General features: G+C 61.6%; 7 protein-coding genes across 21 annotated transcripts; 5 read left to right on the top strand and 2 right to left on the bottom strand.

Moving 5' to 3' along the window:
* Positions 1–6,069: 6,069 nt before the first annotated feature.
* On the bottom strand, positions 6,070–12,149 carry BBC3 (BCL2 binding component 3). Of its 2 annotated transcripts, XM_062176810.1 has the most exons (4): positions 12,064–12,149; positions 9,555–9,843; positions 8,007–8,197; positions 6,070–6,322 (listed from the first exon to the last, which is right to left on the bottom strand). In XM_062176810.1, exons 2-4 carry the CDS (start codon positions 9,826–9,828, stop codon positions 6,206–6,208), a joined length of 582 nt encoding a protein of 193 aa, XP_062032794.1. In that variant the 5' UTR covers positions 9,829–9,843; positions 12,064–12,149; the 3' UTR covers positions 6,070–6,205. The 2 variants fall into 2 exon arrangements, with proteins under 2 accessions (XP_062032794.1, XP_062032795.1); XM_062176811.1 differs by lacking the exon at positions 12,064–12,149 and having other exon boundaries at positions 9,555–10,031.
* An 8,346-nt stretch (positions 12,150–20,495) lies between these two features.
* CCDC9 (coiled-coil domain containing 9) lies at positions 20,496–33,061 on the top strand. Of its 4 annotated transcripts, XM_062176984.1 has the most exons (15): positions 20,496–20,576; positions 21,741–21,808; positions 21,919–22,023; positions 23,495–23,593; positions 23,702–23,950; positions 26,132–26,215; positions 26,296–26,469; positions 26,880–27,061; positions 30,115–30,161; positions 30,259–30,394; positions 30,800–30,893; positions 30,972–31,182; positions 31,665–31,757; positions 32,214–32,263; positions 32,794–33,061. In XM_062176984.1, the coding sequence occupies exons 2-15, from the start codon at positions 21,806–21,808 to the stop codon at positions 32,809–32,811; spliced, it is 1,545 nt and encodes a 514-aa protein (XP_062032968.1). In that variant the 5' UTR covers positions 20,496–20,576; positions 21,741–21,805; the 3' UTR covers positions 32,812–33,061. The 4 variants fall into 4 exon arrangements, with proteins under 4 accessions (XP_062032968.1, XP_062032967.1, XP_062032965.1 ...); XM_062176983.1 differs by lacking the exon at positions 32,794–33,061 and having other exon boundaries at positions 32,214–32,317; XM_062176981.1 differs by lacking the exons at positions 31,665–31,757; positions 32,214–32,263; positions 32,794–33,061 and having other exon boundaries at positions 30,972–31,576.
* A 432-nt stretch (positions 33,062–33,493) lies between these two features.
* INAFM1 (InaF motif containing 1) lies at positions 33,494–34,168 on the top strand. Its single transcript, XM_062177393.1, has one exon. It carries the CDS (start codon positions 33,590–33,592, stop codon positions 33,971–33,973), a length of 384 nt encoding a protein of 127 aa, XP_062033377.1. The 5' UTR covers positions 33,494–33,589; the 3' UTR covers positions 33,974–34,168.
* Positions 34,169–44,296: 10,128 nt separating this feature from the next.
* C5AR1 (complement C5a receptor 1) lies at positions 44,297–52,667 on the top strand. Of its 3 annotated transcripts, none has more exons than XM_062176895.1 (2): positions 44,297–44,329; positions 51,088–52,667. In XM_062176895.1, the coding sequence occupies exon 2, from the start codon at positions 51,094–51,096 to the stop codon at positions 52,138–52,140; it is 1,047 nt and encodes a 348-aa protein (XP_062032879.1). In that variant the 5' UTR covers positions 44,297–44,329; positions 51,088–51,093; the 3' UTR covers positions 52,141–52,667. The 3 variants fall into 3 exon arrangements, with proteins under 3 accessions (XP_062032879.1, XP_062032880.1, XP_062032878.1); XM_062176896.1 differs by lacking the exon at positions 44,297–44,329 and adding an exon at positions 44,713–44,783; XM_062176894.1 differs by lacking the exon at positions 44,297–44,329 and adding an exon at positions 44,943–45,010.
* Positions 52,668–60,887: 8,220 nt separating this feature from the next.
* On the top strand, positions 60,888–68,424 carry C5AR2 (complement C5a receptor 2). 4 transcript variants are annotated; one of them, XM_062176734.1, is made up of 4 exons: positions 60,888–61,203; positions 61,612–61,691; positions 64,017–64,123; positions 65,008–68,424. In XM_062176734.1, exon 4 carries the CDS (start codon positions 65,023–65,025, stop codon positions 66,034–66,036), a length of 1,014 nt encoding a protein of 337 aa, XP_062032718.1. In that variant the 5' UTR covers positions 60,888–61,203; positions 61,612–61,691; positions 64,017–64,123; positions 65,008–65,022; the 3' UTR covers positions 66,037–68,424. The 4 variants fall into 4 exon arrangements, with proteins under 4 accessions (XP_062032718.1, XP_062032716.1, XP_062032715.1 ...); XM_062176732.1 differs by lacking the exon at positions 61,612–61,691; XM_062176731.1 differs by lacking the exon at positions 61,612–61,691 and having other exon boundaries at positions 63,949–64,123.
* Positions 68,425–72,651: 4,227 nt separating this feature from the next.
* On the top strand, positions 72,652–99,660 carry DHX34 (DExH-box helicase 34). Of its 3 annotated transcripts, none has more exons than XM_062177969.1 (17): positions 72,652–72,720; positions 73,627–74,616; positions 78,279–78,590; positions 79,528–79,782; positions 81,284–81,386; positions 82,790–83,007; positions 85,253–85,427; positions 88,007–88,200; positions 88,755–88,856; positions 90,347–90,580; positions 90,803–90,976; positions 91,273–91,390; positions 92,179–92,285; positions 93,637–93,927; positions 94,471–94,647; positions 94,773–94,911; positions 95,509–99,660. In XM_062177969.1, exons 2-17 carry the CDS (start codon positions 73,912–73,914, stop codon positions 95,640–95,642), a joined length of 3,438 nt encoding a protein of 1,145 aa, XP_062033953.1. In that variant the 5' UTR covers positions 72,652–72,720; positions 73,627–73,911; the 3' UTR covers positions 95,643–99,660. The 3 variants fall into 3 exon arrangements, with proteins under 3 accessions (XP_062033953.1, XP_062033952.1, XP_062033954.1); XM_062177968.1 differs by lacking the exon at positions 72,652–72,720 and adding an exon at positions 72,769–73,318; XM_062177970.1 differs by lacking the exon at positions 72,652–72,720 and adding an exon at positions 73,375–73,430.
* A 1,937-nt stretch (positions 99,661–101,597) lies between these two features.
* Positions 101,598–109,526, bottom strand: MEIS3 (Meis homeobox 3). Of its 4 annotated transcripts, none has more exons than XM_062176994.1 (13): positions 109,439–109,526; positions 108,060–108,223; positions 107,806–107,965; positions 107,665–107,715; positions 107,031–107,081; positions 106,762–106,911; positions 105,188–105,299; positions 104,894–105,042; positions 104,202–104,278; positions 104,017–104,075; positions 103,852–103,932; positions 103,538–103,606; positions 101,598–101,998 (listed from the first exon to the last, which is right to left on the bottom strand). In XM_062176994.1, the coding sequence occupies exons 1-12, from the start codon at positions 109,448–109,450 to the stop codon at positions 103,557–103,559; spliced, it is 1,116 nt and encodes a 371-aa protein (XP_062032978.1). In that variant the 5' UTR covers positions 109,451–109,526; the 3' UTR covers positions 101,598–101,998; positions 103,538–103,556. The 4 variants fall into 4 exon arrangements, with proteins under 4 accessions (XP_062032978.1, XP_062032980.1, XP_062032977.1 ...); XM_062176996.1 differs by having other exon boundaries at positions 106,762–106,860; XM_062176993.1 differs by having other exon boundaries at positions 101,599–101,998; positions 104,894–105,060; positions 109,439–109,525.
* Between the last annotated feature and the right edge of the window lie 317 nt (positions 109,527–109,843).

Raw genomic sequence — 109,843 nt, 5'->3', positions numbered from 1 at the left:
CCCTCAGGTCAGCGCTGGCCATGTCGCCGTCAGAGCAGCTGACCGCACGGCCAAGCATGGAGAAAGATTCTGGAGAAAGCGGAGCTGCTTTCTGGACCTGTTGCCAGTGTCCACTTTCGTGTCCACCACCCAGGGTCCTCCCCCACTCATGGAGTGACTCCCTCTGGCCTGGCACATTCAAACCCAGCCCCTACCACTTGGCTGCACACACAACAGCCTCCTCCCCAGGTGAATTTGCTGTGGCTCAGCAGCCCCAGCTATGAAACGGGATGGAGTGAGTCTGTAGTTTGAGCTGGACTCGCTCAGTGTTTACTGCTGTTAGAGAGGGAGAGAGGTCTTCCATCCACTGGTCACTCCCCAGATGGCTGCAACAGCCGGAGCTGAGCCGATCCGAAGCCAGGAGCCAGGAGCTTCTTTGGGTCTCCCACATGGATGCAGGGGCCCAAGCACTTGGGCCATCTTCTACTGCTTTCCCAGGCCACAGCAGAGAGCTGGATTGGGAGAGAAGCAACCAGGATATCCCATATGGGATGCCAGCAGTGCAAACGGCGGCTTCACCCGCTATGCCACAACACTGGCCCCACTATTTTTCTGAAATTTGCTCTTGTTACAGCTGAGAGTTTGTGTCCGTGCACCAAACTCCACACCCATGGTTGAGCCATAGCTACTTAGCTGTGGGACGCGGAGCTGTGTTCCTTTGTGCACACAAAACCAAATGCTAAGTTTCGAGAATATCATTGCATTTTCAGTGTTTATCCTTTAAAAAGCTTATTTATGGGGCCAAGCTGTGGTAGAGCAGGTAAAGCCACCACGTGCAGTGGTGGTATCCCATGTAGGCACCAGTTTGGGACCCAGCTGCTCCACTTCCGATCCAGCTCTCTGCTGTGGCCTGGGAAAGCAGTAGAAGATGGCCCAAGTGCTTGGGTCCCTGCACCCTTGTGGGAGATCCAGAGGAAGCTCCTGGCTCCTGGCTTTGGATCAGCTCAGCTCTGGCCATTGTGGCCATCTGGGGAGTGAACCAGCAGATGGAAGACACCTTTCTCTCTCTGCCTCTGCTTCTCTGTAACTGCCTTTCAAGTAAATAAAATCTTTTTTTAAAAAAAAATTAAAAGTTTATTTGAAAGGCAGAGCAGCAGAGATCTCCCCACCGATGACACCACAAATGCCTCCAACAGCGGGGCTGGGCCAGGCTGCAGCCTGCAGCCCAGAACTCCTACCAGGTCTCCCCCATGGGTGGCAGAAAGCTGCCGCGGGAGTGGAGCAGCCAGCGCCGGGCCCAGCTCTGTGATGTGGGGCCCGGGTGCTCCGCGGGGCGTCTTGGCCCACTCCCCCGTGACGCCCGCCCCAGGGCTGTTGGTGGCACTGGCAGTGCCAAGGAGGTTTTTTTTTTTGTTTTCCGGGATTTTGTTTGGCGTTTGTTGTCTGGGGAAATACTGGATACAGGTGATACAGTGGGGACAGAAATACACAACAGGTTACAGCTGTGTTGGGAGCCCCGGCTGTTGTGGCGTCTGGGGAGTGAACCATCAGGTGGGAGATCTCGATCGCCCTGCCCAGTCACTGTGCTTTCCAGATAAAGAAAGAAGGCTTTATTTATTCATTTATTTATTTTAAAGAAAAATACACGTCATTTAGGAAGGGAAGAAAAGGCATAAACTGAAACATTTCCTTCCCCGGAGCCGGCACTGCAGGATGGAATGCTGGGAGGCAAAGCCAGGGCTCGGGTTCCGGGTCTGGGATGGGCTTCCCCGGAGTGGCAGCATTGCAAGTCGTGGTGTAGCTGAGGGCCTCACTGAGCAACGAGCACCACGTCTGCAAGGGTGAAGGCGACATCCGGGGACTCGGCGTTGCCCTCGGGTCTCTGCCTTTCTTCGTATCCTGGGTGGTGGGGGCAGGGGGCGGGAGTGGCCTCTGGCTGTCCTACATAGCAGTGGGTCTGGCTCTGTTGCACAGGCAGAGGCTGCAGGAAGCGTGTAACAGAGAAGTGCTCCTGCAGACGCCCGCAGAGGTGGCTCCGGAGCGGACAGTCCCCATGCTGAGGGCAGGCAGCACCTGCTAGACTCGGGCCCTCCAGTGTGGCAGGCACAGCTCTTAACCAACAGCTTCTGGGCCAAATGCCTGTGCCAGCAGGTGGATTTTCAAAAGACTTAAGAGTTGCAAGAAGAAGGGTCAGCATGGTGGTGCAGTGGGTTAAGCCGCCACCTGCAACACTGGCATCCATAGGAACGCTGGTTCGAGTTCCTGCTGCTCCATTTGTGGTCCAGCTCCCTGCTAATGCACCTGAGGAAGCAGAGGAAGATGGCCCAATGCTTGGGGCCCTGCCACACATGTGGAGGACCCAGATGGAGTTCCTGGCCCCCGGCTCCAGCCTGGCTCTCACCTGGTGATTGTGGCCATTTGGGTGTAAGCCAGCTGCTGGAAGATCTTTCTCTCCCGCCCCCTTCTCTCTCTCCACTCTGCCTTTCAAATAAAGAATGGAAGATGCGGCCGGCGCCGCGGCTCAATAGGCTAATCCTCTGCCTAGTGGCGCCGGCACACCAGGTTCTAGTCCCGGTCAGGGCACCGGATTCTGTCCCGGTTGCCCCTCTTCCAGGCCAGCTCTCTGCTGTGGCCCGGGAGTGCAGTGGAGGATGGCCCAAGTCCTTGGGCCCTGCACCCCATGGGAGACCAGGATAAGCACCTGGCTCCTGCCATCGGATCAGCGCGGTGCGCCGGCCGCAGCGCGCCTACCGCGGTGGCCATTGGAGGGTGAACCAACAGCAAAGGAAGACCTTTCTCTCTGTCTCTCTCTCTCACTGTCCACTCTGCCTGTCAAAAATACAAAAAAAAAAAAAAAAAGAATGGAAGATGCTGGAAGAAAACCATTGGCTTGAAACTATAACCAATGAAAATATGCTTGAAGACACAGAGATATTGTTTCCAGCAGAGATACACTGTGAGATATGTTAATGGGAAGTTTCTGGGCTTAAGGGAAATGATATGGAGAAACTTGGCATTGCTGGATGGATTGAAAAGCACTGGAAATGGTAAATTGCAATTTTTAAAAAAAGGTATTTTACTTACTTGAGAGACAGGGTCTTCCATCCGCTGGTTCACTCCCCAAATGGCCACAACAGCCAAAGCTGAGCTGATATGAAGCCAGGAGCCTCTGCCAGGTCTCCCACACCAGTGCAGGGGTCCAAGCACTTGGGCCATCCTCCACTGCTTTCCCAGGCCACAGCAGAGAGCTGGATCCTACGTGGAACAGCTGGGACTTGACCAGCGCCCATATGGGATGTTAGTTCCACAGGCGGATGCTTAATCTACTATACCACAGGGCCGACCCTTTTTTTTTTGTTGTTTTGTTTTGTTTTGACAGGCAGAGTTAGAGACAAAGAGAAAGGTCTTCCTTTTTCTGCTGGTTCACCCCCCAAATGGCCGCTACAGCCGGCACACTGCGCTGATCTGAAGCCAGGAGCCAGGTGCCATCCTGCACTGCCTTCCTGGGCCACAGCAGAGAGCTAGACTGGAAGAGGAGCAACTGGGACTAGAACTCGGGGTGCCGGCGCCACAGGCGGAGGATTAGCCAAGTGAACCGCGGCGCCGGCCCTTTTTTTTTTTTTTTTTTTTTTTTAAGATTTGTTCCCCCAGTTTTTTTGAAATATATATGACCTTTAAAAAGTTACTAGGGGGCTGGTGTCATATAGCAGGTTAAGCCACTGCCTGTGATGCTGGCATTGCCTATTGGAGCACCAGTTCAAGCCCCAGCTGCTCCTGATCCAGCTCCTTGCCAATGTGCCTAGGAAAGTAGAGGAAAACGGCCCACCTGCTTTAGCCCCTGCACCCAGGTGGGAGACCTGGAACAAGCTCCTGGCTTCAGACTGACCCAGCCCCAACTGTTTTTGCCTTCTGGGGAGTGAACCAGCAGATGGAAGACTTCTCTCTCTGCCTCTGCCTCTAAAGTTTATATATATATATATATATATATATATATATATATATATATGTTACATTTTTGAAAGGCAGAGTGACAGACACAGAGACGTTCTGTTTGCTGCTTCACTCCCCCAAATTCCTGCAATAGCCAGAGCCAAGTCAGGCTGAAGCCGGAAGTTGGGAGCTCCATCCAGATCTCCCACATGGGCAGCAGGGACCCAACTACTCGAGCCATCACCTGCTGCCTGCCAAGTGTGTGAGCAGGAAGCTGGATTTAGGAGCAGAGCTGGGACTTGAACCCTGGTGTTGCAACATGGGATGTGGCCTTCCCAAGCGGTTTTTTTTTTTTTTTTTTTGACAGGCAGAGTGGATAGTGAGAGAGAGACAGAGAGAAAGGTCTTCCTTTTTGCCGTTGGTTCACCCTCCAATGGCCGCTGCGGCCGGCGCATCGTGCTGATCCAAAGTCAGGAGCCAGGTGCTTCTCCTGGTCTCCCATGCGGGTGCAGGGCCCAAGGACTTGGGCCATCCTCCACTGCCCGGGAAGGCCACAGCAGAGAGCTGGACTGGAAGAGGGGCAACCGGGATAGAATCCGGCGCCCCAACCGGCACTAGAACCTGGTGTGCCGGCGCCGCAAGGTGGAGGATTAGCCTGTTAAGCCACGGCGCCGGCCCTTCCCAAGCGGTTTTTAAAAAGATTTATTTGAAATGTGGAGCAACAGAGAGGGAGAGACAGATCTCCATCTGCTGGTTCACTCCCAAAATGGCCACTACAGCCAGGTCCGGGCCGGGTCAAGCTGAGACCATGCAGTCTCCCATCCAGGCAGCAGGGGCCCAAGCACTTGGCCATCTTCCAGTGAGGTACATTAGCAGGGCGCTGGAATGCCTGGGACGCCAGCAGTGTCTAACTACACCACCACGCCGGCCCACCAGGGGCGTCTTCACCACTATACCAAATGCCTCCAGGACGTATTTTTTAATTCCTAGAACATTGCTTAAAAAAAATCTTAATGGGGACCAGTGCTGTGGCACAGCAGGTTAAAACTGACGTCCCATATGGGCACCAGTTCAAGTCCTGGCTGCTCCACTTCTGATCCAGCTCCCTGCTGATGTCCCTGGGAAAGCAGTGGACAAAGGCCCAAGTGCTTAGGCCCCAGCACCATTGTGCCCGCAGGAGGCTGTCACGACTGACAGGTCCCCAGCAGGGGCCACCATTCATCCAGCCACCATCAAGCATCGGATCAGTACAGATAAGGTGAGGAGGAAGTCCCACACGCACCCCACCCTAAGGGGTGGGGAGGCAGGAAAGATGGCCACAGCTGCCTGTCCCACGCCTGCACGTCCCAGCCGTGCAGGGAAGGTGAGCAGAAACCATCCACTGTTCCAATCTGATTTTATTGAAAAGGAAACATACAAAAATCATGTACAAAAAAAATTAACCAAACATGTACAGAAAATTCATTCCGGTATCTACAGCAGCGCATATACAGTATTTTACAGGCTGGGCCACCCTCCCCACTCCCAGACTCCTCCCTCCTCTGAGAACCCCCCTCCCTGACGCCCCGGCCCCCCCCCCCCCAGCGCTTGGCCCTGGGGACTGAGGCTGGGGGCGGCTTCGGCCAGAATCTCCCACCCCCCAAAATGAATGCCAGTGGTCACACGTGCTCTCTCTAAACCTATGCGATGAGATTGATGAGGACGGGGGCAGTCACGGGCAGAGCACAGGATTCACAGTCTGGGCCCCCCCACCCCCCGGCCACCCCCAGATGAAGGTGAGGCAGGCGAGCCCACCACCCACCGGCTGGCTCAGGGACGACGGCTGGGGGCCGCCGCCGCCGCTCCCCTCCTCTGGCTCCCGGAGGCCAGGGGTCGCGTTTGGCTCATTTGCTCTTCACGGGCCCCCTCCCCAGGAGGAGGGGGGGAAGCACCAGGGGCCTGGGGTCAGGCCCAAAGTGAAGGGGCACCGGGCGGAGACCCAGTGTCACCGCGCAGCTGGGACGGGCGGCCAGCAGCAGCAGCCTTTCCTGAGATGGTGGTGGGCGGCGGAGGTGGGCGGCTCAGGCCCCACCCCCTCGGTCCCCGCCGCCTTCAGAGTCCGGGTCTCAGCCAGGGACGCAGGAGTCCACGTCTGGGTCGTCTCTACGTCAGTGCGCCCAGGCTGGGCCAGGCAGAGCTGGGAGTCCCGTATGCTACATGGTGCAGAAAGAGAGTCCCCCGCGCTGGCCAGGCCGTCAGGAGGCGGGAGGGTCCTGCCCCCCCGAGTCCCCGACGTCCACCGTGCGGGTGCAGGCACCTAGTTGGGCTCCATCTCCGGGGCTCCGGGGCCCCTGGGTAAGGGCAGAAGTCCCATGAGAAGATTGTACAGGACCCTCCAGGGCGAAGGGCGGTGTCGCTGCTGCTCCTCTTGTCTCTAGGGGGCGACAGAGAGCCGGGCGGTTAGTGTGGACCATGCGGTCCCCGGGGCGGACGGACAGGATCCTAGAAGTGAGAGCTACGCCTTCTCCCGCCCTCTCCTGGACACGGAGAGCAGGGGGAAGAGGACGCAGACAGAGCCTGGTTCGGCCCTTGCTCCCCGGGACCTCCTCCCTCCACGCCTGTCTTCAGACGTTTCTAGCACAACGCAGGGAAGGTTCACCGTCTGCACGGAGGGCTGCACTCCCAGGCCACGCTGGGTCAGCGCGGCTGCAGGGGGAGCCTGCCCCCCCCACCCGCAACCCCAGCCGAATGAAAACGCAGGAGGGCCCCCTAGGAGTCCTCAGAGCTAGCAGGCTGGCCCCTGCCCCCACTGAAACGAAAGACAATACTGAAAAAGGTGGCAGGTGCAGCTACAACCCCCTCATGTCCCTGGCAAGGAGTCACGGCCAGGCGGGGGCTAAGCAGGGCCCACCCAACATCACCCCCCCCCACCCGCAGATGCAGAGGGAGGGAGAGAAACTCAGCGGCAGGTCAGCACGGTGAGCTGCGGTCGGCGAAGCGACCCCAAGATCCTCAGGGGTCCCTGGCAGTGGGGCGCCTGGCACCAGACCCCGCTACCAACCCCCGCAGCCAGACCCTCGCACGCGGGCACACGGGGCAGGTGCGTGGTTTGGAAGAAGGCATACACCGATAAACCATATCAGAAATAGATCCTGGGGAGGGGGGCGTTAAGACTGCCTGGGGCGCCTGGGTTTGAGTCCCACCTCTGCTTCCCAGCCAGGCGCCTGCTACTGTGTTGGCTTCAGGACTTGGGTCCTTGCTACCCACGAGGGAGACCCCTGGCTCCCGCGTTAGGGGAATCTGGGGCGTGAGCTAGTGGAAGAAAGATCTCTCTGCCTGTCTCTGCTCCTCCGCCATGCGAAGGAGCATGAATAAGTCAACAGAAAGAAAACTAGAGCCTGGAGATCCGCCAGTGAGACAGCGCGCAAGGGCGCTCTCCGCAGAGCGGACGCGAGTGGAGCCAGAGCCGCCGCCAGGCTCGCATTGTTTCTGGCCTGGTAAACATGTAGTGAGAGACTCGCACCTGCAGGGGGACTGGGGCGGACCCGGTGGGAAGCGAGCGAGGGCCCGGGATCAGGAGGAGCTCCACAACATCGGATCTCTGCTGCGTTGTGGTTTTGTTTTTTCGGTTTTTACCATAAGCAAACAATGCAGGTGTAAATGCGCGGACTGAACACAGCCCACGGCGGCCTCCGCTCTCCGCTCGCCGTCCCGGGCTCCCAATATTTGGTTTTGCAGAGGCCATGTTGCGGGTGGGGGCGGGGCTGCGGCGGGGCGGGGCTCCCCCCGCCCCCCGCCCCCCGCCCGCGGGCCCCGGCGCTGCGTGGCGCGCGGCGGGCGGGGCGGGCGCGGCCGGCGCCGCTGCTGACTCACCGGCTATAAATAGCCCGGGATATAGGAGCCGCTCCGGCGAGCGCCGCCCTCAGTCCCCGCGGCCGCGGGCCTCGGGCGCGCCGCGGCTCTCGGCCGGGCCTCGGCCCTCGCGCGGCCGTGCGGCCCCCACCCCCGCCTGTCCCCGGCGCGACCCCGCCGCGCGGGCCGGCAGCTGCCGCACATCTGGCGGCCCCCCTCCCCGGCGGGGAGTCGCCCACCTGCCGCCTCCCTCCCCCGGCACTCACCCGCCGCTCGTACTGCGCGTTCAGGTCGTCCGCCATCCGCCGCAGCTGGGCCCCGATCTCTCGGGCCCACTGCTCCTCCTCGCCCCGGACTCCCGGGGCCGCCGGGGTGGGGCCGCCCTCCAGGGCCCCCGGGGCGCTGGGCACGGGCGACTCCAGGTGCTGCTCGGCCGGGGACAGCGACGGCTGGGGACCTTGGAGGGCAGAGGGGCGTGGTCACCACCCACCGGGCTCCGGGCCCTGGGGAGGCCGCGAGGGGCCCGGGCGCGCCTCGGCCCCCCGCCTCATTTCTACCGGTTCCTTCCCCCACTCCCCGCTCTCGCAGGCAGATTTTCTGAGCCCCCCCCCCCCCCGGGCACTGGGGAGCCAGAGGCGCTGCGGAGGCCGCTCTGGGGTCACCTGCCTGGCCAGCCGCCTCCCCGGGGCCCACGGCGGACTGGAAGCCCTTCGGCTCGGGCGGCCTAAGGAACCCCGCGTTCCAAAACGGGCCCCAGTTTGGCGCGCTCCACTTGACAGACAGGGAAACTGAGGCGCACCGTATGCAGTGGCCAAGGTCACACGGGGATACGGCGAGTGACCCCACCCAGAGTCACAAGCCTCAGGTCTCCAGCCCTCGGGTGTCCAACCACAGCGAAGCCACACCCCCGGATGTGGCAGGGGCCTGGCGACCCGGAGGCCAGACGGGCTGCCAGGGAGCCGGGCCCGGGGGGCTGGGGCGCGGGAGACGCCGGAGACGCCTTCCGGGGGCTCGTCGGAGGTAACCTCCGTGCCGGTCGCCCCGGGCGCGGGCCTCGGTTTGCACCCAGGACTCTGGGCCTGGAAATCGGGGTTCCCTCCCTCTCCCTGCTAGGAACTGAGCTAGGGAAGTTTTGTTTCCCGTGTCCCCCCCCCCCCCCCCCCCGCCCCCGGAGCTCCCGAGCCGGGCTGGGGATGGGACGGGTACACAGGGACGCTCCAAACCCTGCCACCGGGAGCCGCAGGGTTAACAGCCCGCCGGGCTGGGGACCTTTAACCCTTCCCTCCCCAGGACTCACCCTCTCCCCAAAGGGACTTTCCCAGCACAATGGCCCCTCCCCCTCTCCTTCCCCGCCCCCCACTACTCCCCTCCCTTTCAGAGGGGGCCAGTCCTGGCCAAAGAGATGCAAATAAAGGCACTGGGGCCCCGGGACGCCTCCCCGAAGTCTGGAGGTGACCCTCCTCCCACTCTGCACGCCCTCCTTCCAACTGCGAGCCCCGAGGGGGTCGCGGGGACCCAGGCCGGGGGAGGGGCGCTGGGAAACCGCCGTGGCGGGAGGCCGGGAGGAGCCCGCAGGCCGCAACTCGGGGACTGCAGTCAGATTCCAGGAGGGACTTCCCGCCTGCCTCCCCTCCACCCCAGCCCCCCGCGCCGTCTTCCTGCTTCTTGCAACACAAAGACCACGCTGGCCACACCCTCCCAGTGGCCCGGCCCGGCTCCCCGCCTCCCCTCCGCTCCCGCCCGAGTCCCTCGGGGGTCTCCGCGGCCCTCTTTCCCGGGATCCCAGCAACCCCGGGGGTGGGGCTGGCACTCACCGTCGGGCCTCGGGGCTCGGGGCCGGCTGCGGGGACCCCCAGGCCAGCGGGGGCCCCCCAGGGCGGCGGTGACGGCGGGCGGGGCGGCGGGGGCGCAGAGGTAGGCGGCGGGCAGCAGGGCGGGGGCGGCGGGAGCGGCGGGCAGCCCTGGCTCGCAGAGGCCGCAGGACACGGCCGAGGGCACCAGGCGACCGAGCGGGAAGGGGCGCGGGCCGTCGCGGGCCAGGCCCTCTATGGGCTCCGGAGAGCTGCCCTCCTGGCGTGCGCGGGCCATGGCGCTCCCTGGGGCCTGCGGGACACGGGAGGAGGAGCAGGTCAGCGGGGAAGTGCAGGGGGCACCATGGCCCCACAACCCCCCAGTGGATGGAGGGAAGCAGAGGCGTGTGCCATCGGGAGGGGGTGACGGCCCCCTGCAAGACACACCCAACTCGGGACGACACAGGGAGCAGGCTGGCCGCTCACTGATGGGCACAGCGAGGCCAGGGCTCCCTGGGGACCCAGAGGGACGGCCTGTCCCACGTGTGGCTCTGTGTGTGAGGGCTGTGACCACCCCCCAGCACAGACTGCGCCACCTGGGCGGCGTGCCCAGTAAGGACAGGTGCAGGTAACTTTCCCAACACAGGCATGGGCGCACACAGGACCCAAATGAATTCGGCTGTGGGGTGGATATGGGGGGACACCAGGGCTCACCCAAACCAGCCAGCCTGCTCCCACTGGCACATAGACACTGCGAGGGTCCCAGCCTGCAACACTGGCCGGCAGTGTCCTGCGCACACACACACCATCACAAGCACCCTGCACACGTGACCCAGTGGCTGCCACCACCCAACCCGGTGCCCCCCTCCACACACACACACACACACTGTCAAGATGGCACACGCTGGGGACACACAATGTAGCCATCAAAGCACAGGCAGGCACACTCCCCAGAGATAAGCCGCCCGCATGCCCGGACCCACACACATATCAACACCGAACAGACACCACTTCACCAGCACAGCACGGGCACCAACTTCCAGACTCCGGGACACGTGGAAAGGGGGCCCCCAGAGGCACCCCGCGCCCCCCACCCCACCCCACGCAGCGGGCGGCAGCACCATAGCAGTCAGCAGCCCACCTGCCTCTCCCAACCCCAGCCCATCGCCACCTGTCAGCACCCACACACGCGCGCCCCACAGCTAACTAATCCCGCACAGCAACAGCAGCGCACACACCTAGAGCAGGGACAGAAAACACTGGGCTCACGTGACTGACATAAACACTACACACAGGCAGCCCACATGACACGCATGAGCACAGCAACAAGCCCCTCAGACCCGACCCAACACACACACACACACACACACAGGCTCAGACAGGCTGCACCGCGGGCACCCACAGAGCCTGGGATCCTCAAATCCCAGGCAGCAATGCCAGACACACAGCCCAACACAGACAGAGACAACCAGACAAGCCCCCTCGCACGCGCGCGCGTGCACACACGCACCCCAGAAGTCACACAGACACCCGGACAAGGCGTTCACCAGGCGCACCATGGCAAGGACACGTGCCCCGGAGACACACACAGCCAGCCACGGGTGAGACGGGACACACGCACACATCCCGCACACCCGGGCAAGCCGCTCCAGCCACACGCCACCCCAGGGGCACGCCAGAGCCACAGCACCACCCCCCGTAGAGCGCGCGCAGGCAACTCTGCCGACCCGCACAGGTGCACTGACCCCAGGGCACGGGAGGCGCACGCGGGGACTCACGCACGCACCCCGACCGCCACGAACCCCAACATTCCTCCGGATGGACGTGACCACCACTCCCCGCAGGACCCCAGCGCCAACTCGGCGCCAGACTCGCGCACACACCCAGGCGAGACACCTGCAGATCCACAACCCCGCACACGCGCGCTCCCACGGCGGTCCCAGACGCCCCCCTCCGCTGTCACAGCCCCCCCCACCCGCCGCCGCCACGTGCGCCCGCCCCGCCCGCCCAGCGAGCGCGGGGCCAATAACCGGCTGTTGCTGGGGCGCAGCCCCCGCCCGCAGGAGCCGCAGACTCCGCGGCCCGAGAGCCGCCCCCTGTCGCCGCCCCCAGCGGGCGCGCGCCCTGGGTGTGGCCGCCCCTCCGTGCCGCCCCCCCCACGCCCCTCCCGGACCTCGGGGGGCTGGGGCAACCTGGGGTCGACTCTCTCCCCCCGGGGCCCCACTGGCCGCCAGGGGGCGCTGCCGAGCACGCACCCCATTGTTTGTAAACAAACCCGCCAGACCGCTGAGGCACCTGTGCGCCCAGACTGGGCGCCCGCTCGCCTAAGCGCCTCCTGCCTGGCAAATCCGGTCTGGAGTCCACCCCACCCCGCGCCGTACCCCGTGAAAGTGGAGGAGGCACGGCGTGGGAACGCAGGGCGCCCGCACTGCTCTCTGAGCGCACGCCCGTCACCTCCTCCAGGAAGCCCACCCTGCCTGGCCGGTCGCCGCGGGCCGGGATTGGGGGAAAGGGGGTGGGTGCGCACACTCACCCCGGGGGCATGAAAACGCCGGAGGGGGCGGCGAGGGGCGGCGGGCGGCTTCCGTCAGGAGGGCGCGCCCGCCGAGCGCCGCTCGCTGCGGCCGCTGTCGCTGTCCTCACTGCAGTGGCGGCTGCTGCTGCTGCTGCTGCTGCTGCTGCTGCTGCTGGCGCGTCTGCCGGTGGCCGCCGCCGCTCGCCTCGCTCGTGCCGCCGCCGCCGCCAGGAACCCGCCCGCATGTGGCTCTCCCCGCGGCTCTGGCTGCCCGGCGGATCCCGGGCCCGCTCGGCGCCCGCCCCGCCCCGCCCCGCCCCCGCCCGCCGGGTCCCACGCCCCGCCCCCGCGTGACGCCGCGGCCCCGCCCGCCGGCCGCGGACAAGTCGGGGCTTGCAGGCGCGCGCCGCGCCCCCCACCTCCGCGCGGGGGGTTTCCCTGCGGCCGGGGGCGGGGCGCGCGGGAGGCGGGGACGGCCAGCCCCCCGGGACGGCCCGCGCGCCCTGACACACTGACACACTGACTGCGACCCACGGACACACACACAGGCCGGCGCTCCAGGGTTCGCAAAGTCACGTGCAGACTCCCCGTCTCCCCAGTGCGCACCCTGGACAGGGGCATGGGCGCGCGGACCGCTCCCGTACCCTCCCCCCCCAGACAAGAACGCACAGGCAGGCGCTGACCACCAGGCCTCCAGGGTCACAGGGCCCGCGCAAGTGACACTGCGACAGGGACACGCAAAGTTAACACAAACACGCACACTCCACGACCCGAGTGTGCACAGAGCATCCCTGCCCCCGCCGCCCCAGCCACGGGCCCCAGGGCAGGACCAGGCTGACAGCTTCCAAAATGCCGACTTAGGTGACAGACACCCCCCCCCCACGCACACGCACCTGCACGCCAGCCGGATCCACACACTCTCCCGCGGGACCACACCCAAGCACACCCACGCCGTCTCCCTGCCGCGAGCACGGGAAAGTCGTCACGGATCAATGGAGCCACGAAGGGAAACTGACCTACAAGGTGCGGTCACAGAAGCGACACCTGTGTGGAGGGTGCGCATCCGGCCGCACTGCCCGCCACTGGGCCAGGGCACCGGGGAGGCGCAGGCCCCTGGCACCTGGCACGGACATGCCCGGGCAGACCCCACACCAGGGTTCACCAGGCTTGGGGCTCCCTGCTCCCTTTCCCTTTCGAGTTTCCCTCGTCACTTCCTTCCCCTTCTGAGGGGGTCACTTTCCCTCCTGCTGAGCCCGGGACTCTTGGTCTCTGTTCCACTTTCTGTTCCCAGTCACCACATCCAACCCCTGCACCAGAGGGTGACTCAGGGGGCCCGGAAGGTCTCAGAGCAGCAGCCTTGTCAGGTTTCCCAAGAGCAGAAAGTCCAGATCTCACCCCCCATCCTAAACCCTGGAGACCTCAGCCGCCCTCCCATCTTCCCTCCCTCCCATTCATTCATTCATTCATTCCTACTTCCAACCAGAGTGTTTTCCCCTGTGGGTCATGGGCAAACCATGCGCCACGAAGTCACTGCTTTGGGTCTTGGTGTTTTTCTTTTTAAATGTTTTAATTTATTTATTTTCATTTTATTTGAAAGGCAGAGTCACGGGGGGGGGGGGGGTGGAGGGAGAGACAGAGAAAGAGAGATCTTCCATCCTTTGATTCACTCCCAAAATGGCCACACTATCCAGGGCCGGGCCAGGCCAAAGCCAGGAGCCAGGAGCCACATGGGTGGCAGGGATCCAAGTACTTGAGACATCTTCTGCTGCTCCCCCACGCGCATGTAGCAGGGAGCTGGATCGGAAGCGGAGCAGCCAGGACTGGAGCAGGTGCTCACACCACACGTGGGGTGCTGGTGTCATGGGGGAGTTTAACCCACTGTGCCATACCGCCAGCCCCTTGCCTGGAGTTAGAAAAAAAAAAATACACAATATGGAATATAGTGTTTGAAAGTTAGGAAAGCTTGCTTTGTGAACTGCTACAGTCAGTACACCCAAGGTCGCAAAGAAAAGTATTTTTCCGACTGTGGACCCAGCGTGGAGATGTTGGAGAAACACTGCTGTAGACTGATAAAATGAGACCGTGCACATGGAAGTCGTTGGGCGCAGTGTCTGATACACAGTAAGCGCTTGGTAAGTGGGTGCCATTATCACTCGATGTCTCCGGGCTGGCAGTGCTTGCTCGGCGCCTGGCAGCCACGCAGTTGAGAAGGGGCGGGACCCAGCCCTCCCCCAGCTGTGGTCCAGCCGGAACCGGAACCCTTCATTCTCCCCCCAGTGCCCTCAGGCTGCATGGGATAACAGGGGGCCAGATGTGGAGGGCAGGGGACGTCTAGCTTGGTGGTTGGAGCTGGGACAGCAGGGCAGAGGCCCAAGGGTCACCGGCCAGGGTCCACCCCAGTATCTACTGCAGACCCTACTTCAAATTCTAGGGCCCTGTCACCCCGGGTCAGACTCAGAGCCATCATTACATACAGGAGAGAAAGGAGTCCAGTGTAAGCGATAGGGGACGGTGGGGACTGTGGCTAATGAATACTATACATTGCTTAGGGAGGAACCCATTAAAAACTTTGTGGGCAAAGAAAAATAGCTGTGGCTGGTCAGCTTTTTGAGGCCCCCTACCCTAGAGGCACAGGGAGAGAGTTGATTGCCCCCCCACCTCCATCTCCCAAATTCACCAGTATCCTAACAGGTCTCCTGGGGGGAGGCACAGACACCTCTGATAAGGGGTGAGAGACCAACAGGGTCGTGGAGGGGAGGGGCTTAGCTCAGGCCTGATGGCCCAGTGAGTGCCCAGCTCCGCCACCTGCTGGCTGTGTGACCCTGGGCGAGTGGTCCTGTGTCTGTGCCTCCACTTCCCCATCTGTGAGTTGAGAGAGAAAGCTATGCAGGGTGAGCCAACTTGTAGGAATAAAGTACTGGGGCACAGGGGGGCTTCAGGGGTTCTGCCTGGGGTGGGGGCCCAGCACCTCAGAGAACCCAAACAAGGCCCTGGAGTGCAGCCCCGGCGGCTGGGGCAGGGGTCTCCAGCAGGCAGGCCCCTGGCCTTGCAGACTCTCCCTTGATGGAGTGACAAAGCACCCAGCCTACCTGGGGTCCTGAGGACCTGGGTTTTGTCGTCTGGGCAAGGGGATTGTCCACCCGGCGGGAGGAGAGGGCCCTCATGGGGTGCTGGGTGAGAGGGTGCGCAAGTCCCAGCCGGCTCCAGGCAGACCCACGCACACGCGCTCCTCCCCAAACCCCACGATCTCGGAGAAGCCGGCCGCGCAGCGCCGGGCGCAGGGAGTTGCGAAGGACTTAACTTTTCACCGCAGGGCCTGTGTCGGGCCCTCCTGGGTCCCCCGCGCGCGCGCCGTCTGCCCCGCAGGCCCCGAGGCTGGACACGAGCCGCGTGGGGGCTGGGCGGGGGCGCGGGCGTCCGCAGGGTCCGAGCGGCCGGCGCGCGTGTGAAGGTTACCGCTCGGCGGCGGGCGGGGGCGCGCGCTGTTGCTGGGGTCTGCGGGGCCTGCCTGCGCCCGCGCCCCCGCCCCTTCCCGGCCAGCCAGTGAGCGGTACCCGCCGCCGTTGCCAGGGGAAACTCGCCGCCCCGTTACCCAGCAACAAGCCTGGCCCAACCAGGCGCGAGGACCCCCAGGCCCCGCCCGCCGCTGCCCACCGCGTGCCCAATGCCAGGCGGGCAGAGCCGGCCGGGCTCCCGGAGACGGCGAGCGCGTTCATTGGCCGCCGCGGCGCCCGCCCGGATCTGGGGGAGCCCTCGGCGCGGGGGGCGGGGAGCCGGGCCCGGGGGAGCTGCCGGGCGCGCGGCCGGCTGGGGTGAGACCCGGGCTGGGCACCGTCCGCCTCCCTCCCCCGCTGTGCCCCGCATCCTCGGGCGAGGATGGGCAGTGGGGCTGGGGCCGCGCGTCGTGTCCCTCCCCCGCGGGAAGTTGGCCTCCTGAAAACACACCGAGTGTTCCCCTCTCTGTGCTTGCTGACCCCTGGAGACGGAGCTGGGGGGTGACTCGGGTGCCACCCCCCAAACACGACACACGCATCGCGGTCCTGGAAAACAGGAGCCTTCCCGCAAGAGAACCCAGGCGTCCTGGCCGCAGACAAAAGAGGGGGTACCCCCCCACAGGAGCCGAGCACGCCTGGGCCCCTGAAAACAGGGGTAGGGGCCTCCTCCCTCGGAGACGCTGGTGCCCCATCCCCACAGGGACCAGGATCCCGGCCCCCAGCCGCCTCCGAACCCCCTGGCTTCCTGGCCCCACCATCCTGATCGTGGGAGACCATTCCTGCGGATGCTCACATGCCCGGCCCCAGGTGAGACCTGCGTGCTCCCCTGCCCCTGAGCCCTGTCCCCAGGGCCCGGCAGGCTGGTCTCACAGGACAGAGGGCTTCTGACCTCATAGCTACTTTCTCTACTCCTTGGCGCCCGATCTCCCAGCTCATGCCAGGGTCCCCGGCCTCCTGGTGCCAAGCGCCCTGGAATTCAAGCTGGGCGCCTCTCAGACCCCCACCCCTACCCACGCACACACCTAGAACCGACCTAGCCCCTCCGTGGTGCTGGGAGGGAGGGGTGCCCAAGGACCCACGTCTGGGAGACCCAGCCTCCCGCTATTAGGTGGCCCCAGGGCTGGCAGCCCCGGGCTCTAGGGACCCTGCGGTGTGTCCCTAGGCCACCACGGGGCGGCTCGGAGTCGGCAGTCCCACTCCAGGGAGAGCCGGGGCCGCGGCGCGTGCAGCTCCAGCCGTGCAGAGCCCAGGTGCGGCGCGCCCCTACCCGGGTACCTGGGGGGGCGGAGTCTAGGATTACTCAGCCTCCAGAATGAGGCGATGACATCATCCTGGGGAGGGGGGTGACTAATGGCCGCGCTGCGGGGGGGGGCGGGGAAGTTTACCCGGTAACAGCGCTGCGGCGCGGCCCCGCCCCCAGGGAAGGAGGGGAGGGGGCGGCGGAGCGCGCGCGCGCAAACACACACACACACACACACACACAGAGGCCCACCCAGCATCCCTCCCCGGAGTGCCACTTGGCACACAGCTTCCCGGGCAGGGGCCGCGTGTGTGTGTGTGTGTGTGTAGTTTTCTTTAGGGCTGTGGCTGGGGTGCTGTGTGTGCCATTGTGTGTCAGTGTGATGGTGTGGGGGTGACACCTGCCACAGCGCCGCCTATGTGCAGGGCTGCGTGACAGCCTGTTCAGTGTGCCCAGTGCGCTGGGGCGTGACCCCGGGAGTCAGCGCGCGTCCATCGGATCGGACTTGTGTGGCCCTGGGATGGCACGGGGTCAGAGTGTTGGCGGGAAGGTTTGTGGCTGAGTCTCTAACCATGTGTGTACCCACGCGGCAAGGTGTACCGTGTGAGGCCGCGTGGTGGGCCCCGTGTCACTCCCAGGACGCAGGTGGTGCGTGGCGCGGCCTTTTGTACCAGGGTGCGCGTGTGTCTCGACCCTGCGGTGTGCGCTGGGCCCGAGCTGTGACCGCATCTGAGCGTGTGCGCTCGGGATTGCGTGTCACCAGGTGTGTGCCTCCGTGTCACCGGTGTGTGTGCAAGTGTGTCCGACACGGCACCCACCGCGTGCGGCCGGCGGGCCGGGGCGGTGCGTGCGCCCTCAAGAATGCCTGTTCCTGGCGACGCTGGGTGCAGGGGCGACTGCGGGGCCCGGGACGGCTGCCGGGGGTCCGCGTGTGCGTGTCGCTTGGCGGGGGCCGCCGCGGCGGGTCCCTGGGCGCGTGCCTGCGCGCGTCGCTGGGTGCCGGGGCAGGCGCGCGCGTCTCCAGGCCTCCTGCCCGAGAACAGCGGCGCCGCGCTCTGATTGGCTGCGGCCGCGCCAGTGAGCGGCTCGCGCCTCCTGCGGGAACTCGGGGACCCGGGGACTTGGGGATGGGGCCCGCACACCGCGGCCCGGGGCTGTGCGGGAGGGGCTGGCCCTCCTCATCCCCACCCCCAGCCACGCTCAGAGTTCACTTTTCACGGTGCGATGGCAGCCAGGGCTCCGTCTCACCTCCTGGTCCCCGCCTCTCCCCGCAGGCAGCAGGCCCCACGCGAGGCAGACTCCAGGAAGGACTTCCCGCCCGGGCTCGGCACCCGAGCTTTATCGCTGCGGCCAGGAGCGGGCCAGGCGGCCCCGTGGCTTCCGGAGGCACCCGGGCGGGGATGAGCTCACCGCGAGTTGGCTCGGATTTCATCAGCTTCCTCTGCCCGAGCCGCCCCGGCTCGCTCGGCTTCCCGCGCCCCGCACCGGCCGCGCGGGCGAATCCGCCGGGCGCCTGCTGCCCCCCAGCGGCCGGAGGCGGGAGCGCAGGCGGCGCGCACACTGCGCGCTTTGGCCTGGACCAGGCGGGAACACGGGTCAGCTTCTCTTCGGCCCCAGGCGCCTTCAGTCCCGTTTACAGGGCGGAGTGTGAGGTCAGAGCGGCCCAGGGCGTCCCCCGGCAGGCACGGCTGCGGGTGTAGACGCTGGAGAACAGCGCGGGGAAATTCTTGTCCTACCTTCCTGGGGCTGACCCCTTGGCCTGGGTGGGGGTGTGGGGGGGAGACGGACAATAAGGAACATAAGTGACAGCGCACACTGAGTCTTCCAAAAAGAGAGAGAGCGGAGCAGGGGCAGGGCGCCCAGGCAGGCTGTCCCCGAGAAAAGTGACAGCTCAGAAAGTGACCGGGCAGCAATGGCAGCAGTTGCAAAGGTCCTGCGGCCACAGGGGAGGGGGGGCGGCTGGAAGGGCTGGAAGGGGGTGAAAAGGAGAGTAGCAGGAGGTGACGTCAGAGAGGGGGCGCTCTGGGCGAGCCCGGGGTGCAGAGCTCTGAGCGCATTCGGTGGGCGAACCGGGGCGCAAGCTCTGAGCGCATCCCGTGCTAGCGAGCGCCCTCTGGTGGCCGAGCGGGACGCAAGCTTGGGCCAGGCTGCAGGTGCGGCGGCCCCGGGGCCCGGCGCGGGGGCAGGGGCTTACTGGGGGGGTGCGGGGCCTTGGGCAGCTCACTGCGCGTCTCTGGCTCCCGCTTGCTGCTCTAATTAGGGAATAGAAACAGCAGAGGACGAGCTGATGAGATAATAAAGCCAACGAGAGGAGTGAAGGGCTCATTAAATACAGCACAGACTCTCTTCAGGGCGGGGGAGTCCACAGTGCCCAAGCGAATCATGAGAAAACAATACAGAGATAAAATGCAGTAGCCCTGCAAGCCTGCAGGCTCTGGGGTTCGTGCCACCTCCTCCAGCCAGGACCCACGGATTCCTCCTGGGCCTCCCGTCAGCCCCCTAACAGTTCATCTCTGCACTCGGCCCTGTGCTGCTATTTAACCTTCTAGCTCTCTGGCCTGGCCAGGGGGGCCCAAGGTGCTGCTTCCTCCACGCAGGCCGCCCCTGCATTCACCTGGCTTGCCCCGCCCCTCACCTAGGCCTCTTCCCAAAAGGTCACCTCCTCCCAGAGGCCCTCCTGCCCCCTCCCAGAGGCCCTCCTGCCCCCTGCCCCCTGCCCTGCCCGCTGTGGCTCCATGTGCTTGACAGCTGGTTCCTGACGTCCTGGTCCCCACCTCGCTGTCGTGGGTGCAGGAGGATTTGCAGAGCGAGGGCGCCGCGCCTCCCCTTAGTGGCCGGTGGGCAGCGTCTCTCGGACCTTGGTGAAACTGGACCTCAAGGAGCTCCTGGGAAAATGAGGTAAGACATGGAGTGTTTGGGCTCAAAAATGTTGAAGCTCATGCATAGTGTTTTCCTGGCATGTGCTTTCTTCTCTTAAAAGATCGATTTGTTAGAGAGAGAGAGATCTTCCATCCACTGGTTCACTCCCCAATTGCTCCAGCAGCCGGACCGGACCGGGCTGACGCCGGGAGCCCAGCACTCGATCCTGGTGTCTGACGCGGGCACCTGAGCCGTGCTCTGTCTGCTACCCCCAAGGTTGCATTAGCAGGAGGCTGGGCAGGGAGTGGCGCTGCTGGGACGCAAAGCTGGTGTGGGGATTTAACCACGGCACCAGAAGAGCGCCCGGATCGGGTAAAGGGGCGCCGGTTCGAGTCCCGGCTGCTGCACCTCCGACCCAGCTCCCTGCTAATGCGCCTGGGAAAGCAGTGGAAGATGGGGCCGGGCCAGGGGCCCCCAGGTGGGCGGCAGGGCCCGGAGGGACTTGAGCCGGACGCCCACCGCCCAGCCCACCGGGAAGGAGGGGCGCCGATGGCGGGGGACCTCGGGGACAGGCACCCCCCATTTCTATGCGTGGATTTTCGCTTTCAAATCCACGCTTCTTAGAACATGAGGGAGGTGCTGTCCCCGCAGGTCCTGCATGGGCTCTTCACGGTGAGGCTGGGACGGTGGGCGTCGGCTCAAGTCACTCCGAGCTGGCCGCCCACCTGGGGCTCGCTCGGACCCGCTCCCGCCAGCCCCCGCCCCGGGCGCGCGCGGCCCTTTAAGGCTCCCGGAAACGGGCAGGCGGACCGGAAGTGACCCCGTTTATTTCCCCGCCTCACGTGGTGCGGGCGGGAAGTGACGCACGCGGCCCGGGAGCTGCGGACGCGGAGGCTGACGGAGCCGGAGTCGCGGGCGCTGCGGGGTCTCTGGGACAGGTGACCGGGCGAGGGGGCCGGGAGCGCGCCCGGCGAGGGCGGGGCCTGCGCCCTCACGTGAGGGGAGCGACAGCCGGCGGGGGCGGGGTCAGAGGGCTCCGCGGGGGGCGGGGACGGGACGCCCACATGGGAAGCCTGAGGGGCGCTGGCGGGGCGGGGCGTGGGTGGGTGGGCAGGGCCCGGGGGCGGGCCCGGGGGCGTGGCCTCGCGGCGGGGGGGGCGAGGTTGACAAGTGGCGCCCGGGCTGTGGGCGGGACCGCGGTGTGGGCGGGGCCGCGGCGCTGGCCGAGCACGCTGGGGGCGGAGCCAGAAAGTTTTGCCCGCGCTGCAAGTGGGTCTTGATGGACGGCCGGTGGTCCGGGGTGGGTCCAGAGGCTGACGCAAAGGCGAGGGCGGGGCCGAACGTGCTGCGGGGCAGGGGGCGGGGCTGGGGTGCTGGCGGGGAACGCCGGGGGGGTGTGGCCACCGTAAAGTTTTGCCAGAGCCAGGGGCGCGGCCCCAGCTGCGGCGGGGAAGCTGTGGGCGGGGCCATGTGCTGGGGGGCGTGGTCAGGGCGTGGCCTGAATGAAATCCGAGGAGGCGGGCGGGCGCGGGCCTGAGAGAACTGTCTGGGAAAAGTCGGGATCTTGGCCCGGTGCGTGACGCAAGGACGTGGGCGGGGCCAGGAGAATGGCGGGAAGGGCGGGACCAGAAAGTTTGGCCCTGGCTGGGTTCTGGGCTTGTCGGGGGCGGGGCCGTGGAGCTGGTCCTTGGAGCACCCGGGGCGGGTCCCAGCATGGGAGTGGTTTGGGCCTTGTCTTGAGTGCGGGGTCAGGGCGTGATTCTGAGGCAGAGCGTGGGAGGGCCGGAGCTCCCTTGAGATAGAGCCGGGCTGAAGCTCCCATCTCGGGGCTCTGGAGGCGGCCCTGGAGCCTGCGCTTGGAGGGGAGCAGAGTTGGAGGTTCCCTTAGGCGGCGCGCACGGCCAGGGTATTGCTGAGAGCGCAGGACTGCAGAGGGGCCAGCGAGCGACAGTGGGAAGGGGCAAGGGCCTGAGGGTGGCAGGGTGGGCAGGGATCCTCGGGGGTGCGGGTGGTTCTGTGTCTGCGTGAGGAGCCCCCAGTGCGGGGGGCTGGCGCAGATCGGGGGGCACTGGCCTCAGCCCCTCCACTTGCTCTGCCCCCAGGAGCCCCCTGCTGCATCCAGACCGTGTAGGGGAGGCGTGGCGGGACCCCGGCCGTGGCCAGCGAGATGGTGAGCCCGAAAGTGGGCTTCCGGGAGCGTGAGCTCTGGGGGGAGGGCTCGGGGGCCGGCGTGGGGTGGGGGCGGTGCTCCCCCCGCTTCTCACTGCCTCCCGGCCTCAGGCAGCCGCGCTGGACTTGAAGTCAAAGGAGGAGAAGGATGCTGAGCTGGACAAGAGGATCGAGGCTCTGCGGCGGAAGAACGAGGCCCTCATCCGGCGCTACCAGGTGCCCTAGCCCCGCCCTGGGAGACCCTCCCCCTCCCCCCCACAGTGAGTCTCATCTCTCCCTTCCTTAGCAGCTTTTCGTGGTCCCTGTCAGTCATTTCCAGGGTGGAAGCCAGAGGCCTTAGCCTGGCCGTCCGTTCTCATCCCATCTCCCACTCACAGGTCCTCCTGGTGGTCCTCGCTGTAGCAGCCCGGAGGGGCTCTCTGGGAGTCCAGAGTGGGCTCGTGACCCAGCCTGGGCGCCATCAGAGAGGGCTTCCTGCAGGAGGGGGCTCTGAGGCCTGACGGGGGAGCTGACGTTAGCCAGTCGGAGAGGAAAGGGCGGGTGACATGCTTCAGGCCGACGGGACGGACGACGTGGAAACTAGAGTTGGAGAGACCAGACCTTGGCACAGGGGCTTAAGTCACTGCCGGGGACGCTCACGTCCCGTGTCACGGGCCCCGGTGTGCACCCACTTCCCTGGTGCCGGTCCAGCCTCCTGCTCATGTCTGTCCTGGGGGGCAGCAGATGATGGCTCCAGTCCTTGGGCCCCAGCCACCCATGGGCAGCCGCTCTGGAGCTCCAGGCTCCTGGCTTCAGCCCGGCCCAGCCCTGGCTCTCAGGGGCGTCTGGGGGATGAACCTGTGGGTGGAAGCCCCTCTCCCCTCCCTCCATCTCTCTGTCTCTCTCTCTCACTGCCTTTCAAGTCAAATGGAAGTAAATAGTTGAAGGTTAAAAAGCAAAGAGCTGGAGTTGGGGGAGTCTTGACACAGAGAGGTCAGCAGGGGCCAGGCCAGGCAGGGCCCTGGGTGCCACCGGGCTGGGGCTTGGGAGCCTCGGGTGGCTTGCCGTGGGAGGGGGCCTGGGTCAGGGTAGCTTTTGGAACCGAGTGAGAGGGGGCAGAACGAGGATCCAGAGGCCCAGGAGGAAGCGGGGCAGGGACCCTGCGGGAGAGGCGGGGCCTGGCTCAGGGCAGGGCCGTGGAGAGGGACATGGTGAGCGGTGAGCGTTGTCCAGGACGGTGCCAGCGTAGGGGCGGGGCAGGTGCTCCACATCTTCATTCTTCACACGGCCGTCCATTCACACGAAAATGAGGCGGGGTCTCTGCTGTGTGTGTGCGTGTGTGGGGGGGTCCAGGCAGTGACTGCAGCAGGCAGGCTCCCCCCCCGCGTGCTTGCTGGGGGCCATCCCAAAGGCCTCCTTGGGCAGGGGACGTGGGGGGAAGTGGGGGGTTCGGGCCCCTGGGGAGGAGTGTTCCTGGCAGTGGGGGCACTGTGAGTGGGTGGGGGTGGGCGGTGCAGTCAGGGAGGTGACCACGCAGACCCTCGAGGGCCCCGTGCGCTGTCCGAGGCCCAGGCTCCGACTGAGCTGGGCTGAAGGAGGGCGCCGGAAAGAGTGGCTTTCTTGACCAGAGCTCGAGGCAAGGCCTGGGCCAGCGGGGGCCGGGCTGGCAGGCGGGGCCCCTGACCCCCGTGCCCCGTGTGCGCCCCAGGAGATCGAGGAGGACCGGAAGAAGGCCGAGCAGGAGGGCGTGGCGGTGACGGCTCCCCGGAAGGGTCGCTCGGTGGAGAAGGAGAACGTGGCAGTGGAGGTGGTGGGCTGGCCGCTGGGGGGAGTGCCCAAGGGGGGGCGGCCTGCGGCCTGGGTGGTCCACTCCCCCCCCACCCCCTGACTGGACTTCCCCTCCCCCAACCTGCAGGAGAAGAACCTGGGTCCCTCTAGAAAGTCTCCTGGGACCCCTCGGCCCCCAGGCCCCAGCAAGGGGGGCCGGCCCCCGCCTCAGCAGGGGGGCCGGGCAGGCGCGAGCCGGCCCTCCCGCAGCTGGGAGGGCAGCCCTGGGGAGCAGCCGCGGGGAGGAGCCGGGGCCCGGGGCCGCAGGGGCCGAGGCCGTGGCGCCCCGCATCTCTCAGGAGCTGGAGACACCTCAGCTGCCGACCGCAAGTCCAAGGTAGGAGCGAGTGGGGCCCTGAGCCGGGGCCTCCGGTCTCTGCCAGGTCTCTGCCTGCTCGGCTTCCGGGGCCTCGGACCCTGCCTCCCTCCCCCCGCCGCTGTGGCGTGTCCGCTCTGCCCCTCGCTCTGCTGTCGTCCCCTCCCCACCTCCTCCTTGTGGCCCTGGGCAGCACCCTGGACGTGCTGGGGGAGCCCTGGCCTTCGTGTGGGCCCACGCGGCTGACGTGGCCCTGGGCAGCGCCCTGGATGTGCTGGGGGAGCCCTGGCCTTCGTGTGGGCCCACGCGGCTGATGTGGCCCTGGGCAGCGCCCTGGACATGCTGGGGGAGCCCTGGCCTTCGTGTGGGCCCACGCGGCTGACGTGGCCCTGGGCAGCGCCCTGGACGTGCTGGGGGAGCCCTGGCCTTCGTGTGGGCCCACGCGGCTGACGTGGCCCTGGGCAGCGCCCTGGACGTGCTGGGGGAGCCCTGACCTTCGTGTGGGCACACACGGCTGACGTGGGCCAGCACCGGGCCAGCACAGGCGGGTGCTTCAGGGCGCGTGTGCGACAGCGAAGAGCGAAGGCTCGGTGAGGGCATTTGCCGCCCGGGCACGCCAAGCTGCTGGCCCGGGGCTAGCCGCGCTGCGGGGTTACACCGCCAGTCGCCGGTCCGGTGAAGGCAGAGGCCCTGGCAGAGGCCGAGCTCCGTGATGTCATTCAGGGACCTGGGTCCTGCCTTTGGTTGCTTGGCCACCCCCTCGGGCAAGGCTGGGGAAGGGCCGGCAGTGAAATCACGTCCCCAGCCCAAGTGACGTCATGAGTATCCATGTGGCCCTTGGCCGAAGGAAGGTTTTCCAGCCCTGCCCTGGGCCGTGGTCAGGGTTGTGTGCGTGGTCAGGGCTGTGGGCGTGGTCAGGGTTGTGGGCGTGGCCATGGCTGTGGGCGTGGTCAGGGCTGTGGTTGTGGTCAGGGCTGTGGCCATGGTCAGGGCTGCGGGCGTGGTCAGGGCTGTGGGCGTGGTCAGGGCTGTGGTTGTGGTCAGGGCTGTGTGCATGGTCATGGCTGTGGGTGTGGTCAGGGCTGTGGGCGTGGTCAGGGCTGTGGTTGTGGTCAGGGCTGTGTGTGTGGTCATGGTTGTGGGTGTGGTCAGGGGTGGGCGTGGTCAGGGCTGTGGGTGTGGTCGGGGCTGTGTGCTATGGTCAGGGCTGTGGGCGTGGTCATGACTGTGGGCGTGGTCATGACTGTGGGCGTGGTCAGGGGTGGGCGAGGCCATGGCTCTGGGCGTGGCCATGGATGTGGGCGTGGTCGGGGCTGTGTGCTATGGTCAGGGCTGTGGGCGTGGTCGTGGTCAGGGCTGGTTGCAGGCGCCCTGAGTTCACAAGAGGAAGAGGAGGCAGTTCAGTGGCTTTAGCCAGAACTCACAGCCCCGGCCGCAGCTGCCTGCCCAGGAGCCTGGGGCTGAACGTGTCGCCGTCTCCGGGGCGGCCATGTGTTCATGTGAAACGTCTTTCGCCCTGAGAGTGGGCGTTTGGCCTGGTGGTTCAGCGTGGGAGCTCGTGGGTTCATCCCTGGCTCTGCCTCCTACGCCGCCGACTCTGGGAGGGCAGGGCTCGCGTAACCAAGCTCCCGTCACCCTGGAGAGGACCTGGGTTGCGTCCCTGGCTCCTGGCCTTGGCCTCACGCAGCAGGCAGTGAGGCTATCCAGGGAGTGGACGCGCAAATGGGAGCTCTCCTGCCTGTCTCACTCTCTGCCTCGAGCAGACAGGAAGTAGTCAACGTGTTTTTGAGATGCTGTGGCTTTGGGAGGGGGAGAGCCGCTCACGGAGGCCACCGAGCCTGCGAGTGTCGGCTGTGGCCGCCGTCCGTGTCATGTGTCAGCCCTGGTGGGTTGGGGTCCCTCGTGCCCTGACCCTGACCCCAGGCTCAGCGATTTGCTAGAAAGACTCAGAAGGCTTGGCACGTGGCAGCCTCATGGAGCAGCCTCCTCCCAGGGAGAGGGTGCAGAGCAGGGCCTGGGAGGAGACGCCTGGCTTGCCCGTGGAGTCGCAGGGAACTCACGCGAGACCCAGTGCCCGCGGGCGGTGTCGGGGCTGCCCTCGAAGGTGCCCGGTGGGCAGTGGGGTGCGGGCGCCCGGTCGGTCACCGGTGGGCCCGGCCGCTGGCCCCCGCGCTGCTGATGGGGCGTCTCCGTGTCGCCCAGGAGTGGGAGGAGCGGCGCAGGCAGAACATCGAGAAGATGAACGAGGAGATGGAGAAGATCGCCGAGTACGAGCGGAACCAGCGGGTCAGTGCCGCCGCGGCCTGGGCAGGGCGCAGCCCGCCACCAGCCAGCCCGCCCGCCAACCGCCGCCCCTGTGCCCGCAGGAGGGGCTGCTCGAGCCGAACCCCGTGCGGAACTTCCTGGACGACCCCCGGCGGCGCAGCGGGCCCCTGGAGGAGCCTGAGCGGGAGCGGCGGGAGGGCAGCCGGCGGCACGGGCGCAACTGGGGGGGCTCGGACTTTGAGCGCGTGCGCTGTGGCCTGGAGCAGGAGCGGCAGGTGGGTGCACGTGCGTCCCGCCTGCTGTGCGGGGCTCTGGGGTTCCCTTAGGGAGGGTTCGCATGGCGGGAGTGCGCCCTGCCAGGCTGTCTCCCCTGGTTGTTGAGAGGCACCCTGGTCGCCCCCACCAGGCTCACCCTGCGTGGTTATCAGAGCTTTGCAGGATGTCACGTGGGCGACGTTCATGCTGCGCCACGCACAGCGCACAGAGCAGCTCGCTTCTGGTGGGGGCTGGGTGAGCGAGAACTAGGAGAGGGCTGAGTTCGGAGGAGGGCTGCTTAGGAGAGAGATCTGGGAGATGCCACTTCTGCTCTGTGCGTGTCACCTCCTCCCTGGGCACCGCCCCTGCGCCTGGGGGAGGGGAGGGCTGGGGTGGGGACGAGGGCACTGACTGCCTGTGTGCCTGGCAGGGCCGCCGGGCAGGCCCGGGCAGCGCAGGCGACATGACGCTGTCCATGACGGGCCGGGAGCGGTCGGAGTACCTGCGCTGGAAGCAGGAGAGGGAAAAGATCGACCAGGAGCGGCTGCAGAGACACCGCAAGCCCACTGGCCAGTGGCGGCGGGAGTGGGATGCCGAAAAGACTGACGGGATGTGAGTCCCCCGCGCCCCGCCAACCCTGGAGCTTTGGGCCTCGGCCTCAGCTTCTGACCCCTTTGCTGCTGTCTGCTTTCTCTCTCGCCTGTGTCTCAGAGCCATTGCTAAGGCAAGGCTGGGGTGGGGCAGTCCCCCCTCTCTCGCTGGGCTTGGCTCACCTGGCCGGCTGGTCAGCTGGGGGTCCCGCTGGGCTTGGCTGGGCTGCAGGTGAACCTTGGGTCTGCTCCGTGTGTGTTGGTTCTGTGGTCCAGGCCGAGGGCAGAGCTGTCTGAGAGGGGCGTGTCGTAGCGCTGGCAAGTGCACAGCAGGCAGGCAGACACGGTCCCCCCCCCCCCCCCCCCGGAGGCTGCCCGCTGTGGCAGGTGGCACAGCGCGGCTTGCGCGGCCGAGGGTTGGGGAGTGAAGACTCGCCGCCAGCACCTGGTCCTCGGCACCCTCAGCCCTCTGCCCAGCAGAAGCCCTGAGCTGTTCTGCACACCGCGTCGCCCACTCACCTGGAGGCATTGCCGTCCCCGGGTGCCATGCTGTCCCCTTCCGGTCCCGGTGGAAAATCCAAGCGGTCGGACCTAAAGTCGTCTTTGCGAGGGCCAACTTCATAGCCAAGAAGGCGGCTCTAGAAGAGCCAGTGGATGCAAGTCTTGGTTTATTCTCCTTTTAATTCAGGAGGCAGAGCGCGCTCCAGCAGTGGTTAGTCCCCAGATGCCCTGGGTCATTGCCCAGATGCCCGCAGAGGCTGGGCCAGGCCAGGCTGAGATCAAGAGCCGGGAATGCAAGCCAGGTTTCCCACGTGGGTGGCAGGAGCCGGATGACCGCCGCCTCTCAGGGTCTGCATTGGCAGGAAGTGGGAGTCGGGCTGGAGCTGGGAATCCCGCCGAGGCCTCCAGTGTGGGAGACTGTGGGGCGTGGGCGTCGGGGCCGGCTTACCGCCCGCCACAGCCCCGGTGTTACCCCACTTCCAGCCTGTGCTCTATTGGGAGCGTCCATGCACCTCGAACCTATATCGTTGGCTCTGGCTAAAGAAGAGGATGACTTTGTATGGTTTCCGGTGGTCAGGAGCTTGGTAAAACATTCTGAATTTTTATTTATTTGAAAGGCAGAGGGAAACAGGTTATCCGTGGATCTTCCTTCCTCTGGGTCGCTGTGTAGCCGTCAGGGCTGGGCCAGGCTGAAATCCGCAGCCGGGAGCTTCTTCCGGGTCTCACATGTGGGTGCAGGGGCCCAGGTGCTTAGGCCATCTTCTGTTGCTTTCCCAGGCGCATTAGCAGGGAGCGGATGGGAAGTGGAGCAGCGGGGACTTGAACTGGTGCTCATATGGGATGCTGGCACTGCAAGCAGTGGTTGGACCCACTGCACCACAGCGCAGCCCCCAAGTAGCACCTTAACCCCCATGTCAAAGGCCCATTCCCCTCCCCCTTTTTTTTTTGACAGGCAGAGTGGACAGTGAGAGAGACAGAAAGAAAGGTCTTCCCTTTCTGTTGGTTCACCCCCCAATGGCTGCTGTGGCCGGCGCACCGCGCTGATCTAAAGCCAGGAGCCAGGTGCCTCTCCTGGTCTCCCATGTGGGTGCAGGACCCAAGGACTTAGGCCATCCTCCACTGCACTCCTGGGCCACAGCAGAGAGCTGGACAGGAAGAGGAGTGACTGGGACAGAATCTGGCGTCCCAACCGGGACTAGAACCTGGGGCGGAGGATTAGCCTATTGAGCCGCAGTGCCGGCCGGCCCATTCCCTTTTTAAATCATAGCCCAAGGGGGCCGAATCGTAGCTCAGCGCAGCTTAGGGGCGCGGCCTGGGTGGCGGCCGTTCGGCCGTTTGCCTTCAGTGTCCAAAGCAGCCTGCGTGGAGAGTGATGCGCGGGTGGGAATTCCATCAGCAAACACCCGTTGAGTCTCCGGGTGGCCCGGGGTTCTAGGTAATGGGATGGCAGCAGTGGACGGAACATTTCTGCCTCAGTGGAACCTCAAGCCTGATTGGACACATGGACAGTGAGTTGATCTCTCAGGTTGTAGCCTGAGGCAGCAGAGTGAGGAGACATGGGAGTTGTCAGTTTAGACACAGATGATGGATGTTACCATATTGTTCTGGGGGGGTCAGCTAGGCCTCTGAGCTGTGGCTTGAGGGAGCTGAGGGAGCAGGCCAGTGAAGAATGTTCCAGGAGCAGCGGGTGCACAGGCCCTGAGGCAGCATCTAGGGATGGTGGGAGAGATGAGGTCAGCTAGGGAGGTGGGGATCCTGGACTTCCAAAGGGTCTGTGATGAACTCCCACAATTTTGTTTTTGCAGCCGATCATATTTATTTTTTGCAGATCCATCCATTCATTTTTTTTTTAAAGATTTATTTATTTGAAAGAGTTACACAGAGAAGGAGAGGCAAAGAGAGAGGTCTTTCATCCACTGGTTCACTCCCCAATTGGCTGCAACAGCCAAAGCTGTGCAGATCCAAAGCCAGGAGCCAGCCAGGAGCTTCTTCCGGTTCTCCCACATGGGTGCAGGGGCCCAAGGACCTGGGCCATCTTCTACTGCTTTCCCAGGCCATAGCAGAGAGCTGGATCAGAGGTGGAGCAGCCGGGTCTTGAACAGTGTCCATATGGGATGCTGCCACAGCACCAGCCCCCGTTCATTCATTTAAAAATCAGATTGACGGAGAGAGGGATCTCCTTCTGCTAGTTGACTCTCCCAACAGCTAAAACAGCCAGGGCTGGGCCAGGCTGAAGCTGGAAGCCTGGAGCTCCATCCGAGGGTGCAGGGCCCAAGTACTCGTGAGGCACATTAGCAGGGCACTGGAACCGAAGCCGAGCGGCCGGGACTCGAACAGGCGCTGTGATGTGGGGTGCCAGCTTTTTCTGGGTGGTGGGGAGGGGTGAGATTCTGAATTTCCTTTCTATTTTTGTCGCTACAATGTCAAGTTTGCCTTCTCGCATCGCCCTGCTTCTGCTCGGGCAGTGCACCGTGTGTCCCTCTCTGATTGGGTTTCTGACCGTGGGCTCTCCCCGGCTGGCTGTCCCTCCTCGTGCTCCCTGGCTGCCACGTCTCACCTGTTCTCTTACCTCAGGTTCAAGGATGGCCCAGCGGCAGCCCACGAACCGTCCCACCGCTACGGTGAGGGGTGTCCTGGTGTGCTCGGGCGGCGGGCTGGGTGGGCTTGGGGATGAGAAGGTCGTTGCATTCCCCCTAACTCTTCCTGGTTGTGTTGCAGATGACCAGGCCTGGGCCCGGCCCCCCAAGCCGCCCACCTTCGGGGAGTTCCTGTCCCAACATAAAGCTGAGGTCAGCAGCCGCAGGCGGAGGAAGAGCAGCCGGCCCCAGGCGAAGGCAGTGCCCCGCGCCTACAGGTGAGGGTGTGCTCCTCCACGTCTACAGGTGGGGGCGCGCTCCCCTGCCTCTACAGGTGCTCTCCCCCGCCTCTACAGGTGGGGGCGCGCTCCCCAGTGCTGGCACAGTCAGCGGGGCTACATGGCCCCGGCCGCGGGCCGCTTGCTTCTCTGACCTGGTGCCGCCGCGTGTGGGCACGTCTGTGTCTGTCTGTCTGCCTGCCTGCCTCTGTCCCTGAATCCTGTCCTCGCCCTCTGGTTTTGGGGGGTGACGTGTGGCCTCCTGCGCCCTGCCTCCCCCATCTCCCTGACCCCTGGGAACACATGCGCATCTTTCCTCGCTGGTGCAGGTGCAGGAGCAGGGCCCGGAAGTCCTCCTGGCGCCCACCCTGCTCCTGGGCCTCCATTCTGTCCTGTTCTCTCCAGCGACCACGATGACCGATGGGAGACAAAAGAGGCGGCGGCACCCCCCGCCCCCGAAGCCCCACAGCCCGTATCCCCCAAGGAGACGCCGGAGCCGGTGAGGAGGCTGTGGCTCTGGGTGGTGCCGGGGTGCTGGGGGCTGCACCGCCTTCCCTGACCTGCTGCCTGCCCACAGCCTCCCGAGACCCCGGCTCCTGCCCACCGGCCTCCCGAGGACGAGGGGGAGGAGGACGAGGGGGAAGAGGATGAAGAATGGGAAGACATGAGTGAGGAGGAGGAGGAGGAGGAGGAGGAAGAAGATGCTACTGAGGAGGAAGAAGAGGGGGAGGAGGCAGCAGCCCAAGACCACCAGCCCCCAGAGGCCGAGTGCGCCGGGAGCCCCTCCAGTGAGCAGGCGGGCGTGGCGCCCTGTGGTGCTGAGGGGCCGCTTCCCCGGACCCCTGCCCCGCCCTCCAGCCCCTTCTCGCCCCCCGGGGGCCACCAGCCCGTGTCCGACTGGGGTGAAGAGATGGAGCTCAATTCGCCCCGGACGGCGCACCCGGCTGGCGCCCTCCCTCCCGGTGAGGCCTGGCCATTCGGGGATGCATGAAGCTGGCTGCTGTGTGTGTGTGTATGGGCCAGGGGCGCGGCTGGAGAGGGCCCGCGGGGCCGGCCCGGGAACGCAGGCGCCCACAGCCCTGGCGGCTAGGGAGGACGGCCACGGCCCTCTGCTGTCACCCAGTCTCTGGACTCTCTCCCAGGGCTGGACCCCATGCCCCCCACCCCCAATAAAGTTCACATGTGCAGATGCTAACCCCCACGCGTGTCCCTGAGCCCCTCCACTCCCCTCCGGGGCCGCGGGGGCTTGACTGGGCCTCCCCGTCCCCAGGCGGTGACCAGCCCGTCCCTGCCTCCTTGGAGAGAGGGCCCAGCCTCCCAGGAACCCTGAGCGCTGAAGAGGAGGGCCCTGAGCCGACCCCAGGTGGGGGAAGTGTGTGCGGAGGGCGGAGGCGGCCGCCTGCCGCTTGCGGTGGGGCCGCGGGCGGCCTGGAGTTGGTGCTGGGCCGCAGCTGCACCTGGCCGTGAGGTCAGACGGCCGAGCCGGACCGAGGGTGGGCGACGGTGCATCACGGCTGGGGATGCTGCTGGGCACGCGGGGCGAGGCTGGTGCCGCGGAGAGCCGGGGCCCAAGCACTGGGGGAGGCAGTGGTGGGTTTATGTCCTTGTGCGGGGTGCGTGTTGAGGTGCAACACGGAGCCAGAGGCCGGCCCTTGCCCGCCAGGGACGGGGCTGGGTGAGGTGGTGACCTGACCGCGCCCCGACCGCGGAGAGGATTAGAGCCCGGCCCCTAGGCGCTGGAGCAGACGGCGGGGCGGGGAGGGTGCCCCGCCCCCCCGCCCCCCCCCCCCCCCCCGCTGACCGATCCTTCTTTCCCCAGAGCCGGGCCCCGAGGGCCAGGAGACGGCGGCGATCACCGACCTCCAGAGGGTGCGTTTCTGCAAGGCGGTGGCGGCCGCGCCGCCCCCGGGGGCCGCCCGCTGACCGCGCCTGCCGGACTGCGGCTTCGGGGCTCTGCACTAACCTCCCGCCGCCTCGCTCCTCTGTCCTCTGCTTCTGCCACGCTCCGGCCAGGAGAGGGTTAAATGTAAGGGGGGAGGAGCCAGGGTCAGCGTGCGGGGCGGGGCCGGGGCAGTGGTCGCGCTTCGGAGGACTCGGTCCAGGCCCACGGGGCGGGGGCGGGGGGCGTCGCGGCCCCGTTACGGCTGAGCCCCTCCAAGTCAGCCGCCCCCGGGGGCCGTCCGGGGCCGAGTGCCCAGAAGCTTCCGCGTGGGGCCCGGGCCGTGGCTGGCGGCGCCCTCCGAGGACCCTGCCCCGGGTCTGCCCCACGCTGTGCTTCGCTCACCCGCGAGCTGTGTTCCTGCGGGCGCGGGCTTGGCTGGGCTCGGCGGAGGCGGCGGCGGGAGGAAGGGGTCTGTTTTCTCCCCCCTGACCCGTCTTCCCTCCCCTCCCCCCCGCAGGCCTCCCCGAACTCCTGAAGACGCTGCAGGGAGGGGACCGAAGCGTCCCCGCCTTGGTGGGAAGGGGGCGGCAGGAGGGGTCTGTCTGCATCTCCGGAGCCCCCTGGAGGTCCCCCAGCTCTAGGGGGAGAGGTTGAGGGTGGTGGCGGAGGAGCGAGGGCGTGGAGCTGGAACCTCAGGACCCGCAGCTGAGCCTCGCAGCCCCAGGAAGGGCGGCCGCAGGTGGCAGCAGGTGCCCCGGGTGCCGGCAAGGTGGAGGCCTGGGGGTGCGGAGTCCGGCGGGCGGAATTGGGGGTGGGGCCAGCCCTGGGCGAGCCGGAGCGGGGGTGGGAGGGGCGATGGGCGGGGCTTCCGCAGAAAGGGCGTGGCCGGGCTCTCAGGATCCTGTGAATGAAAAGGGAGGGAGGGAGGGAGGGGCGGGCGCGAGTGCGGAGTGGACCCTGCGATCCGAGGCGGGAGGACCGGGGCCGGTCGGAAGCGAGCGGGACAGGAGTAGAGCGGGAGGCGAGGGAGACTTGAGCCCGCGGAGGGGTCCGTGGGTAAAGGGACCCGGGGGAAGGCAAGGGGGGGAGGAAAGGCGTAGTTAGCTGGGCGGGCCCCGAGCCACAGGGGTGGGGTTAGGGTGCCGCAGCTTGGGGGCTGGGGGCGTGCTTGGCGGAGGCGGCGGGGGGAAGCCCGCCCTGCGGGGGCGTGACTGTCCCCGGCGGGGGCGGGGTCTCAAAATCGCTTTAGAACGCGAACCCGGGGAGGGGGCGGGGCCTTGCGGGCCGCGGCGCGGATTGAGTGGGTTGCGGCGATGCGGGGCACGAGCTGCGTGGGCGGCGGCGGCGAGAGCCCGGGCGGCTCGGGGCTGAGCGAGGGCCCGCGGGGCCGCTGGCTGCGTCTGGCGCCGGTCTGCGCCTACTTCCTTTGCGTCTCGTTGGCCGCCGTGCTGCTCGCCGTGTACTACGGTCTCATCTGGGTCCCCACGCGGGCCCACGCAGCCCCTGCCGGCCCGCCGCCCAGCGCTCCGGCCCCTCCGTGTGCCGCCCGCCCGGGTGCGCCGCCTGCACCGGCGCCCGCTGCTGCCTCCCCGTCCTGCCTCTCCGGAGCCCCGGGCGAGCCGCGACCCCAACTCGAGCTGCCGCGGAGCCGCCGCCGCCGGACGCCGGGGGCCGCAGGGGGCCAAGGCCCCGGGTAATCCTCCCGCAGAGCCCGGGGCTCCTGGCCGCGGACGCGCCGTCATCTCGCAGAATGGGGCGAGGGGCGCCGGGAGCCGACCCCTTCCTGGCCTCTGCCTCCCGCCCCTCCTCCCACGGGGTTCTGAGCGCAGAGCCCGCAGCCCGCGTCCCCCTCCCTGACGTCCGTGTCCAGCTGCAATAAACCGCAGCCGCTGCCTCGCGCTGTGTGTGTCGTGTCGTGTCGTCAGCGGGGGTCCAGCCTTTGCTGCCCCCTTGTCAGGGGCGTCTCCTGGGATGGGAGCCCGAGGTGCAGGGCCGGCCAAGGTCAGCCAGTGGGAAGGACCTGCCAGGCTTTGGTGTGCGGGGGTGGGGGTGGGGGGGGCAGGGATCGGCGCCTCTGTTCCCGCGGGGAGGCGGGCGGGGGGGTGAGGGAGGGCTTCCGGCAGCACCTCTGCCTTAGCAGTGGTGCTGGGGGGGGGGGGGGAGGGGCGCGGCGCTGCCTTCCTGGGCGGGGGTGGGGGCTGGCGCCCCTCTGCCCTTACGGAAATCACAGAACAAGTGAGCGACAGGCCGTGCTGCCCCGGGTTGGCGCGCGTCTCTAGCAAACCGAGGCTGAGACACTGGGGTCCGACCCCTGGTGAAGGCGTGGGGGTGCGGTGGGGTGGCTCCGGGCAGGTCTGGAACCCAGTGTACAGGAAGTGCTTTGCCTACTTGAACGGGCGACTTTTCCGAGGAGGAGCTGAGCCTCTTTTTCTCAGACGGGAAGATCTGTGGCCAGAGGGGTTGGGAGCGGCAGCCCCTGGGCTGGACGCCCTCTCCTCCCGGCGCTCCCCAGGGGCTGGGCTGCAGGCTGGGCTGCAGCCGGCAGCGGCCGTGGTCAGAGGCACTGATTTGGGGGTCAGGCTGCAAATCTCCGCTCTTGCTCCCCATACCTGTGCAGGTCTGTAAAACCAAGGACAGGCGTGGTGCGGTAGGATTAGATTAGTAGATTAGGTGCTCCCCACCCCCCCCCGCCCCCAGGGCTTTAAGCCTGCAGTGAGGTCCCCGGGAAAGGCAAGTCAGCCCGAAGCCTGAGAACCAGATGTGAGCGAGGGGCGGGGCCCTCACATCTCTCCCCACTGGCTGCCCCCTCTCGACTTGTCAGCCCTCCGCCCAGCCCCATGTGTCTTCATCTTTTCTGTTTTTTAATTTTTTTTCTGCGGTGGGGGGAGGCAGAGGAGTGGGGGAAGGGGGGTGTCTCCCATCCACTGCATCCCCTAAATGCAATAGCTGGGGCTGGGCCAGGCTGAAGCCAGGAGCCCGGAACTCCATCCAGGTCTCCCACATGGGGGGCAGGGACCCAAGCACTTGAGCCATCGCCCACCGCCCCCCAGGGTGGATGCTAGCAGGAAGCTGGAGTCAGGAGCCCGAGCTGGGACTTGAACCGGGCACCCGACCGTGGGCTGCAGGTTTCCCAGTCTCCAACCCTGCACCAGAGCCGATCGTTCTAATGCGCTCCCTCTGCCTCCCGCTCTCTCCTCTTCCTGATATCTGTCAGTCTCACCCGTTCTGTGTCTCCTGTGACTCACTCCATGCCTTGTCCCCGAATGCTGCCCCCCCCCCCGCTTCTCTCCCCAGCTCACCCCAATACCTCCCCCGCTCCAGTCCCCGGCTTCTCCTCCCCTCTCCTCTGTCTCCTCTCCTCTCATCTTTCCGTCTGTATCTCTTGATCTTTCACTTAACAAATCTCTTCTGAGCATCTGTTCTGAGCCAGGGTTATTTTAGACACCAAGGAGGCAGGCGGCAGTGAGCCCAGCAGGCTGTTGGAACGGCCCCATCCGCGGGGACACGGGTCTCCGTGTGCACAGCGAGGGGGCAGCAGGGCAGGGTGGAGCGGGGGAAGCAGAAGCGAGAAGGCCCGAGGCTGGAGGCGCGTGGCTGGTGCAGGAGTCGGGTGGGGGGAGGCGGGAGATCATGGGCGGATTGTTCAGGGCCTCATGGTCCGCGCTGTGCATTTTGGCTTTTCCTGGGAATGAGGTGGGAGCCTCACGGGGCCCCCTGACTGCTGCGTGAAGAATGGACACTAGGGGGCGATGGTGCGAGCCTGGAGCTGGGGAGGGGGCTGCTGCCGTGGCTCAGGTGAGGGGCACGTGAGGCTGGAGCACAGAAGTTACAGTGTTTAACCCTTTTACTGCATCTAAAGATGTTTATTTTATTTGAAAGGCAGAGAGACAGATGGAGAGAGATCTTCCATCCACTGGTTCACTCCCCGGATACCTGCAACAGCCAGGGCTGGGCCAGGCTGAAGCCAGGAGCTCAGAACTCCATCCGGGTCTCCCTGTGGGTGGCAGGGGCCCAGGCATTGAGCCATCCCATGAGCAGGAGGCTGGAGTCAGAAGTGGAGCCAGGAGCCAAACCAGGCTCTGGTACTGGCATCCTAAGTAGCGGCCCCAGTTTGAACTATTTTAAGGTATACAGAGGTACCAAATGAACTCACGTGCTGTGCAGCCGTCACCATCTGCAGACTGTCGGCAGTGTCCCCAGCTGAAGCCTTGCGCCGGTTAAACTCCTCCCCCCACCCCTCTGCCGCCGCACCCACCGTCCTCTAAGCATTTGCCTGTTCTTCACTGTCCGTATAGAAGGATCCATGTGCTACGTGGCCTCTCGTGTCTGGCTGGCGTCACCCAGAGCTTCCTGTCTTCAGGCTTCATCCGTGCTGGGCCAAGAGTCGGTCCTCGCTCCTTTCCGTGGCTGAGTGACAGCCCAGCGTGTGTGGGCAGACCACGTGTTGCTCATCCCTGATGAGCTGTGATGGACACTGGCTTGCTCCCACCTCTGGCTGTGGTGAACCACGCAGCTGAGAGGTAGAGAGAGAGAGAGAGAGAGAGGTCTTCAGCTGCTAGTTCACTCATCAAATGGCCACAGTGGCCGGAGCTGAGCTGATCGGAGGCCAGAAGCCAGGTCTCCCACGTGGGTTCAGGGGCTCAAGCACTTGGGCCACCCTCTGCTGCTTTCCCAGGCCATAGCAGGGAGTTGGATTGGAAGTGGAGCAGCTGGGACTTGAACTGGTGCCCATATGGGTTGCTGGCATTGCAGGCCACGGCTTTACCCTGCTGCGCCACAGCACCGGCCCCATATATATTTTTAAAGTATTTATTTGAAGGGCAGAGAGAGAGAGAGAGAGAGAAGGAGAGATAGGGAGAGAGAGGTCTTCTATCAGCTGGTTCACTCTCCAAATGGCCAGAATGGCTGGAGCTGGGCCAGTCTGAAGCCAGGAGCCAGGAGCTTCTTCTGGGTCTCCCATGTGGGTGCAGGGGCCCAGGCACTTGGGCCATCTTTGGCTTTCCCAGGCCATAGAGAGCTGGACTGGAAGTGGAGCAGCCAGGACTTGAACTGGTGCCCGTGTGGGATGCGGGCACTGCAGATGGAGGCTTAACCCGCTATGCCACAGTGCCGGCCCTCAGCTGTTTTTTTTTTTTTTTTTTTTTTTTAGTGATTAGTTAGTTGAAAAACAGAGTGACAGAGAGGGAGAGACAGAGATCTTCCATTTTGGGGGCCAGCACTGTGGCATAGTGGGTAACACCCCCTACAGCGCCAGTATCCCATATGAGCGCCGGTTCAAGTCTCAGAGGCTCCACTTCTGATCCAGCTCTCTGCTGTGGCCTGGGAAAGCAGTGGAAGATGGCCCAAGTCCTTGGGCCTCTGAACCCGTGTGGGAGACCCAGAGGAAGCTCCTGGCTCCTGGCTTTGGATTGGCGCAGCTCTGGCCGTTGCAGCCATTTGGAGAGTGAACCAGTGGATGGAAGACCTCTCTCTCTCTCTCTGCCTTTCAAATAAATAAATAAATAAATAAATAAATAAATAAATCTCTGTGCATCTCTGCCTTTCAGATAGATAGATAGATAAATAAATACATCTTAAAAAAAAAAAGTTCTTCCGTTTTCTGGGTCATTTCCCACATGACTGCAACAGCTGGGACTGGGCCGGGCTGAAGCCAGGAACCTGAAACTCCGTCCGGGTCTCACAGGTGGTTAGTGGGGCCGTCTTCTGCTGCCTTCCCAGGTGCGTTAGCAGGAAGCTGGATCCGAAACAAGAGCTGGGACTCAGCCAGCACCTGGACATGGGATGCAGTGGCCAAGCCGCTGCGCCACAGCGCCCACTCCCGTCTGTTTCTCTCACGGGCACACACCCGGGCATGGGGCGGTGTCTGTGCACACGTGACCCGGTGCTGGCTGCAGCCCCACTCTGGGGGCCCCGGTGGGGGTTTCGTGCTGTCCGCCACGGGCTTTCGGATCTGGAAAGGGCTCCAAGCGCTCTCCCGTACCTTGCCTCTCTGCCTCCGTCTCCTTACCTGTAACAGGAGGCGCCGCCGGCATCCCATACTGGGTCCTGGCTGCTCCGCTGTGGGTCCAGCTCCTTGCTGCTGCGCTGGGGGCGGGGGCGGGGGCAGTGGAAGACGGCCCTAGAGCTCTGGAGTCTGAGTCCGTCCTTTGTGTGGACGGGTGAGGCTGCTTCTCCCACCCTCTGTCAGAAATGTGTTTTCAGTGCTGGGGTGTGTGTGTGTGTGTGTGTGTGTGAACTGTGTGAGTTTGCGTGTCCGATCATGTCTCTGAGTGACTACATGCAAGTGTGTTGTGTGCATGTCCAGTTGTGTTTGTGTGATCAAGTGCTATTGTGTGAGTGCAGCTTTGTGTGTGAGCACGCGTATGTGTGAACACGCGTGTGTGTGTGAGCACAAGAGAAATCGTGCTGCAGCTGACAAGTCCTTTCAGACCCAGGACTCCCCAGAATCACTCAGCAGCCAATACCTTTTATTTCCACTAGAGGTCGCCTGCCTATTTCGGCCCGAAGAAACTAATCTGCATTTTAAAGAGTGTTCATTAGAGAGGCAGAGAGGCAGAACTCCCATCTGCTGGTTCACAGCCCATGATAGCCGGGACGGAGCCAAGCTGGAAGTCGAGAGCCTTAAACTCAATCCAGGTGGCAGGCACCCAAGGATCTGTGCCATCATCACCTGCTGCTCATGTCCGCACTGGCGGGAGGCGGGAGGCGGGAGGCAGGAGCCAGAAGCAACCCAGGCACTCCGGCGTGGCAGGTGGGCAGCTTTCTTTTTCTTAAAATAAAGATTTGATTTACTTTTTTTGAAAGGCAGAGTGACACAGGGGGAAGACACACACACACACACACACACAGTGGGGTGGCGGAGAGAGATCTTCCATCTGCCGGTTCATTCCCCAAAAGGCTGCAACAGCTGGGGCTGGGCCAGGTTGAAGTCAGAAGCCCAGGACTCCAAACTCGGTCTCCTACGGGAGTGGCGGGGGTCCAAGCCCTTGAGGTACTCAGATACCGGATGCCAGCATCCCAAGCAGCGTCTCGACCCGTGACCTCGCACCTGCCCCTAATGCCCATGTCTGAGAAGTCTGGCTCGGTTCTTGCCACTGCTCCATTGCGGTCAGCCTCTGCAAAACCCACCGCACATGCCCGAGGGGACGTGAGCAAGCCCCAGAAAGCCCTCACGTCGTCAAGGAGATCAGCTTGGCTTCACAGACCCCACGGCAGGGCCTCCTCCTCACACCCCTCTTGCTTGGCTTGGGAACCGTCCACCTGGGTGTGGCCTCTTTCCACCTGCTGAGCAGGGCGGGGCAGGGCGCCAGGACCACTTCCCACCTTCCCGGGGAGAAGCTGGTCGTGGTGGCGGTTTCCTAGCCATGTTTCCCCAGCACCTGTGGGCTGGCCGAGGTACACCAGTTTTACATCTATGACATGCCTCCAGCTCACATAAAAGGGATGGCCCCAAACCTTGCTCAGGGCAGCTGTGCCTGTAGCAAGCCCACAACACTTCCAAAAGTGAGTGGGTACTTTTCACTCTGCGCGCAGATAAACCCTGCCTGCCTCACCTTCAATGCTTTTCTTGCCTGGGAGACAAGAACCCAGCCCCAGCCCCCTCCCGGCAGTACTGCCCTTGTGGGCTCTCGCTCTCGCCCCCCACTGATTCCTCCTGGGCCAGCATCCTCACCGCGCCTCTCCTTTGGCAGCTGTCTCTCATCTGCCACAAAGCACACCAGTGAAGATGGTGAGAACCATCTTCATTTTTTTGTTTTTTGACAGGCAGAGTTAGAGAGAGAGAGAGAGAGAGAGAGAGAGAGAGAGAGAGAGAGAGAAAGTTCTTCCTTCCATTGATTCACCCCTAAAATGGCCGCTACGGCCGGCACATCGTGCTGATCCAAAGCCAGGAGCCAGGTGCTTCTCCTGGTCTCTCATGTGGGTGCAGGGCCCAAGCACTTGGGCCACAGCAGAGAGCTGGCCTGGAAGAGGAGCAACCGGGACAGAATCCGGGGTGCCGGCGCCGCAGGTGGAGGATTAGCTTATTGAGCTGCGCCGCCGACCCTGGTTCTTCATTTTAATCATGGAATTCTTCATGCCCCACACGGCCAGGTCGGTCCTCCTCCTCATCACCTCCTCTTGTGCGAGTGGGCGACATGGTCCTCATCTCCCTGAGGGTCTCTCTGGGGCTTGCTGGCCATGCTTGGTTAGCTCTGCTTCAAGGGCGACAGTTTCTTGCAAGCCCAGCGAAGTCACTTCTGGCCCGTGGATGAAGATGGCGATTTTGTGAGTCACAGAAGGAAACAATTCAGTCCTCCTTAAGCCCATTGTTTCCACATGATTTTTTTTTTTTAATTTATTTATTTGAAAAGCAGAGTTGCAGAGAGAAAGAGAGAGAGGTTCTTCATCCGCTGGTTCACTCCCCAATTGGCCATAACAGCTGGAGTTGCACCGATTTGAAGCCAGGAGCTTCCTCTGAATCTTTCCACGGGGATTCAGGGGCTCAAGCACTTGGGCCATCCTCTACTGCTTTCCCAGGCCAAAGCAGAGAGCTGGGTCGGAAGTGGAGCAGCCAGGACTCGAACCGGCGCCCATATGGGATGCTGGGACTGCAGCAGCAGCTTTACCCGCTACGCCACGGCGCCGGCTCCATCCACATGATTTTTTAAAGCACTGATTCAGAGGTGGAATAGCGGAACAGATTTCTATTAATTAAAAACAAACAAACAAACAAACAAAAAAAACAATAAATCTGGGCTGAGAGGTAACGACTGCATCTGGCCGGGACAGAGGCGCTGCAGAGCGCGCTGGCGCGTGGTGGACACTGGCGGGGCCCGTGGCCATCACCATCGGAGCTACCCCGGGTCCACCTGCCGCAGGGCTGGCAGCCTCTCCCGTGGGCTCCAGGGCTCTCGTGGTTTGCGTGAGCGCCCCTGAGCTCATGGACCCCAGATGCACCCCTAAAAAAGCGCGCGGGCATTGAATGTCCCGCTGCGGTGTGGGTGTGTCTACCGCTGGATGCTCGATCCCCCGCGTGGCGATGGTAGGGGGGAGGTATTTAAGGGGCGGAGCCTAGAGGAAGGGGGCGGGGTTGGGCCGTGGGCGGAGACCCCGAGGCCGTGGGTGGAGCTATCTGCTGGCCTCCCTCAGGGGCCACTTTCTCTCCCGCGCGGGGCTTGGCCGAGGGGCCGCCTGGCCTGGGACCCCCCTGCCTCCTTGACCCAGGACTCAGTGCGCCTCCTTCCAAAACACCGGGGCCTCAGGGCCTCCCCCGGGAGGCACCTGCGTCCGCTCCCCCAGCCGCCTCGTCAGCCGAGTCCGCTCTCGCGGAAACCCACGCGAGGCTGCTCTTCTGTGGACCCCGCTCCGTTGGCAGCCCTCCCAGAGGGTTTTGTTGGAAATGAACTATTTTCAAGGCAGCGCGTCTGTGCCGCTCTCGGTTCAGCTGACCGCAAACGCCCGTCCCCGCCCCCAAATCCCGCACCTGCCGCGGACCCTGGCGGAACCAGGGCGTTTCACGCGTGTCCACAGGGTGGCGCCCCCTGCACGGCGAGAGCCGGAGGTGCTCTTTTTTTTTTTTTTTTTCTTTTCTTTCTTTCTTTTTTATTTTTTTGGACAGAGTTAGACAGTGAGAGAGAGAGAGAGACAGAGAGAAAGGTCTTCCTTTTGCCGTTGGTTCACCCTCCAATGGCCGCTGCGGCCGGCGCACCGCTCTGATCCAAAGGCAGGAGCCAGGCGCTTCTCCTGGTCTCCCATGGGGTGCAGGGCCCAAGCACTTGGGCCATCCTCCACTGCACTCCCTGGCCACAGGCAGAGAGCTGGCCTGGAAGAGGGGCAACTGGGACAGGATCGGTGCCCCGACCAGGACTAGAACCCGGTGTGCCTGCGCCGCAAGGCGGAGGATTAACCTAGTGAGTCACGGCACCGGCCTCTTTCTTTCTTTTTTTTTTTGACAGAGTTAGATAGTGAGAGAGAGAGAGACAGAGAGAAAGGTCTTCCTTTTCCGTTGGTTCACCACCCCCCCACCCCCCCCAGTGGCTGCTGCGGCCGGCCCACCGCGCTGATCCGAAGCCAGGAGCCAGGTGCTTCCTCCTGGTCTCCCATGCGGGTGCAGGGCCCAAGCACCTGGGCCATCCTCCACTGCACTCCCGGGCCACAGCAGAGAGAGTGTACTTACCAATTTTTTTATATATGAAAAAATAAAAAGAAAAGAAAAGTGATCAAGGACAAAATTGGGGCAATGGGCAAAATGTCCGTTTGGACCGCGGGTTGTGTAAGGGCATTGCAGTAGGAATACATTTCCTTATTTCAACAGCGACGCCGCGGTGATCACAGAGAACAGCCTCCTACCAAGAAGGTAGAATTTAGATAAGAGCGGGCACAGAACGGGGGCAGAGAATCTAAACTGTTCACTCCCCCAAGGGCGTTTGTCACAGAATGTTCCAGAAAAGCTCATCTTGCAACATGGCACTCAGCGGGGGCCAGACCACCCACAAACAAGAGATAGAGTATGAGTTGTTTAGACAGAGAGAGAGAGAGAGAGAGAGAGAGAGAGAGTGCTTGCATCCACTGATCCACTCCCCAAATGGCTGTAATGGCCAGAGCTGGGCCAGGCTGAAGCCAGGAGCCAGGAGCTCCATCTGGGTCTCCCACAGGGGTGCAGGGGCCTAAGCACTTGAGCCATCTTCCTCTGCTTTCCCAAGTGCATTAGCAGGGAGCTGGATTGGAAGAAGTGAAGCAACCGGGACTCGAACTGGTGCCCATATGGGATGGTGGTGTCACAGGTGGTAACTTAGCCTGCTATGCCACAGCACCGGCCCCCAAGGCTGAGTTTTGCACATCCTGAGTGTGGAGATAGCCCATGAACAGGAAGGGCCCTCCTGTTCCCCTGACCCTTGTCATAAAAGCCCTGACAAGGGACTGGCTCTGTGGTGCAGTGGGTTGGTCACCACCTGTGACACTGCCGTCCCATATGGGTGTTGGTTCCATTCCTGGCTGCTCCTCTTCTGATCCAGCTCCCTGCTAATGCGCCCGGGAAAGCAGTAGAGGGTAGCCCAAGCGCTTAGGCCCCTGAACCCATATGAGAGACCCAGAAGATGCTCTTGGCTCCTGGCTTCGATCTGACCCAGCCCTGGCTGCTGCGATCATTTGGGGAATGAACTAGGAGATGGAAGATCTCTCGCTCTCTGTCTCTTCTCTCTCTCTTTAATGCTGCCTTAAAAAAATAAAAAATAATAATCTTGGCCGGCGCCATGGCTCAACAGGCTAATCCTCCGCCTTGCGGCGCTGGCACACCTGGTTCTAGTCCTGGTTGGGGCGCCGGATTCTGTCCCGGTTGCCCCTCTTCCAGGCCAGCTCTCTGCTGTGGCCCGGGAAGGCAGTGGAGGATGGCCCAAGTGCTTGGGCCCTGCACCCGCATGGGAGACCAGGAGAAGCACCTGGCTCCTGGCTTCGGATCAGCGCGATGCGCCGGCCGCAGCGGCCATTGGAGGGTGAACCAACGGCAAAAAGGAAGACCTTTCTCTCTGTCTTTCTCACTATCCACTCTGCCTGTCAAAAAAAAAAAAATTAAAAAAAAATTAAAAAAAAAAAACTTAAAGAAAGGAAGAACTCTAGAGAGGAAATTTAACGGGAAAATGTACGCCAGGGCTGGGCCACACCCCCACCTGCTTGGCCTCTCTGGGCTTCAAAGCAACCTGGCTTGGGGGGGGGGGCTGGGGGCTCAAAGTCCCTTCTCCAGGATTCCAGGAGAGTTGAAGCCAACTGAGCCCCTGAGCCTTTCCCAGAAGTCTGGGGCTCCAGGAGAGAGAGAAAGAGAGAGCCTCAGATGGGGAAACTGAGGCCAGGAGAGGGGCTGAGCCCCCCCCCCCCCACTGCCACCCTCTCTGCCTAGGAGGAGGGGCCCTGGGTGCTCTGGGTGTGCACCCATGTCAGGGGGCCCAGCCCAGACGCCCAGCGGCAGACCAATGGGAACCCCTAGATGAAAGACGGCATTTCCTTCCTCAAGGCTTCAAAACCCATGGGCCAGGCGAGCAGGAGGGTGTCCGGCCTCGGAGCAGGGAGCCCAGCATCTGGTGAGTCTCGGGAGGGGGGAGGCCTGCTCCTCTCCAGCCCCTGGGGGGCTCCTTGCCCTCTCCCCAGCTCCCCTCTTCTCTCAGTCTCACCTTCCAGGGCTGGGACAGGACAGAGGAATGAGGTCGCCAAGGGGCTATGGGAGCCCCAGGGGGCTCGGGAGCTGAGCAGCTTCCCCAGGAAGGAAGCCCCGGCCCAAGAAGGCAGAATAGATAAGGCCGTCCCAGCCACAGCCAGAGGGATGGCAGGGACCAGGGGGCTGGACCGGCAAAGCCCCGCCCTGCCCCGCCCCACTGCTCAGTGCAGGTGTTCTGAGTCATAGCCACGGGGCAAACTGAGGCCGGCAGGAGCAGAGGCGGCCTGGCTGTGCCACGGGGTCCGTGAGTCTCAGGGGGGAGCCCGGCCAGGCTGCTGCGTCCCAGCCCAGGGCACTGCACCTGCTCAGCTGGTATAAAGGTCTCTGCCTTTGCCTCATCTGAGAGAAAGAGGAAACGGAAAACAGGCTGATGGACCTGGGGGTGGGGTGGGGTGATGGGGAGGCCGGAGCGGGGGTGGGGGGGAACTTGAGCAAGCCAGACTTGCACAGGGCGACCAGCTGTCCGGAGACACCAGGGGTATTCAGCAAAGAAGTCCCGCCCTGCCCGCCAGTCCTGCCTGGGCACCAGACTGTTGGATGCAGTGAGGTGAGGGGGGCTGGGCTGGGGGGGACCCGGACCTCAGCTTCGGCTGAAGATGGCCGTCCTGGGCTGCCTCTGCCTGGACTTTTTATTTTTAATTTAAAAACGGGTTATTTTTATCTTCATTTATTTGAAAGGCAGAGCAACAGAGAGAGAGAGAGAGAGAGAGAGAGACTGAAATTCTTCCATCTGCTGGTTCACACCCCCCCCCCCAAAGCTGCAGCCGTGAGGGCTGGGGTCAGGCTGATGCTCAGATAGAATGCTGGCTATGTAGGCGATGGTTTAACCTGCTGTGCCACAAAGCTGGCTCCTTTATTTGATTTTTAAAATGTAAGTGTTATGGGGTTGGCGCTGTGGCGTAGAAGGCTAAGCCTCTGCCTGCAGTGCCAGCATCCCATATGGGCACTGGTTCAAGTCCCGGCTGCTCCACTTCCAATGCAATTCCCTGCCAATGCGCCCGGAAAAGCAGCAGCAGGTGGTCCAAGTGCTTGGGCCCCTGCACTCATGTGGGAGACCTGGAAGAAACTCCAGGCTCCGGGCTTCAGCCTGGCACAGCCTTGGCCATTGTGGTCATTTGGGCAGTGAACCAGTGATGGAAGACCTCATTTCTCTCCTTCTCTCTCTGTATCTCTGCCTTTCAAATAAATAAATAAATCTTTAAAGACAAATGTGAGTGTTAATGGCGGGTGTTTGGCTAATTGATTAAGACAGCCACATCTCACGTGGGAGACGATTACCTAGGTTTGTTAGCAGAGATTGGGGGTAGGGTCTTGCTTCTTGTCTTCACGCCAGAAAGAATTCAGCTGTGAGACAGAGAGCAGTGGTCAGCAAGGTAGCGAGGTCTATTGGGGTAGAACGGACGGGACAGATCCGAGACAGACAGTACCCCGTCGCTCAGGTCCCATGGTCAAGTGCAGAGGATGAACCCGGCAGGCTGGGCGGGCGGGCGGGCGGCTCACAAGGGAGGGGGGGTCTGGTTCTCCGCCGCGCTTTCCCCTTCCCCTCCTCCAGATCAGGGTCTGCTGAGTGTGGAGCAGGAAATATTCCTGCCCAGGTTTTGCTCCCTAGTGCTGTCAGGCTGGGAGGCGCCTCCCCTGGGTGCCCGCCTCCCCTGGGTGCCCGCCTCCCCTGGGTGCCCGCCTCCCCTGGGTGCCCGCCTTGGAGGAAGGACTGGAAGGTTTTATCGTGTTCTCAGGTGCTGAGCAGAGAGGATTGCCCCGGGGAGCTTCCTGGGGGAGGGGGGGGCGCTGAGACTGCCTGGAAAGTTCTCGGGGTCCGGGCAGGACTTTGCCCTGTGTAAGTCCTGGGCTCGTAGGCGGATTTCTTTTTTCTTTCAAGATTGATTTATTTGAAAGACAGAGTTACAGAGAGGCAGAGGCAGAGAGAGGTCTGCCATCTGCTGGTTCGCTCCCCAGATGGCTGCAATGGCCAGAGCTGGGCCAATCCGAAGCCAGGAGCTTTTTCCAGGTCTCCCACACGAGTGCAGGAGCCCAAAGACTTGGGCCATCTTCTACTGCTTTCCCAGGCCATAGCAGAGAGCTGGATGGGAAGTGGAGCAGCTGGGACTTGAACCGGCGCCCACATGGATGCCGGCACTGCAGGCGGCGGCTTTACCGGTTGCGCCACTGCGCTGGCCCCTCGTAGGCTGATTTCTAACTTCCTACCTGATAGGTTCCGTTGCTGGCTCTGGCTCAGGTGCCGTATCCCGGGAAATGCACACTGTGGGAGGCAGCACTGACAGCCCCGGAGCTGGGCCCCTGCCACCCACAAGGGAGACCCTGGTTGGGATTTTCCCGGCTCCTGGCTGACGCCTGGTCCGGCTCCAGCTGTTGCAGACGTGTGGGAAGTGAGCCAGCAGATGGAAGCTTCCTCTGCTGCTATAAAAAAAAAAAAAAGCGAGTGTTTCTGCTTTTGAATGTTTATAGATTTTTCGTGACTGAGATTGTGCAAATTCAAGAAGACAAACGAGTCAGGTGGCCGCCGGCCACAGAGACTGTGACTTCCTCAGGAGGATCAGTGTGGGGGTGGGGGGTGGCAGGTGTGCACCTCCAGCAGAGGCTGGGGCTGGAAAGGGGCGGGGCGGGGTGGAGGGCAGGTGGAGGAGGAGCTGGGGGGGGGGTGCACACCCAGGGACGCAGGCATGGCGTCTGGTGCCGTGGCTCGTGTTAGCTGTTAGGGTTTTCAGGTTCTTAGAAAGCGAGGAGGCATCTAGTTACGTTGGCGGGGACAAGTGAGCAGGCGAAGAGAGCCGGGGTTGGGGGTTGAGTCTGCCTGGACCCAGGGCAGGGGGTCGAAGCGAGGCTTCGTTCTGTCTGAGCAGCGGGCAGAATCCTTTCTTCTCTTCCTTCTTTTTATTTTATTTATTTGAAAGGCGGAGTTACAGAGAGGCAGAGGCAGAGAGAGAGGTCTTCCTTCCCTTGGTTCACTCCCTAGGTGGCCGCAACGGCCAGAGCTGGGCCAATCCAAAGCCAGGAGCCAGGAGCTTCTTCCAGGTCTCCCATGCAGGTACAGGGGCACAAGGTCCTGGGCCAACTTTTACTGCTTTCCCAGGGCATAGCAGGGAGCTGGATCGGAAGTGGAGCAGCCGGGACTCGAACCGGTGCCCATAAGGGATGCTGGTGTCACAGGCTGTGGATTAGCCAGCTGCACCACAGGACCAGCCTGCACAGTCCCTTAAGCGGCTCGCTGGGGGAGGTACCGAGCGTCACGGGCGCCCTGACCAGGTGGGTGGGGGTGTGTAGAGAGGCTCCTTGGTGACGTTTGCAGCGTGCATCTTAGCAGTTTGCAATGTCCCGGGTGCGGGCCTTCACATTCTCTCTGCGCCTGGCTCCATCGGGCTCAAGTTCAGGCTCAGTGACCTAACAGAGTCTATCAGGTCTCAGCGGCTTGGTAGGTCCTCAGCTAAGACATCGCTTGGGACGCCAGCATCCCAAATCTGAGTGCCTGGGTTCGCATCACCCCTTTGCTTCCAAATCCAGCTTCCTTCTAGTGCAAACCCTGGGAGGCAGCAGGTGATGGCTCAAGTAGTTGGCCTGGCCCCATCCCACTGTTACGGGCATTTGGGGAATGACCCAGTACGTGGAAGATCTCTCTCTCTCTCTCTCTCTCTCTCTCTCTCTCTCTCTGCTTCTCCTTCTCTCTCTGTGTAACTTTGACTTTCAAATAAACAAATAAATCTTTTAAAAAAAGAAGAAGAAGAAGAAGTATATATGGGCAAAAGCTGCCCTGGCCCCGTCCCTCTCCCCATCCTGGGGAGGCTGCCTTGCCACAGTTTCTGGAGCTGGGCTGTGCAGGCACGAGCCCACAGGCACGCACAGGTCGGGGAGCCAGAGCGGGCGTGTCCCTGGTTGTAGGCCACATGCTGGGTTCTGAGCCAGCTCTCTCCTTTACCCTTGACCTTGGAAGTCCTGCGTGGTTGATTCAGCCGCTCCCCTCTTGCTGGGCACGTGGTGCACTTCCAGCCTCTGTGGGATGCTCACAGCAGAACCCAGCGAGCTGTCGGCATGGGGGAAGACCCCAGGAGCCTCAGAGTGCTGGAGCGGACATCTCCACTCTGCCCTGCAGAAGTCAGGGAGAGGAGAAGTCCTGAGCTCACAGCGGGAAAGGAGCTGGGGAGGGGGAGGGGAGGCTCTGGGCTGGCGGGGAACCAGCAGGGGCAAAAACTGGCGTCACAGGCCGCTTGCGGGGTCTGGGTAGGGGGAACGTTCAAAACAGCTGTCTGTTTCCAGTGCCAGGATCTGGGCCAGGGGCCGGGGCCTCCAGCTGTGCCTGGCACAAGCCCTTTCGTGCCTCAAGGCTTGGGGACTTGGAGGACAGGAAGTGGGAAGCTGGCTTGCGGTGCTGTGGGGAGGGCGGTTGAGGGCAGGGGTTTACCAGTGCAAGACATTTTACTTTTGATTTCAACTGATTTTCAAACATGCAGAGAAACTGCAAGAGTAATACAAATAATATACATTTTACCTAGATTCTCCAAATGTAGTCTATCATGTGTCTATCCATCTATTCATCCACCTGCTCGACCATCCATCCACCCGGCAACACTGCCCATCTATCAGATTTTAGGTACCCAGTATCTATCAGACATCCATTCATCCATCATCTCTCTGTCCACTTCGTCCATCAACCCAACTATCAATCATCTGTCCATTCACTCGCTTATTTTTTAAAAAAGAGTTATTTATTTGAAAGGCAGAGTTACACAGAGAGGCAGAGGCAGAGACAGAGAGAGGTCTTCCATCCGCTGGTTCACTCCCCAGATGGCCGCAGTGGCTGGAGCTGTGCTGATCTGAAGCCAGGAGCCAGGACCTTCTTCTGGGTCTCCCACATGGATGCAGGGGCCCAAGGACTTGGGCCATCTTCTACTGCTTTCCCAGGCCACAGCAGAGAGCTGGATGGGAAGTGGAGGAGCCGGGATTTGAACCAGTGCCCATATGGAATACCAGCACTGCAGGCAGCTGCTTTACCCACTACACCACAGCGCCAGCCCCCCATCTATCTATCTCTGTCTCTCATCTCTCAATCCCTCTCCCTCTCCCTGTCTATCCATGTTTATCATGTTCTTCCTGGATAGTTTTGAGGGTCCAGTGTAGGCCCCATGCCCCTCTACCTCTGAACACACAAGCGTCAGTTTCCCAGGAGTAAGCATTGCACCTGCAGGCGCACAGCCTGGGCGTCTGTGTCAGGATACGCTCACTGCTGCTGTCTGGACCGCGCGCTGTGTTCAAGCTTGTCTGGTGTCCCAGTGGCACCCGCTAGAGTGGACATGCCTTTCCTGCTCCAGCCTCCAGGCCGGGACTCCAGGCTGCAGTGGGCATCCTGGCTCTGTGGTCTCGGCCCTTGGCCCCTCCTCATCCTCATGACATTGGCATTTGAAAAATTAAGAAAAATTCAGATAATTCACCACTGGAAGTTGTATTTCTTTAGTTTCTGAGAAAGAGAGACAGCGCTTCCGTTCTCTGGTTCGCCGCCGGAATGCTGGCCATGGCCAGGCTGAGGCCAGGAGCTGGGAGCTGCATGCCGTGGGCGGCAGGGGCCCAGGCACTTGGGCCATGTTCTGCTGCTTTTTCTAGGCCACTAGCAGGGAGCTGGGGCGGGAGTGGAGCCGCCAGGACTGGAACCGGCTCCCATAAGGGCGGCGGCTGTTCCAAGTGGCGGCTTCATCCACTGCGCCACAATTGTGTCGGCTCCCAAACGCCTGATTCCTTCCCGTTCCAGAATCTGAAGGGGTTTCCAAAAGTTCAGGGGAAAATGGACCACGAAGATGTTTGTTTTGGTGCTCAAAGCCTTCGAAGTCCATGCGTAAACACGAACTTTCTGAAGACCTTATCAAAAGTTGGCCAATATGGCCAGTACCGCCGCTCACTAGGCTAATCCTCTGCCTTGCGGTGCCGGCACACCGGGTTCTAGTCCCGGTTGGGGCACCGGATTCTGTCCAGGTTGCCCCTCTTCCAGGCCAGCTCTCTGCTATGGCCCGGGAAGGCAGTGGAGGATGGCCCAAGTGCTTGGGCCCTGCACTCGCATGGGAGACCGGGAGAAGCACCTGGCTCCTGGCTTCAGATCGGTACAGCACCAGCCTTGGTGGCCATTTGGGGAGTGAACCAACGGCAAAAGGAAGACCTTTCTGTCTGTCTCTCTCTCTCACTGTCCACTCTGCCTGTCAAAAAAAAAAAAAAAGAATTCCCTCACTTTCTTTTCCCTGCCTTCCCACTCCCCCTTCTCTCTTAGTTGAGAGAGACACAGAGAGAGCTAGCTCTTCCGTCCACGGCTTCACTCCCCAAATGCCCTTGACGACTGGGACTGGCCCAGGCCAAAGCCAGGAGCCGGGAGCTCCATCCAGGTTTGCCATATGGGCGGCCAGCGTTCCCCCTGTGGCCTCCCAGGGTGCACCTAGCAGGAAGCTGAAGTCGGGGGTGGGGCCAGGCCGTGGGACACGGGGAGGGTGGGCCGGGCACCTGCCCCAAGCATTGTGAGGCTGGAGGGGAGGGCCAGCCCCCCAGCTGCCTGGGCCCTCAGCACCCCCATTCCCCGGGAGGAGGCGGTGGCCCACAGAGCCTCAGACTCTCCCTGCCTCTGATTCCACGTAGGCGCCCATGGAAAATAACACGTACGATTACACCAACTATGACTCCTTCGGGACCCTGGACCCCTCCACCCCCGTGGACAACACTGTCAGAGGGCTGCGCCCGTCCACCATCGTGGCCCTGGTCATCTACATGGCCGTCTTCCTGGTGGGGGTGCCGGGCAACGCCCTGGTGGTCTGGGTGACGGCGCTGGAAGCCAAGCGGGCCGTCAACGCCATCTGGTTCCTGAACCTGGCCGTGGCCGACCTCCTGTCCTGCCTGGCGCTGCCCATCTTGTTCGTGTCCATCATCCAGGAGGGTCACTGGCCCTTCGGCAGGGCCGCCTGCAGGGTGCTGCCCTCGCTCATCCTGTTCAACATGTACGCCAGCATCCTGCTGCTGGCCACCATCAGCGCCGACCGCTTCCTGCTCGTGTTCAACCCCATCTGGTGCCAGAACTTCCGAGCGGCTGGCTTGGCCTGGCTGGCGTGCTGCGTGGCCTGGGGCTTGGCCTTGCTGCTGACCATCCCCTCCTTCCTGTACCGCTCGGTGCACCAGGAGTATTTTCCGCCCAAGACCATATGCGGCGTGGACTACGGGCGCGAGGGCGTGCGCACCGAGAGGGCGGTGGCCATCATCCGGCTGGTCGTGGGCTTCCTGCTGCCGCTGCTCACGCTCAGCGTCTGCTACACCTTCCTCCTGCTGCGGACCTGGAGCCGCAAGGCCACGCGCTCCACCAAGACGCTCAAGGTGGTGGTGGCCGTGGTGGTCAGCTTCTTCGTCTTCTGGCTGCCCTACCAGGTGACGGGCATGATCATAGCCCTGCTGCAGCCTTCCTCCGCCACCTTCCGGTGGGCCACCCGGCTGGACGCCCTGTGCGTCGCCCTTGCCTACGTCAACTGCTGCATCAACCCCATCATCTACGTGGTCGCCGGCCAGGGCTTCCAGGGCCGGCTGCGCAAGTCTCTCCCCAGCCTCCTCCGCAACGTGTTGGCAGAGGAATCCGCGATCCATGGCAGCAAGTCCTTCTCCCGCTCCACGGTGGACACGGTGGCCGACAGGTGCCAAGCGGTGTGAGGGAGGCTCTGGGGCGCCGGCTCCCGTGCTCGCCCTGCCCTTCCGGATCTCTCTCTCTCTCTCTCTCTCTGCTTATCTGGACTTCACTCTTAGAGGCCTTGGTGAACTCATCTCGGTCGCTTCGAATGGAAACTTCCTAACCCAGAAGCAGCGCTCCTGTCTCCGCGGGTTCCCCATGGATGGATTCAACCAACAGTGCGTCAAAAATATTAGAAAACTGCAACTGGGAGTGGCTCTGGTGGCAGAGGGGTCGGGCTGCTGCTGTGGATGGCAGCATCGCACACCCGAGTGCTGGGTTCGGGTCCTGCCTCCGCTTCCGATCCGGCTTCCTACAGACGCACACCCTGGGAGGTGACAGACAATGGCTCGCGTCTTTGGGTCCCTGCCGCCCATGTGGGAGGTCCGGATGGAGTTCTAGGGTCTTTGGCTTCGGCCTGGCCCAGTCCTGGCTGTTTTGTGCATTTGGAGAGTTGAGTGGATGGAGGATCTCCCCCCCACCCCACCTCTGCTTGTCAAATAAATAAATATCTGCCCATATACAGACTTGCTTTGTTGTCATTATTCTCTAAAGAATATGGTAACACAGCCCGGGCCTTAGCATTCAGTACACGCCAGGCACAAGTAACCCAGAGGTGCTGGAAGTACGCAGGTGCCTCAAACCGTTGGCGGGGGAGGGAGGGAAGGGCGCTGTCTGTTTTCTGGGGACAGCCTGGGTGTGCAGCTGGGTGTGCACGCAAAGGCTCAGGGGTTTCCAGGAAGGCCTTGAGCACCCTGGGGTGCGGGTGCCCATGGGAAACCGGCAGTCAGTCCCCCAGGGACATCGAGGGGACGCCACTGTGGCCTCTCACAAGTCACTCTTGTGTAGGAGAAAGTGAAAGCACACAGGTCCGAGAGAGTGATTAAAAAGAAAAATACGCGGCTAAAATGTCCCTTTGTTTTTTTTAAAGTATTAAGTAAAATAAAAAATACATGGTTAGGAGGGGCGGGCGCTATGGTGCAGAGGGTTAAGCCATGACGCTGGCATCCCATATGGGTACCGGTTCAAGTCCCAGCCGCTCCACTTCCGATCCGGCTCCCTGCTGAGGCACCTGGGAAAGCAGTAGAAGATGGCCCACGTCCTTGGGCCCCTGCACCCAATGTCTCGTTCATCACGTAGAGGTGACGTTGCAATATTTCTGCTCACTCTTGTGTGTACGTGTGGGCCTGTGGGTTGGCGAGCATTAGCGGGCAGACCAGCGAGAGGCATATGTGTGAACCACAGGGTGCTGTGGGATGGTCTAAGACCAGAGATAAGGTAGCTGAGGCTCGCCCTGCTGTAAGATGGTGAGACCGCAGCCGCCGCGCCTCACCCGGGGTTTCTCTCTCTTCCTGCTTTCGGTTTCTTGTTGGTGATGCGCGTTTCAGGAGGGAGTGACCGCGTCCACGCTGGTCTCTTGTCGTCATTGCTATTGTTGTTCCTCTCTTGCTGCGCCTAAGGGATTAAGGGGCTACGGCTGAACTTTAGCCCAGGCGTGTGCATCTAGGTAACACCACAGTATACATAGGGTTAAAAGGATCCACAGTTGCAAGCACCCTTTGAGGTACTAGAGCGGGTCCTGTAGGCTAAGCTCAGAACAAAGACGTCAATGATCTGCTAATTGTGCTACCAGCTGGGGTGCCTGCCTCCTGCGTCACAGGACCTGGGTTTGGTTCCTGGCTCTGGCTCCTGATTCCGGCTTCCTGCTGATTCGGACCCTGGGAGGCAGCAGTGGTGGCTCAGGTACCTGGTGGGAGACCTGGTTGGAGTTCCCAGCTCCAAGATTCAGCCCTGGTGTAGCGTGCCCTGTTGAGGGGCACTTGGGGGAGTTTTGGTCTGGTTCCCGTGTCTGCACACTGCCCTGTTGTATCCTCACGGCCCCTCCAGGTCTGACTCAGAGAAAGACACTGCCAAGGGCTGGCTTTGTGGCTCAGCGGGTTCTGGTTAGAGCCCCGGCTGCTCCATTTCCGATCCTACTCCCCACTAAGACACCTGGGAAAGCAACAGAAGATGGCCCGAGGACTTGGGTCCCTGCCACCGACATGGGCCACCCGGATGGAGTGCCAGGCTCCTGGCTTCCAGCGGATGGAAGATCTGTCTCTCCTCCACTCTCTCTGGAACTCTACCTTTCAAGTAAAGAAATAAATCTTAAAAAAAAAAAAAAAAAAAAAAAAAAAAGCCGTGATCTGAGCATCTGGGTGGGCAGGCTCTGTGCCTGGCTGAGCACCCACAAGACAAACTTTCCTCCCAGACTTGCGGTCACCAGGGCAGACAGCCCCCTTCGCAGGGAAGGCCTGAGCCCCAGCCTCCCTCTCTTGGGCGGTGGCTCCTGGTCCTCCGAGGAGACTCTGGTCTTGCTGGATGCCCCCCACCACCACCAGTAGCCAGTGGCCTGCGCTCGCTCCTCCCCAGCTAGCCTGACCTGCCTGGCAATCCTCTGCCCCTACTTGGCCCAGGGTTTCCTCCGCTGTTTTTCTTTCTTTCTTTCTTTTTAAAATTTACATTATATTTGAAAGGCAGAGACATGGGAGAGAGAGAGAGAGAGAGAGAGAGAGAGAGAGAGTGTGAGTAGATAGAGCTCTTCCATCCACTGGGCCAGACTGGAACCAGGAGCCAGGAGCCCCACCCCTCGTGCCTCCTGCTGCCTCCCAGGGTGCGCACTGGCAGGAAGCTGGAATCAGAAGCAGAGCCAGGACTTGAACCCATGATACGGAAGGAATGCAGTCATCCTGACTGGTGTCTTAACCACCACCCTGGATGCCTGCCCGTCTTCCTCTGCCCTTGAACTTGACTTTCTAGAGCTCTCTCTTCAACCACCTCTCCTCTTGCCTGCTCTGACGACTTCCTTCAACATCTCTCCCGTCCCTCCACTCACCACACCCGCCCTGACCTCCACGTCCTCCCCAAACCTCTTCCTCCTTTGGTGACCCCACCCAAGGGACAACCCCATCGTCTGCCCAGAGCCTGTCTGCTCCAAGCCCTCTCTCCTCTCCCCCTCGGCTTCTGCCTTGCCTCTCCCTGCTCTCCTGGGCGTTGTTTTTCAAAGACCATTCCTGCGGAGTGTGGCCTCCTCCGGGAGGACCTCCCTGACTTCCCCTCTGCCTTCCGAGCCCCCACCCTGCCTCTCTGTCTGGGTTTGCAGGTGGGGTGCAGGTAGCTGGTCTCTCCAACCTGCCTGTTCTCGGGGACACGGCCATAGAGCAGCTTTCCGGGGGCACATTGGAGGTCGCTGTGCGGCGTTCAGGTGGTCTTTCCCAGGCAGCCCCTGCGTGGGCTTGACCAGCTGTGTGCCCAAGGAGGAAGCTGGCCCGAGGCCCAGGTCATTGCCACATCCTTAGTGGAGGAATCTGCTAGGTCAACAAGTTGCAAAGGGGAAGTGGAAGGGGCGGAAGTGGACGACGGTTTGGCTGAGTCAGCAGGTGTCCGGGGTGGGGGTGGGGGGACCTGCGCTTCTCTGACCTCAGCGGCTGCAGCCCTGGGCACCCCCAGGCCTGGGCGGGGCTGGAGCTGCTTGCCCTGCCTCTCCTGCGCCCAGTGCCCACCAGGAGGGCCAGCCCCGCCCCGGCTGACCACACACCCGCCACCTTGTGCTTTCCAGCCGGCAAGCAAGAGCCGAGCAAAAAGCAATGGAAAGAACCAGGTTAAAAGTCACCTTTGACAATGTCTTCTGTTTCACCTGCTATATTTAAGATAGTATCATTTTTAAAAATTTATTTGACAGAGTTAGACAGTGTGAGAGAGAGAGAGACAGAGAGAAAGGTCTTCCGTTGATTCACCCCCCAAATGGCCGCTATGGTTGGAGCTACATTGATCCGAAGCCAGGAGCCAGGTGCCTCCTCCTGGTCTCCCATGTCGGTGCAGGGGCCCAAGCACTTGGGCCACCCTCCACTGCACTCCCGGGCCACAGCAGAGAGCTGGACTGGAAGAGGAGCAACCGAGACAGAACCCAGTGCCCATATGGGATGCCGGCGCCGCAGGCGGAGGAGTAACCAAGTGCGCCACGGTGCCGGCCCCAGATAGTATCATTTCAATATGTGATCCACACTTTAAAAATTCTCGGGTGATTACACATTGTTTTTTTTGTTCATACTAGACCTCAAGAATTTGGTAGGAATTTTACATTCACAGAATTTATTTTCTTCTTTTTTTTTTTAAAGATACATTTTATGTATTTGAAAGGCAGATTTACACAGTTGGGGAGAGACAGAGAGAGAGAGAGAGAGTGAGAGTTTGGAGAGAGAGATCGTCCATCCATCGGGTTCACTCCCCAAATGGACACCAGGTCTCCCACGTGAGTGGCAGGGGTCCAAACACTTGGGTGTGTGCACCTGTTACCACTGTCCACTCCCAGGGCACCTCCGCCTCCTTACACAGAACCCACGCCCACTCCCTACCCCTCCAGCCCTGGCAACCACTCATCTGCTTCGCATCTCTCCAGATTTGCTGAATCCAGCCTGTTTTGGCCTCCAAGCATGGCCATTTTGCGGGGGTTGATTTAATAAACTTCTAGCACGTTCTCACGCAAGGATCAGGAAACAGCTGATGAGCTGAGGGCCTGGGGCTCACGGTCCCCAGGGGAAGGCTGAGGAAGGAGACCCCTCACTCTTCTCCAGCCTTCTAAGGACTACAGTGACTCTGACCTTGGCCTGTAGTAACCCCCAGCCCCTCAGACAAGAGCCCCCAGCCCCAGGGACAGCTGGAAATGGGGGTCTTGCAGCACCTGCTGTGGTGAGAGTGCACTCCTGGAGGTTCCTGTGCTAACATTCAGCGCCCACTGCGAGCCGAGAGGAGTTGGAAAATTAATCCTGCTGTAGGGGTTAGGGTGGGGTCTTTTTAAAGAAATATATTTATTTATTTATTTGAAAGGCAGAGTTACAGAGAGGCAGAGAGAGAGAGGTCTTCCATCCTCTGGTTCACTCCCCAAATGGCCACAACAGCTGGAACTGTGCCTATCCGAAGCCAGGAGCCAGGAGCTTTTTCCGGGTCTCCCACGTGCATTCAGGGGCTCAAGGACTTGGGCTGTCTCCTGCTGCTTTCCCAGACCATAGCAGAGAACTGGCTCAGAAGTGGAGCAGCCGGGACTAGAACTGTGCCCATATGGGATGCTGGCACTGCAGGTGGCGGCTTTACCCGCTGTGCCACAGCACCGTCCTCAGGAGTGGGGTCTATAGGAGGTGATGAGTTCACAGAGCACCAGGATGGAGCCCCCGGGAGCAAATCCTGATGGCTTTGTGGGAAGAGGGAGAGACTAGGATGCTACACGTGCACACACACACAGACGTGCACACACTGTCCCTCTTTCTCGTCGTCTGACGCCCTGCCCCGCCTCAGTACCCTATCAGCAATAAGGCCGTCCCCAGCTGGCCTGGCAGCCTTGGCCCAGAACCACGAGCCAGCAGGAACCTCTTGTCTTTGTACAGTCGCTCAGCTCAAGCGTTACAGCCACGAAGAACAGACTGACGCAGATCTGGGCAGCCGGGGCTCCGAGGCTCAGCGGCTGCGCAGGGCGTGTGTGGGGACCCGGCGATCTGGGGGCAGCGCCGGCCACCAGGGCAGAATCCCGGCTGCTCCGCTTCTGATCCAGCTCCCTGCTGATGCACCTGGGAAGGCAGCAGAAGACGGCCCAGGTGCTCAGGCCCCTGCCACTCATGAAGGAGACCCTGAGGGAGTTCTGGGTTCCTGGCTTTGGTCTGATCTAGCCCCTGGCCACTGGGGGAGTGAACTACTCTCTCTCTCTCTCTCTGCTTTTCAAATGAATAAAATAAATCTTTAAAAAAAAAAGGAGAGAGAGAGCCAATTATCTGATAGGTAGATGCTAGGAGCCCTTTTAGCCTTGGGAAAGTTTGCAGTGAGCATGGCCGGCCATGGCCGGCTCTCACACGAAACCCCCCTCCCCCTCCCCCACCCTATGTCTTTCGTCTCTGTCAGGGCTCATGATGGGGCCAGTTCCCACACAGGAACCACAGGGCCACCCAGGGAGCAGATGGGAGCCCCCCGGGGCACTCCTGAGCGACTTCCTGTGCCACGGTGATGTCGGTCTCTGGACAACCGCAGCTGAGATGTTGTGGCCACAGCTGCCCAGTGAGGAGGCTCTGAGCGCCACGGGACCACTTCCGCTCGCTCGGCCCACACCTGCGCCTGCAAGACGCTCTTCTACCCTGCGCTCTTCTTCCATGTTTAAAAAACATGATTTAGGGCCGGCGCCGCGGCTCACTAGGCTAATCCTCCGCCTTGCGGCGCCTGCACACCGGGTTCTAGTCCTGGTCAGGGCACCGGATCCTGTCCTGGTTGCCCCTCTTCCAGGCCAGCTCTCTGCTGTGGCCAGGGAGTGCAGTGGAGGATGGCCCAAGTGCTTGGGCCCTGCACCCCATGGGAGACCAGGAGAAGCACCTGGCTCCTGCCATCGGATTGGCGCGGTGCACCGGCCGCACCGCACCAGCCGCGGCGGCCATTGGAGGGTGAACCAACAGCAAAGGAAGACCTTTCTCTCTGTCTCTCTCTCTCACTGTCCACTCTACCTGTCAAAACAAAACAAAACAAAAAACAACAACAACAAAAAACAAACAAACATGATTTAGGGGCCGGTGCTGTGGCATAGTAGGTAAAGCCGCCACCTGCAGTGCCAGTATCCCTTATGGGCGCCAGTTCTAGTCCCGGCTGCTGGAAGACCTCTCTCTCTCTCTCCCCCTCCTTCCCTCCCTCCCTCTTTTTCTCTCTTTCTCTCTGCCTCTGCCCCTCTGTAACTCTGCCTTTCAAATAAATAAATAAATAAATATTTATTTTAAAAAAGTAATAAGAAAACAGTGTTTAACAAATGATTTATTTATTTGAAAGGCAGAGTTACAGAGAGAGGCTGAGACAGAGAGAGAGAGAGAGAGGGAGATGTTCCATCTGCTGGGTCATTCCCCAGATGGCTGCAACAGACAGGGCCCGGCCAGGCTGAAGCCAGGAGCCAGGAGCTTCTTCCGGGCTCCCACATGGGTGCAGGGGCCCAAGCACTCGGGCCGTCCTCTATTGCTTTTCTAGCAAGGATCTGGATCAGAAGTGGAGCAGCCGGGACGTGAACTGGTGCTCATATGAGATGAGCCACAACACCGGCTCGTGTTGTTAATTTTGCAAACATGTACCTAGCATGCGCGGGGCGAGCACTCCTCACGCGAAAATCCAGAATTCAGGATGCTCTGGTGTCTGAAGCTATTTGCCGACAGGATTCCCCTAGTGGACAACGCTGCAGGCTTCAAAATGCGGGGGCAGTAAAGACACTGGATGCAGTACATGCATGGGTTTGTGGAAAGTAACTGAGTTCCCTGTTCAGACTTGGTCCCGGCCCCAGGATAGCTCATTAGACGTATGCAAATATTCCCTAACCCTGCACGTCTGAACTCCGAGGCACTTCTGGTCCCAACCGTTTCATCCAAGACAAAACTCGCCCTGTGCTATAAGCCATGCGCGGCTCTCTGCTCACAGTACAACCCATTTCACAGATGTGCAAGTGGAGGCTGAGAAGGGCTGAGGGCTTGCAACTCGACAACGGTGGACCTGGAATATGACTCTTGTCATTCGGTCTCTGTTTCTCCCTTTAAAGATTTATTTATTTAAGAGACAGAGTCACAGGCAGAGAGTGAGGGAGAGACACAGAGAGAGGGCTTCCATCTGCTGGTTCACTCCCCAGTTGGTCACAATGGCCTGAGCTGGGTCAATCTGAAACCAGGAGCCAGGAGCTTCTTCCAGGTCTCCCACGTGGGTGCAGGGGCCCAAGCACTTGGGCCATCTTCTACGTCTGTCCCAGGCCATAGCAGAGAGCTGGATCAGAAGTAGAGCAGCTGGGACTCGAACCAGCGCCCGTATGGGATACTGGGGCTGCAGGTGGTGGCTTTACCCGCTACACCACAGTGCCGGCCCCTGTCAGTCTCTTGGGTCCGTGTTCTCAGCCATGGTGAAGTGGGGGAGGGGCACTGGGTGCAGAGGTCAAGGCCCTGCTCACAACACCCGCACCCTTGTATCAGAGGGCAGTGTTTTGAACCTTTGTGACCCTGAGACACAGCCATGATGGCCCAAGTCCTTGGGTCCCTGGTACCCCTGTGGGAGACCCAGACGGAGTTCCGGGCTCCTGGCTTCAGCCTGGCCCAGCCCTGGCTGTTTCGGGCACTTCAGGAGTGAACCAGTGGGCGCAAGATCTCTCTCTCTCTCTCTCTGCTTTCAAATAAATGAAAGATAACCAAGAACCGCCATATTGGGATAAGCCCAGTGCTCAGTGAGCCAGTCCAGATGCCTGGGTTCGAGTCCCAGCCCCGTGCTCCTGACTCCCGGCTTCTGCTGAGGCAGACCCTGGGGGGTGGCAGTGCCGGCTTGAGGAGCTGGGTCTCTGCCCCCCGGCCGGGGACTCGGCTGCGGTTGTGAGGATTCGAGGATTCGGGGAGTGAACCAGTACCTGGGAGCCCTCTTTGTCTTAAATTAGAAAAATAAAAAGACTCCGACCGTCATCTTTCCATTTTGCAGATGGAAAAACTGAAGCCCAGACAGGTGCCAGGGCTCAGCACTTTGTTTGTGTTTTGCTCACTGCAGAAGCCTTGGCCTTTGTGCCGCTGACCCTGGACCACCCCCACCCCCACGCCCAGGACGAAGGAGAAGGAAGGTTTATCTGTGCTTGTGGCCGGCTGGAAAGAGGATGGCAAGCTCTGGTTTGCAGCCAGGACCTCTGGGGGCTCCGTGGTCAGGCCAAATCCGGGCCTGAAGGTCAAACCACAGGCAGGTGTGGCTTCCAGGAAAGAGGGGAGGCGAGGTGAAGGGCTGTGGACACTGGTCGGCTCTCCGCCCACTCCAGCCCCGCCAGTCCCGCCGGCTGCCCTGTCATTTAGGGACATGTGAGTCACGGGCAGGAATCGGGACAAACACTCCCTGGGAGTGGGAAAAGTCTCTCCTGGTTCCCGGTCAGTGCCCAGAGCTGCGGACTCAGACCCCCAACAGCCCGGGTCCTGGCTGTGCTCCCGGCTCCTGCCTCCACGTGGCGTTTGGGTACCTCGGGGGACCCCCTCCTGCAGGAGACGGTAAGGATGTGGCAGGGGGGGACACAGGGAGCGGGTGGGGAGCGGCCTCTCAGAGCCCTAGAAGAAGAGTTAGGATTTGGGAGGTGAATTGCAGCGCTGGGTTCTCGGAATGCGCTCTGGCCCGGGTCCCAGGAGCCAAGCGTTTTTTCACACTCAGACGTGCAAGCCCAGCTTCGCTCCAGCTCCTGGAACTCCCGCCGCCCCTGACCCCAGCAATGCCAGGAAGGAGCCCTGAGCCCTGTCCGTCTGCAGGCAGAGCGCGGGGTGGAGGCGGGGCCAGCTGGGGCCCCTGGGGGTCTGAACCCCTCTGCCGATCTTGAACTTGATGCTTGAACATGTCCGTGTGCCTGGCTTCGGCCCCTCAACACTGCAGAGTTACACCCACCGGTCTCTCACACATTGTCCTAGGACCCCCTCCCCCAGGGGAGCACACCACGGGGTGTCGGTTCCTTCTGCTGTGGGTGAATGATTCTGGCACCTGTCTTCTGGTGAGCTCCGGTCCCCCCACCTGCACCCCCCGGCCAGCTGATACCAACACTCGTGCACCAAGAGACTGGTGTGAGCTCATGGACCTCCTAGCCGCTCTGTGCCTCCGTCTCCTCCATTTCTTCCGCTCACGGAACATCACCCATCCCCCTCGCTGTAGCTGCGGGGCACACAGGGGAGCATGCGCAGAGGGGAGCCAGGAGGTCACAGCCTTGACTTCTGGGACTGTGGCCGGACAGAGCCACGCACCTGGGAGGCCTGTTATGGGGGTCATGTCTGGAACATAATAGGTGCTCAATAAACATCACCTATGAGTTTAATTATTTAAAGAAAAAAAAAAATAAGGATGGGGGCCAGCGCTGTGGGGCAGCAGGTAAAGCTGCCACCTGAGATGCCAACATCCCATATGGGTGTTGGTTCAAGTCCCAGTTGCTCCAGTTCCCGTCCAGCTCCCTGCACAAGATGGCCCAAGTGCTCAGGCCCCTGCACCCACGTGGGAGACCTGCATTGAGCATTCAGCTCCCAACTCCATCCCACGCCCCACCCTGGCCGTTTAGGGGAGGGAACCAGAGACTGGGAGCTCTGTGTGTCTGCACCTCTGTCTTCGCCTCTGCCAAGCAAGCTTCCCGAAGTTAATCAGCAGGCCCAGGGCTGGGCGCGGCGTGCAGGGGCCGAGAGCCTGCGTGCTCCTGTGATAACAGGAGCCAGGATGTGGGAGGCGCCCATGGAGCACAGCGCCGGAGAGGTCCTGCCCACCACTCGGTCACTCTTCAAATAGCAACAAGGGCAGCCGGAGCTGGGCTCTCCATCCGGGTCTCCCACATAGGTGGCAGGGACCCAAGTGCCAGGGCCATCACCTGCTGCCTCCCAGGGTACGGGTTAGCAGGGACCTAGAACGTTGACTCGAACCTGGGTGCTCCGATGCGGGGCACGGGGGACTTGACCGCTGCGCCAAATGCTCTCCCCTCTTCCCTTCTCTTCACCTGTCGACAGCTTCTGGCACCCTCTAAGGTGGGTACACTCCTGTTCCCATTTTATAGATGAGCAAACAGAGGCATGGGGAGGTCAAGCAACTGACGAGGGTTTCAGTCTCTGTTTTTTAAGAGTTATGTATTTATTTATTTGAAAGTCAGAGCTACAGAGAGAGAGAGAGAGAGAGGGAGAGAGAGAGAGAAAGAGAGAGAGGTCTTCTATCCACTGGTTCACTCCCCAAATGGTTGCAATGGCCCAGGGCTGGGCCAGCCCGAAGCCAGGAGCCAGGAGCTTCTTCCGGGTCTCCCACATGGGTGCAGGGGCCCAAGGACTTGTGCCGACTTCTACTGCTTTCCCAGGCACATTAGCAGGGAGCTGGGTTGGAAGTGGAGCAGCTGGGACTCAACCTGGCATCCATATGGGATGCTGGGGCTGCAGGCAGAAGTTTAACCTGTTACGCCACAACGCTGGCCCCGAGGGTTTCAGTTTTGAAAGCCAGAGTAGGGATGCAAAACAAGAGGCCGGGCCTGTGAGCAGGGGCGGAGGGCAGAGGCCCCTTAACTTCCTCTCTGTCCTTCCTGCTGGGTCAACCCCAGCCGGAGCTCGGGGCAGTGCCAGCCCACAGGAGTCAGCAGAGAACCGCGTGGGCCCTGGGTACCCGAGCCACCGCCCTGTGCAGGCTCTCACGTCTTCCCCAAAACTGATGAGGTAGCTTTGCCTTGATGACTCATCCACTGCTCAGGTCTGTGGCTGAGGGTCATGTGGCCGGGTCTACACTGCCTTCCAACTGTCCAGCGTCTAAGGTTTGCAGATGCTAATCCTGGGATTCTGGAGCGGGGCGAGCGCGGTTCAAAACCAGCGCCGTGAGTGACCCAGCTGAGTGCCGCGGTACCCTCAACTGCAGAATGGGCACAGCGATGGTCTCGCCCTCGGAGGCTTGGAGGAAGCGCACCGTGCTGTTTAAAGGCCCCCGGAGTACCGCAGAGTCCTTCGCAGAGGGTGGCTTCCGGCCACCAGGGCTTATGTGGGCTGGGACACGCTGGGCTGGTTTTCTGGTCAGCGCCCTCGCTTTCGCGGCTCCTGCGGCGTTTGGAGTAAAAGATAAAAATCGCGGCCTCTGTGCTGGCCCTGCCCGCCTGCTCCGCTCCAGCCACCCCGGCCTCCTGCCTGCTCCTTGATCGTAAGCAGCACCTGCCTGCCTCTGGGCTTTTGCACTGGCTGTTCCCTGTGCCTGAACTCCCTTCTGCCAGGTCCCCCACCCGGCTGCCTCCCTCGCTCTCCCCACAGCACTATTGCTTCCTGGAATGCTGCTTATCTACTTCTTTACTGGCTGACTCCTCCCCCTGGACTGTCAGCTCCCAGGCCACAGAGGTTGGTGTGTCTTGTCCCCTGCTGAGCCTGGGTACCTGGAGCCACAGGAGACACAGAGGAGCTCCTGGCCCTGCGGCTCTGCATTGAGCGAGTGAGTGGATCTTACCGAGCCCGGTCGTTTCTTTTGCCTGCTTTCCTACTTGCATGATTACTTTGTAAAATGGCCCTAGAAGGATTCTAGAAAGTTCCGTGTGTTCTCCCTCTGGGCGGCCATTTCCTGAATGAGTTCAGGTTGTGAAACTGACAAGTTGTCCCGTGAGATGCATGTACTCTGTTGTCGGCTTGTCTTCTACTCTCTAGCTTGCATGAAATAAATACATTTTCAAAGGTAGAGTGACAGAGAGAAAGGGATTTTCCATGCCCTGGTTCACTCCCCACATGACTGCAACAGCCAGGCTGGGCCGGGCTGAAGCCAGGAGGAGCCAGGCGCTCCATCCGGGTCTCTCCCTTGGGTGGCAGGGGTCCAAGAGTTGGGACCCTTTTCTGCTGCCTTCCCAGGTGCATCAGCAGGGAGTTGGACTGGCCGGGGCTGGAACCTGCAGTCCGATATGAGATGCTGGTGTCACAAGTGGCGGCTTAACCCACTGTGCCACAGCACTGGCCCCCACCTGGTACTTTGCAAATGCTCTGTAGCCGTGCACGGCTGGCGGCGGCCAGCTCACCGGCCAGCTCAGGCGGGCGACATTTGCATCCACGTGGCGCCGCTCTGGAATTCCGAGCTAGGGTTCTCTTGGTTGAACATTCCGGAATTCCGAGATGTCCCTCATGCTAGAGTCCTCGTGGAATGTTCTAGAATTCCGAGACGGGGCACGCGCTGTGAGCTATGAGCATTGCAGCCTCACCACGCTGCAACGTGCAAGGCTAGTTCTCAGAGCGTGAGACGCCTGCTGCAGCACGGGCTGGGGTCAGCCGGGCTTCGTCCACCCCTGGGGTGCTTGTCGCGCTGACTCCCGGCTGCGTTTCTCTCCCGTCCAGGCATCTGGGACCCCGATGGAGAACACATCTCTGAGCTACGACTACGGGGATTATAGCGACCTCCTGGATCTCCCCGTGGACTGCCCCAACGGCACCTGCCTCTCCGCCCGCCACGGCCACGTGGCCCCGCTCCTGCTCTATGCCGCCATCTTCCTAGTGGGGGTGCCAGGCAATGCCATGGTGGCCTGGGTGGCCAGGAGGGAGGCCGGCCGCTCCGCTGCGGCCGCCTGGTTCCTCCACCTGGCCGTGGCGGACCTGCTCTGCTGCCTGTCCCTCCCCATCCTGGCCGTGCCCATAGCCCAAGGGGGCCACTGGCCGTACGGGGCCGTGGGCTGCTGGGCTCTGCCCTCAGTCATTCTGACGTCCATGTATGCCAGCGTCCTGCTCCTGGCAGCCCTCAGCGCGGACCTCTGCCTGCTGGCCCTCTGGCCAACATGGTGGGCGGTGGCTTGGCGGGGGTGGGGGGTGCGGCTGGCCCGGGGTGCAGCCTGGGTGCTGGCCGTGCTGCTCACCGTGCCTTCTGCCATCCACCGGCGGCTGCACCAGGAGCACTTCCCCTCCCGGCTGGAGTGCGTGGTGGACTACGGGCGCTCAGCCGCGGCTGAACACGCCGTGACCGCCGCTCGCTTCCTGCTAGGCTTCCTGGGGCCGCTGGCGGTCGTGGCCGGCTGCTTCGGGGCTGTTCTGTGCCGAGGCGTCCGACGCCATTGGCCACTGTGCACGGCTGTCATCGTGGGGTTTTTTGTCTGCTGGGCCCCCTACCACTTGCTGGGGCTGGTGCTGGCCGTGGCGACCCCGAACTCTGCGCTCCTGGTTCGGGCCCTGAAGGCGGAGCCCCTGATGGTGGGCCTGGCCCTTGCTCACAGCTGCCTCAATCCGCTACTCTTCTTGTATTTTGGGAGGGCTCAGCTCCGACAGTCGCTGGCCGCTGCCTGTCGCTGGGCCCTGAGGGAGTCCCAGGGTGAGGACGAAAGCGTGGTCAGTAAGACAGTCCCCAGCCACGACCTGGTGTCGGAGATGGAGGTGTAGGCAGTGGGACACGGCTCTCTCCCTTCTGTTCACTTTCACAAATCTGGCTTCAGGCATGGCGGGATCCAGGGGCACGATAGGTCAGCCAATGGGGGCCTCTCGGGCCAGGCGATGTTTCAGACAGAACTCGAAGAAGGGAGGGAAGTGCCGTGCTCAGATCTGGGGAATATCGTTCCCAGGGAAAGACGACCATAGCACATTCCGGGGATGTGGAAGAGGCCCATGTGCAGGGGGAGAGTGGTGGGAGAGGGCAGGAGGGGGCAGTGGGGGGCAGCTTCTTCTGGGCCATGGCCAATGTTTGAGCCCATGGGGAGGCTCTGAGCTGCCGCAGCTGGGTGAGATACAGGACACACCGCTAAATTTGAATTTCAGACAAGGAAGTTTTAGTGTAGGTATAGCCCATAAAGCATTTGGGACATACTTATGCTAAAGGTTGTGTTTGTTGTTTATCTGACATTCAAATTGAACTGAGCACAATGTATTTTTTTTTTCCTAAATGAAACAAGTTATTCTCAGCAGAGGAGTGTCCTGACTTGACTTGGATTTTTATAAGATTCTGCTGGTGGTGATGTGGGAAGGGGGCAGGAAGGAGCCTGGTGAGGAGGCTACTGCAATAGTCCTAGCAGAGGCGAGGGTGACTTGGGTCAGAGTAGCGGGGCAGAGGCGCTGAGAAGATGACGGGCACTTAGCTTCCCGGATCCTGGAGCACACGGAGTAACGGCCCCCAGTGAGGTCCACGTTGGAGTCCCCGAGCCTGTGTCTATGTGACCCCACGTGGGACTTTGCGGGTTGGACCAGGTTAAGGATGCTGAACGGGGTGAGCCCAGTGCCATCACAAAGGGCAGGAGCGGGAGTCAGGAGCGGGCGTGGTGACGCTGGGCGCGGTGGTCAGAGCGGTGTGAAGAGGGGGCCGCCAGCCAAGGCCCCCAGACACCAAGACAGTGCCCTGTGTGCTTTTCCGTGGCACCCTCCGGGCTGTGTTGGATGTCCTCAGGCTGGGGCCACGTGCAGGAACGCCCATCGGATGGAGCCCGTCTGGCGTGGTGAGCTCTCGCTGCCTGTGGCTGTCAGATGCATTGCAGCGGAAATCTAGGCCCTCAGGCCCCCTGGACACAGCTCAAAGGCTCCACTGTGGCTCCCACACTGGACGCACAGTCATGGGATGCCTCTGGCCGTGTAGCGCCAGGACCGCAACCGGCTCAGGGCTTTTGAATCACACAGGGTGGGTACCCGCGCTGCCATCACTTCTCCAGGAATTCACCTGACACAGAATTCCACAACAAGCCGCGGCGAACCTCGTCCCAAGACTTGTGCTCTTCCCTGGAGAAGATTCGCCCTCAAAGGCCCCCTCAAACGACACTTCCTCCAGGGAGCCCTCCCAGATTACTCATCCCCCTCCTAAGGCAGGGTGTGCTGGTTCCTATTCTGAGACTCAGGACCGTAAGTTCAGAGACAAACTATAAATTCCCCAAAGACAACTCGGGACCATTTTAATTTCTGTCTCTCCTCCTCCTGTGCCAGGACGGAGAATGAACCAAATACTGTCTATAGACTTGAGCTCCCGGATGGTGGAGACCTGTTTTTTCCAGACTTTTTCTTCACATAAACTTTGAAGAACACAAGTTCCCCACAGCACATGCTGTATTTGTGACTATTGTATTCAGAATCTGAAGGCCAAGAGTGTCCTGTAGTATGAATTTTGTCCTGGGAAAAAGTCTGTGGCTTCTTGAAAAGTTTGGGGGAAAAATCCTCCTGTAACCAGTTGGGGCCATTTAAGAGATTTCCTCAATAAGTTCTGTCTGACATCTTTTGGATTTTTGAAATTTTTGCCATTGCTTACCTCATTAACTGTATTTTTTTAAAGAATAAATGTCATGCATATCTGTGGTGGAATGAGAAGGCCATGCCAAGATGGCCGCTGGCCAGCCAGCATCAGTTACTCAGGAGTGGCTTCTAAACCACATGGCAACAGAGCCTGCCTGGCAACAGGCTGTGATTGGAAGGCTTTGGAAATCACATGGCAATGGAGCCTGCCTGGCAACAGGCTGTGATTGGTTAGGGCATAGACCGCCCCTTGACTGGATTGGCTGCCTTGGCTATATAAGCTGCTGTACCAACTGAAATAAATGAGTCTGCGGGCTGCTCGCCTCTGGCCTGCTTTCACCCAACTCCCGGGGTCTGTGTGGTGGCTCCAGGCCTCTTGCCCCCACCGCGCTCCTCCTCTCAAAACGAATCCACAGCAACACATTTCAAATCTATTTCTTGTGAGATGTAGTGTAAGTCTGTTTTGCTGCTTGTTGTCATTCTTCCTTTGTTGTTCTTACGTTTGTTTATTTGTATTGTTTGATTTGGACTTTTTTTAAAACAATAAAATACGGATTTCTTTAAGTTTTTGAAGAAGCAGTCATGTTTTCCAAGAATTGCATTCAATTTTCCTACTCAAACTTTTGGTTGATAGGTTGTGACATTCTCCCCCTCCTCCTTATTCTTTTTATATATTTATTTATTTTTATTTGAAAGAGTTACAGAGAGGGGGAGGCAGAGGCAAAGAGAGAGAGAGAGAGAGAGGTCTCCTCCCATCTGCTGGTTCACTCTCCAAATGGCTGCAACAGCTGCAGCTGGGCCAGTCCGAAGCCAGGAGCCAGGAGCTTCTTGTGGGTCTCCCACGTGGATGCACTTGGACCACCCTCCGCGGCTTCCCCAGGTGCTTTAGCAGGGAGCTGGACTGGGAGTGGAGTGGCCAGGACTTGAAGCAGTGCCCTGTGGGATGCCAGTGTCACAGGTGGCTGCTTAACCCACTGGGCCACAGCGCTGGCCCCAGGGTCATTTTTTCTCGATCTCATAGCCGTTGTTTGCTTCTTCCATTCTCCCCTTTTTGAGGTCGCAGCCTTGTTGGGACATTGTCAGCGGAAGGCTGAGTCCGTTTCTCCTTTTTCCCGTGGCCGTGGCATCCATTGTCCTCTCTCTCTGAGCCGTCCCTCAGCTCTGCTATGTACATCTGGCTGGCCACGGGACACCCACCCTTGATATCTGACGTGTGGCAAACTCGTCAGGCCGGAAGCGGAGCCCTTCCCCCTCCACTCGGTGACCCCAGGTAGACGGCAATCCCCACTTCCAGGTGCTCAGGCTGCAAACGTCAGCGTCAACCGCGACCTCGCTCCCAGCTGCCAGCCACCTCCTCTGGCTTCTACCTCCCAGCAACCTGCAGAACCCCACCACTGCTGCCCCCCCGGCCATCGCCGCACCCTGTTCCCCACCTCTCGCCCCCGGCTCATTTCACTCCCCTACCAGTTGGCTTCCACAAGGGAGCCGGAGGATTCTGTTACACCCATGTCAGGGCACGCGTCTGGCCCAGGGGTTAAGACATCGGCTGGCACCTGCGTCCCACGTCGGAGGGCCTGGCTCCAGCTTCCTGCTCATACGGACCTCGGGAGGTGGCAGGTTGAGTCCCTGTCACTCATCTGGGAGACCTGGATTTAGGTCCTGACTCCCAGCTGTAGCGTAGCCCAGTCCCAGCTGTCACCGAGTGCCCAGATGACAGCTTTGTCTGTCTGTCTGTCTCTCTCCATTTCTCAAGTAAACAAAAAGGAATACCTAGAGACTGGTGTTGTGGGGCAGTGGGCTGAGCAGCTGCCTTTGATGCCAGCATTCCATCTCAGAGCACTGGTTCGAGTCCCATTTGCTCTGCTTCTGATGCAGCTCGCTGCTAATGTGCCTGGGAAATCAACGGATAACGGCCCAAGTACTTGGGCCCCTGCCACCCACTTGGGAGACCCGGATGGAGCTTCAGCCTGGACCAGCCTCAGCCGTGGCAGCCATCTGGGGAGTGAACCAGCAGATGGAAGAGCAGATATCTCCCCCCCCCATCACTCTCTCCTTCAAATAAATAAATATTATTTTTAAAAGATTTATTTATTTATTTGAAAGGTAGAGCCAGAGAGAGAGAGAGAGAGAGATGGGGGGGGGAGGGAAGAGAGAGAGAGAGAGAGAGAGAGAGATCTTCCACCTGTTGGTTCATGCCACAAATGGCCACAACAGCCAGAGCTGGGCCAATCCGAAGCCAGGAGCCAGGAGTCTCTTCCTGATCTCCCACGCCGGTGCAGGGGCCCACAGATTTGAGCCATCTTCTGTTCCCTTCCCAGGAGCATCCCAAGGGAGCTGGACGGGAAGTGGAGCAGCTGGGACTTGAACCGGCGCCCACGTGGGATACCAGCACTGCAGACAGACGCTTCACCAGCAAACACCATGACACTAAGCCAACTTTTTTTTTTTTTTTTTAAGATCTACGTAACAGTTAAAATCGAGGTCAGAGCACATCTCGATTCCCTCCCGAGGCTGCCGCCTCCTTCGGTGTAGCAACGGCATGAACTCCTCTTCCTCCCCGTGCCCTGCTGTTCTTCCCTTCTTCCCTGTGGCATCCAGGAGTGCAGGGCTCGGGCAAGAGGCGGGCTCCGGAACACGAGCAGAGCATCTAGACAGTCAGTCCCTTGAGCGTGCTGGTCATAGAATGTTCCAGAAACATTGGTTCAGTCCCCAAATGTCCAGTAGAACCGGCGCTGGGCCAGGCTGAAGCTGGGAGCCGGAAACTCAATCCTGGTGTCCCACACGGGCGGCAGGGGCCCAGTCACCGGAGCCACCAGCCACTGCCCCCCAGGGTGCCTCAGCAATAAGCCGGCATCAGGACTTGAACCCAAGCCCTCCCACGCGGGATGCAGGCCATCGTCACCAGGATCGGACGTGGGGTGAGCAGGAAGAGCCCTCCTTGGCCGCTCTGTCCCCCGGGCTGGGCGCTCCCTGACCCTTAGCTGCGAGAGCCCTGGCAGGCTGCTGTGTAGGCAGGCCGTTTCCTTAGGGAAGCCTCACGTCTCCTCAAAGTATTGGCACAAGCGACTCAAGGCTTCCTCTGATGAGCTCCGGCTGAGGCTGCTCATCGGGTGGCGCCCCCGTGCACAGCCCCTGTCTGGCGTTCCCTGAACCACCCAGCCGGTGCCACTTCGGACTTGGCTTTGCAGTCCCCAGCTCGGCTGTGTCCCCGCCGCCCCGCTGGCTGCCTCCCTTCCGGCAGCTCCTGCTCCAACACCTTCATCAGAGTTCTCCCACTGCGCTGCTCAAAATAGCCTGCTTCCTGCCTTGCTTGCTCCGGGCAGGTGGCACTTCTTGCCATCCGATTTTTTTTTTTTTTTTTGGCATCTATTTCTGTCTCCCCCAGGAAGATCTGAGCTCCTGGGGGCATCTGTTTTGTTCAGCAACAGCCAAAGCTGAGCTGATCTGAAGCCAGGAGCCTCTTCCGGGTCTCCCACGCGGGTGCAGGGGCCCAAGGACTTGGTCCATCTTCTATTGCTTTCCCAGGCCACAGCAGAGAGCTGGACTGGAAGTGGAGCAGCCTGGACTTGAACTGGCGCCCATATGGGACGCTGGCCCTGCAGGCGGCGGCTTTATCTGCTACACCACAGCGCCGGCCCCACCACATAACTCTTTTTTTTTCTTGAAATGGTTCATTTAATTACAATTTATACACATTTCTTTCTTTCTTTCTTTCTTTTTTGACAGGCAGAGTGGATAGTGAGAGAGAGAGACAGAGAGGAAGGTCTTCCTTTTTACCGTTGGTTCACCCTCCAATGGCCGCTGTGGACGGCACACCGCACTGATCCGAAGCCAGGAGCCAGGTGCTTCTCCTGGTCTCCCATGGGGTGCAGGGCCCAAGCACTTGGCCCATCCTCCACTGCCTTCCAGGGCCATAGCAGAGAGCTGGCCTGGAAGAGGGGCAACCGGGATAGAATCCGGTGCCCCGACTGGGACTAGAACCCGGTGTGCCAGCGCCGCAAGGCAGAGGATTAGCCTGTTAAGCCACGGTGCCGGCCAATTTATACACATTTCTTGAGCATCTGTAGGTATGGCAAAAAGATCCATTCGTGCACCTTACATAGACTTTTTCACTTGTTTTCCCCAACAATCTTGGAACGTAGGTAATTCTGCTATAAATAACCGGCTCGTTTAGGACGGAAGTCTCCTTGTTCTATTCTTTGAAGATGTTTTCAGCCACCTGCCTTCTCACGCAGCTTTGAGCACGTGGGAAATTCTGCTGACAATTCCGCCACCTGAAAAGTGCGCTCTAGAAGCACCCTGAAATTTCCGCATGTACCTTATGGTGCTGCTTCCTTGCAAGGCAGAGGACTCGCTTTGCTCATTCATTTAATATTCATTCAACAAACACACGAGGACCCCCAGGCACTGGGGGGGGGGGGGGGTAGGAAGTCCCAGGCAAGACACAAACCGCGCCTTCTCGGGGACTTTACGCTGTATCATTTATTAGTGACTTATACACTAACGGATGATGGCGGGACGGTTTTAACAGTGCCCGGGGCCCCGGAAGATCCTTCTTTGGGCGAAAACCCAGCGTCCCGATAATCCGGGGAGCCCCCGACAGCAAAACCACGGAATCTCAAGTCTCCACCTCAATACCTCCACCGGCCCCTGGAGGGCGCAGAGTCGCCCGAGGCTCCGCCCAGCGCGGGGCGGCGAGGGACTGCGCTGTGCGCCGGCGCAGTTTGGGCCTTGGCCCGCCCACACCTCCTGATTGGGCCCTGTGTGTGCGGGGGGCGGGGCCTGTCCGAGAGGGCGGTGTGCACAGGCGCGAGAGGCGTGCGCGGACCGGAAGTTGATGCGTTGGAAGCGATTAGTGAGGTGAGGGGCGTGGGGCGCGCGTGGCTCCGGGCCCTGACGTGGGCTGGGGGAGCGCCGAGCGGGGAGGCAGGCCGCGCGAGGAGCAGAGTGGGAGGAAGCTGGCGGGGCTGGCCGAAGCGGACAGGTGGAGCTGGCGCATCCCGGGGAGAACCGGGGGGCCGAAGGAGCCAGACATGGAGTCGCGGAACCGGAGAGACAGGGAGACGATTTGAAAACTAGGGCGACCTCTCGGCTCGTTCCAGCGGGACCCCGAGGCCGAGGAACGGGGGCGCCCCGGGCCCTGAGACGCCGGGCTGAGCACCGTGAACCGGGGGAGAGCCGGGCCGAGGCCTAACGCTGACTCCCTCCTCGGCCGCTTTACGACTGAGCCCTCGGGGGCGCGGCCGGGCCGGGCGTGGGGACCGCACCTGCCTGGGGCAGCGGGGCAGCGGGTGTGCGGACGTCCCGACTTGGAAAAGCCCGCGGAGGCGTGGGATGAACAGACTGGCTTGTTTTGGCGCCAGAAAGGTCGAAAGTTTATGCAAAGTTTCGTGGGGAATGTGCGTCATGGAAGAGCCATGCGTGGATTTCAAAGTTGCTTTTGCACCAGAATACACTGGTGGGTTAATTCCAGTTTCCACGAACCGTTGGAAGGGTCCCGGTCAACCAAGAGCCGTACTGTTGATTGGCCGTGCCCAAGGGTCTCGTCCCTGCCCCCCGGGCCTGGGAAGGTGCCTCTTTGGGGCTCCCTGGTTTCCCAGCCTCCATCCCTGGGGTGTTGCCGTGTGTCGCCGGTGACCGTGGCCAGCTGTGAGGGCCCCAGTGTTCTCATTCACTGCTCCCGTCCTAGTCCAGTGCTTGGGAAAGAGCGGGCTTTCCGGAAGTGTTTGTGAGCATGAGTGACTGTCTGTCTTCTCTCCCCCCCAGCTTCCGGGGCCTGAAAACCCAGGCTGAACTCGGCCAACACGGATCGCAGCAGCATTCAGAAGTGCCCTGTGTGTCGCCGGCCCAGCCAGGCCCCAGGCCATGCTCTCTGCCGCCCGTGGTGACCCTGCACCCCGACCTGGAAGGACTGTTGGCTCTTTGGGGAGCACGCGCTTTCTTGGCGCAGGCACCGGCCCCTCACTGCCGCAGGTGGGGAGCGGATGAGCCCTATGCCGTCTGCGTGGTCAGCGCTGAGACCAGTTTGGGGAGAGTGGTGTAACTGGCAGCATGCCCCCTCCCAGGACAAGGGATGCCAGGGACCACAGAGACCACCGTCGGGCTCCCAGTGAGGAAGAGGCCCCGGAGAAGTGGGACTGGAGCTGCCCGGAGACACGGCGCCTCCTGGAGGATGCCTTCTTCGGTGGGGAGGACTACATCCGGCAGGGCTCTGAGGAGTGCCAGAGGTTCTGGGCCTTCTTTGAGCGCCTGCAGAGATTCCAGAGCCTCAAGGCCTCCAGGCAGGAGGAGGCAGACCCCGGGCGTCCCACACACAGCATCCCGGCGCTGGCTGACCTCCCTTGCACTTATGACCCACGTTACCGCATCAACCTCTCCATCCTCGGCCCCGACACACGGGGCTCTCGGGAGCTGGGCAGGCGCCTGCCCCCGGAGAGAGCGTCCGAGTTCCGCCGCGCCCTGCTGCACTACCTGGACTTCAACCAGAAGCAGGCGTTTGCGCGGCTGGCGAAACTGCAGCGCGAGCGGGCAGCGCTTCCCATTGCTCAGTACGGGAACCGCATCCTGCGGACCCTGAAGGAGCACCAGGTGGTGGTGGTGGCCGGCGACACCGGCTGCGGCAAGTCCACTCAGGTGCCCCAGTACCTGCTGGCCGCTGGCTTCAGTCACGTGGCCTGCACCCAGCCCCGGAGAATTGCCTGCATCTCCCTGGCCAAGCGTGTGGGCTTCGAGAGCCTCAGTCAGTACGGCTCGCAGGTGAGTGGGGCCGCCAGCCAGGGTTCCGAGCTTCCAGCTGACCGTGGGAGGAGTTGCTTCTGCATGTGGTGGTTTCAGTAGAAGCTGAGCACTCGCCCTTTGACCTAGTGAGGAGTCTTCTAGAACTTTGCAGATTGGCTTGTGTATTGGTCAGAAGACAAAGGCTTTAATCCAGTGTAGCACTTTTAATAGCAAACCAGGAAAAGGGAACATACTAAAACCTCATCAATTTCAGCAGTCATACAAAAATTCATTAATAAGGGTACTTTATTTTCTTTTAAAGATTTTATTTATTTATTTGAGAGGTAGAGTTATGACAAAGAGGCAGAGACAGAAAGAAAGGTTTTTTCCCCAAATGGCCACAATGTCTGGAGCTGCACAGATCCAAAGCCAGGAGCCAGGAGCTTCTTCCAGGTCTCCTGTGCAGGTGCAGGGGCCCAAGGACTTAGCCATCTTCCACTGCTTCCCAGGCCATAGCAGAGAGCTGGATCAGAAGAGGAGCAGCCAAGACATTTGGGCACAGTGCTGGCCCCAAGGACACTTTCTTAAAACCGTGCATTGTTGAAGTTTAGTACTCTGGACACAGGAACGCACAGGGCGTGAGGATGGGGTGGTGACTGTCACAGACAGGCCACTCGTGTAGCCGGCAGTCCGGCAGCATCGGCACCATTCGAACACCCCTCACTCCCTAGTGTCCCGGGGGCTGTCCCTGTTCGTAGTGACAGTCACTGCAGAGCCAGGCTGTCATCCCTGAGTTAGAAACCGAGCACCACAGGCTGTCTTGGTCTCTGTTTTTCATAAATGGGATCATTTCCTCCGGGGTCTGTGAGTGTCACCTGCAGTACAGTGTAGTACTGTTCATCTTCACAGCCACACTCCAGTACGTTCATGGAAATGGGATTACATTATTCTGTGGGTGTAAAGATACTTTGAAATCCATGCCTACTGTTCTGTAAGATGCATTTTCCATGAACTTTTAAACTAACTTTATTTATTTTAAAGAGTTAAAGAGAAAAGAAGAGACAGAGAGGTCTTGCATCTGCTGGTTCACTCCCCAGATGGCCACAATGGCCAGCACTGGGCCAGGCGAAAGCCAGGAGCTTCATCCAGGTTTCCCACGTAGGGGGCATGGGCCCAAACACTTAGGCCATTCTCCACTGCCTTTCCCAGGGCATTAGCAGGGAGCTGGATCGTAAGTGGAGCCGCTGAGGTTCAAACTGGGGCTCATACGAGATGCTGGCATGGTAGGCAGAAGCTTCACCCACTGAGCCACAGCAGTGGCGCCTTCCATGAGCTTTTTTTTTTTTTTTGACAGGCAGAGTGGACAGTGAGAGAGAGACAGAGAGAAAGGTCTTCCTTTGCCGTTGGTTCACCCTCCAATGGCCGCCGCGGTAGGCGCACTGCGGCTGGCGCACCACGCTGATCCGATGGCAGGAGCCAGGTGCTTCTCTTGGTCTCCCATGGGGTGCAGGGCCCAAGGACTTGGGCCATCCTCCACTGCACTCTCTGGCCACAGCAGAGAGCTGGCCTGGAAGAGGGGCAACCGGGACAGGATCGGTGCCCCGACCGGGACTAGAACCCCGTATGCCGGCGCCGCAAGGCGGAGGATTAGCCTAGTGAGCCGCAGCACCGGCCTCCATGAGCTTTTTGAAGACACCTTCTATTTACCCTTTCTGTTGATGCAAACCTGAGGGTTTCCAGTTCCAGGCTCTTGTGAGTTGTGCTGCTGTGAATGTGCCTGGTGCTGGCTTTCGGTCCATACTTCTGCTGGGGGGGTGTTTGGGAGAGGAGTTGTGCCTGGTGCTGGCTTTCGGTCCATACTTCTGCTGGGGAGGCGTTTGGGAGAGGAGTTGCTGGGTGTGAGGCCTGCACGCACCTTTAACTTGAGCAGATGGCGCCAGATCATCTTCCCAGGGGCTGTCACAGTTCGCACTCCAGCCGTGGGTCACCACGGCTCAGTCTTGTCAGCCTTCTTCACGTGTTCACGCCAGCTTTTCTTTTCTTTCTTCTTCTTCTTTTTTTTAAGATTTATTTATTTATTTGAAAGATAGAGTTACAGAGAGACAGAGAGAGAGGGAGAGAGAGTGGTCTTCTTTCCACTGGTTTACTCCTTAGATGGCTGCAATGGCCAGACCTGGGCTGATCCGAAGCCAGGAGCTTCTTCCGGGTCTCCCACACGGGTGCATGGGCCATCCTCTACAGCTTTCCCAGGCCATAGCAGAGAGCTGGATTGGAAGTGGAGCAGCCAGGACTCTAACCAGCGCCCATATAGGATGCCGGCACTGCAGGCGGCGGCTTTACCTCCACAGCGCCAGCCCCGCCTCAGCTTCTCTGATGGGTGCCAAGTAGCTCCCATTCTGCTGGGCAGCTCCCTGATGACCAACAATCTCTTCATCTGCCTGTGGGCCCTTCGGAGAACCTGCTTGGCACAGTGCCTACTCACGTCTTTGTCCTGTTTGTCCTTTGCATTGTTCTTGATTTACATAGATCTTTGTAGATTCTGGACATGAGTTCTTTGTGTGGTTTCTGTGTTGCAGGTCTTGTCTCTTGCTCTGTGAGTTGCCATTCATTCCGTTAATGGTGTCTTCATTTACATGTAGTCCTGTTTGTCCTTATGATTAGCATTCTCTGGGTCCTGTTTAAGAAACCTGCCTATGTGAAGGCCATGACTATGTTTTCCTGTTTGTTTGTTTCTTCTAAAGACTTTGACATTTTGGGGTGGTACTGTGGCACAGTGGGTTAAGTGCTGCTTGAGAATTGAGTATTCCATCTGGAGTTTCTGGGGTCAAGTCCCGCCTCTGCTTCTGTTCCAGCTTCCTGCTAATGTGTACTCTGAGAGGCAGCAGGTGATGGCTCAAGTCCTCAGGCCCCTGCCACCCACAGAGAAGACCTGGATGGAGTTCCCGGCCCTTGGCTTTGGCCTGGCCCAGCCCTGGCTGTTGTCGGCATTTGGGGAGCAAACCTGTGCATGGAAGATTGTGTGTGTGTGTGTGTGTGTGTCACTCTGCCTTTCAAATAAATAAACTTCAAGAAATTACTAGTGTGATTAACATACATAGAGTTCTGTGCCACAAGCCTTACTGGCATTGTCATGTGAAATCTCACAGCATCTAGGAGAGAAAAATTTTTTATTTTTTTAAGATTTATATTTGAAAGGTAGGGTTGGTTTTTTTTTTTTTTTTTTTTAAACAGAGAGAGAAGGAGACAGATCTTCCATTCTCTAGTTCACTTCCCAAATGACTGCAATGGCTGGAGCTAGGCTGGTCTGAAGCTAGGAGCTTCTTCCAGGTTTTCCACATGGGTGCAGGGGCCCAAGGACTTGGGTCACCTTCTGTTGCTTTCCCAGGCACATTAGCAGGGAGCTGGGTCAGAAGTGGAGCAGCTGGGACTTGAAGTATTGCTCATATTGGATGCCAGCATTGCAGGCGTCAGCTTTACCTGCTATGCTACAATGCTGGCCCGCACAAATAGGTCTTTAACGGATATACTTGGCATTGGATTTGTCCAAGGTCAACACTACCAAATGGTACAGGTGGGGGTCTTCTCCCAAGCCCACTGAACCTTGGAGTCCGACAAGCAGGCATTTCTGGTGTGGGCGGGATGAGGGGCTGGTGCCAGGCCCAGAGTCCCTGCTGATCACGCCTCTCTCCCTCCTGCCCCAGGTCGGCTACCAGATCCGCTTTGAGAGCACACGTTCCGCCGCCACCAAGATTGTGTTCCTGACCGTGGGCCTGCTCTTGCGGCAAATCCAGCGGGAACCCAGCCTGCCGCAGTACGAGGTTCTGATTGTGGATGAAGTCCATGAGCGGCACCTCCACAACGACTTCCTGCTGGGTGTCCTGCGCCGCCTGCTGCCCCAGCGGCCTGACCTCAAGGTCATCCTCATGTCGGCCACCATCAACATCTCGCTCTTCTCCAGCTACTTCGGCAGTGCCCCTGTGGTGCAGGTGCCCGGGAGGCTGTTCCCCATCACGGTTGGTGCTTCCACAGCCCCCGCCATGCCCCCTGGCCACCCGGACCTGTCTGTCCTCTCCATTGCTCTGTTTGGTTAAGGATTTTCTCTATTAAGACCCCCATGATCTGACCACTTAAAATGTCCCAGGTAAACAGCTAAGTGCTTGTCAGAGGAAGAGCTAGACTGGTGACAGAGTGAGCCAAAAATAGGCTCTGATAAGATGGAAGTTTCTGCCTGTGGTTTCACAGTCCGGCTGCTCCAGTCTGGTGGGCAGGTGTGTTCCGTGTGTCACTCAGGGACCCAGGCTCCTCCTGTCTGCTCTGCTGTCTGCGCAGGGCAGGGTTTCTCAGTCAGTGGTACTGACCTTGGGCCTGTCCTGTGCGCCCCAGGCTACTCGGCGTCTGACCTCTGCCTGTCATGGCATTCTGCTGCTCATTTGTGACGACTACCAGGGTCTCCAGGTGTCGCCAGCCTGCTCCAGGGGGCAAAACCACCCCCACTGAGAACTGCCCTCCTGGGGCTGCCCTTGTCTAGACCATGCAGGCAGAGCTCGCCGGAAGGGTTCCATCATCCCTGTGGTTTCTGGTTCTAAGAGCCGTTGGTCTTCTCCGTAGCCGGAGAGCGTGCTGGTTCCATCACTGAGAGTGTTGTTTCTTACTGGAGTCGTGCTTGAGATGCACAGAGTGGCAGGCCCTCAGTGCACAGCTCAGTTAACTTTCACAGATTACATATGTCTGTGTGGCCAGCACCCAGATTTGTAAAAGCAAACATTACTGTCCTCCCAGAAGTCCCAGTTCCCTTGCTGTTTGGTCTTTTTATTACGTCCTCCAGAATGGTCCCATTTGAGTTGTGCTATGTGCATCTCCCCAGCAGCCTGAGGTCTGCCTACCCCCAGTCTGCCCATCTGTTACTCAGGCCTGGCATGACAAGGTGTGCTCTGGGCTGTCTCATCACAGGTGGTCTACCAGCCGCAGGAGGCAGAACCGACCACGTCCAAGTCGGAGAAGCTGGACCCACGGCCTTTCCTGAGGGTGCTGCAGGCCATTGACAATAAGTACCCCCCCGAGGAGCGGGGGGACCTCCTCGTCTTCCTCAGCGGCATGGCGGAGATCAGCGCAGTGCTGGAGGCCGCCCAGACCTATGCCAGCCACACCCAGCGCTGGGTGGTACTGCCGCTGCACAGCGCGCTCTCTGTGGCCGACCAGGACAAGGTGTGGCGTGCAGCTTTGCGGAGCCGGGCAGGTGGGGTCTGTGGGAGAAGAGGCGGGGCTGCTGCATGAGGACTGAGCTGGCTCGCTGGTGCAGGTCGGCGGGGTTGCACTTGTGCAGAGGTCCACAGCCAGCAAGGGCAGGGCAGACACCCAGAGCCCGCGCTTAGCCAGAGTTTGGCAGATTGTTTGTAAAGGGCCAGAGAATAGATATTTTCATCTTTGTAGGCCCTAAGCTCTGTCACAGCTGCTCGGACCCACTACTGCGGTGCAGAGGCAACCCTAAACCACACGTGTGGGTGGCTGTGTTCTAGTAAAACTGGACAAATGTGGTGGCAGGGGCCAGTGTTGTGGCCCAGTGAGTTAAGCTGCCAGTTGGGACGCTGGCTTCCTGTATCAGCATTCTGCTTCAAGTCCTAGCTTCTCCACTTCAGTCAGCTCCCTGCTGATGTGTCTGGGAAGGCAGCAGAAGGTGGCCCAAGTGCTTAGGCCCCTGCACCCACGTGAGAGACCGGGATGAGATTCTTGGCTCCTTGCTTCAGCCTAGCCCAGACTTTTGCTGTTGCAGCCACTTGGGGAGTGAATCAGCAGATGGAAATCTGCTTCTGTCTCTCTGTTGCTCTGCTTTTGAATGGATAAGTAAATATTTCTAAAAGAAAAATGACAAAGGCTAGGTCGTGCTGTAGCTGTAAGACACCACTTCGGATGCCCACATCCCATGTTGGAATCCCTGGGTTCAAATCCCAGCTCCACTGCTTACGTAGACCCTGGGAGGCAGCAGGTGATGGCTCGAGTACTTGGGCCCCTGAGTTCCTGCCTCCTGGCTCCAGCCTGGCCCAGCCCGGCCCAGCCCTGGCTGTGGCAGGCATTTGGGAAGTGAAGCAGCAGGCAGGGGTCTCGCTCTCTGTCTCTGTGCTGCTTCTTGGTGAGCTGGGTTTGACTCACATGCTGTAGTTGTTGACCCTGACCCCAGAAGGGCTTGTGCAGAGGGCCTGAGTCGAGAGACGGATCAACCGGGGAAAGCTGTGCAGTATAGCTGGGTTCTGGATTGTGAAGTGGACATCAGCAGAGATGAGGCTGAAAGCTGGGTGCGGCTGGCCTGCAAGGCACCTCAAGGACCCAGTGTGGTGCCCGGCTCCGTCCCCGGCGCCCTGGGGAGCTGTGGGAGGGCTCTGAGCAGGGCTGGGGGTCACTATTGGCTGTGCTTTAGGAGATCCCTCTGCTTGCTCTGTGAGGGTGGATTGGAGGGTGTGAGGCCAGAGGCCAGAGGCCAGGGATTTGGGCAGCGGACAGAGACTTGGGAAATGTTGGAGGCGGGTTGGGGCTAAGGGCTGAGGGTGGTGCAGAGCCGTCTGCACGGGGGACTGTGGAGAAAGAAGGGTTAGTGGAGGTGCTGAGGCTGTGTTAGACACATGGGCATGTGGTGTCCATGGGCATTCAGGCCCCTGGACACACAGTTCATTGGGGGTCAAGTTAGTTCTGACGCCACCACCTCTCTCCCCAGGTGTTTGATGTGGCACCCCCTGGAGTCCGGAAGTGCATCCTCTCCACCAACATCGCCGAGACCTCGGTCACTATCGATGGGATCCGCTTTGTGGTTGATTCTGGTAAGGGCTGTCCCTTGCCCCCACCCACCACCCTGGGGGCCTAGAAAGAAGTCTGGAGATGTGCGGGTGCAGCCAGGGAAGCCCTAGACCTAAGTGGAGAGTTGGTGAGGCTTGAGGCTGTTGAGCAGTGGCAGCTGCTTAATTTTTCTCAGATTTTTTTTTTTTTAAGATTTATTTATTTATTTGAAAGAGTTACACAGAGAGAGGAGAGGCAGAGAGAGAGAGAGAGGTCTTCCATCCCATAACTTACTCCCCAATTGGCCTCAGTGGCCGGAGCTGCGCTGATCCAAAGCCAGGAGCCAGGAGCTTCCTCCAGGTCTCCCACGCGGGTGCAGGAGCCCAAGCACTTGGGCCATCCTCCACTGCTTTCCCAGGCCACAGCAGAGAGCTGGCTGGGAAGAGAAGCAGCCGGGCCTCGATCCTGCACCCTTATGGGATGCTGGTGCTTCAGGGCATTAACCCGCTGCGCCACAGTGCCGGCCCCCAGATGTTCTCAGACCCCAGGGCCTGTGCACCATTGATCTCGCTGCTGAGAGCTGTCTCTCCAGGTGTCCACATGGCTCCCTCCCTGCCCTCATTGGAGGGCCCATGTGTCTCCCCAGGAGAGGGCCCCCATTCACTCTGAGAGGCACCCTCTCCTCCCACCGCTGCTTCACTGCTGAGAGCCTGGTGTTGGGTTCTGTGGCTGTCGCTCTCTGTTCTGTCTTCCTTCTGACTGGAAGGTACTGGAAAGTCAGCGTGGCCTGGTGGTGAGGAGACATGGGCCAGCCTGGCCCGGTCACTGCTGCCTGTGTCACCAGGGTCGAGTCATTGGCACTGCCTGTGTCGCTTTGCTCATCTGTCCCATGGTGCTACCCTGGCCAGGCCATAAGGACCGAGTGAGTTCATATGCATGGGTGTACGTGGTGGCAGCTGGCCCAGGGTGACTTGACTGAGTGCGGCAATAACAGAGCTGCCTCGGGTGCGCCCGCCATCTTGTGCCGCCAAGAGGGCCTTCAGCGCTGCTGCAGGAGCTGTGGTGCCCGGATTTGAGGCTGCTCCACTTTCAGACACAGCTTGGGCTTAGGGTGGGTGGGGCGTTCTGCTCGGCCCTGTGAGGCCAGGGCCTTTGTCTGGTTCATGGCTGGCACTCCCATGCCTGGTGCTGCGTGGCGCCTGGCCGGGAGCTCAGCAGAGATGTGTGGGATGAGCGCTCCTCTGAAGACGCCGAAGCTTGGGGAGGAAGTGAGAGAGGAGGTTTCAGGGCTGGGCCGTCGCAGCTGCCGGTTGGTGTCAGTGGGGTGAGGAGTGGGTGCAGGTGACCGAGCGAATGGTTGGCCGCCGGGTGTGTGCACAGCCACGCGTGCTACAGCACACACGCCCACACACGCCGTTTCCCTCCTGGCCTCCCTGCTCTCGCCCAGGCAAAGTGAAGGAGATGAGCTATGACCCGCAGGCCAAACTGCAGAGGCTGCAGGAGTTCTGGATCAGTCAGGCCAGCGCCGAGCAACGCAAGGGCCGGGCAGGCCGCACAGGCCCCGGGGTCTGCTTCCGCCTCTACGCCGAGTCCGACTACGATGCCTTCGCACCCTACCCCGTTCCAGAAATTCGGAGGGTGGCTCTGGATGCGCTGGTGCTGCAGGTGAGACGTGGGCAGGGAGGGCAGGTGCCAGGCGAGAACGCGGCGGGTGTAGACGGGACCAGTCCCAGCGTGTTGGGCCAGGAAGAGCAGGGCTGGCGAGACTGAGGGAGCTCTTCCTTCCACATGTCAGACTGCTCCTGGGGGTGGGGGCAGGGTCAGAATGCTCTCGGCTGTGATGGGAAACCCCACAGTATTACCTGCTTCTGTAACAGGGAGCCCCAGCCCCAGGGCAGGAGGTTCCAGGCGGGAAGCGGTGCTCAGTACACTTTATGTCCCGAGGCTGCTTGACAGCCAGAGCCCATCACCAGGGGCCGGCACAGCAGCTTTGGTTCCTTCCCTCTGTGTCTGCAGGGGGGCTGGTTTGGGAGGGGTGCGTGGTGGGGAGCCTGGGAAGTGAGTGCGGGAGAGTGTGGGCCAGGCCCCTGAAGGGGCGCACGTCCCTTCCACACACTTCCCCTGTGGAGGCCACCCCTCACCGAGAGGGCCGCTGGGAAGTGTTCAGGAGGAAGAGGAGAGTCGGGAAGAGCGTGACGTGTGAGGAGCAGGAGCCAGCGCCCTGCTGACAGTGGTGCGTGCTGGTGCTTTCTGTTCTGTTTGATTCCGCTGGGAATAAAAAAGGCTGATTGTGACCCACTGGGTGGATTCTCTGACCCGCTGGCGACTCACAGCCTGACCGCACGGTGCAGGATGTCTGCCGCATCACACGATGAGAAGCTGCGAGGCAGGGGCCCCGGGCTTATGTGGAGGGATCAGCGAGCGGTGTTGCCAAGGACTAGGTTCTTCTCAGCTTTCTAGCCAGTTTGGCACAGCTCCCGGTGAGGAGGAGGAGCCTACCACTTAGGATGCCATTTAGGATGCCCAAGTCCCCCGTGGGAGCACCTGGGTGGGATCCCCAGCGCTGGCTCCTGATTCTGGCTTCCTGATGCTGCGCACCCTGGAAGGCAGCCGGGATGGTTTAAGCCGTTGGCTTCCTGCCACCCACCTGGGAGACCTGGATCGAGTCTGCACCCTTGGGTGTTATGGGCATTGGGGCATAAACCAGTAGATAAAAGCGCTGTCTCTCGTCAGCAATTAAAAGTAAAGTTAGAATGTGCTTACCTAGGGCTTTCTTTGGCTAAGCAGCATTGTGAGTGTTTTGGATGTAACTGTTGTGATCCTCATGCAGCCTCCATGGGGTCGGGGATCTCCGTGTCCCCTTTACGGCTGAGGACAGAGTGTGCAGGGGTGAAGCACCTTGTTCTGGGCACTCAGCTGGCAAGCGCCGGAGTCGGGCCATGGGAGCCTTTCTCGGAAGCCCTTGGCCAATCTCACATCCTGTCTTGTTGACGGGATGGGGTCACGTGTCCGGTTTGTAACCCGTGGCCTCACCCAGCTGGTTCAGAACAGTGATGGTCAGCCCCAGCTGCATGTTGGGGTCACCTGAAACAAAAAGGAAAAGCAGTGTGTCTCTTAGTGAGCACTGGACACTCTCCCAGGCATCAGGGCTTAGTTGGCAGGAGGAAGTTGGGGCAGCTGGTTGCCAGGAAAACAGCCAGAACTGTGCCAGGGACCAGGGCCAGGTGAGCTTGCTTCTCTCTCACGGTCGTATGAGCTGCGATGCCCCCAAGCCTACCTTCAGTGTCGGCGTCTGTCCACGTGCCAGGCCCAGTAGTGGCCATGCTGTCTCTCCTCCACACCCCCACTGCCCACCTGGGCCTCTGAATTAATCACGATTCCTTCGGTAGCAAGTGAGAGAAACACGACTCACACTGTCACAGGAAGGGAAGTTTTATCAGTTTGTGTGTGATTGCGGCGGTGGGGCGGGGAGTGGGCCATGTCTACCTTAGAAACAGGCCCAAGACTCCTGGGCTTGTGGCGGATGCGTGGATTTCCAGTGGCTTCCATCCTGACCACTCACAACCGCGGCAGATGCCAGAGCCCCCGTCTCCCAGCTCCAGTTTGCAGAGTCCCAGAGAAGGATTCCAGTTGGCTCTGCCCCGCTCATTTGTTCATTTCATAGTTGTTGTGACCCAGAGCCCAGGAGCTGTGACTGGTCCAGCTGAGATCATGGGCTCCTCCACTGTGGTCAGATGTGCTGGGCAGATGCACGGAGACACACAGTAGCCTTCCCCTGGCTCCTCGATGTGGGTCTCAGCTGGGGGTTTGGAAGTTTCACGCGTTTGTGACTCCTGAGCAACACCTGTCCATGCCCCACCGTGGCTCATGTGTTCCCTGGTCTCGGGGTGGGGCTTCTGTCTCATTCCAGATGAAGAGTATGAGCGTGGGGAACCCCCGAACCTTCCCCTTCATTGAGCCCCCCCCACCAGCCAGCCTGGAAACCGCCATCCTGTATCTCCAGGACCAGGGAGCTCTGGACAGCTCCGAGAGCCTCACTCCCATCGGGTCCCTGCTGGCTCAGCTGCCTGTGGATGTCGTGATTGGTGAGGACCCCCTGGGTGATCCCATAGGCAAGTCTGTTCCTTCTTTGGGCCCAGCGACTCACAGGGTCCCAGCCAGCCCCCGTCCCAACACCAGAGATGACACAGTGGAGAGAACAGATGTCCCGGGGCTGGGGGCTTGCTTGCATCAAGGGCAGACGCACGGTGTGCGGGCTTCGAGGGAAGCAGGCAGGGCTGGGCAGGGCAGGGCTGGTCCCTGTGGTGCTGGCTCCAGGTCAGGGGAGGGCTTTGAACTGGATGCAAGGCTGACAGGGTTAGGTAGAAGTGGGTTTTCCGTGACTGAAGGAGGCTGGAAAGTTAAGGAGTCATCCTAAGAGCTGGGTTCAGTGAGGGCCGAGAGGGGCCAGGTCCCCAGGGTGCTGTGGAGACGACGCTGTTTCCAGGCCCATCTGGGCCTGTGCAGGTCCTCAGTGGCTGGTCAGGGACAGGTGCGGTGCTGCTTGTCTGTGTGGGTGACAGAGTCCGGAGCGGGGGTCATCCTGAGGGGCCCGAGGCGGGTAGGCCCTGTGACCCTGTCATTCTCACCTCTGACCTCGGGCACACCGTTGGTGTCCTGCGGATGCCACCCCTGGGGGAGGTGTGGCCTGAGGTGCCTGGCTGGAGGACTGCTCCACGCAGGGGCCCTGCGGTGGTGATACACCGGATGTCCTCGCCCGCGGGGATTGCCCAACACTGAGTGTGTTCACAGGGCCGCCCTGGGAGGGACAGGAGGCCCTGACTGCCCAGACACAGGAGTCCTGGGTGTCCCACAGCTCAGACCCTTGCCCGCATCTCTGCTGGGCCCCGCCTGTTCCTACACTGTCCTTGCCTGCTCTGCGGTCATCAAGGTTTTGCAACTCAGCTGCCTGTTGCTCTCTCGCGCGTCCCTGAGTCATCGCTGCCCTCTGGGGAGCCTGCTGACCACGCTGGTTCTTCCCCACAACGGCTCGGCTGCCATCACGGCCCACGCCGCCCACTCTTCCTGCCTCAGCAGGCCTCCTGGGGTGCCATTGCTTGAACCGTCTCCGTTAACGCCTTGGACGCCTGGCGCAGAGACTGTGGTCCCCAGGGTGGGCGAGGCTGGGCCAGCCGCTCCAAGTGCCCCCGGGCTGAGGCAGTTATTTTGTTTGTTTAGAAGCACATAGGGCTGGAGAAACGGGGGTCAGCAGACCATTCTGTGAGTGCGTGGCGGTGCCAGCGCTTCCTTGTGTCGCTTGGTGCTTACTACTGAGGGCAGGGCCTCGTGTTGCCCTGTACAGATGAGGATACTGAAACTTGGCCGGGAAGCAGTGGCCACAGAGCCTGGTTTTGGCGGGTGCTGGTGCTCAGTACTTCCTTCACGCCACCTCCCCGGGGCAGAGCAGGGAGACGACTCTTCAAATCCTGTGGAAGGAGAGGAAGGCTCCCAGATGGGTAGCAGCAGAGCTGGGGGTGCAGGGGTCTTGGCTGGGGTGTCCTCCTTGCCAGGGCAGTTCCTAGCCTGTCACGAGGTGAGCCCCAGTTGATTCTTGGAGCACCCCGGAGAGGAGAGGTCAGTGCTGTTTCCCCATTTTTTTTTTAAGATTTATTTATTTATTTATTTGATGAGAGTTACAGAAAGAGGGAGGGACACAGAGAGAGGTTTTCCATTCGCTGGTTCATTGCCCAGATGGCCACAACAGCTAGAGCTGAGTTGGTCCAAAGCCAGGAGCTTCTTCCGGGTATCCCACATGGGTGCAAGGGCCCACGAACTTGGGCCAACTTTGACTGCTTTCCCAGGTCATAGCAGAGAGCTGGATTGGAAGAGGAGCAGCCAGGACTCAATCCAGCCTCCATATGGGATGCTGGCACCTTGGGCGGAGGCTTAGCGCACTGCGCCACAGTGCCAGCCCGTTTCCTCATTTTTCAGACAGGGAGACAGAGGCCTGGTTAGGTGGAAGGATGCGGGTGGTCACTGAGCTGGGGGCCTGGCCTTACTGCCCAGTGTTATCTGACCAGGGCAGCCATGGGACAGGTGCTTAGCACGAAGTCACGGGGACTGTCAGATTTGGGACATGCGAGCCATAGTCACGGGGCAGGTGGGCAGGCCAGAGATGGCCGGATTCCCCCGGGCGCACCTCACAAACAGACGTTTGGCCATGTTGAGGTTCTGTTTCTTCTCCTTCCTTTCCACTCTCCTCCCCCCTTCTCCCTCTGCCACCACCCTTGAGTTGGACAAAGATGGCAAGAGATTGATTCTGCCGCGGCAGAGTTAGCACCTGCTGTGTGCTAGAGCTGGTGCAGGTGTGGTTGTGCGCAGGTCCTCGAGGCGGGGGAGCGCCGTTCCCCACGGCAGCTGAGGGCGGGTGCCGGAAGCAGGGGCAGCTGGGGCGTCAGTTGTGAGTGGGAGAGCAGGAAGGCCATGGCGTCGGTGACAGCAGCGGTGGCGCTGTCATCTCAGGACAGTGCTGGGGTCACGTGTCCAGAAAGCACTGCAGGAGGGTTTGAATCCACCCCTCTGGCTCCTGGGGCCTTTGTGGGGGGATACAGAGTAGGGGTGGGAGGGCCCAGGGGGTGAGGGGCCCATCCCAGCACCCAGAGGCTCAGCCGTGCCCGCCCGCCAGGGAAGATGCTGATCCTGGGCTCCATGTTCAGCCTGGCGGAGCCCATGCTCACCGTCGCGGCCGCCCTCAGCGTCCAGTCGCCCTTCACTCGCAGCGCCCAGAGCAGCCTGGAGTGTGCGGCAGCTCGGCGGCCGCTGGAGAGCGACCAGGGCGACCCCCTCACGCTCTTCAACGTCTTCAACGCCTGGGTGCAGGTGAGGCTGCTGGGGGAGCTCTGTCCATGTGTCCTGCACGGGGTCTGGGCCTCCTGCGCTGCGGCTCCTCGTACCTCGTCCCCTTCCCACCTCTGGCTCTGGGGCTGCATGGGCCCCAGCCCCAGGGTTTCTAAAGCCAGTGCCATCTGTAGAAGGGTCTCATTCCCTGGCCTGGTAACCATGCATCCAGGACACGTGTCCTGAGTCCCGAGCTGGTCAGTGCTGGGGACCTGTTGGTGACCAGAACTTCCCTGGTCTTGCCTTCCTGGGGTTCCCAGTCTGGAGCGGGGAGACAGACCTAACCCTAAACAGTGACACCCCAGAGAGGGCTGGGAGAGCGCACAGGGTGGTCTAGGAGGGCTTCCTGTGGGAGGAAGTGCTGGGGCTGAGACCCGGAAGGAGGAGAGCAGCTGTCCCTGGGCGAGGGCCAGCAGGTCTCCCACCTGTCTTATGGCCTGCCGTGGCTCATGCTGGGGCAGCCTGGGCGGTGGGCCAGCCCCCGTGCCCCTGAACTGGCTGGGCTCAGGCACTGGGACGTCTGCTCTGCCTCCCAGGTGAAATCTGAACGGAGCAGGAACTCCCGCAAGTGGTGCCGCCGCCGGGGCATAGAGGAGCACCGGCTGTACGAGATGGCCAACCTGCGGCGCCAGTTCAAGGTGAGGCTGAGGGGCCTGGGCCGGCCCTGCCCAGCAAGCAGAGTGCCAGCCCCCTGCAGACCCTTCTTCTCCCCTTCCCTGATCAGACCAGACTCCTTCCCTCCCCCCACCTCCCCCGACGGCAGATGAGCAGGTGTAGGGTAGCCTGGGCAGGGCAGAACCCCAGGAGGCTTCCTGGAGGAGGCAGATGGGGTGAGCAGTGACCTGCCGCGTGCTCATGGAAGAGCCTCATGCTCTGGACCAGGGAAATAGCCTGAAGCACAGGCTGAGCGCTGTGAGGCGGCTGAGGGCGAGGCTCGGGGCCCTGAGATGGAGCCAGCCTCACTCTGCTGCTTGCCAGCAGCCTGCCCCTTGGACATCCCCTCCACAAACAGAAGATAAATGTCTCCCAGCCACACAGTCTTCTCACAAGGACTGAGAGAGCGAGCACAGCGCCCGCGGGTGCCCGTTTGGGTGCCTGTAGGGTGAGGGCGGCCCAAGGAGATTGCCTGTGAAATCGTGATGAACGCCCACCCCCCCCCAGCCCCCCGGCCCAGCCCCTCCACGGCTCTTGGGTTTGTGCTCCATGGCTGTCGCTTCGTTCGGCATGGAGCTCCCTCCGATGTGTTTCCGTGGCTGAAAGATCAGAGCCTGTCTCCTTTGTTCCATCTGGTTACAGATGGGCAAACTGAGGCCCAGAGTGGGCGGTTACCTGGCCAACGCCCCTGTGCAGTTTCCGGGGTCCCAGTGGGGACCCGGATGTCCCGATTGCTGTTAGCATCTCAGGGAACCTTTGTTGGGCTATCTCGAGGCATGGTGCCCCTTTCAGTCCTCTGTGGGTCAGGGGCTCCACAGGAAGCAGGGTCCCATCAGCCTGGGTCATGTGAGGGCTCTTACAAAGGCATGGCCAGTGGAGGCCTAGGGGCTTGGAGTGACTGCACGTCAGCCACCTGGGGCTGCTGGATGCAGATTCCCGGCCCCCATCCAGCCCTTCCACAAGATCTGACTTTGGGTCTGCGCTGAGGGCCAGGACTTGGCATTTCCACCATGTTCCCGGGTGTGCTGGAAGCCGGGCTCTCAGGCCACTCCTGGGCTGGAGCATCCTGGGACCAGCGGGCCAGGGCCCTCCCCTGGGCCTGAGGGATGGGTGGGGGCAGAGCTAGAGCCTGGAGGCAGCTGTGGGCTGTAGGGAAAGGTCGCTGACCCTAGCCCCTAGGGAGGATCCAAGGGAGCACTCGCCTTGACCCCTCTTCTGCCCCTTCCTGTCCCTTGCCCAGGCACTCCCTTGGCCAGCGGTGATGGCGCTGTCTCCCACGGAGCAGTTATCTACTGCCCCCAGCCTCCTGCAGCCCTGTGGGATCCTGGGGTTCTCATTTCCCATGTGAGGAAGCTGGTGGCTCAGAGGGGGAAGGCACTCACCAGCAAGTGGTGGGCCTTGGCCGTGAACCTACATCTGATGCCAGAGCCCACTGAGCCTTCTGTTCTCTCTGTCCCCTCCCCCACGCCCCTAGGAGTTGTTGGAAGACCACGGGCTGCTGGCCGAGGCTCAGCCGGTGGCGCCGGGGGACAGCTACAGTCGGCTGCAGCAGCGTCGCGAGCGCCGGGCCCTACACCAGCTGAAACGGCAGCACGAGGAGGGCGCGGGGCGCAGGCGCAAGGTGCTGCGGCTGCAGGAGGACCTGGGCGACTGCTCCAGCGAGGAGGACGGCGCGGGCCGGGCGGCCGATGACAACGTGGACATCCAGGTGGGACGCCCTGGGGCTGCGTGCTGGGGTGGGCAGGAGTTTCCTGGAGAGGAGATGGCTCCGTCCTGGAGCCTGAGGGGCCCCGTCCCTGCCCCGCCCCAGGGAACAAGTTCCCAGACAGGGCCTGGCCCGGAGCCCCAGGGTGTATGTGTCCTAGCGCCAGCCCGCTAGGCAGAGTTGGGAGAGCTCCTAGGAGCCCGCCTCCCCGCCATGTCCCCTCAGGATGTGAAGTTCAAGCTGCGGCACAACCTGGAGCAGCTGCAAGCGGCCGCCAGCGCCGCCCAGGACCTGAGCCGGGAGCAGATGGCGCTGCTGAAGCTGGTGCTGGGCCGGGGCCTCTACCCGCAGCTGGCTGTCCCCGATGCACTCAACAGTGGCCGCAAGGACTCTGACCAGGTGGGCCTCTCCACTCCCATCCCTGTTTGGTTGTCACTCTGTGCTGGGGACATGGTGGGGACTGCAGACAGCCCTGGCTCTGCCCTCATTGGGCTCACAGTTCACATCCCAGATGATACCTGGAGCGGGGCAGGGCTGGGATGAACTTCACTCAGCCTGAACGTAGTCAGGGAGGTCTTCCTGGAGGAAGGGCCATGTGGGTTGAGACGTGGAAGAGGGAACCTGGTCCCGAGGATGGAGGGAAGCACCTGGGCCTGGGAAGAGCAGAGTCCGGAGCCTCCACCCCACCTCTGCAGGTTTTCCACACGCAGGCCAAGCAGGGCACTGTGCTGCACCCCACCTGTGTCTTTGCCAACAACCCTGAGGTGCTGCACACACAGGAGCAGGAAACTGTGGGCGGCGAAGGAAAGCAAGGTATCGAGAGCTGGTGGGAGGGGCCCCCGTTCCACATGGGAGGGGCAGCGATGCAGTGGCCTCAGGAGCGTGGCACCCATGGGCTTGCCTCTCCTCCCACACACCTGTGCGGCGCTGCTGACACAGGGCCTGTCGGAGGGGGCTGCCAGGGACCACCAGGTCGGCCTCAGGCCTTGCACACCGATCTAGCCAGTGGCCGTGCCCAAGGAGTGCTGGGTGTCAGAAACCCTGGCCATGGGCTGTGCTCCTCAGTGCGGGCCCAGCAGTCCCCTGGGCCTCGAGCCCCATTCCTGCCACACGGACCTGGCGGAAGCTGGCTCCAGAGCCCCCACTGCTGCTTCGTGGTCTCTCCAGGCTCTGGGTGGCTCCGCAGTGCAGTGACCGCGTGGCGCTCTGCGCATGTCACAAGTAGAAATGCGCTAAGCTGCGGCTGCTGAGTGAGGGCCCTGAGGGAGCGGCGCTGGTCCCTCCCTGACCCTGCGCGCCTGTGAGTTCCCAGCGGCCACCCCCCACACCGCCCTGCCCTTTCCTCTTCTTCAAGTTAGAGGGCCCGACAGAGGGGTCTTTGATCCACTGGTTCACTCCGATGGTCAGGGGCTGGGGCTGGCTGCCATGTCGTCTGCAGTGGCACCAGGTTGCCGGTTCTCCCTCCTCGCGGGCAGAGCACGTGCGGACAAGTGGCAGACGTCTTACCAGGACCCACTCGAGCCCTTCCTCGTGTGGGTGTGAACGGGCGGGGTGGGTGCGAGCGGGAGAGCCGGGGCCTGAGCCACTCCGCCACCCTTCAGGTGACAAGGACAAGATGAGCAGCAGCCACCAGCTCCTCGCCTTCGTGTCCCTGCTGGAGACCAACAAGCCCTACCTGGTGAACTGCGTCCGCGTCCCCGCCCTGCAGGTGCGTCCCGCCCCACCCCTGCCGAGGAGCTGCTGCAGGCGGGGCTGCCTGGGCCCGCTGTCCTCTTCCTGCGTGGGTTTGCTGAGAGCCCAGCCCTGCCCTCAGGGGCGTGTGGCGGGGGTCGGACTGTGCAGACACAGACGCAGGAGGGCACTGAGCCAGGGAAGTAGCAGGGGAGATTACCAGTGGGGGAGGGGCGGATGTGGAGCGTGGGCTGTTGGTGTGATGAGGCCAGCAGGGTGGGCCTCGGTCAGAGGGTCTCCAGGGACAGCAGCGGCACACGCAAAGGCCCTGAGGCACCAGGCTCAGTGTGCTCAGGGAGGGCTGGAGGTGCCGTCATAGAGAGGCAGGTGAGGCTGGAGCCCCAGGAAGCTGGGCAGAGCTGGGCACCCTGTGCCAAGGTGAGCACAGCTGTCCGGGTGCTCGGGTTGCAGACTCGCTGATGCCCGTGTCTATGGCCAGAAAGGGGGTCCTGGCGGCAGTGGCTGCTGCACTGCACGCCACCAGGCCTGGCCTCTGTGACCCACGTCATAGAGGGCCAGCGAGCTCAGGGTGGGCAGCAGCGAGTGACCAAGCAGAGCTCCAAGGTCACACAGTGCACCTAGTGGTGCCCTCAGCTGTATGCCCGCAGTAGCAGGACCCTGGTTTTGGTCCCAGGGGACGGAGAGGGAAGAGGTCCCTGTGGAAGGGTTATGGCCACTGTGCTTCCCGCCGAGGAGCCTGCTGCTGCCCTGTGGCGGCCGTGTGCCTCCCTGCTGGAGCCGCACTGTGTCAGCTCCCGCGGACAGGGAATGGAACGACCGCGTGCCTGGGTCTCTGCCCACCCTCAGTGTTTTGTGTGCGTGGAGAGTGGTACTTGGGTCTGAAAGTTGGCAGAACCAGGTGTCGAGCCCTCCCACACATCACCCAGGACCTGTGGCTGCTCCTGCTCCCCTCACCCCGTGCCCCAGCCCTGGGATGCCCCAGCATGGTGTCCTGGTTGCCCTGGTGGGTGAGCGTGCACCTGCTGTCCAGGTTCTTGCCCTCCACGGTGTTCCTGTCTGTGAGCGTCACCCCTGAGCTGCCACCCCCCCACTCCCGCCCCTGCTGGGTTCAGCTGCCTCTTAGGGTGCAGGCTGTCTCCTGTCTCTCCAAGTCGGTGTCAGCTCCAGGGCCAGGGCCAGGCCTTGTTCACGGTTGTGTCTGCAGCACCTGAAGGGGTCTGGCACAGAGCCCGCGGGGGTGGATTCTTCATATTGACAGGTAGACAGATGGACAGGTGGGTGGGCAGGAGCCCAGGCGGGAGCGATTCTCCTTGAGATGGCGCCTGCCCCTCCCACCCACTCTCCATCCTCTGCCCCCTCTCTTGCAGTCCCTGCTGCTGTTCAGCCGGTCCCTGGACACCAATGGTGACTGCTCCCGCCTGGTGGCTGATAGCTGGCTGGAGCTGCAGCTGGCGGACAGCGAGAGTGCCGTCCGGCTCCTCACGGCTTCCCTGCGGCTCCGCGCTCACTGGGAAAGTGCCCTGGACCGGCAGCTGGCCCATCAGGCCCGGCGGCGGCACCTGGAAGAGGAGGAAGAGGAGGGGGAGGAGGCTCCGCCCATCAGCCGCAAGGAGGTGGCAGCCCTAAGCAGGGAGCTGTTGCAGTTCATGGCATCCAAGGTAGCCTGGCCCACGTGCTGGTGCACAGCTGCGGTCAGGAGTCAGCTCCCGTGGGCTGCAGACGTGGGAAGGCTCAGCCTCTAGGTCACCCGGTGCAGGCATACTTAGGGGATTTGAAGCCAAAGAGGTTAAAAACGTGCCCATGGTCAGTCAGCTGTGAGGTGTGGAGGCCACCCCACCGCCTCCTGTCCTGCACCACCTGTGTCCTCGGATGTTTAGTAAGCATTCTGCAGGCAGGATGTGAGCAGGTAAGAGAGCTCAGATGAGAGAGGGAAGCTGGAGGCATCTGTCCATGGAAGACAGAGAGGAAGAGCTGGCCAGAACAGACTTTAAACCAGTCCCCCAACTCTAAGTGGGGAGTGCAAAATTGCCCCTCATTCTGGTTCATGTGGGTGGGGTGGGGGAGAAAGGTGAAATCCAGGGTGACTTCCTGGGAGAATGGAGAGGCTGGGGGAAAGTCCAAATGCAGGTTTCAGGCACAGCAGGATCCAGGAGCTCAGCAGTCATCCCCCAAGTCTGTCTCCATCTGCTGTGTTTCCTTAGGTTCCCTACAGCCTCCGGCGGCTGACAGGGCTGGAAACCCAGAACCTCTACGTGGGGCCCCAGACCGTCACAGCTGCCCCCAGTCTCCCTGGCCTCTTTGGCAGCTCTACCTTGTCCCCCCACCCCATCAAGGGGGGCTATGCTGTCACTGACTTCCTCACGTACAACTGCCTCACGGTGAGCCTGACCCAGTCCTGGCCCCTCACCCTCCTGCCCAAGAGAAGGGGCTTTAGGAAGCCCCACCCCCACTGGGACTTGGTCTGGGGCTGGGGGGCCAGGCCCTGACAGCCTGCCTGCTGCAGAGCGACGTGGACCTGTACAGCGACTGCCTGCGCAGCTTCTGGACCTGCCCCCACTGTGACCTGCACCTGCCCCTCACGCCCCTGGAGCGCATTGCCCACGAGAACTCCTGCCCCCAGGCCCCACAGGAGGGCACCGCAGGCAAGCATGGGGGCCCCAGCCGTGTGTGTCTGTCCAGCTCCCCGGCCATCCCACGTTGTTTCCTGTGTGGCTGGGCACCTGCTGGATGCTGGGGGCTGATGACCTTACCCCTTGGCCGGAGCCACACACAGGCCCAGTTCCAAAGATGGGGCCTGGAGCACCACCTGCTTCCGTCTGCCCGCCTGCCTGCCTCTGGTCTGTTTTGCTGTCCCTGTCTGTTTCTGTTTCTCTGTCCATCTGTGGCTGCCGCTTGTTCTTTTCTCTGTCTCGCAGCTGACTCTGCCCCGACCACCCATGCCATTGTCACCCAAAGCATACTGCACATCGCGTGCTGTGGGGGTTAGGGAGGGAGGGGGACTGCAGCGTGGCACTCGGCCCCACCCTGGAGCTCACTTTTCCAGGCTCTGTGTCTGTCTGTCTGTCTCTCACTCTCACTGGCCAGTGCGTGTGTTAACCAAGGACGGCTCCCGGAAAGAGGCGGAACTGGACTCCCCCAAGGCGGGAAGAGAGCCTGAGCCCCATGGGAACCTGGATGTGGTGGGTGGGAGCGCACAGCGGGGCGCCCTTCTCACAGCCTCACCCTTTCCCTTCCTTTAGGGGGTGAGGAAGTGGCCCCCGAGCCTGTCCAGAAGGCGTCTGTCCTGCAGAGGCCCTACCACTGCGAGGCCTGCCAGAAGGACTTCCTGTTCACGCCCACCGAGGTGCTGCGGCACCGCAAGCAGCATGTGTGAGCAGGCAGCGGGGTGGGCGGCTGGCCTGCGAGACCAGTTAGCCCCAGCCCCAGCCCAGGGGTCCCGGTCTGGAGGGCGGGGGTGACCGTGTGAATAAAGCCTTGCCTGCAGGCCTGGTTGTGGGCCGGCTGCTGCCTGCTTAGGAAGCTTCGCGGCCGGCTGTCCTTGCCGCCCTGCACCATGTGCACAGGGCTGCGGGAGGGCTGGGTGGTCAGGGCCCAGCAGGGACTCTTGGTGGCTCCTGAGCCCAGGGCCAGGCTCTCCGGAGTGTCTGCTCTCCGCTTCCCTTGGAACTGGGGAGGCCTGAATCTGCCCTTGTGTGTGGGTGGCTCTGAGCTGGGCGGGTGTGGTGGGGAGGGGATGCTCCTGTGGGGCCAGGGCCCTAGCAGCTGACTCACGAGGCAGCCACCAGGGAGCTCCTGCTGCTGGCCCACCAGGCCTCTCTCCCAGTGGCCTCCGGGCCCTCTTCCCCATCCTCACCTGGTTGGCTCTGCCCACCTGCCTCGGCTCACCTCCCCGCGTGTCTGATGATCCCCGATCTCGCCACGCCCTGACTGCTCCCCAAAGTCTGGCGCCTGTGCCCTGCTGCCTCCCGGGCACCCACACCTGCCACCTGACGGGTCTTAGGCCTGACCCCGCCAGGGCCAACCTCAGAGTCCCTGCTGCTCCATTCCTTGAGTCATCAGTCACCCATCTGTCCGCCAACCAGGACACTTGTCTGTCTGGAACGTGTGTGAGGTGTCCCACCCAAGACTCCCGTCTGGGGAGTGAGTCTAAAGGAAGCTTCTGAGAAGTGGGAGAGACTTACTGCCCAGAGGTGGCCATCAGTGCAGCGAGCCAAGTCACGTCCCCTCTGGTGTGTGCTGTGGCGCAAGGTTAATGATGGGGGCTGGGTGGGCCTGTTCTCGGGCACTGGGTGGCATCCTGCAGGACCTCCCTCGGCGACCAGAATGACGTGTGCTCTGCTGCAGGCGGGGCCATGGCCTTGGCATTCCCGTGACCCTGCATGACACAAACCACATGTGATCGTCGTTTTCCCGGTCAGTGCTGGGCCTGTTTACAGCAACTGGTGACAGTGGCTGCTGGGCAGCTGTGGAGTGGGGCCGCGCTCATCCCGGGGGCGTTGACAGTCTCCATAGTGAGCAGCCTGGCGGGGTCTCTCACGCCTTCATTCAGCAATCTTGCAAACATCGAAGTGGAACAGGTGCACAGGTCAGGGCTGGCATGGTGGTGCAGCAGGTTACACTCTGCTTGTGACACCGGCATCCCATGTTAGAGGTCTCGTCTGAGTCCTAGCTGCCCCGATTCCAGTCCAGCTCCCTGCTGGTGGACCCTCGAGGCAGCAGATGGCCCGAGTGCTTTGGGCCCCTCCCACCCATTTGGGAGGGTGTTCCTGGATGGGGTTTTCTGCCTTGTGGCTTCAGCCTGGTCCAGGCACGGCTGTTACAGCCATCTGAGGAGTGAACCAGTACTCACAGGATCTCTGTCGCTGGTGCTCCCCGTGGCCCCCGATGGCCAGCACGCCCGCTAACTCACAGTTCTGAACTTCACAGTGTGCTTTCTCTGGTTTCTGCTCCAGATGACGTCGCATCTGGCTCTGCTGTGTTCGTCGTAGCGGGTGCCTTCACTGCTTGTCCTGCTAACGGACACTCAGTTTATGTCCAGCTTCCAGCAGTGCTGCTGCGAACACACTGGCCCTTGGTTTTGGTGAATTGTGTCTTGCTGAGTCCATATCCGGGGGGTAGAACTGCTGGATGGGTTTGGTTGAGTCTGAAATTGTTTTTCAAGGTCATTCTACCAATTTGCACTCCACCAGCACCGGAGAGCATGATCACTCCCTCCACCTGCTGACTAGGTATTATCAGTGTTTTGTTCTTATCTTAAGCATTGTACTGGTGGTTAGTGTACATATTTTTAAAAAATATTTATTTGACAGGTAGAGTTACAGACAATGAGAGAGAGAGAGACAGAGAGAAAGGTCTTTCTTCCATTGGTTCACCCCCCAAATGGCAACTATGGCCGGCGCTGCACCTATCCGAAGCCAGGAGCCAGCTGCCTCCTCCCGGTTTCCCACGAGGGTGAAGGGGCCCAGCACTTGGGCCATCCTGCACTGCCTTCCCGGGTCACAGCAGAGAGCTGGACTGGAAGAGGAGCAGCCGGGACAGAACCAGCACCCATATGGGATGCCGGCGCTGCAGGCAGAGGATTAACCTAGTGCGCCACAGCACTGGCCCCACTTATTGTATATATATTTAATATTTTTTGTTTTTATTTGAGAGACAAAGAGGCACCACTTGGAATGTGTGTATCCCATATATCAGGTGCCTGGGATCAAGTTCTGTCCCAGCCTCCTGCTAGAGTGCGCCCTGGGAGGCCGCAGGTGAGGGCTCAAGTGTTTGGGTCCCTGCCACCCACATGGAGACCTGGGGAGAGCTCCTGGTTCTGGGCTTTGGCCTGGCCTGGCCTGGCCTGGTCTGGCTCGGCCCAACTTTTGCAGGCATTTGAGGAGTGAACCAGGGGATAGGAGATCTGTCTCTCTGCCAGAAAGATTGTGTGTCTTACTGTTTCAAAGATTTTTAAAAATATATTCTGGACACAAGTCCTTTATCAGGTAATATGTTAATATGAATATTTTTTCCACATCCATGAAAAGGCTTCAGAAAATTCATGGAAGTATGGGATTAAAAGATGAAAATCTAAACTTTAAAAGTCTAAAAGAAAAAGTCATGTGAAAGTGTGACAGGTTCTCCATCTGCTGGTTCACTGCCCAAATGACCACAACAGCTGGGGCTGGGACAGGCTCAAGCCAGGACCCAGAAACTCCATCCAGGTCTCCCTCTTGGGTGGCGGGAACTGAGGTATGCATTAGCAAGGAGCCAGATCAGAAGCAGTGTGGCCAGGACTTAAACTGGCACTCCATTGTGGAACGTGGGCACCCCGTGTGCCACAGCAGCTGTCCCCTCAGTTTGAGTTACTGCTCGAGTTTTAGGCTGCAGCACTGGGGACACTTCTGTGGCAGCGACAGCCGCTGAGTCCACGACCTTGGGTCGTGAGAGTGTGACCAGGTCAGTGCTGTCTTTTCTACATTAGTTGAAGAAAAGTGAGTGCCCTTTAAGGGTTTCTTAATCGTAGGAAACAAGAAGAAGCCAAGTCAGAACTGTGAGGTGGATGCCCAGAGTCCCTCAAAACTTGCCCAGACTGGCCCGGGATTGGTGAGCGGGAGCTTGGTCATGTTGGGGGACTTTGGTGGAGCCTCCCTAGGCATTTTCTCTTCAAACCTTGGTCGTGGTTAGGCCACTGCCTGACACCAGCATCCCATATGTGCACACAGGGCTGCCCCACTGCAATCCAGCTCCCTGCTGTGGCCTGGGAAAGCAGCGGAGGATGGCCCAAGTGCTTGGGCCCCTGCAGCCATGTCGGACACCCGGGTGACTTCGGCCGGGCCCAGCTCTGGCCATTGTGGGCATTTGGAATCTCTCTAACTCTGCCTTTCAAATAAACTATAAACCCCTTAAAAAAAAAAAAAAAAAGCCTTTGGCCAACTTTGTTCAGTCAGTCTCCTTATACACAGATGGGACTGTCCTCTGGCCCTTCAGGGAGCTGGCAAGCAAGATGCCTGGACGTCCTGGGAAACTGATGCCATGACTTTGCCCTTGACCCGTCTGCATTTACTGTGGCTCGACGACGTCTGCTCTCGGGAGCCGCTGCTCTGACTGTGTTTCGTCTTCAGGATCAGGCTAGTAAACCCGGGTTTCACGTCCTGCTTAGATGCTTTGACCCCACTTGTTTAGTTCCCATGGGAGTCTCGGCTCCTGTCTGCAGCCATGCTGGGTGCTGGCGTCGTGAACGTGGGGCAGAAAGTGTGTAAGCCAGAGCAGCTGAGGTGCTGCCGTGTGGGCTGTCAGTCCAGGGAGGGGCTGGGGCTGGGGCCCACTGCTGTGGGGATTAGGGTTTCTTTTGAAAGCGTTGAAAATGCTCTACAGTTGGTTGTGTGATGGATGCATAACTTGGTGAGCAGATAAAAGCTGTGTGGCTTCTATGGTGTATTAATTATATTGTGACAAAACTGCGACCAAGTAACATCCATAACTTCCATCCACTAGTTCACTCCAGAAGACTGCAGGAGCTCCATCCGGGTCTCCCATGTGGGTGCAGGGACCCAAACACTTGGGCCATCTTCCACTGCTTTCCCAGGCCATCAGCAGGGAGCTGGATAGGAATTGAAGCCAGGACTTGAACCAGTGCCCCTATCGGACACCGGTGTCAGGTGCCACGCCCAACCTGCCGTGCCACAATGTTGGCCCCAATGGACCCTTCCGGTGGCTGCCCTGACACTGCTGGCCAGGGCCACGGCCAGGCCCATGGCCATGCCCAGGCTGCCTTTGTCTCCTGCCTGTCCCTACTGGGTTTAGGTTTCCACCTCAGTCCCCACCGTAAGGCCTGGCTCACAGAGGAGTCTCATCAGGGAGGTGCATGCAAGGTGGCATCCTGTGGTCAGGACACACCTGCTCACAGCTCTGGACCCATGGGTGGCCCGATGACCTGTGACCACCACCCAGCTCAGGCACGGACACCAACCCCGCCCAGACGCGTCACAGGCAAATGCAGGGTGGCCCTCAGGACCCAGACATCCCTCTCCCAGCACCAAACACAGCCGCTAGTGCCATCGTCACGGACACAGACTCTGAGAGACATGCACCTGCACCAGGGCTCCTGTGTGTGACAAAGTGGTGGATACAGCCATTTCCCAGTGACATTCCCACACCATACCTGGTGGTGGCTCCAGCGACACCCACCCTCATCCCTCCAGTCACAGCCCACAGCTGTGCGACACACCCCCAGCCCCGCCCCCCGTCACTCCTCCACCCAGGCAGGCCCCCGTCCCCACCCCACTGACAGCAATGTCCCCCACCCCCCACATACCAGGCAGCCCCAGGACTGGGGCCCAGCACTTGGAGTCCCGCATCCAGGAAGTGGGGAGGTATTTTTAGTTACAATTAACCTCCTGCCCAGTTTCCCTCCTCCGCCATGGCATGCCCAGTCCCTGGAACAGGCAGGAGAGGGGGGCAGGCAGCTGCCCCCACTCCAGTCACCAGGGTTCCTCTGCCAGCTGCAAGACCTTGCCTGGTACCAGGCAGGAGTGGCATCTCTTGAAGTAGCCCTCAGCCTTAGTCTGGCCTTGCCTTGCCCCCGCCCACCTTTAAGAGGGGATTGTGGGAAGTCCTTCCTTCTCTGTTCCTGATCCACTCCACTGCTGTCCTGGGGAATTTGGGGGAAACACTCATCGTCACAAAGGACTTGAGTGCCACCCATTTTTCTACCCTTTTGTGGAACTCTCGGAAGTGTCATGGGGCCTGGTGCATGATGGGAATGGGAGTGTCAGCCAGGCCCCTTTATCATGGTGATCCTGTAGCTAGTGAAAGGCCACTGCAGAGATGAAGTCGGCAGCCATGTTGGTTTTTTGGCCAGCGCTGGCTCTGGTGGTGATTTTGCAGGGAAACTGGTTTCCTGCTGCACGCAAAAGGGGCACACGTGGGAGGAGCCGGCATGGCTGCAGGGAGGGGCCCAGCCGTCCGTGCCCAGCTCATCCACATCGCAGGGGACAGAGACCGGAGCTGTGCGTCCCAGAGGGGGAGTCCAGTTCTCCCCTGGAACCCAGACGGGTCTTGCACCTGCAGAGGCCTGACCAGGCCTCTCTCTGAACAAGCGCAGCCTCCTGGGTGACGACAGCCACGTGGTCCTACCCTCCTGTTGCCCGTGGCTGGCCTCAACCAGAGCCTAGAGCCTTCCCCCGCCCCCCCAGCCCCATTCAGAGCCACAGTTCTGGGCCTGTTTTACAGCCGTAGCTGGAGGAGGAAGTGGAACAAGCGTTATTATTACTGAGACCTAAGAGAACCTGAAATCCTGGAAGACACAGAAACTGCCAGTGGTGGCTTGTGTTTCTAAGACTTTTATCATTTTAAAAAAAGTAGAAGACACCAGAGAAGGACGGTGGGGGAGGCAGCAGGGTGCAGGGCAGGAGCAGGCAGGGGTCTCCCCAAGATGAGGATGGGAGGCCATCCCTCCTCCTCGGCCCCAGCTTTCCCCCTCCCTTCTCTGCCCCAGAGGCGGGGCCCCAGCCACTGTCCTCTGTAGACCCAGGCCCAGGTGCTCAGCTCAGGGCCCAGGGCCTAGGGCCTGGAGGTCTTGCTTGGTCCTTGAGAGATCCTTGGGTGGGCATGCAGGTCCCCATGTCCTGGCGGGGCCCCAGGGAGGTAGGCGATGAGTAGAGGGGCCTTAAGGTGGGGATCCTGAAGCTGGAGGGCCTGGCAGGGACCAACCAGGTGTGAAGCCATGATCTCCGCCCAGGGCTGGGCCTGTGGAAGGGGAGGCAGGACCAACCAGGTATGAGGCCGTGGTCTCCGCCCAGGGCCGGCCCATGTCAGCCCCCTGTGCAGCATGGCAGTCTCAGGGGGAGACTGAGGGAAGAGACCAGTGGGAGGAGTGTGGAGACTGGGAGCTGGAGAGCAGGGTAGAGACACAGCAGAGAAGGGAGCCCCACGGGCAGGGCCGAGTGGGACAGACGGGAAGACACCACAGCCAGAGGTGGGACGTGGGGAGATGGTGGGGAGTGGGGGAGAAAGGCAGGGGTGCCAGGAGAGTGGGCCCCCAGAGGTCACGTGACACTGACAGAGCCATGGCCCACGCCTGCCCACACAGAGCCGAGCCGCCCATGGGCCTCCCAGGCCTGGATGTACCCGTCCATCTCTCCTTCCCTGGCTCAGACCCCAGTGTCCCCTCCGTGCCTCAGCCTTGCCAGCCCTTTCTGCTGGCCCCGAACCCATCGCCCACCCTTCCCCTGTCTGGGGGCAGTGTCGTGGCTCTGAGGGTCTCCGTGCTCTGCTGGCCCCACTGCTAGACACTCCTCCCAGGCTGTAGTCTGAAGGCTCCCTCCTCCAGGAAGCACTCTCTGGAGCCCTCTTCCCAGCCTGGCTCCTGCAGCCCCTCGGGGCTCCTGCAGGCCCCACCCCGCCTGTTCTGGGTGGTCCCTGCCTGGGGATGGGTCAGTCTCCCCCCCCCCCCCCCCCGGACTGTGAGCCTTAGGAGGGCAGCCTGGCTGGCATGGTGGTGACTCTGTCCCCAGCACCACGCAGCTGGGCACAGGGCTTGGGACATGTGCACTGGACGGACGTGTGGACACTACAGAGCGCTCTGTGTCCAGGGTTTCCCTCCAGGGAGGGGCAAGATTTGAGCTGTGCGTCCAAAACTCCAGGCTGCCTCTCACGCTGGGCCTTTGCACACACAGCTCCCTGCTTTCCTGAGCTGAGTGAACTGGAAGTGAACTCAGCCTGGGTTCTCATCTGTGAAAGGAGTGTGGCTGTGTCTCCCCCTGGTGGTGGTCGTGAGGACCACACAGGGATGTCTCACCCACCTCGGCAGTGCCAGGCCAGAGCGAAGTCCCGGGTCCCGGCACCGGCTCGTTCCCACTGCTTACCAGGGGACTCCTACCCATCCCCCAGTGCCCCACGGAGGCCACTTCCCTGACAGCCTCCTCGGAGCAGTTTTATGCTTTCAGCGGCGCCACTGATTTCTGATTCCCCTTCCTGTGAGATCACAGCTTCTCCAGGGGTGGGGACTCGGTGTGGGTCGGGGGTGGGTGCGTGGGTAGGCAGTGGGTGACTGAACACATGGATAAGTAGGGGGTCTGCCTGGGTCAGCGTGGAGCGTGGTGAGCCTGCGGCCGGACAGACGGCGCATGGCAGGGAGGCTGCCTGATGGGTGGGTAAACACGGACAGGTGAGTGGACGGACGGACGGACGGACAGATGAGCTCAGTCCAGGATGACTGTGCAGGGAGGGGGGTGACTGGAGCCAGAAGGAAGGAGAGGGCAGCAGAGCTCGGGCCTCGGCACGCACCCTTGTCCTGAGTCTGGCCCTAGAGGTAGCGCCACTCTCCTTCCACGTTCAGACTCATGCCCACGGACCCTGCAAGACAGGAGGGGAGGTCGGGAGTCTCCCCTAGATGCCCCACCGGCCCCTTCCTTCTGGGACACACTGGGTCGCCTTCTAAAACAACGCTGACCCTCTTAGAGAAAGTGGCGGCCTGGCACGTGGCGGGTGGGGCCCGGGGGAGGGGGAAGGTGGGGCCTCTTCTACCCCCCACTCCCCCACAGCCAAAGGAAGTGGGCCTCTGTTGGAGGAGGGGCCTAGCTCGGGAGGCGGGGCCTTACCAGGCCGGACAGTCACTTGCTGCTGAGTCTCTGGGTAGCCTGCCAGAGGCTGGCCCTCAGGGCTGAAGGCCGCGCCCTGCCCTGGGTGGGGAGGGCACAGGCTGAGCCGCTTCAAGCTCTCCGAGCCCGGAGCCCGACGGCCCTCCCTCCACCTTCTCCCAGTACCTGTGCGGTTGGATTGGTCAATCATGGGCTGCACGATGCGCCTGCGGGCGTTAATGAACCTGGGGGCAGCCACGGGAGCAGCCGTAGGGAGAGAGGAGGGCAGTGGAGATGAGCGCATGGGGCCTGAGGCTCGGGCCGCCATCAGCACCGTGGACAGCGCCCGCCGCCCAGCCGCCACCACTCACCAGTTGTTGACCTGCAGGATGGTGAGCCCCGTGTCCTGCGCCAGCTGCTTCTTCTGCTCCTCAGAGGGGTACGGGTGCTGCGGCCCCCAGCAAGAGTCACCCTACCTGCCCACCTGGTCCCAAGGCCTGGCCCGCAGGGCCGTGGGAGGATATCCCAGGCTGGGGCGGGGTGGGGACAGCCAGGGAGGCCAGTGTGGCCAAGCTTGGGGCCGGCGGGCACCCTGCCCCCTCCAGCAGTCAGAGGCTGACTGGCAGCTGTCTCTGAGCGGCCGAGCTGGGGAGGGGACCCCAGGGCAGGGTAGGGCACAGCCCAGCTGGGCCCTGAGTCTGACAGGGTCCAGGTGTGAGTCGCTCCTAACCCCTCACCCCTTCTTTCTCTCCCTGCTTCTGTCTCAGCATCTGTCTCAGTGTCTCCCCAAGTCTCTGTGGTGGCCCCTCCCCATCTAGTTTCTCATCTCTCTCCATGAAGCAATGTGCCCCAGTGGTCAAGGCCAGATGGCCTGCCTTTGAGACACTTCTTCCTGGCTGTGTGACCTTGGGCAAGTCCCCTAACTGCTCTGTGCCTCAGCTGCTCCTGTGCAAATGAGATGACAGCTCTGCCCCTCATCGGGCACATTTGGGTGAGGCAAAGGCCTTAGCGCACAGGTGAGTCTCCGCCCCTTGGCGCCTGGGCATCCCCTGGGGGCGCTCACCGAGAGGTGCTGGAACAGCCAGGCCCTCATGATGTTGGTGGCCACCTTGGGGAAGATCCCCCGCTTCTTGTTGCGCCGCCGCTCCTGGTCCAGCTCCTCCTCCTCACCCCCGGAACTGGGAGAGGCCACGCTGGTGTCCAGTCCATCCCCTGGAGGTGACAGGCAAGCTGTGTGTGCAGACAGTGATGAGAGGCGGGCTGGGGTCCCAGACCCTCACCCTCAGCCTTCCTGGCCCCTCTGCAAGTCCCACCTGCGGTCTAACTTCAATCCTCAGACCACCTCCCGTGCTCTCACCTTGGTCACTGGAGTTGTCCCCACTGTGAGAGGCCAGGCCTCCGCTGGAGGGACCTGGGGTCCCCAGCTGCACAGACCCACTGTCCTCCTGGTCTCTAATCCACGTGGTAGACTAGGAGACAAGAGTCGGCAGTTAGCACCGAGGCATGGGGCAGCACGGCAGCTCTAAGAACGCAGGCTCTGGAGCCAGGCCTCCCGCACGGGAGCCGTCCCTGCCCTTTCTTGGCCATGTGACCTTGGCTAGTCCCTTCACCTCGGCCTGGACACAGCTCAGAACCCGAACTCGGCACAGTTCAGCCAGCGTGGGCGCACACCCCGCAGCCTCGGCACCGAGCTCACTGACACTTGTGCAGCCAAGTGGATGAATATGTAACGAAGGGGAACACAATCAAGCCTGTCAATAGCACCTCATGAGTCCAGCTCAGACTCTGCTGCCGAGGGGCTCACACTGCAGTTACAGGGGGAAGAGATTTGAGTTCTCAGATTCTGGGGTCTAGAATGGCCGAGGAAGGCGTGTGGGGGTGTCCTCTTGACGCGAGGTACTCCGTGTGGGGGGTTCACCCTGGTGCCGTGTGCAGGGGGCTGGGCCTCCCATCGTGACTGCGGGGTCTCTGTCACCACACAGGTTGGTCCCATCGCCCCAGGCGGCTCTGTCCTCCTGCCAAAGGTCTCAGCCACGGTCACCGGCCCGGGCGCCCTGCTTCTCTCTGGGCTGCCGATTGGCTGGCCCTGCTTCCGACCTGGGGTGGACACTGCTCCCTGCGGCTGCTCAGCCCCCGGGTACCCACCTGCCCATGGCTTTCAGCTCCACGCCCCAGGATTGCCTGGCCTGGGTGCCTGGGCTGAGAAGCCCTCCCTGTCCCTGCCTATGTGTGTGGAACTGTGGTTCCCGGGAGGCACTGCGAGGCTGGTGAGCTGGGCAGGGGCCATTGGGTTTACTCTGCCGCTTCCAGCCTGCACGGGTGGCAGTGGTGTGCGTGCGTCTCCTGCAGCTCGGCTGCAGTGTGACGGTCACACACACGTGTTCGTGCCGACGCCGTGACCCCCTGGCTGGCTGTGTCTGCGGGGCAGGGTCTGGGCTGTGTATCCCCAGAGCTCACGTGTGCACAGGGAAAGGCCCGTGGAGGGAACCAGGACTGACGAGGTGGCAGGGGTGGGGCTCGTGGTGGCAGCAGTGGCTTTGTAAGAGGAGGAAGACAGACCTGGGCTGGCACCGTGCTCCGTCTCCCCTGAACCCCTCAGCACGCGATGGCAGAGAGAGAGCACCCCCACCCGCAGCGGCCGGCACCAGGCTTTGGCCTCCTCCGACCCCCAGCACTGGGGCCAGGTAAACTGCAAGGACAGGCCCCTGCTATGCCCACCGGGCTGTGTGGCGTGCGTGGGCGCTACCCTGGGCTGGCGGTGGCCCAGGCCCCGTCACGTGGCCGGGAGGCTGCTCCAGCACAGCCTCTGCTGTGGGGCTGAGCGTGCACTTGCGTGCGGGAACAGCCGGCGGCTGGTGTCCGCACAGACAGCCCCGGTGGGAGTGGCCAGGGAGGGGTGGGGTGAGTGCCCCTCCCGCTCTGATGCCGCACCTGGTCTGGGAGGCTGGGGCAGGGGGCCGGGTAGTCCTCGAGGTCGTCCTTGCAGCCGCTGTCGCGCTCCTCAATGACCAGGTCGATGGGCATCTTCCCCTTGAGGCAGGTGATGTAGCGGTGACAGAAGTTGTCGCACAGGTCGTGGACCTGGGGGGGCACCGGGGTACTGGGGGGGCCACCCAGGGGCCAGGGCTGGGATGTGCAGTGCATGTGGGGAGAGAGCCCGATGGGGCGGGGAGGGGGGGTGGGGGCGGGGCGGTGCTCACCTTCTCCAGCTCCAGCAGGTGGAACCGCAGCACCTGGATGGCCTGGACCATCTGAGGGGGGACAGGAAGGGACCCGAGGTGGGGGGACGAGAGGACGAGAGTGAGGCAGTGATGAGGACAGTGACAGGGACCCAGAGCAGGGGGCAGGTTAGAGGCAGAGAAAAGGATAAGCCAGCCCCAGAAACGCGCCGGACACAGGAGGGCCCAGGTGCTGGGACCTGCAATCCCCCATCCCGCGCATGCTTGCCCATGGCTCCACTTCCCCCTGCACCTGCAGCCACATTTCCCAGAGTCCTCTGCTGCAGGATTTGGTCACAGGAGTTCGGGGCACAAAGGGATAAGCCGGGCGTCTCTCCCTCTTGGTGTCTCCGCCTTCCCGACTGACAGAGCAGCCCCTGCTGCTCCCCCCCAACCCACCCCAGAAGGAAGTGACTGCTGGCCACGGGGCCCCCAGGCAGGAGGAGGTGAGGCCACCTGCCCTGGCGCTCCAAGCTGGGATCTGAACAACTCCAGGCTCCACAGCGCTGCTAGCGGACAGACTAGCACCAGGCTCTGAGGACAGGGCCAGTGACCCCCTCAGTCCCTTCAGCTGACTCCTGGGGGTGGTGGGACACGGGGCAGGGCCCAGTCTCACCAGGTTGTCCAGCTCTGGGTTGGAGGAGAAGAGGGGCCTCTCGGAGCGGACCTGGAGGCAAGAGAGAGGCCGGCAGGGCACAGCCGTCTCCCCCCACCCTCCTCGCAGCTGTCCCGGCGCGCCGAGGACGCGGGCGCCCACCTGCTTGGCAAAGGCCGCGATGTCCTCATTGAAGGAATCGGAGGAGCAGACGTCGCCGCCCGGGGGACTGCCCAGCCCCGGGCTGGCCCCATCACGAGGTGAGCACGTGGCCAGCTCACATTTCTCAAAGACCAGGGCCAGCAGCGGGAAGAGCGGGTGTCTGGGTGGGGGGGGAGGGTGGGAAGGGGGAAGTTCAGAGAGCAGAGGAGGGGAAGCCTGGGAGAGGCAGGGCTGAGGCCTTGGCCCCTACTCACCCGTAGATCTCGTCCTTGTCCCTCTTCAGGCCGTCGCTGTCCAGGCCTGGGGCAGGGGGCTGGGGGGGCCGGGGCGGGCCGTAGGGCCCGGGGGCTCTGGGTGCCGAGGGCGCTGCCTCAGAGAAGCCGTCCGGGAGGCGTGGGTAGTGGGGCAGCTCATCGTACTGGGGAGGGCGGGGAGGAGGTCGGCCCCTGTCCAGCCCAGCAGCCTCCCCACCTGGCGCCCAGGCGACAGCCTCCGTGTCCTGGGAACTGTCCCTCCCGGTCCCCAGTGTCCCAGAGAGCGAGCTGCTCACAATGAGAATGCGGGGAGCTCACATTCTGGTGACTGCTGGCCAGGGGAGGGTCAGCCAGAGCCTGAGCGGGTGGGGGAGGGAGAGGCAGGGTCCACCCGCCCAGGCACCTCCTGCGGTACAGTGCCTTGTTTGTACACAAGCTTCCGCGCGGGGCTGTTCATTCCAGCTGTCAGACACGCACACCTGAGTGTGTGCAAACAAGCTGTCACGCCCTCACCATGTGTGCCCACCACGCACACGGCTGCACACGACACCCCGTCTGTCTCACCCAGCCCTGCACACTCAGGCTGCACAGCCCCACGTGCAGGCACCCGGCACAGGAGTGGGTGAGGGGGCCGGCACCTGGCACACAGTAGCCTCGCACCAGGGGTGGACAGCTCCACACACACACGCCAGGAGAACCATGGGTGGGGGCGAGATCTCCCTGCCCGGTGCCCACTGCACCGCAGCCGGGCAGCCAGGTCGGCCCCAGGTGAAGATGCTGAGGTTCCAAGAGCACAAGACTCCAAAGAGGGGCACAGGCTGCTCCCCGGCTCCTGGCAGGACCTGCCTGCATCGGTCTCAACCCCTCTCCCACTGGCTCTTCTAACTTCTCCTGAGCCCTGGAGTTGAACCCAACTGCGAAATGGGGTCCCCACCTCCTGCCGTGTTCCTGCCTCTGCCCTCCTGGCCTGTCTCCTGGCACCTGGAGCCCAGAACCCAAAGGGAGACACAGCCCCCTCTGGGCAGCCTGGGGAGACCCGCCCCTGCCCTGGGGGGGGGAGCAGGAAGGGGGGTGGGGGATGATGAAGGCTCCCAGCTGGAGGGCAGCGCGGGGCACCGAGGTTCAGAGAGAAGGGGAGACCTGGGGTGGGGATAGGGGGAGAGATGGGGCCGGGGCCACGGAGACCCGGGAGGACGGACAAGGGGGTCCGGGGCAGCGAGAGGAGGACCCAGGTCTAGGAAGAGGGGGACCTGGGGGAGGGAAGGGGCAGAGCCGGGGGCAGGGAGCGGGAGGCAGAGAAAGGGCCGGCGGCGAGGGCGGGATGGCGGCGGGGCGGGGAAGCGCGCGCGGGCGCCGGCCGCCCTGGGACCGGGACCTACCCTCCGGGCCATGGGCTGACGCGGCCGCCGCTGCCGGGTCCTTCCAGAGCCCGGCGCTGGGGAGGACGCAGCCGGGGCAGCGGCCCCCGAGGCCCGCGCCGCGGACGCCGGGCGCCCCCCAGCGCCGTCAACGGCCGGTGCCGGGCAGGGCGGGGGCTCGGAGCCGGGACCCCAGCCCCTCCCCGGGGGTCACGGCCCGGGGCTCATCGCCGCGCGGCGCCGGCGGGCAGGGGCGCCCCGGCCCCTCCCCAGGCCCCAGTCCCTGCCCCGGGGCCGGACGCGCCGAGGCCGCCCGAGTCCGGCCGAGCGGGGGTACGGCAGCGGGCGCGGGGCCGGGCCGGGGTGCGGCGCTCCCGCCGCGCGCCCCTCGCGCTCTCCCCGGCGCTGCGGTCACATCCGGAAGTT

The sequence above is a fragment of the Lepus europaeus genome, chromosome 19, assembly GCF_033115175.1.
Source record: "Lepus europaeus isolate LE1 chromosome 19, mLepTim1.pri, whole genome shotgun sequence".
Lineage (NCBI taxonomy): Eukaryota > Metazoa > Chordata > Mammalia > Lagomorpha > Leporidae > Lepus > Lepus europaeus.
The sequence above is the reverse complement of the archived record's forward strand: the minus strand, read 5'-3'. Positions and strand labels throughout refer to the sequence as shown.

What these genes read in the sequence shown, in the direction of transcription:
- BBC3 (XM_062176810.1), bottom strand. Translation starts at nt 9,828, where the DNA reads ATGGCCCGCGCACGCCAGGAGGGCAGCTCTCCGGAGCCCATAGAGGGC. An exon ending in CCGAGCCCCGAGGCCCGACG is followed by an intron (nt 8,198 to 9,554) that starts GTGAGTGCCAGC and finishes CTGCCCTCCAAG; the next exon opens with GTCCCCAGCCGTCGCTGTCC. An exon ending in ACGCGCAGTACGAGCGGCGG is followed by an intron (nt 6,323 to 8,006) that starts GTGAGTGCCGGG and finishes GTCGCCCCCTAG; the next exon opens with AGACAAGAGGAGCAGCAGCG.
- CCDC9 (XM_062176981.1), top strand. An exon ending in CCCTCATCCGGCGCTACCAG is followed by an intron (nt 22,024 to 23,494) that starts GTGCCCTAGCCC and finishes TGTGCGCCCCAG; the next exon opens with GAGATCGAGGAGGACCGGAA. An exon ending in CGAACCGTCCCACCGCTACG is followed by an intron (nt 30,162 to 30,258) that starts GTGAGGGGTGTC and finishes GTTGTGTTGCAG; the next exon opens with ATGACCAGGCCTGGGCCCGG.
- INAFM1 (XM_062177393.1), top strand. Translation starts at nt 33,590, where the DNA reads ATGCGGGGCACGAGCTGCGTGGGCGGCGGCGGCGAGAGCCCGGGCGGC.
- C5AR1 (XM_062176895.1), top strand. Translation starts at nt 51,094, where the DNA reads ATGGAAAATAACACGTACGATTACACCAACTATGACTCCTTCGGGACC.
- C5AR2 (XM_062176732.1), top strand. Translation starts at nt 65,023, where the DNA reads ATGGAGAACACATCTCTGAGCTACGACTACGGGGATTATAGCGACCTC.
- DHX34 (XM_062177969.1), top strand. Translation starts at nt 73,912, where the DNA reads ATGCCCCCTCCCAGGACAAGGGATGCCAGGGACCACAGAGACCACCGT. An exon ending in TCCGCGTCCCCGCCCTGCAG is followed by an intron (nt 92,286 to 93,636) that starts GTGCGTCCCGCC and finishes CCTCTCTTGCAG; the next exon opens with TCCCTGCTGCTGTTCAGCCG. An exon ending in CCCACAGGAGGGCACCGCAG is followed by an intron (nt 94,912 to 95,508) that starts GCAAGCATGGGG and finishes CCCTTCCTTTAG; the next exon opens with GGGGTGAGGAAGTGGCCCCC.
- MEIS3 (XM_062176993.1), bottom strand. An exon ending in GCCCCAGCCTCCCAGACCAG is followed by an intron (nt 105,300 to 106,761) that starts GTGCGGCATCAG and finishes CTTGTCTCCTAG; the next exon opens with TCTACCACGTGGATTAGAGA. An exon ending in ATCCTGCAGGTCAACAACTG is followed by an intron (nt 104,076 to 104,201) that starts GTGAGTGGTGGC and finishes GGCTGCCCCCAG; the next exon opens with GTTCATTAACGCCCGCAGGC.